At 44.5% G+C, this 144,179-nt stretch overlaps 2 protein-coding genes across 4 annotated transcripts; one reads left to right on the plus strand and one right to left on the minus strand.

Annotated features, from left to right (window-relative positions):
• Positions 1–20,995: 20,995 nt before the first annotated feature.
• Positions 20,996–83,214, plus strand: RELL1 (RELT like 1). Of its 2 annotated transcripts, XM_034671970.1 has the most exons (8): positions 21,078–21,214; positions 30,245–30,404; positions 50,786–51,010; positions 53,119–53,190; positions 60,643–60,700; positions 63,051–63,287; positions 66,071–66,209; positions 81,135–83,214. In XM_034671970.1, exons 2-7 carry the CDS (start codon positions 30,389–30,391, stop codon positions 66,204–66,206), a joined length of 744 nt encoding a protein of 247 aa, XP_034527861.1. In that variant the 5' UTR covers positions 21,078–21,214; positions 30,245–30,388; the 3' UTR covers positions 66,207–66,209; positions 81,135–83,214. The 2 variants fall into 2 exon arrangements, with proteins under 2 accessions (XP_002925817.1, XP_034527861.1); XM_002925771.4 differs by lacking the exon at positions 30,245–30,404 and having other exon boundaries at positions 20,996–21,214.
• A 12,309-nt stretch (positions 83,215–95,523) lies between these two features.
• Positions 95,524–132,824, minus strand: C11H4orf19 (chromosome 11 C4orf19 homolog). Of its 2 annotated transcripts, XM_019806472.2 has the most exons (4): positions 132,712–132,824; positions 112,802–112,851; positions 98,929–98,982; positions 95,525–97,904 (listed from the first exon to the last, which is right to left on the minus strand). In XM_019806472.2, the coding sequence occupies exons 3-4, from the start codon at positions 98,958–98,960 to the stop codon at positions 96,977–96,979; spliced, it is 960 nt and encodes a 319-aa protein (XP_019662031.2). In that variant the 5' UTR covers positions 98,961–98,982; positions 112,802–112,851; positions 132,712–132,824; the 3' UTR covers positions 95,525–96,976. The 2 variants fall into 2 exon arrangements, with proteins under 2 accessions (XP_019662032.2, XP_019662031.2); XM_019806473.2 differs by lacking the exons at positions 112,802–112,851; positions 132,712–132,824 and adding an exon at positions 111,259–111,278 and having other exon boundaries at positions 95,524–97,904.
• Positions 132,825–144,179: the final 11,355 nt, after the last annotated feature.

The raw sequence follows: 144,179 nt of genomic DNA on the forward strand, positions 1-144,179 counted from the left end.
CAGACATGGAAAGATACAATGTTGCTGGCTTTAAAGATAGAGGAAGGAACGAAAGAATGTGGGAGGTCTCTACAAGCTAGAAAGGGCAAGGAATCGGATCCTCTCCTATGGCCTCCAAAAAGAAACAGAGCCCTGTTCACGCTTTGATTCTATCACAGTGAGACTCATTTCTGACTTCTATCCTACAAAAACTGTAAGATGATACATTTGTGGTGACTTGTTACAGCAGCATCAAGAAACTAATACAATGAGGTCACTCAGCCCCCATACCACAGCTCTTGCAGGGTTCTTGGAGAGAGGCAAGACTACAAGCCTATTGAATCCAGCCGCATGGATCCTCCTTTGGAAATGTGGTTTGGGTGTGTAAGCATGAATTAAGAGCTATAACCTTTGAGCAACACCAGTGTGGTGCTGAGGCTCTAGACCAGTAAGGGGTCACAGAATCCAGGAAATGCATCTACAACTTTCAGAAAGTCCCGTCATTATCAATACTGGCATAGCAACAGAAATGAAAGTGCAGATGCATTGACCAGATTCCCCCTCCCCCATTCTCTCTTCCTCAGGGCATTAGAAGTAGAATGGTTCCCCCAGTATCCCCCTAATCACCCAATTTATTAGAAAAACAAGAGAAAATGCTGAAGCTGGTTATATCCATCATTATGGTCCTGATATTGAACACAGGGCCATGCCCTCATTATGCACTCGGTAAATGTGTTGAGTACCATATCCAACTTCCTTTGTGGTTGAATCAACTCAGCAGTTCTGCGATAAGACACGTGAATTTAAATGACAGTCTAAGCCAAGATCATTATGCCAAGGTCCAGGGAAATGAAGAGCAGATGAACGATGCTTTTTCTCTAAGGAAGCTTCTCAGAATTTCTGACTTGGAAGCATCATGAAAAGATTGGTTCCAATATTTCTAACACCTGCATTTTGCTGATTAAAGCTTAATATTAAAAACTGATTTGTAAGCTTAGTGCAATTTTCATTTTGTTTTGTTTTTTTTAGTCTGGTTTTTTTTCAGTTTTTTTTTTTTTTTTTTAAATTCCCTCTCTTGGAGTTGGGGAGTGTCAGAAGTGATAAGCATTCTGGTCATGGGCGTGAAGAAGCAAACAGTATATTGAAACGTCACTTAGAGAAATCAATTCCTCAACCTTTCTGAAGCACTTAGCAGCTGAATTAGGGCAGAAATACTGAAATGTTTTAGATGCAAAAATACTGTGAAATGCAACAAACATTTCCTTGGGGGGATTAAAATAAAAACTTGAAGTTATTTGATTATCACATGAACCAGTGTGACTTGGCGAGCTCTCAACTGATAGCAAGGCTCTTTGGTTTGCAGCCGCTCCAGCCAGCTGTTTGGCTGATGACCATAGGACTAGGGTAGAGGATTGCATCCATCATGATTTGGGGCAACATTGCAAAGTGTTGGATGGGATTTGATTTTAGTATCTCTGCGCATTGTTTAATTCACTCTCTTCTCATCTTTCCCCTGGTTACCCCCAAGAAGTGCCCCCAGACTAAGCTATGCCTTTTCCCATTCCCCAGCTCAAAAGCCAGTGCTTCTGGTCTCAGCCAGATGAAACGTGATTCACTGATTCATGCTCAGTCCTGTCAACGAGTATTCTTATTTTCAGTAGGAATTCTACTTTTAAACCATTCCCTTAATAATGTTCTCAGTTGACTACTTTTTCACATTCACTAGAGAGCTACAAAATGTCCATGTATGCGATAGTCATTGAAAAGGAAAGTTGGGCAAAATTGGTTTATTATAACAGCTTCCATTAAAATGCTTATACATGTACATATTTCATTTGTCTTCATGTAAATCATTATATATGTGTATGTATTTTACAAATATACCTCAATGTAAAGTACGTGAGATTAGGGTTCGTTTATGAAGTTGCTAAAATTTTACCAGGCTGATTCCCTCTGTAAAATGATAGGTAAAGATCTGCCTGAGTATTGAGCAGGGCTTAAAAAAGCTGATTATATCAAAATTACTTGTGAAAAGTTAAGATAGTCAATTTTAAAATCATCATAATTAAGTGAAGAAAATGGTTTTCTAAGAGACTTGATTATTTTTACCTGAAGAAAGGTAAAATTTTACATTAACTTGTTTTTTGTGCTATGGCCTTTCGATGGCTCTGTGTTTGAACGGGTTTCCTTACTGCACCTGCAGATGGACTGGTGCACTGTTCTCTGTTTCAGCATCACCTCCCTCGACGCTGCCAGCCCCCAACCTTGGCTTCTAAGTTACACTTATTAGGTCTCTGATGCATAACAAGAATGAAGGCAGACTGAAGACAGTTTCTAGACCTGAAGATTGCTATCAAAATGCTTTTAACACCACCAAACTTTCAATTACCTGTTAAAACAGAAAAGGAATCCAACAGTGATTTGCTCTGTGCCTTGGATTTTATTCATCTATTTGTGCAAACTTCAAATATTTGTCCTTTTTCAAAAATAACTTTTTCTCTAGTAATGAAATAGTTTATGCTTACTGAAAAAAATATGGAAAAATGAAAGTTATCATAAGCTAATCACTGAGAAATTACCATGTTAAGTACCTTTTGGTATCGTATTGTATCATTGGGTTTTTTTTTTTTTCAACTAATATCATTAGCATTTTCTCATGTCATTTTATGGTCTCCAAAAACATGATTTTAACGACTGTAAACCATTAACTATTCTCTTAATATGGACATCTACATTAATTTCTGCAACAGTGTGATGAGAAACAGTCTTGTTCATTAACCATTAGCTACATATCTACATTTTAAAGGATGCATTTCTAGAAGTAACTTAGTGAATAAAGGAAAACCATTTTATTCAGGCTTGAGCTATGATCTTACCTAATTCACACTTGACTCCACTCCTTCACTGTTGATCGAGCTAGCATAGGCGATCAGAATCATCTTACTTACTCCCATTTTAAATACTCTTTTTGCCTCCTACCACTTTTTTCATCATCAAGATGATTTCTCCTCATCTTCCAAATCCCTATAGACTTGGAAGTTAGTATCATTCATTGAATTCACTGCATTCCTTACTTGTTAATCAACACCTGTCTTCTCCTCTATGCTAGAAACTTCTTGAAGTTGGGTACCATGGATTGTGTTGTCTTCTTCATTGTTACATCTACAGTGTCTGATGTACAGCTATACCTGTGTCTAATATCTACTCATACCTCTGTAGCTGTATGTAGTAGGTCCTTCCTAAGTATCTGATGAGTGCATAAGTGAATTAAATCTCCATAGCCACCATGGGACTTTTGGGTGTTCATCCCCATTGTGGATGAGGGAAGTAAGGATCAGAGATAATAGAATGCGATTACTCCAGGTTGCACAGCAAAGAGCTGGGGGAAGAAGGATTTGAACCCGGATCTCTGACTTTGAGTCCGGCGTTCTTTTCATTACAGAAGAGCTGCCCTCTCATTTCCTACTCTAGACTGGCATTGACGTCCATCTCTATCTCCCCAGCCTGAGATACACGAGCAGTGCAAGCAGTTCCAGGAAGAGCAGGGCTGTGATGGAGACAGCTGCCGCCACAGAGGACGTAAATGCCAGCACGGAGCTGCCTCCTCAGAGCCAAATGCTCTCCTCATTCACAGTGAATGATGGCGCTCTCTCCAATATGAGAAAGCCACACCACCGGCCACAGCTCCCTTTCTTTGTAATAGACACCACAGCTCCATTGAACTGCCTTCGGAAAAAACTGCGTGGACTGCTGTGAAGCTTTAGCAATTCTCCCCGTCCTGCTCCTGTCCCAGGGATGCTGCTTTAGTTCACCAAATCGTGCAGCTGTTTGTGTAACAAATATTTCACCAAATTAGAATGAGAGTGGATTTTAGATAGATCCTTTCCTGCCATTTCCTTTTTCACATGTGGGAAGTGAGGTTCAGAAAAGTGAAGCACCTTGCCCAAGCCACACAGCACCAGCAGGGTGAGAGCAGGGCGATCCTGCTTCCCTGTCTGCTGCTGTCCACTTTACCAGTGAGCTCCAGATGCCGGGCTGCAGAGGAGCCACCGAGGACACAGCTTCTAGAAGTCCAGCTCGTGAGAAGGTTGTCAGTGACCACAATGTATCATCGTTATTTGTTCATTGCTTTGTTTTGCATCTGTCTGACCTCATTATTATATTAATAATCTTATAATATTATACTATCTTAGCTCCACAGGTGAGGGAGCACGGCGGTCTGGTGACGTTCTTCCTTTCACACCTGGCAGACCCTTACCAATCCTTCAAAATTTGGCTCAACCATCTCCCCGTCAGGGAAGCCTGCACTGATCTCACCAGCCAGAGCAAGGACTGCCTCTTTGCTCCTTTTGTAGTAAATTCTATTTAATGAATGAATGAGCCTTACCTGATTTTTTTTAATTCTAAAGACTTTATTCATAATACATATTTTCTCTAGCTAAGGCTGCTGTAGCAAGTACCACAGACTTGGTGGTTTAAAACAACAGAAATGCATTCTCTCATTGTTCTGGAAGTGAGAAGTCTGAAATCAAGGTACCTGCAGGGCCATGCTCTTCTCTGAAGGCTCAGGGGAGGAGCCTTTCTTGCCTCTTCCAGCGTCTGGTGATCCCAGACTTGCCTTGGGATTATTCTGCTCTCTGCCCCTATCTTCACATGGCTGTGCTTCCTGTGTGTCTGTCTCTCTTCTCACTCTTTTTTTTTTTTTTAAGGATTTTATTTATTTGACAGAGAGAGACACAGCGAGAGAGGGAACGCAAGCAGGGGGAGCGGGGGAGGGAGAAGCCGGCTTTCCACTGAGCAGGGAGCGGATGCAGGGCTCGATCCCAGGACCCTGGGATCATGACCTGAGCTGAAGGCAGATGCTTAACGACTGAGCCACCCAGGCACCCCTGTCTCTCTTCTCTTCTTCTACCAGGATGCCAGTCATAGGCATGAAGGTCTCGCTCTGCTCTGGTGTGACGTCATCTTCACGAATTACAGCTGCTACAACTCGAATTCCAAATAAGGTCACATTCTGAGGTAGCAGGAGGTGAACGTACCTTTTTGAGGAGCACAGTTCAACCATTAACAATATGTACCCCAAATGTACAGTTAGGTGCACAATTCTACCTCAAAGGGGACTGAGCCGTGTAACCAATACTCAGACGGAGAAACGGAGCATGATCAGCACCCCGAAGTCTTCTCCTGCTTGCTGCCAGGCAGTTGCCCCCTGCATCACCAGGAGCCACTACCCTGCCTAACAGAACGGATTCGAGTTTTCTTTTAGTCGTGTGTCATATACCAGAAAATGTATCTTTTAAAGTGAAAATCTCAGTAGTTTTTAGGATGCCCACAAAGCCGTGCAACCATCACCATTATCTAATTCTAGAATATAGTCATCACCTATGAAAGAAACCCCATGCCCATTAGCCGTCATTCCCATCACCCCTCTGGTTACCCCGGCCCCTGAGGAACCACTAACCTACTTTCTGTCCCTACTGACTTGCCTCTTTGGACATTAATTTCCTATGCATGGAATCATACAATATGTCTGGCTGCTTTCATCCCTGTCATAGCATGTAGCAGTACTTCATTTCTTTTTATGATTGAAAAAGATTCTATTGTATGCAGACACCACATTTTGTTTATCTGTTCCTCAGATGATGGGATCTGGGTCATTTCCATTTTTTCTCTATTAGAGAAATGGTTCTATGAACATGCTTGTAAATGTTTTTGTGTGGATATATGTTTTCAATTCTCTTGGGTATGTACTTCTATATTTTTGTACCCTCATCGTCCAGCACAGTTCAAGGCATAGGGTGGATATCAGTTGATTGATTGCAGGTGAAAAGCAACCCTAGCCTCTGAAATGGCTAACCTCTCCTATATTAGGGAGCAACTTGGACACTTGAGAGAATTGTAGCTCTCCTATGTTTGATGCATATTGTCTCCTTATATTCATTTTTCCAGATAGTTAATAATCATCTGCTTTTCCATATCATTGTTAGTGCAGGAAGCAGCACACTGCTCACGTGCTCAGAAAATGTCATCTGAAGTCAACATGAAAGGGCATGTGTTTAAAATAACAAAATGAAATATTTTGGAAACTGTTAATTTGGGGGGGGCGGGAAACTCAGCAGGAAACAAAGCATATACCTATCATCTTTCCCTGATGAGGACATCAAGGAAGTTCAGTGTTAGTGAAATCCCCTGGGCTCTGCTTTGTACCTCTGACAACAGCGATGTAGACATGCTTCCAATTCCCTCTACCTCTTTATTTTTTACACTGTTTCAAAAGAGTGGATCGCTGGATAGATAGATAGATAGATAGATAGATAGATAGATAGATAATGATAGATTCTTTTTTTTTAAGATTTTATTTATTTATTTGACAGAGAGAGAGACACATAGCCAGGGAGAGAGGGAACACAAGCAGGGGGAGTGGGAGAGGAAGAAGCAGGCCCCCAGAGGAGCAGGGAGTCTGATGTGGGTCTCGATCCCAGGACGCTGGGACCATGACCTGAGCCGAAGACAGATGCTTAATGACTGAGCCACCCAGGCAACCTAGATATGATAGATTCTTTTGAATGGATGTATAGCAGATAATATATAAAGAATAATAAAACAGGGGCTCCTGGGTGGCTTAGTCGGTTAAGTGTATGACTCTTGATTTCAGCTCAGGTCATGATCTCAGGGTCGTGAGATCAAGTCCTGTATTGGGTTCCATGCTGGGTGTGAAGCCTGCTTGAGATTCTCTCTCCCTCTCCCTCTGCCCTCACCCCACCCCTACTCACTTGTGTGTGCTCTCTCTCTCTCTCTCTAAAAAAAGGATTAAAACAAATACATGTGTATCTATTAAGCCAGCTTAAGAAATGAAGTATTATCAAACTTGATGAAGTCTATCTTCTCCCAAAGAACCCACTTTACTGAATTTTGTGATAATAATTTGTGTTATAATTTTACTACATTTGTATGTGCCTCTAAACAATATATTTAGTTTTATATCTATTTGAATTTTATATAAATAGTATTCTATTGCTTGCATTCTTCTGTCATGTGTTTTTTTCACTCACTATTATGTCTGTAAGATTAATCCATATTGATACATTTTGTTTTCTTCCCCTTCACTGCTCCATTTTATCTAAATACTACAAATTATTTTTCCTTTATGATGTCAGATACTTGGATTGTTTGTATTTTTTGCTATACAAACAATATTACTGTGAACATTCTTACACAAATCTCAGGAATATGCATTTTTATAAGGTGCCCATACCTACACTGAAGAGTGGAACTGCTGGACCATGAGGTATTGTCATATTTATAAGATAATGGGTCCATTATTTTCCAAAGGGGTTTTATCAGTTTGTACCACTAGTGTGTTAGGAGTTCCCATTGCTTTATATTCTCACTAACTCCTGGCATTGTCAGACTTCTGAATTTTGCCAGTATCATGGGTGTAAAATAGTAACAGTAACAGCTAGTTATTGGTGCATACTGACCACCACCAAACTTAGTGTCATAGAACAACACCCATTTACTATTTCTCATAAGTCAAGGGTAGGCAGGCTGGTTCTGCTGACCTGGGCTAGGCTCTGCTGATCTCACCTGGGCTTGTTCACGGCCTGCAGACAGCTGGCAGGTGACCAGTGGGTTGGCTGCTCTAGGATGGCCTCGTGATTTAGCTCTGCTCCATGGGTCTCTCTTGTCACTGGGTAGGACAGTCCAGGCTGGTTTTCATAACTCAGAGGAGTAAGAAAAAGAGCAGAAATACACAAGTGCTTGTCCAAGCTCTGCTTGCAGTAAGTTTGCCATTGTCAGATTGGACACAGTCAAGCCCAGAAGCAGTGAGGGAACACTACCAAAGAGTGTGGATACAGGGAGGCATGCAAACTGGGGGCAGTGGGCACACTCAATTTTCTTCAATGATTTGAATTTGTATTTCCTTGATTAGTAGTGAGGTTAAATATCTTTCAAAAATTTGTTGGTCACTTGTGTTTCCTCTTCTGGAATGCTTCTCCATGTCTTTTGTCCATTTTTATACCAAGATTTTATCTTTTTTTATTCATTCAAAAGAGATTATTATTATGATGATGATTAACCTAAATGTTAATCCTTTGTCAGGTATATGTGTGTTTCAAATATCTCCTTCTAGAAAGAGAAATTAAGGAATCGATCCCATTTACAATTGCACCAAAAACTGTAAGATAACTAAGAATAGATCTAACCAAAAACATGAAAGACCCGTACTCTGAAAACTATAAAACACTGATGAAGGAAATTGAAGAGGATACGAAGAAATGGAAAGACAGTCCATGCTCATGGATTGGAAGAATAAGTATTGTGAAAATGTCTTGAAAGTGGGTCTTTTTCCAGTCAAGCCTTACAAGATGTGTCCCCATCCTTGGCCAACACTTCGATTGGCCCCTTGAGAGATCCTGAAACAAGATCCAGTTAAACCATGCCTGGATTGCAAACCCACAGAAACCACGAGACAATGTATGTGTGTTGTTCAAAGGCACTAGGTTTGTGACGCTTTTGTTATAGAGCAATCAGTATCTAATACACTTGCCAGAGAACCTCAGTGGGGACTATCTTAATCCATAAAATAGTTTCTCACAATGTTGAACCTCAAAAGTGTAGCTTGAAGTGTAGATAACGTTACTCAAAATGTTGCTTATGGCCACATTGTCAATCTCTGAGATTTTTAGAAATGCAAAAGCCCAGGAACCATCCCAGAGCTGCTAAATCAGAATCTGCATTTCAACAAGGTCCCTGGGTGTTTTATATATTCATATTAAAGTTTGAGAAATGTGGGGATCCCTTTCTCCCAAAGAGGCTCCCCTCTGTAATTTTCTACCACCTTTGTAATTACGAGTCCTGCATACCATAGGGGTTAGAGGGCACCTTTGTTCAGGACACGAAAGTCCAGTCACACCCTTATCCTGGGTCAATGGAGCATACTCATTACCCTTTCCATGCCCCATAATAAGGAATACGTATTTCAAAGAACTTATTCCCTTAACATCCAGGTAAAGAATGTGCTGGTATCATTTTAAAAATTCTACTTTTCTACTCACATAAAACATTGTTTATATCCTCAATGTTTGCAATCTGTTGGAAGGAGGGGGCATCCCATAGATCAGAAAGTAGCAGAGTACAATAAGTTGTTCAATCTGGGAACAGAATGGCAACCAATGACGGACATGGTTAAGAGTACCATGTCCAGAGGAATCAGGACATGAATTGATACCTAAATGTGGAGAACATGTAGGACATTGGAGGGTGACAGACATTGAAGAAAGAGCAGGTAGGAATATTTGTGGGGCCCTCGGTGAATTTGAAAGTAGATCCATTTTGCTGCAGCATGGACTTTAGGTAAAGCAATAATGAGAGATTAAGGCAATAGAGGTCAACATTGTGGAGAGAGATAAAGAAGGAAAAAGAGACAGAGGGTAAAATGAAGCTCAATTGTAACAGGTACAGGTTGCTGTTTCAAAGCAGGCATCAAGATGTAATAGATACTATGTTCCAAAGTAAGCTGTGGGTTGCTGATTTACCAATGAGGTGGTCGAAGACCAGTGACATGACTGAGTTCCTCACCTGTGTGGGAGGTGTAAAAGGCTGGGAATAACTGAAGACGAGAAGAGAAGAGTTTCAGAAAGAGTGGCTGGTGTGCTGGGACATTAAGCTCTCACCACCATCACGTAGGAGAGGGAAGGCGTTCTTCTTTCTTTACTTCAAGGCAAGGGGGAGTCTTGGGCAACGCCACTCAGCCTAATGTGTGCCCTCTTTCTGGTGTGTGTCTTCTACCTGGAAAGTCTAAATGGTGAGGGATGACTCGGTCAGCTACTGTGACAATGGAGCAAAGAAATGGCTTCACTTGGGGAAGGAGGGGCTGTGACTCCCATAGTTTTTTGAAGCAAAGAATGTGTTCCCGTGGGACAGGCTGGGAAGGGGGCTTAGGTCCTGTCTACAAGGATGGTCTGGAGGGGCGAGCAGCCCTCAGGGAAAAGAAGCCTCAAGCCTGAGGAATAAGTGAAGAGATAGCAAAGTAGATGTTCTCCCTCTTTGATGAGAATTGAGGAAGATAGATTCCCAGGGCCGGGAGGCAGTACGGGAGGGGATGTCTCCGAAGAACCAATGAAAACTCACACAAGAAAAAAGTCTGCTTTAAACACCTTCCATTACTATTTAGCTCTGATAAGGATACGCGAAGGGAACTCCCTTGCCCTTTCTCCTCTCCCTCATAGCCCACATCTGTGAAGATAAAAAAGTGGTCAGCAGGAGGGGGAATGACTAACAGAAGGACCTGGCAGGGAAGGAGGGGCGAAGATTGGGTCCCCAGCATGCAGGCTTAGATGGGGATTTGCCCGTAAGGGGCGCATTAGGGAGTGCCCCCACACTGACACATTGTGGGGTGTGTGTGGGGTGTGTGTGTGTGTGTGTGGTCAGGATTGGGCAGAGGAAGGCACTGAACTGGGAAGAAGTTGCTACAGAGGCTCCAGCCTTTCCCATAGCAGACGGAGTTCTAGAGTGGGGGCTGGTCTGAAGTTGTCCCCATTGGGAAGACGGTGCTCCCCCAGCCCCATTAACCAGCCCCTGGATAAGGCATGTCCCTGGGAAGGAGCTAGTTCTCTTTTGCTGAGGCCAACTTCCAGGTATCCTCTCAGCTGAGAACCTTTGGGACCCATCCTCCAGCAGCCGAGGGACAATTAAGTCATGCCCGTGGATGGCACATCGCTGCTTCGGTAAACGGACAACACAACCTTGCGGGGAAGACATCCTGTCTAAAGATACATGAGCATTGGAGAGAGAAGAGTTTTTAATCATTACAGAGTACTAGACTTCTAATTAGTGTCCAGAGTAGCTTTTATTACCTTGAAGGTACCAGGAAGATCGTGGGGCTTGCTCTAAATGTCATCCGTGGGTGAAGACAGAAATATCCCCACAAAATAAGTTTATAGAAATGTGTATTTAGCTAACCAGCTAAATAAACTTACACCCCCCTCCAAACCTTGGTTATAACCACAGCTGTTTCTAGAGAAGCAGCAGCATAAGAATTTTTTTCTTTGACCTTATGTAAAAATTCTTTTACATAAGAAAATTCCACCGTGGGGGGGGGATTATGCAAAGGCAGCCCCTAGAGCAAGGGTTCCATACTTTTTTGGTGTGTGCTTTTGTGTATGATACCTTTGGCAGTGTGGTGTGGCCTGTGTAATCTCTTTTCCATATCGTATTTTCAAATACATGAAATAAAATATGTACTACTACGAAGAAACCAGTTACAGTGAAATATTATTATTGAGAAAATTTTTTAAAAATTGTGGTAGAGTGATATGTGCCACTTCACATTTTATTTTTATTTAAAGGTTTTTTTAAAAAAAATTTTATTTATTTATTTAACACAGAGAGAGAGAGAGCACAAGCAGGGAGAGCAGCAGGGAGAGGGAAAAGCAGGCTCCCCGCTGAGCAGGGAGCCCTGCATGGGGCTCGATCCCAGGGCCCTGGGATCATGACCTGAGCCAAAGGCCGACGCTTAACTGACTGAGCCACCCAGGCGCCCCAACCACTTCACAGTTTAAATAATAAGATCTTATTTTAAGTCTTTGAAATTTTAAACCTCAAAGTGATTTCAAAATAATAATGGGTATAAGCAACATTTTGAGATATCTGCACAACCATAATAAGTATGAAAATATCTGTGATTTCCCTTTATGCCAGTGTTGCAAGCACTGTGGGTGTTATCGAAGGCAATACTAAATTTCACTTAAAGATTATTGAAAATAATGAATACTTATTGGATGAATAATTTAAGATTAATTGAATGAATAATTGCAAAATTAATAAGGATGTAATATTTTCCCCACCTAAATCCACAAACCCCCTTATTTCTATTGATAGACCCTTTGGGGGCCCATGGAGTCCATGTTAGAACCCTTGCAATCTGGAATAAGATCAGCTAACCCTCTACATCATAAAGTAACGAGCATTTTTAGGATCTTGTGGAGGGGAAGCAAGCCGGCACTGGAGTGGGTGGAAGACTTTGGAATTCTAGAAGAGGAGAGGTAAGGGCTCTTTGCTCTAATCTGAAAAGCAAAGAGGTGAGTGGAGACGCAAGGAGTGTAGTGTACTCCCAAGAGAGAATTACGAGAACTGCCTCCTTTCCTGTTCTGTCTGTGCTGGATGCACAGATGATACCGGCCAAAGTTTCCGGAGAAGTCTGTTATACACAGCAGCTTTGTACTAATATGTCCCCGGTGGAGGGGGGGTAGTAGGCAGCAGACATGTCTGGGGAGAGGGCAGCGGAGAGGACTGCAGCCATTCCTAGGGGTCAGAGTGGCCATCCTAGTGTTGTACCTAGAGAACAGTTAGGAGCCAGCTGACCATGAACAAGCAGCTGGCAGTGGGACCGAGTCAGAGAGACCAAAGACCAACCTTCTTCAACCAAATACGTGAGAAGTGAGTGAGCCTGTACGGAGAGGGGGAGCTGCATTGTGCCTGCATGGAATGGAACTACCCAGAGGTAGACAGTTAGGTTACATAAGGCTAAAGGTTTTAATGTGACCCCATAGGCAGCAAAGCACTGGCTCCTGGAAGGGTGTCGAGCAGAGGAGTCTCTGCTATCATCAGGGTTTGGAAAGAGCACTCTGGCAGTGGACGGTGGGGGGCGGGGGGCCCAGGCTGGGCACAGACTGTTTCAGAGGGATGGCATGACTTAGAACTACCAGCAGCACAACAGGAATACGAGCACCCTTAGAATTATGCCTTTTAGAGAGAAGCGATTGTTGACATAGTTTGCCTTTCCTAAGTCAAACACAAAGTTCTTCCAGCAAGAAAAAACTCGTGTGATTGCTTTGAAGGAGATGAAACTGGCCTACCCAGTTCCTCCATCTTGGTGTGTGGTTACAGAAAGAAAGGTGGATTAGAACGTCAGCATTCAAAGTTCTTCATTAAGTCTCACGGTGGGGGTGGGGTGGGTGGGTGGCTGGACAGGGGAGGGATGTTTATTGCACTCAGCTCCCTTTTGGCCAAGCGTGTCTCTGGAGAGAGTTATGCACGAATGCTGAGACCTGGCAGAATCCTAAAGCTTTATTTCGTCCCTCCCACATGTCAGCTAGTTTGTACTGTTGCTTCTTGACGGCACCTGCAGACAGAGTGGGCACAGGAACACTCTAGGAGGCAAGGGTCCCCAGGGCCTCCTGTGGCTCAAAAGGGTGGAGAATCTTGATAAACATGGCCCTTGGGAGTAAAAGCAGAGAGTAGGAGTCTAAGAGGCTTTTCAGTCACTTAGGGACTCAAGCGCGGGTCTATATGGTACAACAGTCTCATGTGGTTATGGAACACTTGAAATGTGGTTAGTCCAAACTGAGATGTGCTATAAATGGAAAATATACACCAAATTTTGGAGATATAGCACAATAGAAATAACATTAAACATCTCGTTAGTAATTTCAAAATTTTTATTACATGTTGAAATGATAATATTTTGGATACATTAGGTTAAGTGAAATACACTACTAGAATTAATTTCACCTGTTCTTATTCTTTTTTTTAAAGATGTATTTATTTCAGAGAGAGAGAGCGTGCACACGTGGATATGTGAGCGGGGGAGGGGCAGAAGGAGAGAGAGAATCCCCACGCAGGCTCCCCACTGAGCACGGAGTCTGACTCAGAGCTTGATTCCAGGACCTGGAGGACATGACCTAAGCAGAAATGAAAAGTCGGCCTCCCAACTGACTGAGCCACCCACATTCTTACTCTTTTTTTTTAATATGGCTACTAGAAAATTTAAAAATACATGTGTGACTTGGACTATATTTCTACTAGGAGAAATAACTTGTAGTTATTTCACATGGTCAGAAATAATCACAGAGTTAACTCATATAACCTATATAACCATAGTCTGGCTTAAGTTATGCAACCACTATGCAACGTTCTGTAATCTTTGTACTGTCCTCCTGTTCCCCTTTTTCCTATTTTCTTTCGGATTCTCTGTAGCCATTTCAGAAAACCCTTCACATCAAAGTGCACATGCTAATTTCCTGGGCATGATGGAGGTGGGGGGGGCTGTATGGGGCCTGGTGTTCGGTCCACATAGAGCCCAGGATGGACTGAGAAGACCATCCACCACAGAGGGACAGAGTCCTAGCCTCCTAGCCAGCAGATCGACTTTTTGGCTGTGCCGGAAGGAAGAAAAAAGGAGCGTTGGTGTTACTGACCTGGGTCTTGGCAACAGAATGGCCCATATGGGATTCTCAGACTTCCAAAGACATTGACAGCATCTCCGTGTCACGAAAGGGCCCTCCTATCCTGTGGTTCTCCCGTTCCCTCCATCCCAGCACCCTGATTCCTGCACCTCATGTTTCACCAGACCCCTCCAGTTCTCCCTGTACCCCAGCCCTTCATGCCTAACCAGCCTACCCTGAAGCCTGTTGCCTGAGCCCATTATCCTTCAAAGCTGCCAAATGACTTGAAAAACCTCTCAGATGTCAGGATCTTTCCTGGAAAAACCCTAAACCTGGATCCATCTCCTGAGCTGCTTTCTTTATTCCTACCCTTGGAGAATCAATCAATGGAGCAGATTGGCCCATGAAAAATTCATGGGCTCCCGCTCCGGCTGTATTCTCAGCAATATGCAGCATTGCACACACCGGGCCACTGTCCTGTTCCTCCAGTGACCATGCACACCCTCATCCCTCTCAGGATCTCCAAGAATTAGCAAAAAGTGCCCCTCCCTCCAGTTTGTTTGTTTTGATATTGTACCATCTAGAGAGCTCTGTCCTCAGGATAGGAAGAAGTGGCATTTCCAGGGTCCCAGGGGGCAGCGTTCCTGGACCCAAGTACTTCAAACCTGCCCACATCCCCTGCCCCAGCCCACCTGCCCCTGACTTTGGGTCCTTGCAGTGGCAGCAGCTACCCCTCATCCCCAGGGAGAGAAAAGCAGGCTTGGTTCCTGGTGCGTATGAGTCAGGCTTCTGTGGGCGAGAGGAAAAAACCTCAAGGAATGCTCAGAGCATGACTGACATAGGATCCAGTCATGCATGCGTATGTAAGTGTGCGTGAGTGCTGGGGAGAGCGTACATGCCTACTCTTCCGTGTGTGTGCAGAGCCTTGTGGGCAGTGGGAGTTTACAGGAAGAAGTCCTCCTCTGCTTTTCCAAGACTTGACCAGGAAGCCAGAATCTCTTGCCTTCATATTCTGGGATAAGTTAATAAATGGTGCCCTTGTGCAGTACACAACCCAGACGCCTGTACTGATAGCTCTGATCATGGTCTCCTCAAAACTCTTACATCATGCCTTCCCTTCCATTGTCAGAGCATGGCTTTGCCTCCATTCATGTGAACCTCCTCAATTTTCGATTTTCCACCTGCAAGTTTATGCAGATCTGTACCTTTTTGCTTTTTTGCCATTTCCCTTCAATTTCAGAGCATAAGGTGTCTGCCTTTTTATCTCCTCTGCTATTGATCCCATCAGGGGTATTCTGTAGACCTTGTTGCATTAGCTATCCCCCTCTTCATATCTTCCTTTCTGTGTTTTTTCCAGTTGTCCCATAAAATCAACTCCATTTCATAAAAGCCTTCTCCTGACTTCCAAGGCCCTACTCCCCCTCCTTTTGTTTATTCTCCCAGCCAAGCTTCTGGGAAGAAAACTCTCTAGGACTATTTTTACTTCTTCACCCAGTGCACTTTGGCCTCCCCTCTACCATGCCTCTTTGTGTCCTTTCACGGGGCCCTCAGCAACCTCCATGGTGCCTGATTATCTGGAAAACTTTGCAGACCTTACTTTACCAGCCTACTCTGTACATTTGACACGGATGATCACTTCTATCTTCAGGAAAATCTTGCCTCTGTTTGCTTCTGCACAGAACCTATCAGCTAGTGGGAGGACCGCGCCCAACGTCCCTATCTGGGAGGAACAGCTGCTCTCAGCTGGGTGGCCCCGTGCTCTCCTGAGACATGGGAAATGGGTCCGCAGCCAAGCTGTGGAGGTCGTGCTAAGCGGGGCCTGAGGGTGAGGCAGCCGTGGGAGGTCCTGGCCAAGATACTTGAGTAATAAGCAGCAGATGGCAGAGAGAGTCCGAGAAAGACAGGCAGAGACAGAGATAAAAACCAGAGAGAGATAGCAGAGAGACAGAGAGGAAGAAGCGAGGAGAATGCGGCAGCGCAGGGAGCTGGAGAAGGGGCCTCACCTCGTACATGTACTACTTACTGTCCCGGTTCTGATGTGCTGGAGGACTTGGGGCCTGACTCCTCTCATATCCACGAAAGAGTTTACCCGTATAATACATTTACTATTTATGCAGCTAGTGTTCAACTTTCTGTTGATTGCAATCAAAAGGAAGCTGGCCTAAGTACCTTGTACCCTGAAGAATGTGTCCTCTGCAATGTGCATTGTGGGTTTTGCGGGGCCCAAACCATACAATTCCTCACTATAATTCTCTCTTGCTATTTATGGAGAAGAACCGTGTCAATGTCTATCCACCTGGTGTTGAGGCTCTACCAGCAAAGGGCCCGAGTCACTGACACACAAAAGAATGTGTGCCCATGAAAACAAAACACAACGTGGTGGTCCAGAAAGGAAGCAGAGATTATGGACATCCTTGCTCCCCTAGCAATCAGATTCTTCCGACATCTACCAGGCACATGGGCAAAATTAGGACTTCTGTATTTGCAGCTCCTAATTTAGGATGAAAATGATCTCATTGAACAATGGAAATGCTTCTCACCGTCCCTAAAAAAAAAATTATTTTGGTGGTAGAATAATTTGTTATAATTTATGACAATTCGTGGGCATTTGAAGTTCTCGGTTCTCCTTTTCCTGACTATTAGGCTCAGCTATGACCCGCAGTTATTGCCAACCCATTCTCTGCTTCTTTCCCTCACGTGTGCTCATCACTGTGCAGCCGACACCCTGCAAATTCTCTCACTGTCCGTTTGCTCATACACTCCCTCGGGTCTCCATGAATCCTCAGACACAGTCCAAATTGTACCTTCTCCATGAAGTCTTGCTCAGAGCCTCCATTTGCAATCCTTTGGTCTTCTTGAAATTCCTCCAGCCCAGTGGTTCTCCATGGGGGGAGATTTTGTCCCCTGGGAACATTTGCTACTATCTGGAGGTATTTTTGGTTGTCACACCTGGGGGGGGAGGGGAAGAGCGGTGGTGGAAAGAGTGCTGGCAATTAGTTTGTAAAGGCAGAGAATGCCGCTAAACATCTGAAGTGCACAGAACAGCCGCCCAACACAGAACTATCTGGTCCATAATGTTTTGATAATTTTGAGAAACCCTTCATTCGAGCCTGACTCTGGCACCCTTCACCCTCTCAACTGATTTCTGATTTCTTATTACAGTGTAGAATCTTAAGGCTGGATGGCAACCTTCAGAGATTATTCTGTCACTTGCCTGAATTTTATGGGTAAGAAGACTTACCAAAGAGAAGCTGCTGAAAGTCACAGAGTGAGTCACTGGCAGGACGCCCCCTCCACCCACCCCACCCCTGGGCCTTTGACCATTTCCATTCCACCAACTGTTGTTTTCTTTTTTCCGGGTAAGCTGAAGAATTTCTTGAAGCAAGGTTAGCATGTTTTACTAAATGTTCAGTGACTCTCCCTTCTGGCCTCCTACCCTCAGGCCACGGTAGGAACATGGTACATACTTGCTGTCAGATCAAAATAACCCTAGGTTTTATAAAATAACATTTTGTCCCCCTGCAAACACACACACACACACACACACACATATATATATATATATAAAATTATCAGCTTTTTTCCTAGATAAAACCTCTCAAAAGGAAACATGACTACAGCTAAATCACAGAAAGAAGAAATTCTACAGAGACTTTCTGCGGAAGTTTTTTCAACATTAATTGAAGTAAATACCAGCCAACGGAGTCTTACGCATTTAAATGATGGTGATGAAAATCACCACCTTAGCGGGCCCGGAGGAAAACAGGAAAGGTTTCTACTAAGGGGAATGATTAACTGAATTCTTACAGAGGCACTGGAAACAAAACAAAACAAAACAAAATCAACAACAACAAAAAAACCCAGAAAGGACAGCATATTGTATAAGTTTGTAAATTTGATTCCTCCAAAATGTTATTTATAACCTAGCCCCATAAACATGCTCCTTGAAGAAAAAAAAAAACATGTAATTGCTGACACAGAGTTCAAAAAGGCTAGGTTAAGCACGCAAAGACAGAATAAGACTGTATTGGAAAAGGAGCTGATTGGCTAGTATTTTGCCTTTCGGAGGCAGAGCAGCAGCAGCAGAAGTTCAAGTGCAGGCCTGCAGTGAGCTCATCTTGGATTTGAATCCCGGCAACACCATGGAGCAGCTGTGCGACCTGGGTGAATGCCTCAATTCCTCACATCTGGGTCTTCTCAGCTTTGAAGTGAAGGGCCGTAACAACAGCTCTCACAATAACAGGTTGTGAGGATTTGATGAAGGAACACAAGAAAAGTGCTCACCATGGGATGAGGCTGAATCTAAGGGATGAATCAAGGAGAGCTATTGTTAACAGCTATTTCTACCTTTTAATCTGTTAATTTTATTTCTGAAAAAAAAAATGGGAAGATCACTTAGTGTCATGGTGTCAAGATTTTTATTTCCTCAGAAGAAATGTGACATCCCCGTCCTCATGTGAAAGAGAACTTCCATCACGTTGAAGCCTTCGCATTTAAAATCAAATAAACAACGGCTTTTTAAATTGTGCAAGCAAATCTGTAGTGGTAAGTACCTGTAGAATAATTTGAGCTCGATTTTCTTTCCTTCCTTCCTCTCTCCCCTCCTCCCATTCTCCCTCCCGCCTTCCCTCCCTGTAATGGAATGTGCAAATGTGCATATATGGGGTCATGTGACAGGAAGGTGTCTGTAGAGAAGGTGTGAAGCAGCTAAGTGTTACAAAAAAGTCTGAGAAGGGAAATTTCAGAGCCTTGGGTTCCAACCCTGGTTCATACTAGGAGGTACCTGGCAAGTCACTGAACTATCTTTCATCTCTAAAGTAGGGGGCTTGATAGATGGTTACTCAGGTTTCATCCAGCTTTAATTACAGGGTTGTATTTTTGTTTCTGGAGAGCCATGAGCAGACATCCAATTCAAATACATTGTTTAAAATGACCCTGTCTTGGGGTGCCAGTGGAGTGTGTGTCTCTTGATCTTGGGATTGTGGGTTTGTGTGTCTCTCGATCTTGGGATTGTGGGTTTGAACCTTACATTGAGTGTAGAGATTACTTAAAAAAAAAAAAAGTCCTGTCTTTTTACTAGTAAATTCAATCTGTGAAAAAAAAGAGTGGAACATTATTCATTTTTCAAATGATATTTTATATTTTGCATAGATATCTTGGTTCAAGCATTTTGCTGCATTCTAAGGGCCAAAACCTGAACTGACTTTATGGGTGGCTTACAGGGCTGGCTTTACGGGTGGCTTACAGGACTGGCTTACAGGGCTCCATGCTTAGAAGGGCTCCACAACTGCTTTAAGGCCCTGCTATTGCCATCTTGAAATTCTTAACAGTTTTTGAACAAAGGGCCCTGCATTTTCATTTGACACTAGGCTCTGCAAATTATATAGCTGGTTCTGGCTACAACTTATAGTTTACAGTTTAATTTCTAGGCCCAGGACTCTCTCCTTTTTTAAGTTAGAAACCAACACGGCCCTTTTCCCTCTGCAGCCATTCTCAGTTTTTAGGGTGGTATAAAACCGCTTCCCCCTCCAGACTGCAGGATGTGCCCACAACTGTGCACAGGACACACAAGGGCCGGGGCTCGCACCCCTCAGCCCCAGCTATCTGTAGTGGCCGAAGCTTCTGTCCTGGGGATTCCCACATCAATGCCTGTGTTTAAGAGTCTCCATTGGGAGGACTCAACAAGAAGATAAATAGTCTTCTTTTGAAAATTGGAAGGTGACAGTCAAGCCAAGGAAGAGCCAGCCCCATTGTGAGAAAACCCCCAGACCTCACCTGCCTTGCCATGCTTGTGACCTTGAGCGTCACTGAAGGACTGACCAGCTGGCTTCAGGGGTCTCTCAAGTGCAGTAAAGAGGGAACTACTCAGAAAGGCTCTTGTCTAATCAATGCACGTGATGATTCAACTTCAAAGCCACTTCTGACTCTTCGTGTGTGTGTGGTCATTTAGCATGGCGCTGAGGGCACAGCAGTGAGCATGTTAGACCAGTTAATTCCAGTTTATCACAGTCCCGTGGGTTTACTCAACTGCTGGTGGAATGGGGGTACTACTCAGCTCACAGAGCTGACGTGAGGATGTAAGGAGTTTGTAAGTGACGAGGCACTTAAGAGCTATTCCGTGAAAGTATTTGCAAAGTGCAATATGCGCATACGATTTCAAAAAGAAAAGCAACTTGTTTCTGCAGGTATGTGTAGGTTTATTCCCCAAAGGAGCAGCTTAAAGGAAAGCGGAGATCGGAAGAAATTTAAACGATTTGCCTTTTCTCCTCAATTTTCAAACAGTGAAACTTCCCGTACAGCGCAGCGCCCCTCTCTGGAAGAGTCACGGAGGGGAATGCCAGCTGTATAGAAATGCCAACGAAGAATTAAGATCGCGCCCACTCCGATGATGGTCAAGTCAGGCCATCTAGAGCTTCCTGTCCCGTTCTCCCTCTTCCTCTTCCTACGCCCGCCTGCTCTCCGCGAAGGGCAGGGTGAGCCGCGAAGACCCTGCCCCCTCGCCTCGCTCCCGCGCAATCCCCGCGTCTGCGCTGAAGCCAGACTCGGAAACGAAGCCGGAGCGGCGAGAAAAGGCGGGGCCAGGCAGAAGGGGGAGTGACCGGAGGGAGGCGGGTCGGACATCGGTGGGCGGGACAGGAGGGGCGGGGTCACGGCCTAATCCGGGCGGCCGAAGCTGAGGTCGACTTTAGAAAGGAGGCGGGTGTCGCGGGGTGAGGCGGGGCCAGGCTGGGATGGGCGGGGACGAGGGCGGGGCCACAGGTGGGGCTCGCTCCCGGGCAGGCGGAGCCCAGGGTTTGGCGGGGAGAGGCCGGGCCGAGCCGGGTGGGTGGGGCCGGAGAGGAGGGTCCTTTACGGGGCGGGGTTCACAGCGCGCGGGGGCCGAACCCTGCTACTCTGTCCGCCGCAGGCTCCAGAGCTGCACTGCCTGCTGGATCCCGGGACGCGGCGCCCCGGGGGTGGAGGGCGAAGGAACGCGGCGATGGCCCCAGGGGAACTCTCGGGGTCCGCGGTCCTGGCCGCCGCTGTCTTCGTGGGAGGCACCGTGAGTTCGCCGCTAGTGGCCCCGGGTGAGTGTCCCATCAGGGCCTGGGCGCTCGGGGGGAGGCAAGGGGTCCGGACGGCAGCCCCGCTGCACCCTGAGCTGCCTTGCCCTGGCACAGCCGCGGGATCTCAACGCTGAACATCTGGCTGTTGGAGGGTGGCCCGGGCCGGGTGCGGCGCGAGGCGACGGCTCCCGTCCCTCCCTTCCCGCTTGCCCGGGACCCGCCTTCCCTCCTCATTCCCGCTCCTCTGACGACCTGTTACCCCTAGCCCGCCCTTCTGAGCTATCCGGGGTGTAGGGACCGGGCCTGGTCTTGGCTTCCTCCCGAGCGCTTCCCGCCGGGCTGCGCACCTTGAAGCCCCGCGGACCCCTTGCAGCGCTTGTCCTCAAAGGCCCCACGAGCGGAAGATCGACACAAGCAACCCGGTGCGTTGTCGTAGCTCCCCCCCCACCTTTGTTTTATATTTTAAGGCCTTGGGGAGTTCCATTTCTTTCCTTTCCAAGTTTTCATTAATTTTAGTGGTTGATGGATTCTTGTAACAGGTTGGGGCTTTCAGATGTCTTCCCACATTTCCTGGATAAATCAGGCTTGGAAAAAGGGAAGGCGCGTTTGTAAACTTACATTTTTTTCTGCTTTGAGTCAATTCCTGTCACCACAAAGGAACCTTCTGTGGTCAGAGCAGGAAGCCACCAGCAGAGACCATAAAGTGTTGTCTTCAATGACGAATTTGGAGCAGGAGTTTTTAATTGAAATCTAGGAGGAGGTGTAACTTTTACGGAAGTCCAGTCTCACATTCTTGTTTTTATGGCTGTAGACCCCAGGGACTCCTTGCCACCGGTTTCCTTCTTAATTGCCACTTTACAGCACTAGTTAAAAAATAATAATAAACGCATACCTTCTTGGCCAATTGGGGTTACCACAGCCTGGAATCTTACGTCAGCAAGCTCTTCCAAGCTTGAGCGGCTCCTCTTCGCGTCCAAATAATAAGCATCTGGAAGCCTTCCAACAGTGACTATCTCCTCCATAAAAACACATACACTGCTCTTTACTCCTGAGAAGATTCCAATCGCTTACAGTTTTTAAACTGGCTTATCATTTTGGCCTTCACTTTTTCATAGAACACAGAACACCTTAAGAAGGGAACAGGATGGAGAATATGTCTTCTGAGCCTGTATTAGCAGACCCGTATTTCCTTCAGTTATGCCTCCTGGGGAAATGGAAGCTAGTGACAGGTATTACTGGATGGGAGATTTTGGTTTTCACTCTGTGTTTCATTGCTGAGACAAGCAGGTGCCTCATCGGGTTCAAATTGGACTTGGGGTTGTAGACAGTACTTAGAGAGCAAGTCACTTGCGCCAGATTTTGAATAGCTTAACCTGGGAGTACAATTGTTAAGGAATCAACATTGGATGCATGTAATAGCCATCAGTCAGGGATGTCCATTCCTGGGGTAAGCTTGTGTTTCGATGGCTCTCTGAGCTACACTCAGCTCTCAGGTCTGGCATGTGATGAAAACAGTTCTTATCAAGTTGCAGAGTGACGTTTTTTGCTGAAAGTTTACCATTGAAGAAGAACAAAGTATCTAAAAAGGAAAGAGTACTGAGTATAAAGCTGCCAGTGTGACTTGAGGCCTGTATGAAGAAAAGATGTCCTGACCAGCTAACATCGGGTCCTCTTGAAATCTATGATGGTATTAATATTTGTAGGGATTGTTTTAGGAAAGGAGGGAGAAGGAGCTAGGCAGCAGTGTTGAGTGCTTGCTGTATGCCAAGCTTTCAGCTGGGCGCTTCATATGCTTTCTGTACACTTACTTCGCAGAGCCTTGTGACGTTCTTATTTACGGTGAGGCACTGAGGCCCAGAGCAGTTAAATAATTGGCCCAGTCACATAGCTGATGTATCAGTCAGCATTCAGTCAGAAGCAGAACCAGTAGGAGGTGTGTGTGTGTATCTTTATATCTGTCTTTGATAACCTAGCCTGCTTGATTCCAAAGTTCTTTCTCTCTACCGTACCCCACTTCTCCCCAGAGAGAAAATAGAACAGAAATCAACCTCAACAGTCTTGTTGAGATTCTAAGATAGGGAGTGTAGGACATCCTAAAATTGTAAGCATGTGGTTAGTGGAAGTTGGGAAGCAGAGAAAAGGACAGATAACTTCATAGTGGGTAGTGACAATGTCTCTTTCTCTTCCTGCCTACTAGAAGAATCTCATTAAACTTCTGTCTCTTAGAAGCAGCATTTGAAACTGTATACCACAGGCACCAGAAGGGATGATTTTCCACATCTTGGCTTATTTATGCCCTTAAGGTCTCTGGTCACTCAACCTTTGGGCTTATTAGTTTCTCCACCAGACAGTGGGCACGGCCTTCAAGAAAGGAGTGGGTGGAAAAGGTTCGGGGGCTGGTGAAGAGAGAATGGCACTCTCCTAGAGCTTTGTGGGCTTCCATCCAGCCTCCTGACTCCTCATCTGATGCTAAAGATAAGCTTTATTAAATTCTGGGTTCTCCTTCGGCCAGGTAGCGACCGAGCTGTGCGGCCACTTAATAGCATAGTCAGTGGGCAGAATGTTTTGAGCAAGCATCCTGAGAGCTTAGGTTTCCATGCCCAAATCTAATTTAAAGAGGAAATGAAAAATTTGAGACGTGCCTGTCTTTCTCTTCTCCCCCTTTTGCCTCCCTAAAAGAAATTAATCAGACAGATGATTTGGGAGTTTCAGTAGTTGAATTCAAATGAGACAGGCCAAAGCCCCAGGCAATAGAAACAAAAATTTCATTGTTACTTTTTAAAGAATTTGGCTCTGATGTTGAAGTTTACTTACATGTTAAGACAAAAGAGAAATTATTTAAAACCGACAAAAAATGATTTAAATTGTCATGGGTTAAAACTATTCTGTTGAGTGGTTTCTAATTATTTTAGGGCACTTCAGTAATTGGTAAAGATGTGGTGGGCTCCTGATAGGTAGAATAAGGAGTCTGGTGTGCCAACAAGGAGTAAAATTGGAATTTAGAGTTGGTTCATTGTAGACACTTCACTCTTTTTGGAGGAAGAAATGCAGCATTCGTTATACCTGTTTTGTGGCAGGCTCTGGTCTAAGTACTCAGATCATTTAATTTTTCAACACCCTGTCAGCTGTGTGGTTTTATTCTTGTATTTATAGATGAGGAAATCGAGTATCTGAGAAGTTAACTTGAAAAAGTCATTCAAATGTTTAAGTTGGATTTTGACCTTGAGTCAGATCTGTTCACTTCTGAAGCCTGTTCTTATTAGTAAGTCATTTTGGTTTTCTTGCTAGTGAGAAATTTCTTTTTATTTGAAGATTTTTATAAAGAATCACCGAGTAATAGGCTAACGGCAAGATAGAGTGGAAAGAGCACCAAGCTCTAAGACAGCCCTGGACTGGAAGTCAGGGAGAGCCCCTGCCACTTCGGGGAGTGTGGCTGTCTATGACTCCATTTTCTTACCTGTAAAATGTTTATGTGCCAGCTCCTATCGTTATCTGCCTTACAGACTGCCAGCGAGCATGAAATGGGCTGCTGTCTCTGGAAGGTTTTTGCAAATGGCCAAGTGGCATATCTCTTATCCTTTATACTGTTTCTTTCTGGATTTCTTCCCCCTGGTGTCCATTAGGCTGGACTTAAAATGTCAGCCAAATTGTCTAATAAATGTAGACCACACATCCTAGAAGGTTGTCATTCTGCAGGTGGCGGTGGTTTTGCAAAGATAGGTTCATTGTATGTTTGTAAAAGCCCAGAGTGACACCTCAGATTCATGAATTTGCTGCCATTGACGGGGAGTTAGGTAGACAGGCCTTCTTTTTCCATTTCCCTTCAGCTAAAATACAGTGCTCTTGGTCCTTTTGGAAAATTCTCCCAAAGATCTAAAGATTTAAAGGGAAGACAATCACCCTTTGATCTTGTTACTCCAAGGCACTCGCCACTGTTAGTGCATTTCCTTCTAGTTTTCTATTTTTTTGCTTGGATAGGATCATAATACAAATATAATTTTGTAGCCTGTGTCTGTCTTTCTTTCTCTCTCTCTTTCTTTCTTTCTTTCTTTCTTTCTTTCTTTCTTTCTTTCTTTCTTTCAATATTTTATTTATTTATTTGAGAGAGAGAGAGCACAAGCAGAGAGAGCGGCAGAGGGAGAGGGAGAAGCAGACTCCCTGCTGAGCAAGGACCCTCCCCCCAACACGGGACTCGATCCCAGGATTCTGGAATCATGACCTGAGCCAAAGCAGCCTTTTAACTGACTCAGCCACCCAGGCGCCCCTCAAATGAATTGTTTCAATGAATATATATGTGTAAGGCTTTGTCTAGATATTGATGATGTCCATTGAAAATGAGTTCTTGGGAAGGCAATGTTGGGGCAAAGGTATTCATGGTTTTGAAGCCCTTGATGACACCAGTTTCGGTGGTCTGAAGGTTGTCCCAGTTTACTTCTCACAGCAGTGGTTGAAGGACTCACTTTTCACACTGTTGACATTTTCTCAGAAAAACACATTTAATAATTTGTAAGGCAGATAGTGGTACCTTGACTGTTTTAATTTGTATGTCTTTGATTACTGGTAGGTTGACTATGTTTTCTACTATTCGAGCCATTTGCACATGCCTGTAATCCTTTTTGGACAATTCTGAAGTCTGAAAAGCTCTGAACACCAAAAGTTTTTTGAAGTTTTTTTGCATACCCCATGGGTGGTAAAACCTGACCAGAACCAATATGAGATTCTATCGTATATTCATTTCACTTAGTTTGAATATTGCTGAATTTTACTTCAGTAATCTCAATAAATTTGATTTGAGTGTTACATAATGTGTGCTAAATGCATTGCATTACCTCTCCAGAATCACAAAAGTCTGAATTCCGAGGCCCATCTGACCTCCAGGGTTTCAGGTAGAGGATTTTGGTCCTGCATTTCCTCTTCTATGACTCATTTGTTCTGGTCTGTGGGCAGCCGGATGTACAACTGCTTAAACTAGTAAAATAGTCTACGGAGAAAAGGAACTCCTCAAATGAGTGGCACCTCGCGAAGAGAAGCCCTATTTTGGTATCCTAGTGTGGGATCTGCTAAAATCAAGATATCTGGGCAAAGCTGAGGTTTTGTTTCTTCTCGGTGGCTTTGGGGATGGATGCCGGCTCTAACGGCAACTTCGTGGAGAAGCCCCGCTCCGTTTCTGCTCTGCTTTCCTCTGCCAGGTACTGACATGGCTCTCTTTGTAAGGGAGAAAAAAGCCAGGTTCTGCCCAGGGCTTTTTGGGGAGGGAGGGACGGATAGAAGGTGGCAGATACCCCAGGCAGACCGAGTTTCTGTGCCAGTCATCTCACCTTGATAATACTTTTACCAAACTCTGTGGAACTCAGGGCACCTGGTTTTCTGTTGCTCCTTCACCATCCCTCGAGGCCCCCACCTTCTTGTCTTTGTTCATCCCAGGATTCTTTTTTTTTTTTTTAAGATTTTATTTATTTATTAGAGAGAGACAGAGATAGGGAGAGAAAGCACAAGCTGGGAGGAGAGGGAGAAGCAGGCTCCCTGCTGAGCTGGGAGCCCAACCTGGGGCTTGATCCCACAAGACCTGAGCCGAAGGCAGACGCCTGACTGACTGAGCCACCCAGGCGCCCCGCACATCCCAGGATTCTCAACAGCTGCAGCTCTACCAACTCTCCCCTCTAGTCACTCCGTTTGCACGCTCCTGTGTATATGCATTCCGACCACTAAATAAAATGCCATTGTACGGAGGGAAAAAAAAAATCTTTGAACCACTTTCCTCACCTGTATTAGGGAGAAAATATGGCGGAGTTGCCTCATGGGGTTGTTGTGACAATTACAGGAGCTAAAATGTGAGATTTCGTGGCACAGCATTTGGCACATAGTAAGTGCCAAAAAAGTATATTATTATTATTTTGTCCTGAACCAAATACTCACCAACCACCACTATCCAGCAGACAAAGTTCCTCACTGTCCAGCATTTTCCTTTCAGGGCCTCTGCTATTGCCTGAGGCATCCCCATCTCATCTAGCTGAATGAGGCTGGTTGTGTAATGGCAGGGGTGGGGATTGAGGAAGCAATGTTGGGCAGCACCTGAGGCTGCAAGCGGGGAGGAATTAGGGATCAGTGGGCTTGGCTGGGAGTCCTCTTGGGATGCAGGGGATATGTGGGGCTGAGCCGTCAGCTACCAAAAATTAGGCAAGGAAGGAGAGAAAGACAAATGGAGAGAAACCATTGCCTTTATAAGGGTAGAATGTGACACTTTGTTTTGGAAGAGTGCTGGAGGATTCATGAGTTACCCGGTTATCTCTAGGCAGTTGATCCAAAAGTACAGTCATAAAATCTTGACAGTGTTCTCCTAGGATTTGATGTAATTATTCTCCAGACATACTTTGTGATTATTCAGGGTTGGACTGAACATTGTTCCTCTTCTCATCGCTAACTAGTGAATGTTGTGTTGAAGTAGAATCTTACGATGAACGTGGTTTCATAAGAAATAGGTTTAGTCTTTGCCCGCAGCTCCTGACACAAAGCTCCTCAAACCCTTAGAAGTTCCCAAGTGGTAGGAATGTCTTTCGTCATTCATGAGGGGCCCCCTTGGAGCCAATGCTCTGGACTCAGGGTGGTACCCTAGGTAGCCTCAGGGTGGGGCTGGTCCTCTGAAAGGCCATGTGATTAAAGGACTGGAACTTCCAGTCTCTCCCACCAACCTCTGGGAAGGGGAAGAGATAGCCGGGAGAGCTTCTGATCAAGTACTCTTTGGAACAACAAGACTTGATGAGCGCCTGGGTTGGTGAACGCCTGAAGGTATGTGGAGAGTAGCGCATGTAGAAAGCATGGACGTTCCACATCCTTTCCACACACCTTACCATACGCGTCTCTCCTCTCTGGTTGTTCCAGAGCTGTATCTTTTCTAATAAACCGGTGACCCAGTAAGTCAAATATTTCTCTCAGCGTTGTGAACTGCTTTAGCAAATTGATTGTCCCCAAGGAGGGGGTTGTGGGAACCTTTGATTTATAACCTGTGGGTCAGAAGCACAAGGTGACAACCTGGACTTGGAATTGGCATCCAAGGTGGGGGGAGGGGCAGTCTTGTAGGACTGAGCCCTTAACTTGTGGGATCTGATGCTCTATCCAGGTAGATAGCCTCAGGATGAAATTATTGCTTGGTGGGTCTGGGAAAAACACATATTGGAATGAGGAAGTAGAATTCTGTAGCATTAGGGCTGGAAGGGACAGTGACCATCTCCTCAAAGCTTATTTAGCAACTGAGGACACTAAGTTGGCCCAGCCAGGATGTAAGTGGGTTCCTTTACTCAGTCTAGCACTCTTCCCATTGCGTTAAAGCTGGCTCTCCACTGAAGTGGCCCTCATTTTGCTGACAAGGCTCCTTGGTCCACATTTGCCCTCGGTGCTCATGGTGGTTTCCCAGCTCTCTGGATCTGGGTGAGCAGGACTTGAGATGCGTGACTTTGGCTAACTGACTTATGGAATGACTGTGGTGTTTTTAGCCATAAAACCTTAGTTAGAGTCAGAGGGGATTTTGGTGGTCATCTTGTAATTAACCCCCTTTCTTTGCAGATGGGGAAACCGAGCCCTGAGGAGTTCAGTGGCCCGTGGGAGTCAGGAACAGCATTAGCCTGGCTAGAGCAGTCCATTGGGTTTGGTGAGGGAGGGCCTGTGTATGTGTCTTGGGCACTGTCCACGGCTAAGATCCAAGCACAGGACCTAGAACAGAGCAGACACTTAAATACTGGAAGGAAGGAAGCCAGAGTTGGAATCCAGGTGTCTGACTCGGCTTTTTGTTTACAATAAAGTGAAGGGCTAGGCTTTCCAATATTCACCCACAAATATTAGCTATAGTGTCCTCTCTCCATCCCTGCTTGAATTAATAAGAGGCTGTTTTGTCTGCCAGCTTCTACGGGCCATTTTGTTCTCAAAGCCTAAGGTAGAAACATCTGGTCATTGAGGAAAAATAAGAATGACGATAAAGTAAGCAAGTGCTGCGTCATCAGGTGAGTATGGTAGGACATTGCTGCGTTTGGAAGTGGTGGTGAAAATTTTCAAAGCAAAAGTTTTCAAAACCCAAATCCATTCATGAAACTGTTTTCAGAGGTGAACAAAATCCAGTTGTGTTTCTAGAATCAGTATACCAAAGGCATCTACTAATGTGTGTCTATTATGTTCCATAATACTTTATATTTTTCCTTTATACCTTTGTTTCACAGGTTAATTCTTGGATATATTTATTAATTCAGCAAATGTTAGTCAAGTGCCTTACTATGCGCAAGGCGCTGGGGATGAAGTGATGCGAACAAAACAGATTGAGTCTCTGCCTTTCGGGAGCTAGCAGCTTCTCTGGGAAGATGGTAAAACCAGCAATAATGGTCAAGTGTCTTTAGTATGTGTGGCATGTGGCCCAAGTACCTAACCTGGGGCTGTGGGTGGGATGAGAGGCCAGTAAAGGTTGAGCAAGACTTTCGGGAGGAAAGGAAGTTTTAGCTGATACTGGTGAAAATGTTGGCATTAGCGAGGTAAAGAGAACGAGTGGTCAGTGGAAGAGAGGAGGTGAGAGGTCTGGTTAAAACACAGATGGACCACTGGGCACCACCCCAGAGTGCGTGAGTCAGTAGAGGTGGGAAGGGAATGGAGGTTTTGCTCCCTTCCTACATGTCCCAGGTGATGCTGCCGGAGTATCATACCTGAGTGGTGGAAGAAATAGGGGGCTGTGTTTCTCTTAACCAGGAAATCCCTCCCCTCTTCACTCGCTGTCCACATCCTATTTTCACGCTATCCTTCAAGCTGAGATCAAGGGTAGCACTCCTAAGAAAACTTCCCTGGGTTTTGCCTCTGATTCTAACTACTGGGAGTGTACGTGTGGAGTCCATGAAGTCCTGTAGCATCGTTCTGTGTGATTAAACATGAAATTCTATGCAGTTGTTCTCACTGTGTGTGTCTGACCAGTGCTCCTTGGGGCAGCAGAGCAGAGAAGACATGCTCCTCTGTTTCCCTACTTGATCAGATTCTCGCATGCTCTCTGAGGAGCAGGCTGCTGTCTTCTCTGTCTTGCAGAGATGAGGAAACAGATTTACTGAGGCCTCACCAGGGTGAAGAGAAGTGAAATGTCTCACGTCACAGAGGAGGGGAAACCGCAGCTAGACGGATGTTCCTTCTTCAATGTTCTCTAACAGTATTATGTGAAATTGTAGGCACTGTATGCTCAGCACCACAGGTAAAAGAAAGGTTGTATATTTAATCTTTTTTTTCCTTTTTTTCTCTTTTTCATCGTAGGTCTGTCTACTTACAGAGGAAACAAAGGCATCAGAAAGTGAATGTAGATTTTGCTTTTTAGTGGAAAATAGGCTGTTTTTTTAGGAATCGTCCTTTTGTTTTTGGAGTAGATCTTTGAATGGAGTAATTCAATTTACATATCATTAGGTTTATAAATGAATTTTTAAAAGTTTTGGCATGGGGGGATATTAAGGAAAAATGGACTTCAGTTTCCTAAAAAGACACAAATTAGACAATTATGCCATTACCTTCGTAACATGCCAGATAAGTTTAGCTGGGTGGTTGAAGATTTATAAAGAACCTGTACATAAAATGTCATGTGATAGGTAGAGTTAAAAAAACAAACAAAAAAACCTTTTCACTATCGGTAACATGCCTTCCTCCCCCGTGCAAATATAAAGACATAACGTGGTTCTGTGAGATTCCTGTAAGAGGCGGCAGCTTGAAGAATTCACTGGGCTTTCTGTCTCACAATATAACTCGGGAACGCTAATTTTCAAGCATTCTAACAGCTCTTCATAGCTGGAAGTCTCCAACACAATCGTGTGAATTATCTACATTATAAAAACAGCAGCCCGGAATTTCCTGGCATTGGTGAACTGGCAGATGGCTTAATGAACAGGCATTCCTTCATTTTTCTTCGCATGTTTGTGCTATATGCGTGTAGAGCCTTAATTCCTTTGCGGCTTCCTCAATTCTTTCCAACGTCCTCCTCCGCTATTAAAGGCAAAACACAAAACAAGCATGGCTAGAAGCGAGAGGCATTGAAGATTGCTGGAAGCTAGGTGATACAGAGCCAGGAAGCGGGGTTCTGAGGGTAAAGTCTGTTTCCTACACAGGATTGCCAAGTTAGTGTCTTAATAGTCTTTGCAGGTGAACCAGGTAGATACTCCCTACAAGCAGTGTGTGATTCATTAAAAAACAAAGGGCCTTATTTGAGATACTATCAGGTGTTGTGTAGGTATGTAAATTTAAAAAAAAAAAAAAAGCTCGGTTTCTGTCCTCCACAAACTTGTGATTCAGAAGGGAAAGATAAGCTCTGAGTACAAATCATTGTAGAATAATGGAGAACGAGTTTGGTACAATCCAAGAACTGCAAAGTTTTTCGTGGGATCCCAGGAGAGGGACTTGCCTTCTGATAAGAGAGGTGGAAAGGACTTCAACATGCCGGAAGCCTGGCATTGTAAGTGGACCCTAAAGGGGGTAGAGGGTTGCCCGGCCAGCACAAGGAACAGCCTATGCGAAGGTGTAGAGGCAGGACAGGAGAAGTCAGTGTAGACCCGGTATAAACAGAGGGTTCCTCAAAGAAAATTGCAGAGGGGAGGCTGAGGCGAGGCTGTGGAGCTCCAGAAACTATACACTTTATTGTGTAGGCAGTGGGGGAACTAAGATGGGGTGGAGTGGAGCATGGGGGACTGGAAGAGGTCCACCAGCAGTGGGATGTGATGGCAGAGGCTGAGCTCAGTAAGTCCCGAGTTTGAGACATGGCCCCGGTACCTCAGCAAGGCAGCTGATACTGCTGAGGCTCCTTGTTGTGTCTAAGTTGCTGCTTTGGAGAGACAGACAGAGACAGAGATGGGGGGAGGGGAGGACCAAGGGTTGGGGGCCGGGGGTGAGGAGAATATCTGTTCTTTATGCATCTCAGAATTGTTTGGCATAGAAGATGATAACATAGTTCTTTGGAAGTGATAGAAATATGACACATAGTGTATAGGTTTAATAAAATACCTCTGGCATACAGAGAAAAACAATTTTTCAAAGTTGAGGAGTGCTGGGAAACTGAAATCATGAAGTAAGGGCCGCGTACAGTCTTGATGGTGTGAGGGCCAGGAAGTGTTCATTAATGGTGAAAGCTAGCTAATTATGTATTTGTTTTATGTTACAGTAAATCCTCTGAAATCGTACAAATCAGCTTGACTCATACAAATCAGCTTGACTCGTGAATTCTTCATCGTTAAGCATTTGTTTTCAGAAGACTGTTGTGCATTTCTGTTTCTTTCTCCCCATTGTTGGTCAGGTTCTCATTGTTTTCTCTTCCCTTCAGGTCAGGAGGGCAGTGTTGGCCATCGATGTATAGAGCAGTGCCTTTAAATAAAACATGCAGATCAGCACTGGGGTGAATTTGAAAACCCTGCTTGGCTAAGGGCTTCATCTCCTTGTCATTTCTGGCAAGTCTGTTTTCTTCTGTCCCTTGGTTTTGTTACAATAATGTGACCAAGTTGATTTTGGGAGAGGAAAGTAATCTGCTTGAAAGTACTAGTATACATTAGGCGCCTATGTATTATGGAAATGGTAATTTCATAGACAGTGGAGGTGGTGTGACTTAGTTCCTGGGTGGGAGTGGGAAGGGAGAAGACAAAGGGAAAGAGAATTCTTTCACTTCAACCATATGATAAAATAGTTGATCTTTTCCATGCTGTTCAGTGCTGTATCTTGATATATAAATGAGCAAAGACTCTAGACTTCGCTAATAATAAATAGTGTATTTGTCCCTGGTTCCTGGCACAGAACTCCTAAAACCCTTGGGATTTTTTGTGAGATATTCATAAGGAGCACTTTATTATACCTGAGTTTATGCTAATGGATGACTCGGGGGCCCTAGATAGTTTAGGGATGGGGGCTGTCTGCCGGAGGAACCAACAACAGGATTAGAGGGTTGGAACTTACAGTCCCATCCTCTGATCTCAGGGAAGGAGGAGGGACTGGTGATTGAATTAATCCATGCCAGTGACTTAATCAATCATGCCTGTATGGGAAACTTCCATAAAAACTCTGAACTTAGAGATGTGCTGGGGGGGTGGTATGTCTGGGGAAAGCGTGGAATCACCTGGAAGCACCGCGCACAATCCCCTTCCCCAACCCCCATACTTTGCCCTGTGCATCTCTTTTATATCCTTTATAATAAAACTATAATCCTAAGTGTTAGAGTAAGTTATTCCAGAAAATTGTCAAACCTGAGGAAGATCAAGGAAATCCCTGAATTTGTCGTTGGTTAGCGTGGGGACGCCATTTGCAGCCGGTGGCTGAAGTGGGGCAGTCTTGTGGGACTGAGCCCTTAAACCCGTGGGCTTGGCTCTAGCTCCAGTGGTTGGAGTCAGAATTGAATTGCGCTGTAGGACACCCAGGTGGTGATGGAGAATTGGTTGTTGGAAAATGAAACAGTCAAGTCTTTCCTGTTTGGAAAAACCAACTCATGATATGAAAGCATCATGCCTGGAGGAACCTCTTTGAAATTATGGTGGTTTACTATTTACATAAGGACTCAAAAGACATTTAAAGAAATACAGGGAGAAAGAAAATAAATTATCAGGCCAGTGCCTTATTGTTTATGTACTTACGTTGTGTTTTATAGTGTAATAAAGTAGAACTTATACCACTGCGTGGTTTTCTTTGACCCTTCTGTCCTTGGTGTAACCCAGAGATTTCATAGCATTGTCTCTGCCTCCAGTCAGTGGAAATATCTAGTATGTGAATATTAGGGATTGCACTTACAAGTCATTTCCTAAGGGATTTCCAGAATTATGGTTTACCTCTGCAGCATTAATGTTACTACTAGGTTGAACCATATGATATCACTAATATTTGACTATTTTTGACCTATAGTGACAATAGTTTGATATGGTTCAACCTAATAGTAATGAAGGTTTCTTATTGACTTATCTGCAGTTTAAAAAAAAAAAAAACTGTGGTGATTACCATCAAGACATTTTAGAAAATGCAAGAAGTAGAAAAAGAAAAAGGTACTTCCCATGTTCCACCAACAAAAGATACAAAACACTAAAAAGAAAACTGAAATAACTTACAGTCTTACCACACAGAGAGAATTAGTTTATGGGATCATGTTAGCTCAAAATCCTGCTTTGTATTTATTTTTTTCACTTAACGTTTTTCAGTTACAATTGATATAATTTTAGACAAAGAGATATGGCAGAGCTGATCCCTTCACACGGATTGTTTCTATTGTTTTGAAAGTCAAAGGGAGGTTTAGGATTTCCGAGTAATCAACAATTATAACAGTGTTAAATGTAGATCAGAATGGCTTTTTGATTTTGCTTTTTATAAATGGTAGCAGGAATTTTTTTTTGAATTTAGTACTGAATACCAAAAAAATAGGTAGATCGACTTAGAGAATATAACTTAAATGCATTTTCCTCCCAAATGATTGGCTCACTAGGAAAAACCATTCTGTCATTCTAGATTTATTATTGAATTAGATGAGGTAATGATTCCCTGTAGATTGTCTACTTAAGACTCGAACTCAACTAGAGATGAGCTATGGATAATCCCATTTTGTGGAACTTTCCTGCACATCGGAGCTGTTACCTCACGCTTCAGAGGCAGTAGAGCACAGAGTATCGTGTCCTAGAGCTCGGCTGCCTCGATGAGAATCTTACCTCAGCTACTTACCAGCTGTGTGACCTAATGCAAGTTACCTGACCTCTCTGTGCTCTAGTTTTCATATCTGCAAAATGGAGTGGAAACAATAGTTCCTGCTTCATAGGGTGATTGTAAGGGTTAAATGAGTTCATCCCTGTCACTACTCCCAATGGTATTTATAAAAAGTATGCATCAATACTTGAGTATTAGTAGTAGTATTTTTCTCTGGGTTGAACCCTTGGGGCTGGTTTTCAGAGTTCTTGTTTGAGTTGTGTGCGAGTGACCTTCACATTGTGTCTTCCCCTTAAACTCAGCTTCTCTATGTCTAGGGTTTAACTAATTACTTCTGTTGACTCTTTCCCTCCTTTGCCTTTTTGCAAAGTGATCTTATTTTGTCTTTGATCTTATTTTGTCGTGCCCCCCCCCCAGCTTTGCTTTGCTCTTTCTCTCGCCGCCCTTGGGGAGGCTTCACATCGGAGGACTTCAACCGGGCCGCGACCTCGGTGCTCCACATTGACTCGTCTGGGCTTCCCGCTTCCTGTGTTCCCGGGAGGCCGGCCACGTGCCTGTCTTGCAGGAACCCTGCCTGCCTGAGTGTGACTAATGGGAAAATCCTGTGCGGAGGACTTTTGTAGCTTTCCGTTTAATCCCGCTCCTGTTCCTGTTCCTGGAAGGAAGGGAAGTGCGGGGCCGGCGTCCCCCGGTGCTGCTGCGTCGGGAGCCCCGTGGTGGCAGGTGCTCCTCACCTGCGGGGCTTGTGCAGTGATGCAGTCCCGTACATTTAACACGGCCTCCTCCAGTGTGGCTCCTGGGGTTCGTGCCTTTTCCTACGTGTTGGTTTCGTTTCCCCAGGTAAGCTGTAAGCTTTGTGAGGCTAGCAGCCTTTACACTTGCTACCCCTGAAAACAATCGCGGCAGCGATAAAAACTAGCATCTATTGGGCGCTTACTCTGTGCTAGGCAGGTGGGTAAACCCGAGTTCATCTCATTTAATGCTCAGAAACGATTCTCTTATTATCTACATTTTAGGGATGAGGAAACTGAGGCACGGGGACGCGAATTGACTTATTTGGGGTCAAAGAGCTAAGAAGCAAGTCGAATGAACACAGTGCAGCTGAGAACGAGCTGGTTCCTGCTTTTGCTTGCTTGCTCTTTCCTTTCCCTTCCTTTCTCTTCCTTTCCCTTCCTTTCCCTCCCTTCCCTTCCCTTCCCTTCCCTTCCCTCTTTTCTCTTCTCCCTTCCCCTCCCCTCCCCTCCCCTCCTCTCCCCTCTCCTCTCCTCTTTTCGCGTTGCCACAGACCTCCGTCCAGATCCTGGCCATTTCCCAGATGACTGACCTTGACATCAATATTTCGTTCTTTCACGTCCCCATTTCTAAGATGGGTTTGGTAATAACACCTATCTCAGAATCATGACAATAAAAAAAAAGATAATGGGAGTAAAGATGCCTAGCACATAATAAGCACTCAGTAAATGTCCTCTGCTGTCAGCAGTTGGGGATAGAGTGGCTGACCCTCCCTGGTGAGCCCTAGAACTCCACAGGAGATAAGATCTACCTGTCCCAGCCTCTGCCAGTCTTCCTCCTTGAAGCCGTTGCTTCGCTCCAGCCTGCCCAGCAGCACCCCGTTGTTTTCCCACGTGGTTAGTTTGTGTTGTCTTCTGCACGGTGGTAACTGCTTGGCTGAACTCCGACCCTGGCAGGGGCGGTTGTACCAGAAACCAGGGACCTAAATCCTGGAGGCCTGGTCCTCTGTGCCAGCTCCTTCTCTGTGAAGCTCTGGAGGAGACACTGGTTCCTAAGGGACCCCCTTTCCTCACCCTCGCTCTTGCTGTTTCTGCTGGAAACAGGCCAGCTGGGCTTGTCCTCTTCTTCCTAGTTGGTGGTTTCATCCTGACACTTGCTGTTAGCTTTCTCCCGTAGTTTAAATAATTTCTAACCTCGTCCCTGCTTGGCCTCTTGTGAGGAATGTACACGAACAGATCTGTTAGGAATTGCAACCCTGTGAAAAGTGGGCAGTGGCTTTGGTAAGGGTATGTAAACACCTTTCCTAATTTATCGTCCCTTCACTAATCTAGCAATTTGGAATGTAATGGAGCCCCATGAAAATCTAGTCGAGGGCCAATTCCCCAAGCTGGGCTTAGGAATGTGCTATTTGCAGCCTTCTTTGAATCTTTGCTAACGGCAGCCTTCTTTTGATTTCGATGAGCACAGGGGCTGCTGGTGTATTAAAATCTTTCAGAAAGGCTTTCCCCCACAAGTGTGTAAAGCTACAGGCTATATCAGTTGTCCAGCTCTGAAAATAATCCATTTCTGTTTTTAAAAAACTGTCAGTATTTGGCAAATGAGTGTTTAAGTACACTGGACACTCTGTCCTACAAATAGCATCTTGACCAAACTGCTGATCAAGTTACAGGGAAAGTGGACACTCAGTTACCCAGGAGCCCTTCTGGAAGGGGATAGAGTCTGCTTTCCCAGTTTCACAGGTTCCATGTAGCAAATGGTTAAGGTGCTCGGCACCATGTTCCAGAACTTTTTTTTTTTTCAATTAAAAAAAATTTTTTCAAATGATTTTTTTAATTGTGGAAAAAGTAATTAGTGTGGTGTTTTTGCCTAGTGGCTCAGCCCCACCCTACAGCTACTGCCCCCCCCCCCCCGTGTTGTGAAAGGAACTCTGGTTTGTGCTGCCACCAAAGCAAGTGACCAACCCCCCCCCCCAATGTGTGTGCACAGGGGTGAAGATCAGACCATGGACTCCGTCTCCACCAGCCCCTGCAGGCCCTCCTTCCGGGACAGCGTCAGGACGGTGGGCTTCTGGCTGCCGTCCCCACCGTCACCTGACAGCTGGGAAGACAGGCCTTTCTGCTCCTCCTTGGCCTCTTCCGACACCTCTGGGTAGATTACCAGGAATGTTCCAGAACTGTGAGAGGGATGAAGGGGTGCAGAAACAGGACACCCTCTTTCCACTTGGGGAGACAAGTGTGTTTGACTTAAACTGGGGTTTTTCTGTGAATTCTTTTTTTTTTTAAGGTTATATTTATTTATTTGAGAGAGAGAGAGAGAGAAAGAGCACGAGTAGGGGGAGGGGCAGAGGGAGAGGGAGAAGCAGACTCCTCACTGAGCAGGGAGCCCAACATGGGGCTCTATCCCAGGACGCTGGGATCATGACCTGGGCCAAAGGCAGAAGCTTAACCGACTGAGCCACCCAGGCGCCCTTTCCTGTGAGTTCTGTATCACATTTGGGTTTCCTAACTTTGACCACAGTTGTATGCCCTGGTGATGTGTGTCGTAATGAAGGGGGTGGGGAAGGTGTCAGCGGGTGTGAGTCGTGGTTCTTCTGTCTGGCTCATTTCTCTTCCTCATCCAGTGATGTCATGTTAGGCCACTGATTTACTTGCAAAACGAGGATCTCATCCATCCTCTTGGCTACCCCCTTGGGATTAGAGGTTTCCATAAAATAATGAATGTAAAAGCCTCAAGTGTCATTTGGGTAGGAACCTGTATGGTGTTTCAAGCTAATGTATATGATTGAAGATTTTCCTCCTCCTGTCCCTTGCTTTCTTTGCCTTCCTCCCTTCCTTCTATTTCTGAAAGACTTGCAGATGCCATGTAACTAACACGGTTAGTACATATTATGTTTGTGTCGAACTATAGAATTGCTTCTAAGTACAATACTTACTAATAATGTGAAAACATACCTTTGTGAACAAGATGCTTTTCAACAGATAGGAAAAGGTTTTCCTTTCACCTTCATAGTTATAGAGGGTAAAGCAATATCATACTTTAAAGTGATCTTTTGTTTTTGCAGTGAAAAATTAATATTGGGTAATTTTATGCTGCTATCTTTTTTAAAAAATGAATTTATTACAAATTTCATCTTGCTCTAGCTGGTTTTAATCATTTTTCATGAAGATGATTTTTACATTAAAAAAAGTTGCATGCAGATTTCAGTATTGATTGTACATACTAGGGTCATTTGGAGAAAAGCAGCCTTTTTTAGGGTTTAAGGGCATTACAGTGGGTGGATGTGGCCCTGGGCTCCAGCCCAGCTCTGTGATCAGCTGCCGATGGTTGGAGCTACCTGTTTACTGTGAGGTGTGTGTCACTAGATAAAACTGAAGGCTGCCTCCACTCTTCCAGGTCCTTTGAGACGGCAGCTAAGAGTGCGGGGCCCAGGGGGTAATGAGAGGACCTACCCTACAGATGTTGTGGAGATGAAATGGCATTGTCCCTGAAGCATCCAGAACAAACACTCAGTAAATGCTGCTGTTACAATTATTTTAATGTAGCAACTCATTCCTCAAAATATACCACCTGTCACAAAGAATCTAAAGTGAAGATTAAATTTCTGAAGTTTCGTTGCTTTAAGGTCACTTCAAACAAATGACTTTTAAAAAATTCCATTACTTTCTTGTTTGGATATAATTTACAATTTGAAAGGTGCAGAAGGGGAAAGCAAGTGTCTCTCACTCCTCTTCTCCAGCCATCCAGCCCCTCCACGGAAGACAGACAGTGCTGTCAGTAGCCAAAGACTTAAAAATTTTAAAAATCCCCACACTGGTGACACTGAAAATAGTGAAAGATGGAGGAGAGGCAGGGGAATGAGGAGAGAGCAAAATGAGGAGGAGGGGGATTCAGCTGGGGTGTGAACTGCAGAGCCCTGGACCATGAGCATTGCCCTTTCTCATACCCCTCTCTGCAGACCCCAAGAGGTACCCTGAAGCTCGGGGTCTGCTGAGGGCTCTTCAGCCTTCCCTGCCTTGGAGCTGTGGTTGGTGGCCTCCTGGCCTGTGTCCCAAGGCAGATATTGGCAAGTTGACCTTCCAGTCTGGGGTGGGGCTGGGTCAGATGAACTTTCTGTTGTCTTCTGAATGCAGACCATTGTTTGAAGGACGCTGGAAGCTTCAGGAATCATCCAGAAGTTGAGGTCCTTGGCTTATTTTAAACAGTGGGATCCTAAAGTTAATACTCTCTCAAGGAGCAGCTGTGGGGTTGTGGCTGTTGTCTGTGTTCAATCTTTTGACGCCCTTGGGGAATTGTGTTTGGTCAGGGAATTCTGTGGCCTTTAAAAATAACTTTCAAATGGTGAATCTAACACAGTTGTGGAGAATGCTAGGGACTTTCTCTGACTCTGCAAAGTTAGTTTGCCCCTTCTAGTTTCACTTGAAACCTATGATGATAAATATTTACAGTATCTGTCATTATTTTTAAGTATCTTTGTTTCTTTATATTGACCTTCCCCTCGCTTCAGTCCTTTGTTCTGGCAGCTATCTGGGGTTCGGGAGTGATTCCCTTTTGCCCCAGTCAGGAATATTTGTTCCCTTTTTATCCAGCCAAATTCAGGTTTTCTTTTGAAACCTAACGTAAAGTCCCTTTTCTTCCTGAATCACACTAATTACTTCCCTTCCCACACCTATGATACATACACAAAGTACCCGAAGCTGAAGGACAGGTTGAGCTCTAAACATTGCTTCTTGAGTGACTGGGTTGGAAATTCAAATGCACTTTCCCATTAAAAATAGTAATTAGACTCCCACAAAGGCTATTTAAAAAATGATAAAATGGGACTTGGTGAACTTTTAATAGAAAAGGTGAAAGAATCATAAAGTGGGTCCCTGTATCCTGACCACTTAGAGTCAACATTTTGCCATATCCGCTTGCTCACCCTATCTGCTTGGCTATCGGTCTACGTACTTCCTTGCTGGACTATTTGAAATCAAGTTGCAGACATTGTTACATTTTCTCCTTAAATACCTCTATGGTGCCTCTTGTGGGATTAAGGACTTCCTTCTACATAACCACAATACCATCGTTATACCTAAGAAAGTAAACAGTAACGTCTCGGATACTGCCTTAACCCAGTTTCCTCAGTTGTCCTCAAAATATACTTTACGGCCGCTTTGCAAATTTTATTATTGATTAAAATCTTGAGCTAGGCTCCAGTCAAGGTTTACATATTGTATTTGGTTATTTTAGTTTCTAACAAAAGCTAACAGTTAGCCAAGTACTGGGGAAGGGAAGAAACTTTCTTGCCCCCAGGAGTATTTTGAAATCTTCGGCTACGGGTCCCTCCCTGTCTCCCTCTCCCACTCTTTGCGCCGGTCTCCATATCCTGGGGTGCCCCCGCTGCCCTGAGCCCTCCATTTTTGGCATCTCCAGGGTGCAGCTGATCTCACACAGGTATTAGCAGAAACCTCAGGGACAGCTGCATTTTTCAGGGAACTTCTTAGCTGAAGGCTTCTGTAAATCAGGGATTCCTAGCTGGGCATTGCTGATGTATGCACGTTTTGCTGGGGGAGGCTGTCTAGGCCTCTGTCTGTTCCCAAAGTGGTCTTTGCTGTCCAGAATGATTTCTGGGCTCCAAGATCATGGGGGCACTTGACAAAATAATGGTAACTGAGTGACTGTATGCCCTGGGAGGGATTTTGTGTCGCGGGTGGGTAGACTGGGCAGCTGGATCCTATCTGGATGTCCCCTCCCTGCCTGGTCACAATTTCAGGGGTTGGGGGGTGGCTGTAGCAGCTGTTTATCTGGGAGTTGTTTAGAAGTTGGCAGCTCCCTGAAGTTTCACGACAAAGTGTAACACTTCTTTATGTACTGACTTCATTGTCTTCCCGGATCCCTATAAACTCATTTGTACTCCCCTTACGTTTTAAGTTTTTGGAATTTGTCTGCACGAATGCCGTGTCTCGATAACTGGCATTGTTGGGGATGGTCTTAAAAGAGAAACTTGGGTTCTCTCTGTAGCCAAAAATAGAAGTCATTTGGGGATGATTGAGTTTGGTAGAATTGGTTTTGCATTTGCCCCTTATATGCGTGTATGTAATTGATTTAAACTGCGCTTAAACCATTCACGTCATAAAGGAGGTGGTTTTGCAGACTCTGGTAGGTCTGTCCTGCTCATGGTATGGAGGGGCCGCGTGTGGGCTGCTCGTGAGCACCGTCCTGGAGCAGCACCTGCCTGGTTTTTGGCTGTGTGCCTTCGGGCAAATGACATACCCTCTCTGAACCTGCAATTCCCCTTCTCTGAAAGGCTAGTACCCACCTCCTAGTGTCATGACCATCTGACACCCTTGGGGCCCAGGGCTGAAACTCGACCTATGTAATTCCGCCCTTCAGAGGTCTAATGCAATATGTTAATGTTTCTGCAGCCAACTCACCGAAATAGAAGTAAATAGCCTCATGTCAGATCAGAACAGGTTTTGCTACTGATGGGTTTGTCAGATTTGGTTTTGCTATGAAATGAATTATAAAAGCTTTTGGGATTTTGCCTTATGGACCCAAGAGGGTGGGTGGGCTTGTGTTCTATCACGAGTCACACTTTGTGGATGGGGCTGGAGAAGGCTGGGAATGTGGAGAACCATGGAGAACCACTGGCTTTGGCTCATCATTTTTCAGCTGAGCAAACTGAGATCCATAGAGGTACAGTGACTTGTTCAAGTCGCAGAGGTGGCCAGTAGCAAAGCTGAATGAAGAAAAACCCTTTTAGGGAAATGTCTGTCTATTGATCTTAGTAATCCAGACCAAAAATAGATTGCTCTTGGGCACTGCGATTTGAATCTTCGCTAAAAACAAAATAGGGTGTGTGTGTGTGTGTGTGTGTGTGTGTGTGTGTGCCTGTTCGTGTGTTTGAAAGCCATTTTCCAACCAAGCTTGGTGTGGGTTATCTACATACTAGCCAAGGGCCTTTTCCATCACAGAATTGTTGGGTCATTCTGCTGAGAAACCCTAGATTCTGAGAATGCATACCCTTTCCTGATAAAAGGGGAAGGATAGCTATCAGAACCATCAAAATGTTCCTTGGTTGGAACAAAGCTGCTTGGGAGAGGTCACAAGGACCTTCTTATCTGTAGTCTCTAGTTATTAGCTCTGTCTTCCCCATTGTCTTGCAACCTCGAGCTATGCCCACTGGGTTTGAGGAATGCCATTTCCAAGCTATTCCTTCTCAGCTCCTGTGACCACTGAGGTCAGTTGGAAATATAAGTATTATTTGGAAACAAGCTTAAAAAACTGCTTTTGATTTTGGGGGTTGACCTGCAGCCATTCCTCAGCCCTCTTCCTCAGTTCCTTGGCGTCTACAAGCTTTTTTATACCACGTCTTCTTTTTTTTTTTTTTTAAAGATTTTATTTATTTATGTGACAGAGAGACAGCCAGTGAGAGAGGGAACACAGCAGGGGAGTGGGAGAGAAAGAAGCAGGCTTCCCAGCGGAGGAGTCCGACATGGGACTCGATCCCGGAACGCCGGGATCACGCCCTGAGCCGAAGGCAGACGCTTAATGACTGCATTACCCAGGCGCCCCACCACGTCTTCTTTTGTGACCTTCTTAATGGGATCTGGGCAGAACACAATACAGTTGAGTGGGTCCTCAAAATGTAGTGAATTAACCAAACCTGACCAGGTCTGGGAAAAACCCAAGGGAGTTTGATAAACGCTGGCTTGGGTTGAACATTTTTTACTTGTAATGTTGTGGAAGGGAATCACATTTATCAGTGAGAGCCAAGAGCTTCCTGCTTCACTGGCTCTTGCTGTGGCCAGGGCACACTCGAGATGAGGCCACGGGCTTGTGTTTGAATAGGCTGAGTGGACCTGGGATTATGGACTCTGTCGGGTGAGCTGTGATGTTGGAGTGGGGAGGGGGGTCAGCGATGGGGGCCAAAAAGCAATTTTGTAGTTGTTCATCCCGTAAACTGCTTTGGAGTCTGGTGTTGGACATTTTTGAGACCTATCCTACTTCCTGCTGGGCTCATTGGAACCCATAGTTTTGAAGTTTGGGGAGCCTCGAATCTAAGTTGTGAAATAGGAGAGCAAACCAGCATTTCACATTTTAACAGAAAAGTCGCTAAGTGATGAAATATTGTCGAAAGAAAATGAATTAAAGTAGACCTTATGCAGGCGTTTGTAGTTGCATGGTGCCCAGTCAGAGGCCCAGTTCTACGTGTGCAGAGACCAAGGCTTCCAGAAGGTAAGAGGAAACAATATAAATGCAGGCAGGAGACAGGCTGTCTGGTTTGAATCCAGGCCCTGGCACGGAGTAGCAGTGTGACCTTGGGAAGGCTGCTCTGCCTTCCTGTGCCTCCTTTTCCCATCTGTAATGTGAGGACAGAGCTCTAACCATGTCCTGGGGTTATTGTGAAGACTCGGTGCTTAGCTCAGTGCTGGCTCGTAAATGCTCCATAAATGTGGTGGTTATTGTTGTTAGTGGTAATAGGGACACGAACTTCTCTGAGCCATACTTCCATCTCTTCTGGAACATCATCTCACCCCAAACCATTCCTTTCTTTACCACGGCTCTGTCTGCTTTCTGTTCTGACTCTGATTGCTGGTCCCCTGACTGTGCTGGGCTTGACAGCTTGTCTGGACTTCTCCGCACGGGTTACCCAGGCCGGAGGATTGGGGTGCGCCTCTGGGCTGTGCCCTGAATGCCTGCCCTCTCCCGTCCCCTCAGTCTCTCCGCCAGGCCTCCCTGCCTCCACGGGCTGCTCTTCTGCCCTGTGTCCCCCAGTCCCAACAGACGTCATCTCTTCTCGTTTATTGTGAGAGAAAATGGAGGACACCCTGCCCCCTGCCCCCTCAGCGTCCTTCAGTCTGCCAGTGAGGGCTCTAACTCACAGACCCGCGGCTTCACGAAGAAGTGGGTTCTTTTTTTTTTTTTCTGTTCCAGTGTTTTGTCTTTTTTTTTTTTGCATGGAAATCTTCTCAAGACCATCACTCCTTATTCTCTCTCAGGCTCTCCCTCTTGCTCCTTCTGTCTATACATACATTGGTTTCAGCCATTTAAGAGCAAAACAAAACTCCAAACAGAAATTTCTTCCTCTCATCTTTTTTTTTTTTTTTTTTTGCTCCTTTTGGGCTTCCAGAAAGAGTAAACAGCCCAGTCTCTATTCTTCAACTCAGGGAATCTAGTCTTACCTTCCAGGCTAACTGAAAAACTGTGCTCTCTGAGACCACGAAGATCTCCTGTGGATCGTTTTTCCTTTCTACTTAATTTATTTTTTCATTGTATGTATGTATTTATTTGTTTTGGGATTTTTAAGTTTACCTCAAGATAGTACAGAAAAACAGAGAGTAAAGTACAACAAGGAGAAAGTTAAAAAAATTCCAGTGGCTTCCTAAATTAGAAGCTAATGGTTTCCCGTGAGTTCTTCGTTGCCTGATTTGTCTGAGGACTTCTCGATTTTTTTCCTAAAGAGTCTTCTTCTTAGCTTGTTTCTTGTTTCTTTTTTTAAATTGTGTTAAGAACATTTAACATGAGATCAACCCTCTAAACAAAATTTTAAGTGCAGGATACAGTATTGTTAAGAGTTAGGTACCATGTCATAAAGCAGGACGGAAACGTCACACCCATTGAATGGCAGCTACCCATTTTCCCCTCCCCTTACTCCTGGCAACCACCGTTTGACTCTCTGCTTCTATATATTTGATTATTTTAGATGGCTCGTAAAGTGGAATCATGCAGTATTTGTCCTTCTGTGATTGGCTTTTTTCATGTAGTGTAATGTCCTCCGGGTTCATCTATATTGTTGCCTATGGCCGTATTTCCTTTTTTAAAGGTCGAACGGGATTCGATTGTATGTATACACCATGTTTTCTTTATCTGTTCAGCCATCAGTGAACATTTAGGTTGTTTCCATATCTTGGCTATTGTAAAAAATACTGCAGTGAGCATGGGAGGCAGATATCTCTTTAAGATCCTGATTTCAGTCCTTTTGGATAAATAGGCTAAGTGGGACTGCTGGGTCATAGGGTAGTTCTATTTTTAACTTTTTGAGGAACCGCCATATTGTTTTACACAGTGGCTGCACCATTTTCCATTTCCTTCCTATTTTAATTGCTCTGTTACAGCATCTGACCTAGCTGACTGCTCATTCCTTCTGGAAACTATCTTCTGTGTTCTAGAGAAGAGCCTGGCTTCTCTTCCTCAGCTTCCTCATGGACTAGATCCGGTTGCTCAGTGGATATTTCCATCTGGTTGTCCCCATGCTTACCTCTGTCTCCACATGTTCAAAATCGAACTCGTGATATTGTCCTTTCCATGCCAAGTATATTAGTTTGCCAGGGCTGCTGTAACATAGTACCGTAAACTGGGTGGCTTAAACAAGAGAAGTTTATTATCTCACAGTCTGGAGGATAGGATTCCAAGATCAAGATTGGCAGGGTTGCTTTCTTCTGAGGGCTGTGAAGAATCTATTTCATGCCTCTCTCCTAGTTGCTGGTGGCTTGCTGGCAATCTTTGGCATTCTTTGGCTTTTAGAAGCATCGTCCCATCTCTGCCTTTATCGTCACATGGTGTTTTCCCTTTGTGCCTGTCAACATATGAATTGCAAGGGAGGTAAAATTCAACACCAAGCAAACTTCCTTTTTTTTAAAGTTATTTCCTATCTCGATGAATGGCATCCATGTCCACCATGTTACTCAAGCAGAAACTGGAGCATTGTCCTTATCAAGTCGCTTGCCCTTATATGAACTTGGGGTTCAGAGCTCATAGAACTTGGAGGCATAATTTTGGAATGGGAACCTTCATAGGAAGATAGGTTTTCAAAAGGGTCTGTGATTCCCAAATGGCTGACATTCTCTGCTTTATATCTTTCCACCACCTTGGTACAAAAGTAATACATATGAATTTTGGAAAATTACAGATAAGTATAAAAATAAAATTTAAAATTATCCTCTTATTCAGTTACCTGGAATCACTTAATATTTTGGTCATTGCTTTGTACATTTTATGCCTTCATGGGTTTTTTAAAAAACTAGTTGGACGTTACTGTATGTAAAATGTTGAATCAAGCTTTTCTCTCTTTTTTTAAAGATTTATTTTATTTTTTAAATTTTATTTTAAAGACTCTATTTATTTGAGAGAGAGGGAGAGCACAAGCATACAATGGCGGGGGGAGAAGCAGGCTCCCTGCTGAGCTGGGAGCCCAAGGCAGGGCTCAATCCCAGGACCCTGGGATCATGACCTGAGCTGATGGCAATGTGCCATCCAGGTGCCCCTATTTATTTATTTTAGAGAGAGAGAGTGGGGAGAGGGGCAGAGGAAGAGGGAAAGACTCCCAAGCAGACTCTACTGAGCTCAGAGCCCAATGTGGGACTCGATTTCAGGACCCTGAGATCATGACCCGAGCTGAAATCAAGAGCCAGACGCTTAACTGATTGAGCCACCTGGGCACCCCTGAATTAAGCTTTCTAAATTCAACATTGTATCTTAAGTGTTTTCTCATATCTTCAGAAAATCTTTATAAATAATTTTAAATGATGTATATTATTCCATCAAATGGGTAGACAGTGATTGACTTAGATATTTTCTTATTATTCCACTGTCAGATATTCAGGTTTTTGTCATTTTCTTTTGACTTATAAATAATGCAGCAACAACCTTTGCTATGACTTTGGACTCAAATAATTTTTTGTAATTCAGATATGATTCAGCTGGAGGTGAACGAGAAAGATGGCCAGTGTTTCTAAACAAGTTATTAGCGTAAATTGAAGGAAAGCTGAATTTACCTAAGTTGACAAGTGTTATAAGGCATTATTTGTGAGTAGTTCCTTTGTGCTTTTAAAGTTATTTTTATTGACTTGCTACGGTGGATCACATTAGATTGTCCAGTCAACGGCCTTATAGCGGTTCTTTGTAGTCTATGACAGGGCTGTCCATTAGAACTTCTGGGATTGATGAAAATGTTCTTTTTCTGACTTGTCCAGTATGGTAGCAGTTAGCCACATGTGACTACTGAATGCTTAAAATGTGATTAATGTGACCGAGACACTGAATTCTTAATTTTATCTCATTTTAGTTGACTTAAATTTGAATAGCTACTTGTGGCTAGTGGCTACCATACTGGATAGTACAGTTCTATCAAGATGGTGACTAAATACTTTTACATTGCTTATCTCTTCCTAAACATTCTTCTAAGTGCTTTATATATCAGTATATTTAAATCCTCACAATTTCTCCATAAGGTAGTCTTCTAGTTACTATTGGTGTGTAATAAATCATCTCAAAGCTTAGTGTCTTAAAACAGCAGCAGTCACTCACTTTGCTTAGGAGTCTCCAAGTTGGGCAGGGTTCATCAGAAACAGCTCATGTTTGCTCCACATGTTTGCTCCATGCGGCATTGGCTGGGACCATAGAGTCTACTTCTAGGATGGCTCATTTACATAGTTGGCAAGCTGACGACTGTCAATGGTTTCTTTCCTTGGGGAAGCTTGGGTTTCCTTACAGCATGGTGACTGTGTTCCAAAACCAAGTGCCCCAAGAGGCAGGAAGTGGAAGCTGTCAGTTTCTTAAGGTCTGGGGCTTGGAAACTGACAAAGCATCACTCCAACCTATTCTATTGGTCAGGCAGAGCTCAGAGGATATAGTCAAGGGGAGGAGATACAGACTTTTCCATGGGAGCAAGATCAGAGAATTTGGGGCCATGTTTTAAAATCATCATAGAAAGGTACAGTCATTCTGATTTTATTTCATCATGAGGAAACTGAGGACTGAACAGTTAAATAACTTGCCCAAGGTGACGTCCCTTTGAGGTGGCCAAGCTGTTATTTATGCCGAGCAGTCTGACCTTGTAACCTCAGTGCTATATGGCATCTCTCTGTAATTCATGTTTCCCTAATTTAGATTCATATCTTCTTCAGCTTTTCCATGGTACAATAATTACGAGATTAGGTGACTGATACCTGTTTGTAATTCACAAACTCTAAATATGTAGTATTTGCAAGGGTTTGCTACATGTCAAATTAATGAAGACACATTCTCAACCACCTGATTCAGGAGGACCTGTTAGCTCCAATTCCGAGCCTTTCTGCTTTCCTCCCTGTTCCTAGTGCCCCCCAAAGAGCATTGGTTATCACCTCCAGATTGAAACAGACTGACTCTGAGTAAAACTCTCTCAGTCTTAGAGGTTGTCTGCTTCACCTGTTCCTGTTGCGTAGAATATGTGGTATTAAAAAGAAATTAATAAATAAGACTTACTTAGAATTGTAAAAGGAATTAAAGAAATGTTTCTGGTTTTTACTAAAAGACTGGTAGTAAATCCTAAGTTAGATGATATATTTGCATATACTTAGGGAAGTGTGTGTGTGTGTGTGTGTGTGTGTGTGTGTGTGTACTTCCATTTATTTGTTCACTCATTTAATATATTGATTCCTGGAAGATAAATCAGAAAAAGATATAGGTTATCTCCAATTCTAGAGGTTGCCTGATAAAATAATGAATGGAACCTTGTACAAACCTAAGAAACCAGCAGTTTCCTTTCCTGTTCAAAGGTAATGTGTATTTCCATTTGAAAGATTGATAGCCCTTCCTTGTTTGGCCTCTGGTTTGCAAATTGGGCTTCTGTTTGATACCGTTTGTGGTGATGAAATGTGGTTATTTCACACCTGACATTTGTCCCATACAATATTGCTACACAGAACCTTTTTTTTTAACCAAAACACTCTGAGAGAGCTTATAATTAAACGTATCTAGTTTTCCAGTTTCTGGGTTTCTTAAGCAACATTATGAATCTCCCTGATGTAGAGAAAGAACTTTATTTCATCACTTTAGAATCTGAGTATTCCAAATAAGGACACTTCATTTCAATCAAATCTCACATTTTTCTTTACTCCTCATCCTACCTGACCCTCTCCTTCATTTCATAATTCTCTTCTCATTTTGTGTCTGTGAGCTGGTACTTTGCTGCTTTTCTACGTAGTCAGCTCTTTCTCTATTACTTTTGTTGACCACGCTGCGCCTGGCTCTCCGCTGCTCACTGTCCTCCCTAGAGGGGATGTGGGTCCCCATGTGCAGGGACCTCTGGGGAGCCGATGCGTGGCACCCCCGCCGGCCTGAATCTGGTAATAAGTCCACGGGACACTTTGACATGTCCACAAGCAAATTTCTCCTTTCCTTCAAAAGATGCCCCCTTCCTAGCTGCCCTATTTTTGAGGTCATAAAATAGGTCCTCACTGTTCTTTTTTTCTCCTGTTGCCGCATGTATACCTTCGACAGCATCTCTCTCAGTGTGTGACGACCTGCCCACGCGTTTCATTTGGGACAGTTTCTGACGCTCCTCTACACGTTCTAAGATGTTCTTGGCCGAGTCATGTTGTCTCTCACTATATCCAGTTCCCAGCCTTGTGCCTTTCACATGATGGGCAGATGATGAATTTTAATTTGGATAAGTGCACGAACAAAAATGCACAGCCTTCCATTTTTGTGTTTGTCCCCCTGGGCCAGAATCTTGATGCCGTCCTGGATTTTTCTCTCTTTTCCATATTCTAGATCTGTCAGCTCATTCATTAAGTCCTTCTAAAACATAAGCTCCATGAGGGCAAGCATCTTTGTCTGTCTCAGTGACATCTCACAAGTGCCTAGAATGGTACCTGCCGCGTAGTTGAGCATTTATTATGTTGTAGAAATGGTTGTCAGTGTTTTCCACGTGTTTATTTCATCTTCATGACACCCTGGAAGGGTGGGTAGGTTCTAATGAGTATGCCCATTTCACAAGAAACCGAGTCACATAGGTGCTAAGTTATTGCACGGCTGCTAGGTGGCAATCAGGACTTCAACCCAAGGCTCCTGGGTCCATGCTCTTAACTACTTAGCACTCTGCTATAATGCCACCAAATGCTTCTGTGTTTCCTTTGTGCTTGACACTGCGCTTAAACATGCTTTCTGAGATGGGTAGGTCCTGCTGCAGGCGAAGAAGCAGAGGCTGGCTTGTGAGGTTTTAAAAGAAATGACACTGGGTGGGACGTAGTTCGTGAGTAGCAGGGACAGGATGGGAACTCGGACTTTCAGCCAAGCCTGGCCCTCAGCCTGCATTCTGTGCTGCCAGCCCCGCCAGTGTCTGCGTGGCCCGTGGTTTTGGGAGCCGACTTAGATTCAGTGTGAACGTTGCCCGGGGTCGTCAGGTTTTTCTTGCCCCCGACAGACGTCTGACGCAACCGCGTGTGTTTCTTTGTGTAGACAATGGTGGCAGCCGCACGCTGCACTCCAGAACAGAGACCACCCCGGCACCCACCAACAATACTGGGAACGGACACCCAGAGTATATCGCGTATGCGCTGGTCCCTGTGTTCTTCATCATGGGTCTGTTTGGTGTCCTCATCTGCCACCTGCTTAAGAAGAAGGGCTATCGTTGTACAACAGAAGCCGAGCAAGAGGTGGAAGAGGAAAAGGTTGAAAAGATAGGTAAATACCTGCATCCTTTTTATGGAGATGGGAGGGAGGTGATTTTCGGTGTTTGGGTTTTTTTTTTGAAAGATTTTATTTCTAAGTATTTGGAACACCCAACGTGGGTCTCAAACTCACAACCCGGAGATCAAGAGTCACATGCTGTATTGACAGAGCCAACCAGGTGCCCCAAGTGAGGGTGATTTTTAAATGAGGAATCAGTCATAGATACTTTCATCTCTAGGAAGCAAACTGACCCATCTTTTTTTTCTTTTCTTTTCTTTTTTTTTAGAGAGAGAGATAGTGGGAATAAAGGGGCAGAGGGAGAGTGAGAATCTTAAGCAGGCTCCACACCTAGCATGGAGGCTTTCGAGGGCCTCGATCTCATGACTTGTGCCGAAATCAGACACTTAATCAACTGAGCCACCCAGGTGCCCCCAAAATGGTCTATCTTAATAGTAGGTGGTACGGTGGCATGTCACTATAGATTTTGTAGTAACCACACCTGGAGCTTGAAACCTGGCTTTCACTTATTAAACACCTACCAGCTCATTCCTTGTGGCTTTGGGCAAGTTACATACGCTCCGAACTTCTGCTATGTGTAGTTTAACTGGAATTTGATATTAGTTAATTTAATGCCAATTTAATTAAAATTTTAATTTAATTTAAATGAGGGCAGTAATCTCCATCTTGTAGGATTATTGTGGAATTTAGAGAGAAGATGCATTTGGTGTTTGGCACATATTGCCACTCAGTAAATATTAATCCTTACTATTATTATTGAGAGAGATTCTAATGAGAATAATGGGGAATTTAAATAGCTCTCACCACTTTTGTGGTATTACTTTTGCTGGGAGAGTTCTATCTTAAATCTATGGGATTGGAATTTATATTTATTAAGTAAATAATTGTGTCAACAGTGCTGTAAACGTATGGTAAGAAATGGTGCCTTAGTATTAATTTGAGGGTGTCTTCCCTTTTCCTCTTTACATGGAGTTGGTAGGTAGTGTTTGGGAAAAACCCAAGAAATAAAATCCTGTTTTCTCCATAGATGTTCTTTTCAACCATCCTTTAGGGACGTTTTCTGACTTGGATTTTGGGGAGTAGCTAACCTTCCATATCCCTTTCAGCTCTTCAAAGGGCTGTTTTTGCAGAAGGGGGCATTTGGAGTGGGTCACCTTTCAAGAGAGCCAACGGGTGGAGTGGGGGGAGATTTTTCCTTCCTTGCCAGCCTGCTGGCCTGTTGGTTTTTCCCACCCCCACTGACCTTTGAGGCAGAGAAAGCACCCAGTTGCAGGATGAGTCATGGGTAGCTTATGAGCAAACCAGAGCTGAGTGTTTGTCAACAGAAAAGGAGCCCCCCCCCTTCACAGACGCTCTGTAGGCTGGCTTAGCCGGCAGCATTTGCACTGTCCGACCAAATGCGCATTTTCATGGAGGAGGAAGCCGACTATGAATGGGGAAGACACTTTTCCAGGGATTCAAGTAGGACACTGCACACCTTGATTCGTTCTCTGAGAACTAGGATCCCTCCCTTTTCCTTCCTCCCTGAAATTATTTCAGGGTGGAGGTTTGATTTTTCTTCAGAGACTGTCACATATACAGAGTCTCCTAAGGTAAACGGAGTTTGTGGGCAAATAACCACAGCCAAAATTTAGGTCATTTGGAAGTGTATGTAAATGAAAGGAGAGTCTCCTAAACATGGGTGAATAATGACCGAATTTAAAAAAGAAATTCGTACTCTAAATTTATATAGTATGTCTGCAATTAAAATAAAATCCAAGGAGAATTTCATCTTTTGATTAACAGTTTTCACCCCATTTCCTCTCAGGATTTAAGGAAGTGGTGAGAGAGAACTATAGTAGTAAGGACTGATACACATGCATGAAAGGGAGTGGGTGCTTGGACTTGAGAAGAGGTTGATGGATAATTCAGGACTTGTTACTCCTGTCATGCCAGGGAAGTCACTCTGGGCTGTGTGTCTGGCAGTTTGGGGCTGGCAGAAGAAAGCCTCATCACTTAGCGCCTTGGCGGGCCTTTCTGGAGACTGCTGAGTGAGTGAGGTCTCAGTGCCTCGACAGAGGGGACCGATTGTAACCCATTCTCCCCTCCCCCTTCTCTTTCAGAGTTGAATGACAGTGTAAATGAAAACAGTGACACCGTTGGGCAGATTGTCCACTACATCATGAAAAACGAAGGTATGGATGTTCTGGTGTTCCAGAACAATTCAGTATTCATGTTTTATTAAAAACCTGCCTCAAAAAGTCAGAATTTGCATGAACTGTCCTGTCAATCTTTCTGGACATTGGCAGCACCTTTTACCTAAGCTCACGAATACGTCAGCTTCCTGATTATCCCACCAAGAGAATTTCACCTAGGTGTGTTTTTGAAGAGTCAGTGCGTGTGAGTGTTTGCAGAAAGCCAGCCCTGGAGGCTCACCTTCAAATCCTGGCCTCACCTTGATTTGGGGAAAGTCACTTTACCTCATGGAGTCTCCATTTCCTCCTCTGTAAAAGGAGGGTAATAAATAATGTTTACCTCATTGAAGAGTTGTGACATCCTGCACGTAAAATACTTAGGATGGTAGGCGCTCAAATGTTGTGTATTCCTTTTTTTGTACTTTTAAAAAAATTATGATAAAATACACAAAACCTAAAAAAGTTCAGCGGCATTAAGTACGTTCGCAATGATGTACAGCTGTCAGCACGGCCCAGCTCCAGAATGTTTTCATCGTGCCAAACTGGAACTTCATACCTGTGACGCAGTCACCCGCCCCACCGCCCGCCCCCAGCCGTCGTCTCGCACCCTGCTCTGCTTCTGTCTCTAGGATTTGCCTGTTCTGTCATCTATTCTTAAGTGTTCAAACTTTTAAAAAGTTTAACCTTTGTGGATGGAAGCATTTTTTCCCTCCGAAATGTACTGTAAACTCCTGTCTTGTGAAATGGAGGATGAATAGAATCTTGATTAGATAAATGAGGGTCCTTGTTCTGAACACTGGCTGTTAGCTCTGTAGGATGCCATTGCAGAGTGCCCAGGGTGAGGCCCTCAGGAACTTTTGGAGTGTGCGGAACTCCTTGCCCACATCCCCAGTAGCTGCAGATTGCCATACTTCGAGTTCTCCTGAGAATCGAAAAGAACACATTTTCCTTGGGCTCTGGCTTGGCTCTCGTCAGAGCTGACGGCTGCCATGTGTGCTGAGGCAGCCACACCATTTGTCCAAAAGGTAATACACCTCTGTCCTGCTCGGTAAATACCTGTCCCGCCCGCAGCCCTTCCCTGGGGGTGCCCACCCTGATAACCCTTGCTGTCAGTGAGAGCACCTGCCCGGCCCAGGCTGTGGGTCAGTGTTTTTGATTTAGAGAAACAGCAATTTCAAATGGTTCTGCAGAATCTTCCTTGTTCTTTACAGGGCGCTTTATGGGTGTCATCTCATTTAATCCTCAAAATAGCCCTCTCACGTTAGTACTGTTACACCCATTTTCCAGGTGCAGAAATGAAGGCTCCAAGTAGCTGAGTTCACATGGTTAGTGAACAGCCTGGCCCTCGCTGGGTCTCTTTCAACTACACAACATGACCTCTCCTCTCTCGTAATCGCTGGCTTTCCGTTTCTGCGGGATGTGAAACCAGATCATAGAAGGGTGTTTAAAGTAAGAAAAATGACCAGAACACCTGGATTTGGATCTCTGTCTTCCAGGGACAGTATTTGGGGATGCTCTTCTTTACTACTCAATGGTGTGCATTTCTTTTGCATAAAAAATGGTTTTTAATTTGCACAAGCAGTGCACAAATACGTTCTCGGTGTAGAAATGCCAGCCGTTACAGCAGTACACGAGTGAGGCACGGAGTGCCTTGTGCATTGGACACTGCCTCACACGGCTTTGGGGATCTTGGGCCTTTGGGACCAGAGCGTCTAAGAGGGACCAGCCGCTAGATTAGGGAGTGTGGGGCGAGGTGGGTTATGACTGTTGAATCAGAAATAAGTAAACCGTGAAAACTTTGCAGGGGTTGAAGTTCTTTTTTTTTTTCNGCTGGACCAGCCGCTAGATTAGGGAGTGTGGGGCGAGGTGGGTTATGACTGTTGAATCAGAAATAAGTAAACTGTGAAAACTTTGCAGGGGTTGAAGTTTTTTTTTNTTTTTTTTTTCCTTTCTTTTTTTATTCAAGGGTTTTATTTATTTGAGAGGGTGAGAAAGAGAGAGAGAGAGAGAGAGCACGAGCAGGGGGAGGGGCAGAGGGAGATGAGCAAGGAGCCTAACAGGAGATTCCATCCCAGCACCCCAGGATCATGACCTGAGCCGAAGGCAGACGCCCAACTGACTGAGCCCCCCAGGCGCCCCAGGGTTGATGTTCTTATGTACAGCTTCCTACTATGCACTCTCTGCTGTGTGCCAGGCCTGTTCTCAGGGCTTTCTAGGCACTAACAACCTTACGATTCAGATACTTCATTCCCATTTTACAGTTGAGAACTGCGAGGCCCACAGTGCGTCACTAACTTGCCAATGTCATATGCTGGCAGGTGGCAGAGCTGAGATTTGACTCCAGAGTTTGTACTGAACCACTTGCTGTTACCGTCTCTTTCCTGGTATGAGGAAGGAGGGATGGGCAGCATCTTCCCGTCAAAGAGATAAAGTGTATAGCTGGGATAGTTGATAAAACTCCTTAAGCATTAACTCACTAAATTCTGAGAACTACCTTATGGAGGTAGGTAGGCTCTTTTGCCATCCCATTTTGCAGATAAGGAAACAGGCCCAGAGCTCACACGGCCGGCGTGTGGCAGGGTGGCGCCAACAGTGGGCCCCCTCTCTTCACTGAGCCAGAGGAGAAGCGTTTGACTCTCTGGAACAAGTATGCTGTGTAATTTCCTCACCTCCCACACTCATGGGCAAATAGGTCTGTCCTTTTCTATTTTATTTTATTTTAATTTTATTTTATTTTATTTTATTTTATTTTATTTTATTTATTATTATTATTTTTAAAAGTAGGCTCCTTGCCCATTGTGGAGCCCCATGTGGGGCTTGAACTCCTGACCCTTGAGATCAAGACCTGAGCTGAGATCAAATGAGGACACTTAACCAACGGCACCACCCAGGCACCCCTGTCCTTTTCTATTTTAATACTGTCCTTTTCCCTTTGGGAAGTAGCCTCTTTGTTTCCTCTGTGTCGATGACTGCTAGGCCCATTGGATAACACCTAAGGCAATGTTTTCCTTCATCCTCCTCTGGTCCCCAGTTTTTTCTCCCCTCTTCCCCTGTCCATGCTTTCACTTGTCTACCTGTGATTTGTCCAGTGACCTGTGAAGATGGGGGGCAGCTCTGATCCTTTGTGTGGCCCTTGGTTCTCCTTGGCCTCCAGGAGATATCTGACCTCACCGGAACCTTTTTCCAGACATGGCCACCTCTAGCTTCCAGCCCGTGCCCAAACCACAGCTGGGGAATTAGATCCATACTTGGGTCTCTTCCCAGTTTATAACCTAGCTTTTTAGTTTGCTTTGAGGCCTGAATCCTCTATATAACAAATGCATTTTTAATCTTTTTGTCTTTGTCATTAACAGTCTCTGAACTTAGTATCAATTTAGACTTCCCTGCTGATGTTAATTTAATTTTCCATTTTTTTAAATTGTAAGCACACCCTACCATAACTTTTCTTTTAAAATTGGAAAAAAAAAAAAGGAATAGAATGAAGTACAACCCATCCATTACCATTTGCCATGTTTATTTAGGTTTTCTTTGCCTATATTTTCATATTTAAAAACATTTGCAATCATGATTTATGAATCATCTTCTGCTTTGCATTTTTAATTTGGCTAATGGGGTAATATTTCACCTGTACTCATGGTGACATTGTTTATGGCTTAAATATATCATGTCTCAAATGTTGCAAATCAGGTTGGTTTATATAAATCTCTTGAGTGATAAATTTATCAGCTGACCTGCATACTGATTACTTTCTTGCTAATCTCAAGGCTTGGATTAACCACAGTGCTACCCTTAATTTATCTTTCTAAATAGATTGAATTGAAAAGTGTGTGGGTGGTCATTGGGGTTTTCTTGAGTTCTGTGGGCATTTGGAAAGTACCTAAAACTCCGTGGCTCAGCCTCTCGGCCAGGCCCTTAAACTGTCTCATCTGGTAACAATGAAGAGTACTGTGATTATTCTCCAAGTGCCCCCGGTTATTCACACCAGGCGGAGGGATCCTTTTGTGAAATTCTTACCTTGGGCCTCAGTTTATATTATGGCAAGGATTCCGTTACAAATTATCAGTACTGAGTAGGTCTCCAAAACTTGCTATAACGATTATGCAAACGTCCTTGAAGCATTAAACTATTAACCGTTTGGGTAGAGGCTTGGACATTGAAGGAGTAAAAAGGAGAACATCAGGGTCAAAAGCATGCACCCTAGAGTCAGATGGACCAGGGTTTGTGTCCAGGTCTCTCACACTGGTGTGTGAGTCTGGCCAGTCAGTTATGATCTTTAGGGCCTCAGTCTCTGAATCTGTAAAATGGGCATGATGACTCTGTCTTCTCTTGGAGTTGTCAGGAGAGTCAAACACGATAAGGTCTGTAAAGCTTTCGGCCAGTAACTGGCACACGGCAGCACTCTAATTTTGGTGGTGGCCATAGTTCTTGCCTGGGAGATTTGCCTTGATTGCAAGGGAATCTTTTTTTTTTTTAATTTTATTTTTTAAATTTATTTGAGAGAGATAATGAAAGCACGCATGAGTGTGGGGAGGGGCAGAGAGTGAGGGAGACAAGCAGAGTCCCTGCTGAGCAGAAAGCCTGACACAGGGCTCAATCCCAGGACCCTGAGATCATGACCAGAGCCAAAATCAAAAGTCAGACACTTAACCGACTGAGCCACTTGGGGTGCCCCATGAGGGAATCTTTGAAGAGAAGAGTGGTAGGAGAGAAAACATGGCATTCTTCTTGCCTGATTTTGACTGCTTTATGCCTAGGATGAGGCAGAAATTCAGGACAGAAGAGAGGAAGCATTTTATGAAATTATTACCCTCTAGAAAATTTCTCCTGTTCTTGACAGGTTTGCCCTGTAACTAACTCCTCCCATTCTCTGGAAACCCAGGACGGGAAGTCTAGTTGACAGGATGTTGACAAGTGCAGGGGAACATGATCTGTTATTGCTTATTGTAATAATGAGTAATAAGGAGATACGTATTCAATAGAACTTAATCAGATGACTGCTCTTTCATAGTAAAGTTACAGCCAAATTAAGCATGTGTTTCAGTCCAAATGGTAAGGTTGCTTTAGAAAGTTTTCTCAACCCAGGAAACCACATGACTCCACATACCGAACCTCCTGAGACAGGGAGGGTGTAAATGGTGTTTACATAGAAACTTGAGCCTACTCGTATAAAGAATTCGCTCATCGCAAACAAGGGGCCATTTTGAAATTTTTCTAAGAGATAGGGCGAGGACCAGGAATACATGAATATAGAAGAAACAACACAAGTCTATTAAAAAACAGTTTTAGGAGTGATTTTAATATATTTTAATAATCTTCCTTGATCGTTTTCTGATCCCATGTTTCTAAGGGAGGTCATCATTTTATAGGTGATTAATTTTCTCTGGCAACTATTTAAGCTTTCGTTTTTAAAAAGCTCATTCTTATAAGTGAGTGCTATTGGTTCTGTCTTTATTTTCATACCTTTTGTTGTTGTTTTCCCTTTTTAATGTCTTGAAGTTTAGTAAATGATGGCAGAGAATAAGTGTCAACTGGCAAATTATTGTGCGTCTTCCCTAAACCTTTTGTCTAAACAAAAATTAATTTTTTGAATCCTTATTATTAATTAAAAGGGAAAATGACTGACATCACTAGATTACATTTAAGTTTGTCTAATAGAGGGTAGTGTGTCTTTGTTGTATGGGAGAAGATACTGCCAATCCATTTCAGTACTTTTTCGGTGATCTAAATAAGACAGGAGTCTTATTTAGGCCAAAACTTGTGTTAGGGAATGTATTTGGACATCATCACAGGTAGTTATGAAGGGCAAAGAGTATTTCTTTCAGAAAAGATGGCATGCTATTTCTTTTTAAAGAACCAATGCATTTGCAAGGTTTATGAAGGGGGAAAATGGATCATGGGGGCAAAAAAAACCCTTATTTTGTATATAAAACACAGATATACGTATAGTACAGAAACAGATATATATCTGCAGTATTATAATTTTGCAAGAAGGTGATTAGGAAAAAGATGTTGCAAAAGGCTCCTGGGTGGGGAAATAGTTATTTAAATTAAAAAACTTAAATTTTGGGGTGCCTGGGTGGCTCAGTCAGATAAGCGTCTGCCCTCGGCTCAGGTCATGATTCCAGGGTCCTGGGATCGAGTCCCACATCGGGCTCCCTGCTGAGCTGGGAGTCTGCGTCTCCCTCTCCCTCTGCCCCTCCCCCTCCCTCTTGTACTCTTTCCCTCTCTCAAATAAATAAATAAATAAATAAATAAATAAATAAATAAATAAATAAGATATTAGGGGAAAAAACCCTTAAATTTAATTTTTAAAAGGTTGAGAAGTGCCATATAAACCTGTAACTGTTAATACCTGAAAGCAGAAGCATTGGAACTGGAGTTAATTTTCCTCCTCCAGGGATGTCATTTGAGCTGTGAAATGTGAAATGTTGCTGTTGGCTCACATGGCAAATAGTGAGTTTTTATTCTTCCATCTCTGGAGAATTTGTGGTTCCTCATGAGAACAGCACTTAAAAAAATCAGTGAAAAGGTTAGGAGTCAGTAATAACATTTGGCCTCGCCAATTAACTATCCAAGAGACACTTGAACATTCACTTAGTCTTTCATCCTTGAGGCTTTGACCAACTCTCTTTCTGTAAGAGGCAGAAGGAACATGTGTGTCTGGGGGGATCGGAGCGTGGAGTGAGGACCCAAGAAGCTTAGATTCAATTTGCTTCCGTGGACAGCCTACCCCCAACCTAAAAATTCGGATTTTTTTTAATTAACATTATTAGAAGTCTAATTTAATCCAGTCCATATTAGGTAACCTCTACGTGTGACCAACTCTTGGAAATTTAAGGTAACTGGCCAGAGTTAAGGTCTTGTATGGTCCCGAAGCTGAGCTAAGCCAAATGGCCCACCTGGAAAATTAACCCTCTCCCATCCCTGATTATATGTGGGATAGATTTGACAAATACATGGGTATCCAGAGGTTATGGCTAATCATTTGGGCACATGCAAGTTATTAGAACATAGGTCTCTTAAGACATACATCTCCCTATTTATTTAGCCAAGTGAGTTGAATCAGGGGAATAGCAGCGTGTAAATTTCCCTTTTGTTTGGGAGGGAGAAGAAAAGTCATTTTCTATGTTCTATCGGAATGATGTGTGGGAAGCTCAGCTCGATGGTAGATCCGTTTTCCTTTGTGTAGGTTCTCTGTCACTCATACTGAATGCCTGCGTGGCAAAAGTTATCTGCAGATGGTGCCGTTTTCAGGGGTTACCCTTGGGAAACCCCCCCCCTTCTCTGGGACCCCTGGGCCCTGTGAACTGAAGGAACTCAGATCTTTTCCCAACAGCTTTTCTTCTCTTTATTTTTCTTCCAGCAGCTTTTCTGATGTGATAATTCTGTGATTGCTCATGTGATTCATTCCATTTTAATTCTTTACTTTCTTTTTTTTTTTTTTCCCCTTAGCAAACGTTGATATTTTAAAGGCAATGGTAGCAGATAACAGCCTGGGTGACCCTGAAAGGTGAGCGCATCTCCCCCAATTTAGTGGCACTTTTTTTTTTTTTCTTGCAGTTATCTGCTGGAGCAGGTTTTCCAGCTTTGGCATGGTTGACATTTGGGCCAGATTATTCTTTGCCGTGGGCAACTGTCCTGTACATTGTGGGAGGTTTATCAGCGTACCTGGGCTTTGCTCCCTAGATGTTGGTGTCCTCTTCCCTCACTCTGTGTGACAACCCAGAATGTCCCCACGGATCGTCAGTATCCCCTGGGGCAAATTCAGCCCTGGCTGAGGATTGCAGTGTTGGAGATATGATAACTAAGTAACAGCTTTGGAGTTGGGCACGTCGGTGGAGTCTCACCTCCACCATGTATTGACCATCTCTTTGTGGGCAACTTAACTCACCACTCTGAGCTCAAGTTCCATCATTTATAAATGGAGATAACCATTGTACCCACTTCCTTGGGTTATTATAAGGAAGACACGGGGCCTGGGGCATTGAAAGACCTCCATGAATAATGACGATGAAGCGAAAATCAGGCTGGTTGAGTTGATGACATATAGTCCCTCCTAATTAATTACAGAGAACTGTATTTCTATATACTTTTTTTATTTCTTCAGCAAGGAGCATTTATTGAATGCCTGCTCCGTGCTGGGCACAGTGCTGGTGGTGGGCTTTCACAGATCCTTGGCCCGGGGTGGGGGCTCAGGCTAATGGGGAATGGAGCCTTGGGCGTGAGGCCTTACGATGGGGAGCACGGCCATGCTGTGGGAGCAGCAAACACTGATGCTCTTGGGGCTCCATGGGGCCAGAGGGCGGTCAGGGAAGGTTCACAGAAGCGCTGTGTGAGCCGGGCATGTGACAAGCAGAGCCTGCTTGTGGGTGGAGAAAGCCCAGGGCACAAACACTGGAGCGTAAAAGTGTGGGCCACACCCGAGGGAGTTCAGTCTGGGCAGCCAGAGAATGCTCTGTGGACAGTAGCAAGAAGGGCCAGGAAGGCAAGTTATTCCAAGGGACAGAGCAAAGAGTTTGGACCTTTTCCTGTTTACTCTGCGGTTGCTACACCCGGCACATCTTAGATAATCTATAGTGTGTTTGTCAAACTGGCATGTTAGATTTGCCCTTTGTCAAGGTCACTCAGGGTGCAGGAAGGTCAGTCTAGGAAGCTCTGGCAGTGTATTTCAGAGAGACACACTAGCTGGGATTCCAGCCCTGACCACAGACACTTCCCTGGTGTTTGGACCATGTTGTCTCCTGGCTTGTTGGCCTCAGTTATTTTGGGGCAATGGACAGTGCCCATCATTGGGTTTTATGGACTTGAGAAACGTTTGTCGAGTGAATGTTGTTAAACTTGTGAATTCAACTTTCTACTATGTGGTGTCAATTTCACATTTTTTGGTCTCAGAAAGCTGCTGCTGTGTGTTTTTATTTTAGCAATCTAAGGGGCATTCCTAAAGAACACTGGAAAACTTCTGGCTATGATGTTTGAGACTGTCTCCTCACCATGCACACTTCTTTTTAAAAGTGCAAGTGGGTCGGTTTCCGGGAGCAGAAAGGCTGGTTGATGCTGTCATAAGACTTCCATGTGCCTCTGGGGCTGTTGGCTCAGGCTCAGGGCGCAGGCTCCGCAGTGACATGCCCCATCTCCACCCACCACATCAGAGGGCTGATTCCTGGTCAGGCCGGCCCTGTCCTGTTTTAAGGCCTCCTTTTCTAGTGGACCGGAGTCTTGGTGTGCCTTTTGAAGGTGGCCAACATCTGACCTACATACATCTGCTTTTTATATTTTAGATAGTTTGGCTGGATTTTTTTCCAGGCTATCAAAGAATGCAGTCTCTCTTGTTTTCTGAGGCACGATAGCATAGTGGTTAAGATCATGGTTTCTAGAATTAGGCTTTCCAGATTTGGATCTCAGATCCATCAATTATTAGCTGTGTGACCTTGGACAAGTTACTTAACTTCTCATTTTTAAAATGAGGAAATTCATAATACCAACCTCGTAGGGTTTTGAAAAGATTAATGGAATTAACATATAACGAATGCTTAGAATACTAAGCGTTAGCTATTTCTGTTACTGTTCTCAACACCATCAGCATCTTCTGAGCTTGGCTTTTGATATCTTGCCCTAAAAGCTTTCTTCCTTTGATGCAATAGTCAGTCTGGATCAAATCTTCTATTTAAAGTCATTTGATCATTTGAGTGGAATTTACATGTTTCTCTTCTTCGAGGCACATATGTTCAGGGGATCTCTTTGTTCAGAGACCTAGGCAGACACTGGCAGATAACCGCTCCTTGCCTTGCAGGGAGGAGAGTGCCTCAGCTGGTACTTTCTTTAAGTCACTAGTTCTACCTTTTCCTTTTTCCCCACCTTAGCCCAGTGACTCCCAGCACTCCTGGGAGCCCACCTGTGAGCCCTGGGCCCTTGTCACCAGGAGGCACCCCGGGGAAGCATATCTGCGGCCACCATCTGCACACAGTGGGCGGTGCTGTCGAGAGGGACGTGTGTCATCGGTGTCGGCACAAACGGTGGCACTTCATAAGACCCACCAACAAGTCCAAACAGGGCCATGCAAGGCGTCAGGGAGAGGTCACTGTCCTCTCTGTTGGCAGGTAAGATCCCCGCGGATGCTTTGGGTTTGTCAGACATGCTTGCTGTGGTGTGTGGATTTGTACATCCCTGTTAAATATAGAGTATGATGTCCTAAGCCTGGCTTGGGTTCTAGCTCTGGGCTTTTTAGATGTCTTCTGCTCTGAGTTCTACATTTTTCCAGCAGCAGAAGAATCCTGTGAGGTGGCTATGCTAGATCAGATGTCAGGTGTGTTTATTAAGGTAAAAAAATTAATCACTTGCTGTATTAGGGTTCCCCAGAGAAACAGAGCTGATAGGATATGTGTGTGTATATATATATATATGAGGAGATTTATCACAGGAATTGACTTACACAATTATGGAGGCCAAGAGGTCCCATAAACTGCCATGTGGAAGCCAGAGAACCCGGAATGCTGATGGTGTGATTCAGCTCCATTCTGAAGGCCCAAGAACCAGGAGGCTGATGTTCGAGAGCAGGTAAAGGAAAAACCAAATTCTTCTGTCCTGGGCTTTGTTGTCTATTCAGTCTCTTAAGGGATTTGAGGACACCCACCCTCCTTGGTGAGGGCCATCTTCTTTACTCAGCCTACGGACTCAAGAGCTCATGAATCTCTCCTGGAAACACTCTCACAGATGCACCCAGAAGTAATGTGGTCCCCATTCTCCAGACATCTATTCGTCCAGTCAGGTTGACACGCGACATTCACCAGCACGCTTGTTCTAATAGATGAAGCCCAAATCTCAGCTCTACACAGAACCGAAGTTTATCTTCCGCTTGTGCAGACTGCAGGATCAGTGCACGGCTCTTCAAGCAGCCGTCCAGAGGCCCAGGTGCTCTGCATCTTGTGGCTCTGCCACGTTGGCCAGTAGAGGGAGAAAGGACGAGGAGGACTGTTCATAAGAGGTTTGATGAGGGAGGCCTGGAAGGGGCACATTTCATCTTGGCTCCCAGGCTGCTGTCTAGATTGTCTAGACCTCAATTCCCCAGCTGTCCCTCACTGCCGGCTCGCAGGGAGAAGAGACAAGGTGGAGCTGGTCCACCGCCCAGCAGTGTGTGCCGCAGACTGCCACGTGCATTCCTGCGACTGTGTTCTTTTTGGTCCCCTCCCTGGTGTCCTGGCTTTCCCAATCCTCCGGTACCATTTCCTTGGGGCACCTCTGCGATGTGGAGCGCTCCCAGTTCCAGCGATGAATGTGTTTGACTGCGTGGGGAGTATTCGTGCAGGGGATGCTTCTGTGGTGTCCCCTGCGTCCCAGGCAGGAACCGCCTGGCGAAGGCTGCGTTGGGAAAGGCAGCAGGAAGTAATGGTGATGAGCGCGTGTGCTGGAGCCGGGCAGGGGGAAGCAGGAGCTGACAGTGCTGCATACGCGGTCCTGAGTTCTCTACGGACACCCTCTGGGGACAGCGGCCTGAACTCACAGCATGTCCCGCGTTCGTGTGCTGGCACGACCACTTCCAAACTCACTCACGTCTCTCTGTGCCTCGGTTTCCCCCTCTGTAACACGAGGAGGACTGTAACACTCACCTCCCTGGGTTGCTCGGAAGATAAATCAGTTGACTCACGGAAAGGTCTTAGGCCAGTTTTTGGTACTTACTGTGCACTCAGCTGTTGGCTACTCTCCTTATTGTTATTTTGATTTGGTTGAGTTTTATCCTGTGTTGTACAAGCAACGAGGAGACTGCAGGGCTGTTTCCCACTTACAGCAAAAGACTACAACTCATGACCACACTGTTTTATTAAGAAGCAGAGTCATGGGAATTTGTGAATGTGGAATGTAATGAGAACCTGGGGCTTGTTTAGACAAAGCATATTTTGTTTGCTTTAAAAAAAAATCTGCTGAAATTTTCAACTGAGATTCAGCATGGCTCTTGTAAATGCCCCAAATGCAACTCTGTTTCTTGGACGTAGAATACCATGAGTGTTTAATTATGACAGGCTTCTCGTGTTGCTTAAAGGGAGACCTCCATTTCGACTGAGTGGATCTGGGGTTACAACTTTTCCCTGATCTTTCTGTTACTTCCTCAGAGGCTCCCTCCTCCTTGTGGTTGGTGAGCTCATTTGGGCGAAGAAGGAGAATGTATTTTCTTTAGATAGTTTTAAGGGACTTTTAGACCAGAACTAGAGAGAAGCTATTATGAAAGACTTCGGTCCAACTGAGTAAGTTTCCTTAATTTCTCTTTGAATTCTTAATGAAAATCTCTTCCTTAATCCCTTAACTTTTCCCCTAATCCTTACTGAAAATTAACCCACATTTGCTTAAAAAAATAGTCAAAAACTGAACACACACAGAAAGCCTCCCGCCAACTGATGCTGATAAAAGCCATGGTTGGGGCTGTTCTGGCTGTGTGTGTGCAGAGATAAGATGGTCTGAGGGGTGCACTTGAATAAGGCAGCTCTTGAGTGAACCTTCTGCTTGCATCAGTCTAACTGCACAGTAGCTGTGCCTTTAGCCCGCCTTCTTTGGTTAAAACAAGCAATCGTCAACCCATGTCCTTGTGGGAAACCACAATCCTGAGGCTGTTTAAAATTTGAGTCCCCGGGCTTTCTAATGCATTTTTCATGCTCTATAAAGTATCCAGCATAGTGTGTGATGTGTGGAGGGAAAGTCAGCTGGAAAGTTTGGTAGAGGACAGGGGCATTTGCTGGGTAGGAATGCCCCCTCCCTTATTGAATAGGGCATTTTTCATTGGTGTCCCAACATTTGGCCAAGTTCATTTGGAATCCTCTAGACTTTTAACTCACTCTTGATTCTTGTTTCCTGGAAAAGCAAAACCTGTCACATCTGCTCTTTACCCCCTCAGGTTCAGAGTGACGAAAGTGGAACCCAAGTCAAATCAGAAGGAGCGGAGAAGTTTGATGTCAGTCAGTGGGACCGACAGCGTCAATGGAGAGGTGCCTGTGACACCTGTGAAGAGAGACCTAAGTGACACAGAGTAGCAGGTGAGTCGTAGTTTGGGTGACATGGGGGGGGCACAGTGGGGAGAAGGTGCTGAGAGCCTCCTTGGGTGGGCGGGCAGATAGGAATGACTGGGTGGGGAAGCGAGAACTGGTAGGGCCATAGGGGACTGAATGTGATCACTCGTCTGTCTAGAGCTTCTGGTAAAGAGGCCACAAACTTGGGTGCCTCCAGGGGCCTGGCCTGCGTGAAGATGAGAGAGGGTTACTTACGACCAATGTGGAACGGTGGGGATTGTGGCAAACTAGAAATCCCAGCCCATCCATCGGGCTTACGTTACCACAAGGCAGAAGGCTCTTAAGCGTTGCTCGATCTTACGCAAAAAAAAAAAGGTGGAAATCTAGACTTTTGAAATGTGAAATCACCACCAGTTTTTTAAATGTTGGCAGCTTAATGAAATGTGCTTTACAAAACCATGCAGGCCAAATGAAATATAATCTTGTCATCATTTCTAGGAAAACTATGATTCGAAAAAGGCTGCAATCTAATGCTTTTTCCTTTAATTGAGTTGGAAACCAGTTTTCTTTGATGTGCCACAGTTCTAAAATAGCCCCACTAGGAGTATTACTCTTCCAACCAAATATTTTGAAGTGATTTAAAAAGCAAAAGCGAATGCTTCTTGGTTGGGCAGTTTTCATTTCGGAAGATGGTGCTTGCAAAAGAAAAAAGGCTTGATAATTTGATATTGGCTTCACTTTCATCTTACTCTTTTCTTTCTGTTCTGGCTTGAGGAGCATTCACCCCTTTCATGTTTCTTATTATGTATAAGAGGGCGAGGGTGAGGACTCTGGAGTGATTATGCTCTGAAAACACCGCTGGAACTGTCAGAGCCTGAACAGGAAGGCAGAGGAGGTGACACTTGAGAAAGGGGGGGGGCTGGGAAGGGACCGGCTGGGTCCTCGAAGGTACGGGAAAGAGGCAAGGTTGAAGCTGAGCCCGGGAGTCAAGTGCGGTGTGGCTGGTGCGGCGGAGTCCGAGAGGAATGGCTTTCAAAGCAGCATCTCTGATGATCTGCCCAGGCCCAGAGGGGCTGAGGATGATCTGGAAGAGTTGCGCTCCTGAATTCTGTAGGACAAAGGGGTTCTGAGAGCTCTCAGTGTTTGTTCTTGCAGTCTTGCATCTGGGAAGATCTGGCTCCTTCCCCTGAGTTGAGGAGCCAACTAGGGGCTTTCTTTGAGGAAGAGAAACAGAGCAGAAAAGTCTATCTTCGACTTCTTAGCCAGTTACTGCCCAGGGAAGGGGACCAAGAGAGATTTAGGAGAAGGAAGAGGAGGGTGAAGGTAATAATAAAAGCAACTGATGTCAATTCAGTATTCTGGTCTTCTGGGCATTGCACTGATATAAATCTCGCATGTCGCTGTTATCAACATCTCTTAATGGGATGGATACTATAATCCCAGTTTTACAGATGAGAGAACTAATGAACAGAAAGGGTAAGTTACATGTTAAGGGTCACTGAGCTAGAAAGAGGAGTTGATTTGAACCTAGGTCTCTGACTTCAAGGCCAGCGTACTCTTCTGCCATCCTAGGTTGCTCATGACAAGGCAGCCCTAGACCTGTGAATGGAGGGCATTTCCACCAAGTGATCTGGAACCTTGTGGTCTGATATGGTAACCACTAGTCACCTGTGGCTCCTTAAATCTAAATTAATTAACATTAAAAGTTTAGTTCTGCAGTTGCACTGGTCCCATTTCACGTGTTCAGTAGCCGGAGTTGGCTAGGGTCTGCCTTACGGGACAGCACTGATCCAGAACATTTCCTTCATCTCAGAAAGCTTTATTGAACAGAGTAGATGTTACGTTAGGGATTCCAATTCCAATCCTGAGTGACTGTGGTAAGTAAGAGGAGCAATCTGATTAAAGTCATGAGGCCTTTAATCCTGAGAAGAGAAGCATCTGGCTGCCCAAGTGTGAGGTGAAGGAGGCCCAGCCCGCTGAGCTGCAGGGGACAGTCTGCCTCTGAGTCATGGGCCCGGCCGTGTGTCAGAGTTGGAGCAGACCACGTGTAAGAAGACACTGCTGTGCCTCAGGCCTGCCAGGTTCTGGCCTCTACTGCCCAGAGAGAGAAGTACTTGAGATCTGAGAAGGTTAAAAGAAGTAGGATTGCTCAGCTGCTTTTCTCGGTCCAAATTCTTCTGTATCTGACTCTAAGAATTTGATTCAATCATCTGAAGTCCTGACCACGTCTGATNCTACTGCCCAGAGAGAGAAGTACTTGAGATCTGAGAAGGTTAAAAGAAGTAGGATTGCTCAGCTGCTTTTCTTGGTCCAAATTCTTCTGTATCTGACTCTTAAGAATTTGATTCAATCATCTGAAGTCCTGACCACGTCTGATTTACAATTTGATATTCTCCGGATTTTGCATTGCATTTGATCAGAAGATGTGGTCTCACATGCTAGCTTTACCACTTGGAAATTGTACTTTACTCAGTTAAGCCCACTTCCACCCGGTTTCCTTGAATATGACATAAGGATATTAAATTCACTGATTTAAGGCAAGTGCCAACAGAATGTGTGGTGTGTAGTTGGCTCTTGGTCAAGGGTAACTGTATTGTGTTGTACCCTCCAAAATCAACAATGAGCTCCTGAATGACCTTAGAAAGGGGGGGTGGATATTCTGAGCCTTCGATTATAATTAATTTTGAAATTAAAAATAAAAAATTTTTAATGGAAATTTTCCAACAAACTCAAAGGTGGAGAGAATTATATTGTGGATGTTCATAGGCCATAGAATAATTTCATTATAATACCTGCTGTGTATTGAGTGTTTCCTATGTACTCAGCAGTCTTTGAAAGGCACTTTCCATGTATTGATTTAATCCTCACAACAGCAATAGGAAGGGACTAGTTCGTACCCTGTTTTGCAAATGGAGGTGTTAAGCATAGAGAGTTGAAGCAACGTGGGTGTTCAGAGTGGCAAGAGGCAAGAGGAAGGATAGAGTTGAGAGCCCACCCTGGGCAGCCTGGCTTCGGGAGTCACAGGCTTGACCCCTCATCTGGGTCTGGGGAAAGCAGATCCCGCCGTCAGAGCCTGCTGGGGTTGAGATCTGCTGAGTGGCCAAGTCAGATGACCCCAACAGAGAATAGACTCTGAAAAAGAAAGGAAAGGAATATTCATGGGCATTTAAAAAACTTACTCATTAAAATTTGTCTTGCTAGGTGTCTTTACATTTCTCATCCCCCTGCAAAAGAGTATGTCTTGGGTATTTAACATGACTTGATTTTCCAGGAAGACAAATCCTGACATTTTTCTCTCTGGGCCCCAAATCTCTGGTTCTGGGCTGAATCGGAAGATTTACCCTAGACTATAGCTAATAAAGTAAGACAGGAGTGTTACGCATCTTTCATACAGTCTTAAGATAGTTCTTAGAGTTATATTTTTTCCTGAAAAATGCTTTTAAATTTGGATTTTTAGTGTAGAATTGATCTAAATAGTCACATGCAAAATCATATCTACTCATTGGCTTGGCCTCTTTCTTTTTTTTAAATTAGAGATTNTTTTTTTTTAATTAGAGATCGATAGTGGAAACTAGTCTTAGGATTTCTCTTCCTCTCTCTTTCCTTCTCTTTTTTAAAAAACAAAATCTGTTGTTTGGCATCCTTCTTTCCCTTATTCTTTTCCCCCTGTTTCGTTGGCCTGTGTTTTTTTGTAGTTAGATCTAACTTGCTCTCTGCCTGATTTATTTTGGCTATGCAGTTAAAATGGTCTCTTTTTTTTTTCTCACAGAAAATGTGTTTTGATTTCTTCTCAGAAGAATAAGCTTTTGTTCTTTGAAGTTAAATAAATCAAATTGCTTTCAGCCTCCAAATGCCACTGCCTTGTCTTCATGATCACTGGTCTTTCACTTTTTAAAAACGAAGCTGTGGTAAGCCTTTGGTGTCACACGTTTCCGCAGTCTGCGCGTCTTTTTGCATCTTCTGGTAGGATCTCATTGAGGCAGTGATTTGGGAAGTGTATGTTAACAATATTTTTTATATCAAAATAAAAATGTATAATATTAGACATGGCTTTTTATTTTATACTGTTTTATTACTGAAGTGATTCTGTTCATTCTTATCTTAGTAATTTATTATAGGGATTAAAAGCTGGGTTTTAAACTGTGTAGGTTTCATTATGACTGCGTCACTTACATCCAGGGGTTTTAGGAAAATCGCCTCGCCCCTCCACGCCTGAGGGTCTTCATCTTTACCAGGGGGTTGTTGGATTTCAGGGATGTAACATAGACATGTTGTTTTTAAATCTGTCCTTGGTACAGAGTTAGTATTTACTAAACAGGCTCTATTAGCGATAATTTTCGTCCCATTCTTGGTGGTCTTAGTTATGTGTTAGCCCATTCCTCAAACATCGACTTGAGGTTCTATGAGTCCCTTTTTATTTCTTAAGACTATTAGAGCTTTGGATTCTCGTGACATTTTAACAACTGACATTGGGCAGGTCCCCTAGGAATCTGGACCATTCTTTTGCCTGTGCCAAGAGGCCCTCGCCATCCATACCCACTCCCCTCCTAACGGAGGTGGAATCAGAATTCGTAACAAGGCCTTTGGAAAGTTTGCCGGCTCAAGTTCTTTGTGCTGTACAGATCAGAGGGCTGGTTAAATTAAGAGATAGTGTGGACTGAGTTTTCTGAGCGAAACTGCTGTGCTGGACCTCTGTCCTGGGATCAGAATCTTCTTTTTGCCAAGACTCGCTCATGGATCATGCTCCCTCCCTCCTGAGCGTCATGGCCGGTCACAGGGTNAAACAGGCTCTATTAGCGATAATTTTCATCCCTTTCTTGGTGGTCTTAGTTATGTGTTAGCCCATTCCTCAAACATCAACTTGAGGTTCTATGAGTCCCTTTTTATTTCTTAAGACTATTAGAGCTTTGGATTCTCATGACATTTTAACAACTGACATTGGGCAGGTCCCCTAGGAATCTGGACCATTCTCTTGCCTGTGCCAAGAGGCCCTCGCCATCCATACCCACTCCCCTCCTAACGGAGGTGGAATCAGAATTCGTAACAAGGCCTTTGGAAAGTTTGCCGGCTCAAGTTCTTTGTGCTGTACAGATCAGAGGGCTGGTTAAATTAAGAGATAGTGTGGACTGAGTTTTCTGAGCGAAACTGCTGTGCTGGACCTCTGTCCTGGGATCAGAATCTTCTTTTTGCCAAGACTCGCTCATGGATCATGCTCCCTCCCTCCTGAGCGTCATGGCTGGTCACAGGGTCCGCTTCCCTGACCTTTGGCGCCTTCCTTTTGAACTCCACGATGGGGGTGTAGTGGAGGGTCCCTGTGGGGTCCCTGTGGGGTCCCTGTGGGGCCTCCCCTGAGGTTGGGCTGCATTATTTGCATGACTTTGCATCATGGTTCTTTTGTTAACTCTCCAAGGAAGGAGAGGATGGTGAGAAGCTTACGGCACTGCCCACTAGCTAATATTTTTCTCCATAGCGTGTATTTTTTTCGGGGCAAAATGTACATTTTTTAAAAAGCAAGTTATCTCAGGTTGATGGAAGCCCCTTAATTTGATTCACTGGTCTTCAAGAGCAATGGCAGAGAAATTGATAAGAAGAAAGTGTGCTTTGAATAGGCAAGAGGTAGGAACACCTGCCTTAATTTGCAGTTGCTGAGCACATTTCTATAGGGGAAAAGCAGTACATGGGTTGATGCCTGTGTTCTTATGTGGGAGATCACTCCTGCTGAGCCCACCTTCAGTGTGGAAGTGGAGGGGAGCCAACACCCGCCCAGGACCTGAGTGAGGGGCCGACATGTCAGTGCAACCTTATGGGTAACAATCTCTCCACTCCCCCCATGACAAATGAAGAACGAGGCTCAGGGGGATAACTTTTTTCCAGCTCTGGGGGCCGGGCAGTGACAGGGCTTGGATGGACAGAAATCCACATTGGGAGCTAACATGCTCAGTGGCTTTGGAGTTTGAGGGAGCTTTGCTTTCTCCGAGTGACAAAAGTCCTCATTCGATTTCTTAGCCCAGGGACTCAAAGTAGCTATCATGACAGCGTGATTGGCCTTCACCAGGTGTGGCCTCCTTTGGTCTCCTGTGGGGACCGTCTGATGTCATTGTGCTATTAGTGTTGTGCCTGTGTCAGTTCAGTTCTGTGAGCAATTCTGTTTTCTTACAGGTAGATTAAGATCGTAGACTTTGAGTTCTCAGAAGAGCTGTGATTGCTAATTCAGATCAATTCAGATACAGTTACAGCTTCTAAAAGTATTTATGGAACCCCTACGATGTGCCAGGTGCAGTGCCAGGCCTGAGGGACGCGGAAGTAGACGTACAGGGCTGTGCTTTCTTGGAGCTTTGGTTGTAGTTTTTACGTAGACTTTGCTCACTGTGCCTCCTCACCCCGTCTGAGGCATCCCCTCCTTTCGGAGTAAGGAGGCCCTTGGAGGTTATGTACGTTGTTCAAGGTCATGCTGCTGGTGGACTCCAGAACTTGGACTTCCTGACGGTTCATTCCCCTCACTGTTTGTGGTGAATTGGTTATTACAAGTGTTTGAACTTGAATTACTNGAGGCCCTTGGAGGTTATGTACGTTGTTCAAGGTCATGCTGCTGGTGGACTCCAGAACTTGGACTTCCTGACTGTTCATTCCCCTCACTGTCTGTGGTGAATTGGTTATTACAAGTGTTTGAACTTGAATTACTTTTTTTTTTAAGATTTGAAAAATAAGACATGCACACACTAAAGTACTCAAGTAGCATAAAAGCCCTGCAGGGTGAAAAATAAGCCTTAAGAAAAAAGCAAGTCCTTACCCTAACTACACCCCTTTTCCCTCACCGCAATCTCGAAATCTCCTTCCCAGGAGGGAGCCATGGTTACTGGCGTCCTCTGTATCCTTTCCGGATTATTCTATGTGTATACATGCTTACGCAACACACGTATGTACGTCCAGCCCCCTCCTGTGCCCTTCCTCCAACGCAAGCATGGATGCTTTTTTGAAGTTGATGACTAAAAGCTCCCGTGGGCTCTCCAGTTTTTACCACCCCCCGCCGATTGAGCCGTGAGGGGTGAAAATGCTGGACATGTTTTTAAAAAGCTATGTGCCCTGTTTGTCTTCGGGACTAGCTCCCAAACGTGGAAGGAGATCGTCTGAGCGGTTTCGGTGGGCCCAAGAACCTATTCGCTGTCAGCAGCTGTGCTGTTCTTTCAGCGTTCTTCGTCCACAGCCCTGCTGTGACACACATACTTGTCAGTCCTCTCAGGATTCGGACAGCGGGGGATCCGGGGGATTCGCGTTGGTTTGGCTTCGGTTGCCCCCGAAGCCAGCCATCTTTCCCCGCGCACATCTCCCTGGGCAGCACCTGTTCCAGGGCCCTTCCTGCTTCCTCCTATTTTAGACCGGAAGTTGACCCACTGACACCCCCGTTAACTCAGCTCCTCTCCCTCGGGAGCCTGGCAGCCCTTTGACAGGACTCAAGAAACAGGGGCTGTGAGCTCTGTCCTTTTCAGCAGAGACACTGCAGCATGGGAGGCTCCTGGAGGCCCTCGGCAGGGGCAGGCAATGAAAGGCTTTCAGGGACATGTTTGCCTAGAACTAGAAAGCAAAGGGAATCAATAGTTATAACCAGGACTTTTATTTTTCTGAATTTAGAACTCGAGGCTTTGAAGCTGCAAACCTTAAACCCCTGGTAAGTCACAGTGCCTGTGTTCTGGAAGTACAGGACACAGGATGCTGAGGTAACTCCACAGAGTAGGTTCCAGAATCAGACTCCTTGTGCTCCAGTCCTGGTCTGTCCCTTGTTAGCTGTGTCACCTTGGACATCGAAGCCTCTGATGCCCCAGCTTCTCCATCTGTAAAGTGGGGATAACGGTAATAATATCACCTACCTCATAGGGATGTTGTTCCTCGGCACTTAGTAGGTGCTAACTAGGCAAATGCTGGATATTAGCAATCTATCAGGCAAGTCCTATTTAGCAAATAAAAGTGTGAGAAGGTCATGTTTTTGAGATTCTTAATTTTCCGGCAGCGCAGAGAGCCTGGGTGAGACATGGGTGTTGTGGTGGTGTTCATCTGATTCTCACGGGGAGGCTTACTGACAGCCAGCGAGCTGAGTCTCTAGCTCACAAGCCGGTAAACGCAATGTCTGATTGATCTGGATTCCTTATTAGAAAGAGGTGGGACTATTCAGAGTCCTAAGGTCTTCTACCTGTAGCTTAGTGTGGACGTGGAATCATAGATGTATCGAGACTAATAAGGAACTGCCGAATTGCATTTAAGTCGTTCGCAGGGGAGCCCTGGTTTTTCCAGATACAGAGTAACTTTTGATGTCAAGTACATTTCACTTGGAATAAAGTGCTCTGAATCTCCCCATCCCAAGGGCTGGTAAATCACAAGCATTCAGGTATTGTCACTTGGCAAACGGCACTGTTGCTAAATATACGAACATGTTTAAGTTGCGAGGAGTGTAATAACTTAGTAAAGAGCAACCTCGAGATTTTTGGTAAGATCCAGATCTAATGTCAGAAGTTTCAAAGCTAGAAGGTGTGCAGAATTTCTTATTGGCTTTATTCAATAAAGAAGATAATATAACTTGTAGGAATATATATTTTCTCTCTATGCTACTTAAAAAAGCTATTTCCATTTTGAATGGAAAATACCTACAAGCATTTTTATTTTTCCTGCATTGACCTACGTACGTTAAAAAGTTGCTCACTATTGATAACAAAAAACTGAAATTTTGATTATTAAACCCCTTCCCAAATTAGGGGTTATAATATGGTAATGTGATACTATGATTTATAAGAAGAAATATACAGCTGGTCCCCATTTCTTGTACAGAGCTAATAAAACTATTGGGATTTCTTAAGGGATGAAAACATAAAGGTCTTTTGTTTTCTGTTAATGAAATGACCTTGGGAAAGCCCCTAGATAACTGAAGGATGGGGTGGTTTGCCAGGGAGCCAACCATATGTGTAGAGGGCTGGAACTCTTCCCCCACCTCCAGAAAGGGAAAAGGGGTTGGAGATTGAGTTCAACCACCAGTGAGTGGCCAGTGACTTAATGCCTCGTGCTTACGTAATGAAATTTCCATAAAAACTCAAAACGAGAGGACTTCCAGGTTTGTGAACCAGAACGCTTCCCCATGCCATCCTGCTGGGCCCCGTGCGTGTCCAGGACCCAAACTCCACAGAAGCTCCTTTGTTCGGGACCTTGCCCTGTGTATCTCTTCATCTGGTTGTTGACTTATGTCCTTTAATATCCTTTACGATAAACTGGTAATCTAGTGAATAAACTGGCTATCTGGACCCCATGAGCCAGTCTTGAGGGGGGAACCTCTGACTTATAGCCAGTTGGTCAGAAATACAGGTAACAGTCTGGGCTTGTGACCAGCATCTGTAGAGGAAGGCTGTCCACTTGTGGGGTCGGATGCTATCATTAGGTGGACAGAATTAAAGTTGAGTTGAATTGTAGGACACCCATCAGTTGTCTGAGCATTACTTGGTGGTGTCTGAGAAACCCTGCCTACACACACACACACACACACACACACACACACACACACACTGGAATCAGGTGCAGAACCCTTACAACGCATGAAAGACACAGTGGTCAAGAAACGTGGAAAATGCCAAACTTACTAATAATCACATGAATATAAATTAAATATTGAGATCATTCTTTGCTTTTCTGTCGGCAGAGGTGAATGCTAACAAGGTGATATAGCTTACATTCAGAATGAAAGGGACATGGTAAATAATTATTCATATTTATTCATAGAATAAACATCTATAAGCCGAGACCTCCCAGGCCAGCTGGTTCGCACGGTCTCCAGGGGTAGTACTCGGTGTCCAAGAGGGTGGAGGGGGATGGACGTTGTCACACACCTGAGTAGGGACACTACTTTGGCACCCGCAGGCAGAGCGTCTACTCTGTATCATTAGACGGGAAAGCAAGTTGTAAAATACCCCAGTTTTGTTGAAGAAATGATACGCGGCTCATCTCATTTTGTTTTAGATGGAAGTCGATCACTTAAACTTGCCTCTGTAAGCTCCAAGTGCTTTGTGATTTTAGACCATGTCTTCCCACCTTCTGTCATGCCTTCAGGTGACCCTTTGAACATAGTTGGCCCTCAGCGAGTCTGTGACACGTGTGATGCTAGCTTACTCATCTGGTCCTTAAGATAGACCTCTGCAGAGGAGCTGAACACTAGTTCCAAATGATTAGGAAGGAGGTTAGGAAAGGATTCTGTAATCCGGAAATTTGGTAGTTCAGGCTACATTACGATTTTTAAAATTAATATTTCGGTCTCATATTGCTAAACTACAAAATTTTGCAGTTCTGATTGAGTTGCCGAAATTTTTATTAATATTTGAGTCTTTAAATGTTTCTGTTATGTCTCTTTCCTCCTCCGTTTCTTTCATAGTTTTTGACCTCAGCTGACTTTGTAGTGTTGTGTTTTGCCCTTTGGAGGTGAATTTAATTCTTGCGGTTATTATCAGTTGACAAACAGTAGTGAGTTTTATCTCGTGCCTTAAACCCTTATATATGCATAAAGACATCCTAAGAAGGCAGCATCCTGCGCTTCGATCCCATCAGTTCTGATTTAGTAGGTTATGGGTGCAGGCCGGAGAATTGGCAGTTTTTAATAACGTTTGAGTTGCTTCTCAGCTAGATTAGCATGAGTCTATCAATTAGCCTAGATTATCTTTCTAATAAACATGGAGTCGTTATTAAAATAGGAAGGCATTAATATTAATTCATAAAATTTAATGCACGATTTAGACCAGAGCAAGATTTAAAGGACTACAAAACACCAAGTACCTTCTGGTATCTTTCCATTAATCTACACCTGCCAAGATGCCACCCTATGAGACAGCACCGTCTGCACATTTTCAGCAGCTGGAACCTGCAAGCCCATGACCACAGAACGTTCAGTTAGAGCCTGGCAGAAGATAATCCTTTAGCTAAGAAGTTCGAGTCTTGGAGGATCACAGATAACTGGTGAAAGATCACATACATGGTGCTCTAGGCCTTTGAGTAGGAATATTACTGTCCTACTCTTCACTCTTGTTTCTGTGAACAAATTTCCCCATCTATTTCCTTTAAATGTGTTCTAGCAAATTCTTAATCCAGCTATGTGACACTGTAGCCTTGTATCTATCCAGTGTCGTGCCATGTCACTCAAGGTGCACTTTGGATCTTCTCATGGCCCGATCCCTTTGTAGGATATAGGTTTTCAACATCATTGCTCTGTTCCTTTGTAGCCCAAAAATGACTTCCGTAGGGAGTGGCCTTGCCAGGGTTTCTGTTTCTGCATTTGTCTTCTGTTGCCCCCACACAGGTGGGGGACAGGGATGCGAAGAAACCAAAAGATTTCAGTGATGCTGTGGACCTCTCCGTGGTGACCGGTGTGCTGGTGCGGTTTGGGGATGAGTGGGTGGGTTTCCAGGTCCGACTGCGGGCTGCGGACTTGCTGCTTCACCGTTACTAAGTGTGTGGCCTCGGCCAAGTGATTGAGGCTGGAAGCCTCAGTTTCTTCCTATGAAAATGGGAATCGTCCTTGACTCACGGAGTCATTGGAAAGATTGAGTTCACAAATCTGGTGTGCTAAGCGTGGCAGCGCCTGGCACATAGAAACACTCTGTAAATGTCAGCTACTGTTATTGTTAATCAGAGGGTGTTTTCCTTCCTTGACACCTTGTCCTTGGAGGTCTTAGTGTTCAATGTCTATTAATCTGCTCAGGACTCTAGCTTTTTAATACATGTTTCAGTTTTTTAAAGGGACCAGATGGTTTTTTCTGGAGAATTCTTTTTAACAAGGCACATATGTGTCCTCATCAAAGATACATTGTATTGTGGCTTCTGTGGAACCATAATCTAATCATGGCATTATGGCTTTATCTGTATAATTAGAATGACCTCTTCCTTCTTTCCAGATAAACCTTTTCTGAGGTTCTTAATTTCTCTGCATCAGTCTCATTTTATGAGGGAAATAGTCACACTGGGAATTTCTGAATCATCTTTTAAATGTAAGGAAGTTTTGTTTAATTTCTTCCAGCTTGAGCACTCACGGGTAAGACCGTAATCACCAAATTTCCCCAGAGAGAGGGAAGGGTCTGACTTGTTCAATATGGTGGCTCCCTTGGTGATGGGAACTGAGAATGATGGGTGGGTGGAGAATGTTCTCCCAGTCCACCCACTGCTGCTGCCCTCCCCCTTGGCTTTTAGGCCAGCCCACACATGGTTTCTGATTGCTGTAAGACCTTAAGGAAGGCACCTGTTAATATTAATGTGCTGTGTTAAAGAAATACCATTTAAAAGTATGTGTTTGTTTATCAATATGGATATATTCACAACTGTCGGATGCAATGAGGAAAAATTTAACAATGTGGAAGTGCACCTGTGAACCCCGCTCCGGCTCTAAGGTCACAGCTGGAAGTTCGTGAGCCACAGAGGATGTGGTGTCTTCTTTCCCCTAGATTGTCATTCTGATAAAAGAGGTGTTTCCCTGGAAATGGAGAGCAGCTAAGCTGGTAAAGTGCTGCCTTTTGATAAGCACGTGTTTTTGAAGAGGGAGAGCTCAGAGCTGCACCTTGATGCTGGGGTTTTAGAAAGGTTAACTTTCTGTTTTCTGTTTAGTGTCTAGTGTTAAGGGTGAGGACATGAAGCAGCAATTTGTATTTTTCACTTCCTCTCGCAAACTGCGCCCAGTGCAGTTTTACTCAGCCACGGAAGACAGCTGTTGAAGCCAGCATGAGCAGGAGGGTGGTAACGATCACATGACTCGGCTTTGGGAGCGCACTGACTGCTGGCCCTGTGTTAAACGTTGTCCGTAGATCATCTTTTGTAAAACCAACACCCCTTTGAGGAAACGCTCCAGAGTGCGCCAAAGTTCTTCAGCTAGTCATGGGGGTCCGGATTAGAATCCAGGAGTCCGGCTCCAGATCCTTCCTTAGCCCAGCCCTCTGTCTTGCCTGCTCTTTAAAGCCCGTTAAATCTGTACAACGAACTCTAAATGGGAAGTTCTCCTCCATTGGATCAAAAACTCTGACTGCGATGGAACATGACATTCTAGGCCTGACATTCCTTGACCTTGACCTTCCTGTTTTCCTTGATGCAAAAAAGTCTATGTCTAAGGGAGCAGATGATAAAAGGAGGAGATATAAAAATAGTTGAACACCTATTTTGTAGATAATGGCCTAGTTTGAAGTTTGGCTTTGAAAATTCACTCTTCTTCTTTTTTTTTTTTTTTTTTTTTTTTTTTACTATTTTGTCTTTCAGGACTGTTTTTCTATTTCTCCACCTCTGGCTTTTCTCCCTTTTCCCCCTGGTGGCATCTTTCATCCTCATCCACTCTCAAATGAAAGTATTCCCAGACTTGCTTGTGTTCAGCTTTGCAGTACAAATCTGAGCTTCGGCCACGCTGGGCAGTAGCAAGGCAGGGCAGAGAATTATTGTCTCCATTCATAATTAAAAACTCCATGCCTGCTGTTTTAGGGGACAGTGTTTTTTTTTTTTTAATTTTATTATATTATGTTAATCACCATACAGTACATCCCCAGATTCCGATGTAAAGCTTGATGCTTCATTAGTTGCGTATAACACCCAGTGCACCATGCAATACGTGCCCTCCTTACTACCCATCACCAGTCTATCCCATTCCCCCACCCCCTCCCCTCTGAAGTCTTCAGTTTGTTTCTCATAGTCCATAGTCTCTCATGTTTCATTCCTCCTTCTGATTACCCCCCCTTTCTTTATCCCTTTCTTCTAGGGGACAGTGTTTTATTTCCTTTTTAGCGAAGGGGATAAGGATCCTTTACCCAAACCTTTTAGTTTGGGCAATCTCTCTCTCTTTCTCTCTCTTCCCTCTCTGTCTCTGTCTCATAACTATGATGAATATTCCGAATGATGGAATGACAGAAAAGGATATATGAATACTGTTACACTCTAGATCTTGAAGAAGGAGCTGTAAAATAAATACAAAGTAACATGTAAATCAAGATATCTCTATTGACTTTTTCTCTTCTATTCCTGCAAGTTGGCTTCATGCGGTTTTGTTTAGCGTTTGTCGGCAGACGGGAAAATGCTTCGTTCCTTAACCTGGTGCAGGGCGGCCTGCGTGGTGTGTATGCTTCCACACACACAGGCAGTGCTAGAATCTCAGTCCTGTCTTGAGTTATCCCCATCTTCAAAATAGGACCGCACACGGGGACACAGCTGTCTGTCCCTTAGATGAGACATTTGTAAAAACAACAACAATCGAAAACAGCTTTGGAAAATAAAAAAACTGTTTTCAGAGTATACCAGGGGGCTTCCTTTGTGATGAGAATGTAGGCAATGAAGGCGGCCACTGGCTGCTAGAACTGAAAAACACAACCCACCCTCAAGTTACACCGAACACCACCGGAGATCGGAGATCGGCCATCTGGTCACCGCGCTCCTGTTCACCCCTGAGATCCCAGCCGAGATGCCTTGTGTGCACCGTAGAGACCGGCGTTAACTCTGTCTGGTGTGGCTTGGGAAAGACACCTTATCTGACGCATAGAACTTCCACTGTGCCTGAGCACGTTTTCCCTACTGCTCCTTCCTTGGCAGAATGTGGCCGAGGAGTTAAAGAACATGTTCCCGGGAAGAAGGGTTACGTGACTCAGGGGAGAATGCTCAACTAGTACGTCACTTTAGAAACTCCTGTTGAATTGGACAGATACCCTTAGTCCACTGTGGCTCTCAAATTTTCTTCTTTCTCGGTTTATAAAACCTTGGTAATGAGGTCCTTTTGAAATTGTGGTACTTAACATTTCTTTAGACTAAATTCTAGAAGAGATGTGTGCTTGGGATGGAACACAGTGGGGTGGGGTGAGATGGGGTGAGGATGGATGGTAATTCCTCTGTGTTTTTAACTATCCATGCAGGTTAATATGTGATACGATGTTTACCTTCTGGAAAGCTTTACCTTTGTGTTTTCTCTTGCAGGGGTGACTTGATTTGAAGAGTTCTAAGACATTGAAGACTTACAAGATAAGATGTTGCCTGAGGAGTTTTTTAAAATTTTTATACAGTTTCTATTGAGGGGCCCGCAGACATGGGGATAAAAGCTAAAAGGGAATATTTGTGCTATGCTGGATACAGAATTCAGTTTGCTTGGAAACAAGTTTTGGGTTAAAAAGTCTAATGGAAAATTTATTACATTTCCAGTGAAGAAAAGAGCTCATTTTTTTCAATTTTTCCCAACCACCATACCTCCCAATGCCCCATCCCTGGCCTTGGTACACCTTGCAATTTTTCCAGCATGATCACTCTGTGCAGGGGAACTATTCATGTGCGGTCCAAGCTGATGCGAGGGGGTGTTGATGTGTGAGTGTGTGGGAGTGCGCACACATACGCACACGCACACACATCTGGGTGCACGTGCCTCTGTTCTCCCAACCTGTAGGTCTCATTTTGCAGCTCATTGCAAGAAGACCCTCTTGCACTTTAACTGTGACAGAAGATAAAGATGAAGCTTCTGTGGTGAACGGTGACTGCAGGTAGTCTGGTCTAGCCCTGAGAGATCAGCCCCCCAGGAGGTCATGGAGTCAGAGGGAACCGGATGCCAGACTTTGCATCTTGGACCCAGAAGTCAACATTAACTCACCACCACTGTGCCACTCCTAGGTCGCTGATAAAATATTGAGAATATATTTTTTTTAAACTTGCACTAAGCAATTCTTACTTAGTCCATTGAATAAAGGGGGACAATAGTTTCAAGTGACTAAAAACAAAACAACAAAATGCCTGTTTTGACGACCCAAGGCCAAAAGAAAACAAACACACCCAACTTTCCCTGTAAACTGGGCCCGCACCGTCCTCTGGCCTGTTTTCCTTCGGCACTTCCTATTTCACATCTTGCAACCGAGGCTTGTAATTGAAATGATTCTTGAGGGTTACATTTCCCTCGGAGCCTGGAAAACCCCACTTTTATGTATTTATATGTTTAGCTATGCAGTGTACGAACCCCCGTGAGAACCAGAGAACCTCTCTGACCGTTGTGGGCGGGGGGCTGGGAGCCCCCACTTACAGGTGGGTTTCCAACCCCTGCCCCCGAGTCAGTGTTGGTGTGGTTGGTATGGTGCCCGGGGCACTTTTGTTCTGTCAGAGAGAAAGAGCATCTTTCTCATTTCACCCCCCACCGAGGATTTCCATAAAAATGTCATTTAAGATATTTACTGTAAATTTACTCATTCCATTCTGTTTCTGGCATCAAACTACAAATTTCCAACCTTTGAAAATGAATGGTAGGTCCAATTTCATGTGAATTTTTTCTGATAACTGATAAGAGCTGTGTATGTGTCCATGTATCTACACAGCGGACTGGGGGCCGACGGTATGGAGAGAAATTCCACTGACATCCGGAAAGGAGCAGAAGACTTTTGGGGTGTGTATTAGTGTAAATACAATATGTGCAGTCTAGACCAATAGGTTTAGCTTAAAAAAAAAACAAACAAACATCATTTTTGGCTTGAAAAATACAATGCCCTCAAGTGGTGAGGGACAAATGTAAGATATTCTTCAGCTTTAATTATTTTTTAATTTTATTCAGGTCAGAGCACTTTTTTTATAGCAATACAACAGGCAAGAGAATACTCAAAAATATTTAAAATTGTGTTTATACCAAGAGTACGTTTTAAATATTTTCTAATACTTGAGCAATTTTTGTCTGGCTGGCTTCCAAACATGCCAAAAGTTAAGCATTCAATATTTTAACACATAAGCTTTTTACTAATAAGAGTTCTTAAGTGTTCCCAAAGCAACTGATGTTTACAGGGCTTGTGTTCTTCTTCCTTCTGTGGAAGGACGGGGGGTCCACATCAAACTACTATACAAAACACTAACGATGGGCTGACTTCTGGTATACTGAGTGGGTTGGCTACCACCTTGATGTAAAAATTTGTAAAGGAAATTTTTCACCATTTTGAGTGTCAAATGTATTTTTAACTGTCTGGTTTGTACTTTTACGACTTTTGTACTTCCAAAGCAGAGTTAAAAATAAAAATGTTAAACACGTTGTGCTGTTTTTTGAACGGTTCACCTTGTCAGTGCCTGGTCGACTGAAAATGCGATTGCGGTGGTACGATCATATTGAGACTTAGGTTACCGTTGCCTCATTTCTGAGGTCTGAATCGACCAGTGAGGATTTGGTGGACTCCCCCATGGGATGTCAGTCCCCACTTCCCCTCCCCAGTAACCCCACTCCCTACCACCTGATAATTATTTTTAAAATTCGGAGCTCACTTTGTGCAGAAGATTGCAGAATCGGTACAAAGGGTTTTTGTGTGCTCTACACCCCCGTTCCCTTCGCATTAACATCTCGCATCACCGCAGACCAATGAGCAAAACGAAGACATGAACCGCCGGTACGATACTACTAATTAAGCCGCCTCTTTGTTCGGATCCCACTAGGTGCTCTGATCATGTCCTAGGATCACCCCTTGCAGTTAGCTGTGATGATCCCTCCTCTTTTTCTCGGGGTTCATGATGCCATGATTTACAGTGTACCCTGCTGTAACTTTGTAGAATGCCCTTCAACTTCAGTCTGCCAGCTATTTCCCCCGATTTGATGGGGGATTTGTTATGGAAAGCATCTGCCGAGGTGACGTGCCCTTCCCACTGCATCACAGCAGGGAAACGTGATGTCCATACCTGCCACCAGTGACGTTAGCCTTGATCGTTTGGTCAAGGCCGTGGCCACCAGCTTTCACTTGGGTCTTTCCTTTTGCAGTTAACCAACGTTAACTGGGATCTCCCAGAGGAGATCCTCTGAGATTAGGCAAGTATCCTGTTTCCACTTAAGCTTTCACCTATTAATTTTACCATCTGTATTCGTTTCTTAGGCCTTGTGTAACAAATGACCAGCAACCACAGAAATGTCTTCTTTCACAGTTTAGGAGGCCGGGAGGCTGCATCCGAGGTGTCTGCAAGCTTGATTCCAACTGAAGTCTCTGAGGGCGAATGTGTTCATGCCTCTCTCCGAGCTGCTGGCGGCTGCTGGCCAGCCTTGTGTCCCTTGCCTTGTGGCCACTCCACTCCCAAGTCTGCCTCTGTCTTTCCACATGTGTGTGCCTTTGTCTGCTGTTCCCCTGAGGACGCCAGTCGCTGGATTTAGGGCCCGTCGCATCCAGTATGCTCCATTTTAACTTCATTACATTTGCCCAGACCCTAATTTCAAATAAGATCCCATTCCCAGGAACCGGGAGTCAGGACTTCAATACCTCTTTCTAGGGAACACAACTGAACCCACACCACCATCCACTGGTGGATCTTCCCTGCAACAGCTATGACTGTGGTAGGGGCTCCTTCTGTGGCCTTTGGATAGAGCTCCATGCTCTTTATTCTCCTTCCGTCCCTCCCCTCTCCCCTCCTTCTCTTTCCATCCCTTCCTTTTTCTTTTACCCTTCAGCTCATTCTCACTTCATGGAACTCGAGATGCTCCAGGCTCATCTTGTCATCTTGTATTTTCCTCGCCTCAGCCCTAGGACTGACCACGAACCAAGGAGCCCTGGTTCCTTTTTACTGGAGAATTGGGTTTAGAAGTAAAGTTCAGGGGGCACCTGAGTGGCTCAGTGGTTAAGCGTCTGCCTTCAGCCCAAGGTGTGGTCCCACGGTCCTGGGATCGAGCCCCGCATTGGGCTCCTCCGCTGGGAGCCTGCTTCTTCCTCTCCCACTCCCCCTGCTTGTGTTCCCTTTCTCGCTGCCTCTCTCTCTGTCATTAAATAAAATAAAATCTTAAAAAAAAAAAAAGTTCAGGACTGCTCATGGAAGCAGGGGCATCACTGCTTCTAGGCTTCTATGTGTATATACACATACACACACATACACACCCACCCACTACTGGCCCGTGTGTGCACACACACTTCGGTTTCATTCTCTGTCTTTAGAACAAGTGCGAGCTGGGACTGGTACTCTGACAGGAGTCTAGCTCATTCCAAACTTCCTGCTTTCCTCGTTTATAATTTTTCTCCTACAGGGAGAAAACCTGGTTCTTACCGTCTAAAATCTTTTTACGTAGTTCCGTCCTAGCACACGTATGAAGTCGTTTGAATACAGAGCCCTGGGAGAAACACATGTACCAGCTAGAGCGTAGTGTCTGCGTACAGTTCATCAGTTTCCTCGCCTTGTGGTAGCAGCGAAACCCTGTGTGCCCGGGACGTAGGCCAGCTCCCTGGCTCCCCACCCCTCAGCGTGGTGATGGGATTTGGTTTGAACACAGAGTCATTTGTCATCGTCTGCATGCCATCTTTCCCTATGTCCTGGTTAGAATTTCTAAAATTTATACACAGCCAAGTTCACTCTGGTGCCTCCTTGGGTTTGGCTTTTGGATTTTCATGGGATTCTGTTGTTGTGGCCTTGAAAACAAGATGATCAATGACGGCTTATGTTAAGGAAGTGGAAAAGCTGACTTTATAATTTCAGTTCGTGAAAACTGAGAAATTCAGAATGTATGCACTAGGGAGAATGTTAGAAATTCCCTCCAAATTCCTCATTTTATAGTCAGAAGGGGTCACTTGGGGTGATGGGGTTTGTTCTTAACTCGTCAGCCTTTGTTTTATTAAATTTGACAGAAAGAGAGAGAGAGCACATGGTGGGGAGAGGGGCAGAATGAAAGAGAGAATCCGAAGCAGACTCTGTGCTGAGCGGGGAGCCTGGCGGGGGACTCGGATCCACACGCCTGAGACCATGACCCAAGCCGAAACGGGAGTCACAGGCTTAACTGACTGTGGTGCCTGCGGCCATTTGGTTCCACGTGAAGGCAGAGCCCCAACCTTGCAATGTCAGCTTGAGCAATTAGTTCAGCTCTCTCCCGGCACCCACAGGTCCCGAGTGAATTTGCCGACCGGCCGCGGCCTCGTGCGCTCCTGCGCTTCCTTCTCACAGCGTCCTTGATATCTCCGGCATCTTCCACCCTAACCTGGTTTAACAAAAAGGCGAGGAACCTTCCTTCTCCCCCATTGAGGACAGCAGAACATTAGAGGCTAGGAAGCAGGGTCCCATGATTCAGTCCTGGCCACGGAGGGCTTGGCTGTGATCAAAGGGGACTGTTTTGCCCCCGAGGTCCTTGCCCGTTTCTGGATCCTCTGACCTTTTCCTCCGTGGAATGGGTTGTTCTGCCCAGGGCTTCCTTTGCACATTCCTCATCTTCCCAGACCCGTTCTTCAGGACTGGTCTTAGATCTTCCTGGGGGCCCCTAATCGTCACTCCAAAGGCCTGTAAGGACACCTGGGACTTTGTCTCTGGCATTCAGGGGCAGCCCGGGCCAGGCCACCGGATCAGCGGGCGTCCGGGCCTGCTATTTTTCTGCCTTGCACAGAGCCGGCACTCGCCCCCTCTGCTGGCCAACTGGGAGAACTGCAGGGAGCAGGGCTTCTAAGGTCCCCTGTTGGTCTTTTTCTCAGGGCCTGGCGCGCAGAAGGCATTCATGATTATTTGCTGAATGAATAAATAACAAAAGTCAACCTTTAAAAACGAAAGACTGTCATTAGCTATTTTATGGGAATAAAAATTCAAGTTTGGGTTTTTCCTCACCCATTTCCTGACTCTGCCAATTTGTCTTTATTTTCTTTCTCATCAGAAACCAGTTTTGTACCCGGGAGTTCAGGTCCCTGCAAGTGTTCGCTTGTGTGTTGGTGGGAGCGACCGAGTTCCAGTCTGGAGGAAACCCCGTGCCCCACACCATGGAAGTGGTGTGACTTGAAGCAGTGTGGTCATGGAGAAGTAGCCCAGGCTTTCCTCTTGAGTTTGAATCCCGGCTCCGCCACTCAGTGCTGTGCGATATTGGGAAAATTACCTAACCTTTCTGAGCTGCAATGTCCTCATCTATAAAATGACCCCTCACAGGGCAATGAAAGGGGTAGAGAAAGCACACAAGTCATGGTGCCTGCTGTGGTCCGCGTGTCCGCCCGGACCGAGGGCGCTGCCACTGTAAGCGGCCACACAGGGTGACTTGGCAAAGGGTCTGTCTGCACCCATCGCCCCACAGCTGACCAACGTGGCCTGTGAAGTGGCCCGACCCACAGCTTGGTCCAAGAGTGGAGCTGAGCCAGTAAGTGTGTTGCTCTGCTGGTGAACCACAGTTAGAGTTCAACGCCTCCCAGAAGAGCCACAGGATGGGGAAGGGTCCAGGGTTTTCTGGGGCGGGGGTGGGGGGAATCTGAGGATGAAGAGGCAGCGTGTGCAGAGGCAGCTGGGGCTCGGTCGGCCCAGCACCTCTCCCTTCTGCGAATGATGTCTCCTCCTTTGGAGAATTCTTTGCCTCCCTCTTAGACCCCAGTCGTGTGCCCGGCTCCCCTGACGGCAGCCAGGCTGGCCCGAAGTAGGCACGGGACACCCTCGGTGACTCGGCCAAATGCAGCCCTCTGGGGATGTGTGCCAGCTGCCACTGGAGGAAGTGGCTGAGGCTGGAGGCCAGTGGAGGCCACATTCCCTGCTGTGTGGAAATGCGTGAGGAAAGGAAGAGACTTCCCAGCGGTTGCCACGTTCACACATGCGGGAGGAAGAGAGGCAGTCGTGGTCGCTTTCAAGCCCCAGACTCCGTGGTCCCTGAGCACTGGCTGCCCTTCTGAGTTTTATGAACATTCCAAGGACATTCTTCCTTTGTCTTACCTCGTGTGGGTTGAGTTCCTAGCGCAGCACCAGTGACAACAAAACCCCATGACTAATGCACGTATTCACAGAAAAATAGACACAAGACGAGCTGCAGAGCCACGTGGATAGGGAGGCCCTGGCATTCGGCCCCCCGCTGGGATTTCCCAGAGCTGCTTGCATCCGAGGCCAGTGGTGGTGGCGTCTGTTCGGAAATGCCCTTGCCACCCTCTCCCCTTTATTGCTTTAGGATAACTTCCCAGAAGAGTACAGATTTGGCCTTTGGGTGCCTCTGGCCATCTGTGACCTTACATTCCTGGGACCTCAATCTTCTCCCTCTAGAGGGAAGAGAGTGAGCCTTTTAGGGTGGTTGTGAGGATTATATGAGCGTGCGGGTGTCACACACTTAGCCCAGGGCCAGGCATGGCCAGCGTGGACTCAGTGAGCTGCCTCAGACGTGCCAAGTTCAGATCCTTTTCCATGAAATAGCTCATAGAATGAGGCACGAGGCCATTTGAGAGTCAGTTCTTGATGTTTCTGCCATATTCACTTTACTTAACACTTGGAGATGAACTCGGGGAGGGGAGGGGGTTTTGGGGGGTAGGAGGACCTGGGTAGAAGTATCTACTAGTCCCAACATCCTCTCGGCCCCAGGTTAGATACCTTAAGTTAAATACTCTTTGCCTTGATACTGAAAGGCCACAGATGTACAAGATAAGGACAAGAACAAGATAATTGTTCTCTCTGTGTTTATTCAGGCTGTCATTTAATCTTATCGCTCTCTTGATAAGACATGAACCTAGTAATCTCGGTGAGTTTGAAAAAACTTGATTTCGGGGTGCCTGGGTGGCTCAGTTGGTCAAGCATCCAGCTCTTGGTTTGGGCTCAGGTCTTGACCTTGGGGTGGTGGGATCTGCCCTACATTGGGCTCCACGCTCAAGCGGGAGTCCGCTGCTCTCCTTCCCCCTCCTGCCTCTGCCCGCCTCCTGCTTGCATGTGTGCGTGTGCTTGCTCTCTCAAAAAAAAAAAACAACTAAAAAAAAAGAACTTGATTTCTTCTTCTTTACAACTGAATCTAGCTGAGAAATTATAGGTTAAAATGTTTTTAGAATTGGGGCGCCTGGGTGGTGCCGTTGGTTAAGGGTCTGGCTCTTGATTTTGGCTCAGTTCACCATTTCGCATGGGTTATGGGATCGATCCCCAGCGGGGCTCCGTGCTCAGTGTGGAGTCGCCTTGAGTTTCTTTCTCTCACCTTCCCTCGGCTCCTCGCCCCTGTGCTCTCGCGCTTTCTCTCAAATAAATAAATAAATAAATAAATCTTTTGAAAAATGTTCTTGGAATCATAACACTATACCCAAATCATTAAATTTATGGGTTTGCTTATCACAAATGAATATCTTAATGTTGACCAAATCAAACAAAAACCAAACCAAACAAATCCTCAAATAACAAACCTGCCCTATCAAACTCCCAAGAGGTCTGTCTTAGCTTCAATGCATTTTATTTTATAAAAACTTACTTGGGGCAATGAAAGATAAAAGAAATAGGTCAGTTTTAATGCCATGATGATTTGCCTCAAACACAGTATGACTTACATTTGTAATGAAGCATAAATTACTGTGTCCTAACAATGAGGAAAATAATGAAAATAAAGAATACTTGTAAGAGTAAAAAATATACTAAATTTGAAGTGCCCCCAAGATGCATTTTTGAGACGATCGTTGATGATGTAGGCAGAAAAAGATTTACTCAGTTTGGAAATTATTTAAAATTATCAGAAGGGGTGGGGCAGCTTCCGGGCTGAGGCGGTAGAGCACACAACTCTTGATGTTGGGGCTGTAAGTTCAAGCTCCACGTTGGGTATAAAGATCACTTAAAAAAATAATAAAATCTTAAAAAAAAAAGTGGTTCAGGAGTTTCAGTGTTGAGTGTTACTCATAGAGAAAAGGTGGTCCGGTGGGAGATGACATTCACTGGGTAGTAAAATCGCATTTAACTTTTAGTATGTATCTGGTGCTGGGTAGGCATGAAACACTTTTTCTCACGTAGGTCTCATGATAGCCCAGAGCGAGGCAGAGCCGTCACTTCCACTGTCCCGAAGCCAAACTGAGGAAAGACATACATCATACTGGCTGTTCCTGTGACAAACATCAGGTATGGCCATGGGTCCACCTCAGACTTTGTAGGGTAAGAAATTTATGGTCTTGTGATCGTTTAAAAACATAAGTATCATTGATAAGAGACAGTCTTAGAGACTTAGAGGGCTTGACTAATTTTTCGATGCTTTGTTAAAATCTTCTTCAGAACAGGACTGGAGGAGATTATGCTAAGTGAAATAAGTCAAGCAGAGAAAGACAATTATCATATGGTTTCACTCATTTATGGAACATAAGAAATAGCAGGGAGATTGGTAGGAGAAGGAAGGGAAGAATGAATGGGGGGGTAAACAGAAGGGGGAATGAACCATGAGAGATTATGGACTCTGGGAAACAAACTGAGGGCTTCAGAGGGGAGGGGGGTGGGGGATTGGGACAGGCCGGTGATGGGTATTAAGGAGGGCACGTATTGCATGGAGCACTGGGTGTCATATGCAAACAATGAATCATGGAACAATACATCAAAACTAAGGATATACTGTATGGTGACTAACATAATATAATAAAAAAAAAAATCTTCCTCAGAACCAGAAAATAAACTTTCTTTCGCAATTGACAATACACATAATTTTAGTTTTCCGAAATTGTCTTTCACTCCACCATTTTGTTTTAAATTTCCCTCAGGGGCACATGGGTGGCTCAGTTGTTAAGCATCTGCCTTCGGCTCAGGGCATGATCCCAGAGTCCTGGGATGGAGCCCCACATCGGGCTCCCTGCTCTGCTGGAGCCTGCTTCTTCCTCTCCTACTCCCCCTCCTTGTGTTCCCTCTCTCTCTGGCTGTCTCTCTCTCTCTGTCAAATGAATAAATAAAATCTTTTTAAAAAAAATAAAGTTCCCTCACCTTTCAGATCTCAGATTCACTTTATTGCTGTGATTGATGTGCTCCTTGAAATAATGGAGACTAAAGGCTTTCTTTTCTTAGAAATTTCACATTTTGATTCAGCCATTTTTTTGTTTGATGGCAATATGCCTGTCTTCACGAGGAGGCTGTGTTGTGTAGTCTGTACTAGGACCAGTTGGTTATTCAATCTGTGTGACCATGGATGAATTATATAGCTTTTTGAGCCTCCATTTCCTCATCTGTGAAATGGGGATAATCATACCTCCAACTCATGGGGACATGGTAGGACTTAGATGATACATGCACAACTTAGACTGTATGAAATGCGTAACAAATGGTCGTTTTAAAAAAAGTTAAGTTTTATTTGCACCTATAGGAAACCCTAACCCATAACTTGATGGCTCCCATAAATTATAGTGAATAAGATTTCTGTATCAATAATTGTATTATTTGGCAAATTATTTTGAAATGGTGTCTTTGCTGATAAATTTTTCTGGTTAAATTTATTCTCTAGAAAAATTTAAATACCGTAACAGTCCTTGGCTTGTGTCCTGGCTAATGGCTGATGTCATGAAAATCGGAGAGCCTATGATCTTACGGCTTTATAAATGGGTAATTTAAAACGTTTGATTCCTTTCTAAGCGTCAATACTTAAGACCGGGAAAGTATGTTCGTTAATGGGAAGAGACTATTAACCCTTTTTGACCTGTGAAACTGTCTTTTTTTATATGAGTACCAACATTTACACACACCATTCTCCATAGCTTTATGACTATTCTGGAGAATGGAAAAGGAGGAGTAAGATCTGGAAATGAAATTATTTTTGTGATTTTTTTTAAAAGTTGGTGACTGATAGTAAGAGAAAGTGTTCTGGTTTTGCTTTCAAAATAGTGAGATCCCAACTAAACAAACATTCTGATTGGCCTGTCCCCCATCTGTCTTGCTCAGATTGGTTGGGAACGTGTAGCTTTGTTAAGGGAGGTGGGTAAAATTCTTTACCTTTTAGCCTCTAGGTCCTATTTTAGTTCAGTTTTATATTAACTACTCCAAAATGCCTAAAAGCAGAAAATACAGAAGTTTCCTAAAAGTCAGGCTCAAAGGATGAGGATGAATGGTACTGGGGTGTACGTTTTCACATTTGCTTGTGTACTGCTAAGTGTGGATTCTGAGTGTGTAAGGCTCACATATATGTTGTCAAAGATATCACTTCAGCTTTGTCTGTTTACAGAGTGCTTTTATAGATCGTTCATCTGAGCTTCTAAATCAGTGGTTTTCAACCTAGGTTTCACAGAACAAAGTGGTATGGGAAGAAAATATTAAAACTTTGATATTTAATTGTTAACCCGTCTTAATATTGCTTTGTTGGGTATACGACAGTAGTTCAAGAGGCCTAGTACGTGTAATTGGAAGTGTGCTTCTATTAGGGGTACGGGCGCACACTTCTTTTATTGGTAACCGCTGCAAGATGGGGAAGATGTGGCAATTCCTTGTCTATAGTCTTAGTGTTTCTCCATGTGGCTAGGAGAATTATCCACATCAACCACGCAGATGCCAGGTTCCCCCCAAGACCGTTGCAATCCAAATCTCTGGGAGGTGAGGCCCAGAAATCTGCTGTTTGGAAACAAGCACCCTGAAATTCGAGAATGTCTGTTTTCAACTTGGGAGGTAGGCAGGATCCCCATTTTACAGGTGGGGAAAGTGAGGGTCAGGAAAGATAAGAAATGTAAACTCCAGGTCGCACCGTGAGCAAGAGGCAGACTGGTTCCACCCCCATTTCTTCGGATTACGGGGTGTGTGTGTAGTGAGTGCTTGGTCCATGCCACGTGCTCATGACCTCTGAGACCCAGAGGTCAGAATGCACAGCTAGAGCCAAGCCCCGAGGGACATCTGAGTCTCGTTACGCAAACACACATCCTTCCTTTCTTTCTCCCTCAGGATTTTAAAGATTGAGTTCAAAATGAGTGAAAAATGTGGTCAGCCAAGTTTCCCATTGCTTGGTTCCAAACACTGCTTTTTCTTGAGCGTTTTGTCTCAATTGGGGATTAAGCTCCTCAGAGTCCCATGGCCTCAGTCTAGAGACCAAACCTTCACCAACTCCTGGAATTCCACTCTCTGACCATCTTTCCACGGAAAACTATAAATCGCCATTATTCCAACAGAGCAGGGCAGTGGGAGACTGAAAAGCATGAATAATAAACGCAATTTCTTTTCTCTTGGATTCACAGACACTTGTGCTTCCATGGCCCTGCATTTATACCTTGATGACCACATACGACAATCTCCCAATCAGCATTCAGAATCTCAGCGGCAGGACGTGTCCTAACTATCCCGTGGGGAGTGTTCCTCATCCCCTCAACAGATCACGTACTGAGTTCCTGCCTTGGGCCCTACGCTATCCTAGATCGAGGCAAGCGGCACTGGTTTGTTACGGCTGCTTTAGCTGAAAACCATTGCTAGTAGTCTACCGCAGCTGACGGATTTAACGTGGCAGGTGAGAACCATCCGTAATCAGCATGTTTACCAGGGGTGTCTAAGTGTTGGTCTTCAGGCGGCCGAGGGTGCTTTGAAGGCCCAACAGCTTATAACCGTCTACTATAAGCTCCTGCCGTGGAGGCACGGACCAATTTAGTGAGATCAACGTGCGACTTACTTTTCCCAGATGTTAACAGGGAAAGCGTTTACCACGAGAAACAAATGTCAGCTTGTCTCCGTTTAATTATCACCAGTTCCAAAAGAGACAGCTTCAAAATAGCTGAGGTTTACTCTGGAGTTTAAAAACAAACAAACAAACAAAAACCCAGAAAGCAAGGATTCCCACATTTTCATCATAAAGCTCATGTCCAAGACCGGAGGCCTCATTCCTGTGACTTCACAGAGACAAAACGAAGGAAGCTCACACGCTTGGATTCCGTGCCTCCTTCATTCCTCTGAGGGCCTTCCACCTGGAGACACTGATGGAAGACGTAGGAAGAGCGAGTCTGATCCTTTGGGTCAGACGCAGAGTGAGGCAGGAAGGAAGAGACAACGGCCGGCCAGCAGTCACTACGCACGGACAAGATGGGCGTGTGCGCAGCAGCCACAAATTCTCTTCGTGCCTTTAAAGATCTGATTTGACGGTTATAACAGTTTGCTACTGTCTGCCTTGGAAACCAGAGAAAAACATTTACTTGCCTATTTACATGATAGGTCGACGTCCCCCAGTAAAAAACGTAGACACACACACGTGCACACACGCACACAATATAGAAATAATCTTATATCGAAATCAAGATTTAATGTGGTAAATAGCCACATGATGCAATTTGCTCAGATCACGAAAGAAAGAGCAGGATGTCCCCTCCTCATCAGAGCCAGGGCCTTCCATTCAGAGTGCATTTGTGCTTTCAAGTTGTCCAGAATATTTGGAAAGTTCACTATTGCCAATCATCACTCTTCTGCTATGGGGTGGCACCAGGCTATAAAGACCCCACACAGAGTAGGATACTTAGTTAGTAGCTAGACAACCTGGCGGATTAAGCTAAATTCTGGAGTTTCTTTTCAACCTGAAGATTCTATCCTCTGACATCCTTGGGTAGAGCCTGGATATGGGGGTAGACAAAAGGCACCACGATAGCTTTAAGAAAAAAAAACAACAGAACACTTGAAAAATCTTGGTCATCTGCTAACTTTTCGGAAGCAGTTATTTGCACAAAAAGAATATTTAAAACTTAGGAGAGGGGCGCCTGGGTGGCACAGCGGTTAAGCGTCTGCCTTCGGCTCAGGGCATGATCCTGGCGTTATGGGATCGAGCCCCACATCAGGCTCCTCTGCTATGAGCCTGCTTCTTCCTCTCCCACTCCCCCTGCTTGTGTTCCCTCTCTCGCTGGCTGTCTCTATCTCTGTCGAATAAATAAATAAAATCTTTTAAAAAAATAAATAAATAAAACTTAGGAGAACTGTTAATATTGGTGAAGCATCCACAGGGGTCTCAAAATGGGAAATTATGTACATGTGCCAAGTGCAGAAAGGTGTTTCTGTGCAAGACAAACAGACCTGTCTGCATGAATTCCTCACCTTACCCCTTTTCTGTCTGAATTTTCTTCTTTCATCCTCTGTTGTAGAGACAGCAGCGGGAAGTCAGGAAGCCTGACCCAATGTCTATTCTCCCTTTTCTCAGTAAGCGAGTACTGAACTTATTTGGAAAATCCAGACCGACAGAAATAGATAAGTTTTCTTAGCCTTTCTTGCATCTAAATGTGACCACATGACTAGATGTTGACCAAGGAGGTAAAAATGGAAGGGGTGAATTTTACTTTCAGGAGGTCCTTAATAGGGAGGGAGGGAGATCCCTTCCTTCTTTTTCATGCATGGAAAGCAAACGTAGTGACTGGAATACACAGTAATCTTGAGAAGGAAGCCAAGATGATAGGAGCACAGGTGGCTGATAGGATGGAACTCTATCACCCTGGATGGCTAACTCCAGACTTATTACATAAGAGGTAAATAAATACATATCTATTTTTATATAAGCCATTTATCACATGCAGCTGAACCTAATCCCAACAGATACGCTTTGGGAAATTGTTGAAGGGATCGCTCTCAAATAGGAAGCATCCGGTGTATTAAGTACAATAGCAAATCTACCTACAATACAATTAATGAGGACAACAGTTTGTATTTTAAGCGCTTGGTGTGACCTTGTATGTAGAGATGGCATGTCACCAAACCCAGGTAAAGTATGTCTGTTAAACATTTGTAAGGGTGCCCTCCTTAAAGATGCTGGGAATCTCAGAAACCATGTTTTTATTTAAATGATTACCAAAGTGCAGCAATGACATTATAGATACTTGAGAGTATTAGAGTTTTCAGTTGTGAGGACATAAAACCATTTTTCACGGATTTAACAGATAAGATTTAGCATTTTATTGGGTGCCTGCTGTGTGCCAGACACTGTGATAAACACTTGCATAATCTCATTTAATCTTTACAAATACATACCATCATTCTCACTTAACGGATGGGATAAATTACCCAAGGTCGTGTGGCAAAGCTGGAAACCAAACCAAGGTCAGTCAGATTTCAGAGCCTGTGTTATGAAATGCCATACGAGAGCATCTTCCATGTTCGTATTTTTCTAGAGAGATTGGACCATCCTCTAACTTCTCCACTGAGTCATGTCAGAATGGCAGTTCTTGTTTTTATAAATTAGAAGGCTGACATCCAGAGAGGGCCATGGCTCATCCTTAAGTGAGATCGGAGCACGTGGCGTCCTGAGTTTGAATGGCAGGGACAGACAGCCAAAGCCGTTCTCAGCAAACGGACTGGGTTCTCCTCACCTGTAACTCCGTAGTGCAGCTCTCGAAATGGAAAGAAATATCAAGGCTTACTGACACTCAGCCTGGGAAATTAGAACCACCTTTGAGTTATGACAGACAGACATATATATTGTTATATTTTAATCAGAATCAGACATTAAGTGGCATGAAACATCCATCTCTTTGCTCTTCCCAATCTCACAAACTTAAAACTCAAATACAACACAAGCAGTTTTCAGAATTCTTTTGGCCGGCCTCCCCAATCCCAAAGGAGATTAGAAAGTAATAATGTAAAAAAGTTAAGGTCAAGGTGTCTTAGTATCACAGCTAATGACTAGCCATTTGCTTACTGGTGGCTTCTGCTCCGTCCTGAAAGCTGCTGAGCTTCACTCGATGTCAAACAAGTGGTTAGTTATTAGTTCCCTGGGTGACTGTCCCTGAAGGCAAGCCGTACTCTGGGGACACACTAGGCACTTTTCAGTGAGGGTAGTTACCTTTTCCAGGTTGGGTACAATGTCTGCCTCTCAAAAGCAAGACAAAGAATTTACAAACAGAATGTTCTGCGCCCTTGGGGAGAGGGGGGATTCAGCGCTGGGATTTCCGAACATTCTCAAGAACATCTGTCCCAGATGTTCTGGAGGGAGATCTGAGGGTCGACGAGCAGGCGGTTTAATTCCTGCATGTGCTGCGGGCACGCTCACGTTGCCACTCGGATTTATTCCGGCGTCCTGAGTGCCAGCCCGTCGACACAGTAGTGCTGCCCACACTTAACAACAAGCGGCCTGGCGCGGGCCCCGCGGTCACCAGAACAGACGCCGCCGTAAAGCACCTGCAAGGCTGCCCGGGACGCCAGCTCTGTCCACGGAGCACGCGCAGCCTACGCGCGCGCCGCGACACCTGCTCAGGGCCCTACTCTGCCTCATCCACGTCTTCTCCAGCGGTAGCTGCTTCTAAGGCCGCAAGGGCTTCGGCCACGGCCGCATCCTCGTCCTCCGCGTCCCCACCTGGCTCTCCCGCAGAGCCAGGTGCCTCCTCCCACCCGGTTCTCGAATCGACCACGGGCGCGGCCTGGGCAGCACCCTCTTCTTTAAAGTGGTGACTTACGCCCTCTGTGGCCACAGCCTCATTTAACGAATCCCAGCTTCTCTTCAAGGGGAAGGGCACATTCAAACCATGCTCCGCCACCCTGCGGGCAATTCCCGCCAGGAGCTCCTCCTCAGTCTGGCTCTGGGAAAGACAGTCCTTTTCTTCCCGATCAGCTCTGTCTACAGCTGAGCTCCGAAAGGGAGGGTAATCTGGGGCCGGTATCTGGAGGCAGGCGCCTTGTACTTGCAAGGCAGGACCTTCTGCCCTGGAAGTAGCTCTGGAGTCCCCATTTCGGACGACCTGGGTCTCTTGCGAGGCCGGCAGCACACCGTCCTGTTGTCTGGGGCCCCCTCCTTCCGGGAAGGGTTGAGTTGGGGAGACGCTGTTCGCGGTAGTGATGCAGGAGCCCCTGTCACCCTGGTGGGGCCCATGCTCCCCAGTGGGCTGCAGGGGGGCGGGGGCGGGGCCAATGCCGTTGATGGCACTGCCAGCCTTGCCTGCACAGTGTCCCCCCACGGTGTCCCCCTGAGGAGGCGGTCCTGGAGGAGGCCGGTGGGGCTCCTGCCCCTCGCAGCCTCCGCCTCTACTGGCCGTCCTCTTCAGGCCCTCGCTCTGCAGCTCGTTTCTGTGCACGAGGACCTGGCCGCTCTGTTTGCCTTTCAGTTTACCCGCGTCACCTTCATCCACCTTGCAGCTGTTCACCTCGTTGACATAGCCAGGGGAGGCCACCTGAACTGGATCAAAGAGATAGCTGGGGGTGACAAGAATGAAGGTCAGGCTGAGCATTCATTCACTTTATTCATTTCTACCTTTATGAATCACTAACTTCCATCATTAACACTTTCTACTACAGGCTTTGCTTCCTTCTATTCCTGTTAATTTCTGTGATTAGTCCGTTAAGCCTATATGTGTGTCTAAACCAATTAGATAGAGTTGGTGTAAACGTGTTTTCCCCCCGGGGAACAGATCCTAAGAAGAGATCCAAGAGAGCACGGAACAAAGTAAAGTACAAAGTGATTCATGGAGTTTAAAAACAACCCAACAGGGGAATAAAACAAATGTCCAATAACAGGGGACTCAGTGGTTAAGCACATCCCCTTAATGGAATATTGTGCAGTTGTTAAAACAATAAATACGAAGTCTGGACTAACATGAATGATACTTCTAATAAATATTTATCATAATAAATGTTTTTGAATAAAGCCTACCATCACATTGTGATTACACTGGAATGGAACTTAAACACACACATACATATGAACAAACGGATATAGCCATTAGCTACAGACGGAGAACTAGAATAAAAAGTGTTATTTGTGAAGGAAGCAAATCAGTTAAGTTTTCCCCTTTATTTTGTGTAGAATTCTATTCATGTGATCCAAACTATTCTGAAATAGAATTTGAACAAAATTAAAGACACGTACGTGACGGGCGTGATTAATCTTCAGCGATGCCATGTCAGGCACCATCTCTGAAATCCAAGCTTTTCTTTGCACTGAAGCTCTCTGGGGAATTGGAAATTCAACCTAAACCAAATTCGCTCGCAGAGCATGATGTCGTTCCCAACGTGCTCTGAGCGGTGAGCAAAACAAATTTAAAAATCTAGGCCACATGTCCTCTTAAATGGTATCAAAGCAGTTCCAAACTCGTAATTTCTTGGCAACACTGGCCATGCCCCAAGCTGGATAAATGCACTAAATCCACGCATGGTCTCTGGAAGGGCCCCCACGGTCATCCCACATTCCTCCACTCAGAGGTCATTTTTTCAAAGTTACCTTTGTATCATTTTACAGCACCTGCACCCCATCTGGATTATTTTTTGTTACCATCTGGAAAAGAAAGTTAAAAAAGGAGAGAACACAGTGAATGACATGTGAATAGGAATTACGTTTGCTTTCTCTTCCCTAGATACTCCCAAGTTCGTCAAGTCACAATTTTTGGCAAAAGGATAACAAGCGCGTCGGGGAGGCCATGGTTCCTGGAACCCCATCATTTATCCCAAATTGTGGATTCAGAGTTCTCAAACATCTCCTGACTCCGGTCTCTGTGCCAAGCCCTTTTGCCAACCTGGGAGTTACCTGCGTCGTCTCCATTTGACAAAGGAGGCAACACAGGCTGAAGAATGCTAGGGGGAGAAAAGCGGGATTGAAAAGGATCCGTGCCATTTCCTTTTTTTTTTTTTTTAAGATTTTGTTTATTTATTTGACAGAGAGACAGCCAGGGAGAGAGGAAACACAGCATGGGGAGTGGGAGAGGAAGAAGCAGGCTCCCAGCGGAGGAGCCTGATGTACGGCTCCATCCCAGAACGCCGGGATCACGCCCTGAGCCAAAGGCAGACGCTTAACCGCTGTGCCACCCAGGCGCCCCAAAAAAAGGATCCGTGCCATTTCCTATCTCATTGCCTTGGACGTGGGAACCCAACCAGGGTGTAGCCACCGTGCCCCAGCGGGAGGTATAAGAGAGCGGAGAGGATTCCTCACCAGGGGATTAGCTACTTAAGTATTTAAGGACATCTGGGTAGGGTGGCTGACCTGCGTGTTCCGTGGTAGACACTCAAGGAGGTTACAGCTGCAGTCATCCTTCCAAGCTTTACCCAGGACTAAACTGCGCCTGGGCTGCCTTTCCCATGATGGAGCCACACCTGGCTAAGGTCCTAAGCTCTTACAGGTCAAGGATATGCCCCTGGGGCCCTCTTGGCGGCAGGTGGGCTCAGCTCTGTGCCACTTTTATCTTCCACCTGCCCCTTTCCAAGTTTCGTGTTTCCTGACGCTTGCCCTCTGCCTCAAATCTTCCCTCCATGTAGAACTGATCATGTTCTGATCTTTCCTCTGAAGAGCCTAAACGCTGGTGTGGAGGAACCTCTCAATCATTTCCCATTTCTAAAACCTACAACCTTTAGAAAGACAAGCCAATAACAGAAGCTACAGCTCCGGTCCCTCCGTCTCTGTAAGATGTGCACACTGGGAACAGGGAGAGATCATTCACTGTGGGCTGTGTCGCTGCCTCCCCAGCCCCTCTTCTGTCTTCCTTCAGCCATGGCTGAATTCCCAGGATGCCCTTCACAACTGCTTCACAAGCCTTTACCCACACAGAAAATGACCAGGGCTCTTTTTTTGTTTTTTAAAGTTTATTTTTTTAGTAATCTCTACACCCAATGTGGGGCTCGAACTCACGACCCCGAGATCAAGAGTTGCATGCTCTTCAACTGCGCCAGCCAGGCGCCCCATGACTGGTGTTCTTTAAGAGGTTATAGACAGGTAATCTTACCAGCCCTACACAATCCACAAATAACCTCCCACGGAGGGCTGAAAAATGGCCCCCCAAAGGTACCCTCATCCTAATCTCTGAACTTGTGAATGTTAGTGCTTATGACCAAAAAAAAAAAAAAAAAAAAAAAAAAAAAAAAAAAAGAAAGAAAGAAAGAAAGTCTTTGCACATGTGAACACAGATTGGAGACGGGGAGATTTACGTGGACTATATGGTTCAGAGCCCAGCTCTGCTTCTGACTGGCTGTATGACTTTGGGCCTCAGCTATTCCATCTGTAAATGGGGATAATGTCTACCCGATGGCATCGCTGGAGATTATATGAGTTAGTATTCACAAGAAGCACCTACTTCTTACTCAGACTTGTTTGGACGCAGCATGTTAAAAAAAAAAAGGCCTTGCACTGAAAGATAAAATCTAGTTGCCACAACACACACACATGAACAAATGTACTCACAACACCAAGTAATACTTGTTTTCGGGAATAGGGGCCAAATGGTATACTTCTGTCAACTGCGGAACCAGCTGACAGATACAAGCCACAGAAGCTCCTCAGGGGAGGGATCACTGGGACCTTGGCCAGTAGTTTGTGTGTACAAGCATTTCCTTCTTCAAAGCACTCTCAATTAAATGACCCCATTTCCAGGGCCCGGAATTTTGTCCCCAGTCTCTGCTCCCACTTATGCCTATTTTCTGCTAATAATTCACAAATCAGCTGGACAAACAGGAGAGATAACAAATACCACGTGCATCTCCTCCCCTCCATCAGCCCCACTCCCCCCTTTTCCCCCCCTCCCCCATCTTGTTCAAAAACACTGCCTTTCTGCCTACTTGCAGTATTTTTATTTATCTTGGACTCTGTTTAAAAACACCATCAGTCAGGAGGATAGGTGGCAAAAAAAAAAAAAAAAAGGAAAAACGAGGCTTTGAAGCTTTTGAGAGAGGGCAGACTGTGGGTCATCATAATGTCATCGAAGCCACGTGAAATATTAATCATCATAAAAATATCAAGGAAGTCAATTTTCGGATGGGGAGTTCAAGAAGTGTAGGAGGGGAAGGTTTTCAGGAAAGAAGGAGGGAAGGGAGAGAGAGGAGAGAAGGGAGGAGGTGAGGAAGGGTCAGGCCTTGAGCCACACCTTGTGTTCTCAGGTCTCAGGGGCTGACCCAGGCCGACCATGGGGACGCCTGGCCAGGCCGCAGCCCCCAGCCCCCAGCGTCTGTGGCCCCGGCCTGGGCCTGTGAGCCGCTGACACCGAAATGCAGTGGCTGCTGAGATTTAAGGGGCCAGCTGGAGAGCCACTCTAGAATTTACAAGTCACCTGCGGCTTCAGGTGTCCCTCCTCCCCCAGGAAAACCACAGAATCTCTATTTTTCTTCAAAGTCATGGAACGTGAAGGATGTTTTGATGGTTTTCCCCTTTCAAGAGCAAGTTTCTAGCTTGGCTGCTCCCCCCACCACGGGCCTTCGGGGCACACCGTATGGGTTTCCTCCGGCCCTGGTCTCCTACCTGAGGGCCATGCTCCGAGCCTCTCCGGCCAGTGGACACAGCCTCTTCCTGGTCAGGGCTCGGCCTTCCCTCACCTGCCCGGGGGTTTCCCTGCCCAGCGGCATTCCTTCCCTCACTGAGGCAACTCCTGTGTCCAAGGCTGTGTGACCGCGGAAGGAAAGGGTGGGGACTAATGTATTTACACCAAACCCCTGCCTGCCCTTACCTACAATTTCCTTCCTTATGTGAAGATTCCTAATGACAAATCTGATTTCTTTCTCTTTTCCTATGTCCCTTCCACATCCACATCTGCCTTTGAGCGAGGAGCTCTCCCATTTCCAGGACAGAAAAGGCAATATTCCTTGCCCGGAGTGACGCATGGAAATGGGGGGCAGGGGGCGGGGCTGGGGCAGAATACGTGCTCTTTTGAAATGAGACTGAGTTCCAAATGGGCAGTCTACCTGCTTTCTGTTCCCCCCCCCTTGACAAGAGCTAGCTGGAAGGCGAGAACTCCGTTGTCAGGTACCTTTTATTACTTAGTAGAATCGAAATTTGCTTTCTCTTTGGAGTATAAAAAAGCAACAGAGAAGCAAAGGGCAAATCCTTTGCAACCATCAGCTGGTTTACACAGGGGAAAAGCAAATACCATTAGGATGGTATGTCCACCCACCGCAGGCGCCCGCCTGCTCCCGGAGTCCTGTGTTGGGGGTTGACTCTGCCCTGTGTTCTGTGTTGAAATTAAACAGTCCTGTGTTTGAGGATGGACACGCTAACGCTCTGTCAGTTACTAGTCAAGTCTTCTGGCTGGAAAATCCTGTTCCACGAGTGGGGGCGTGGTGGGGGGAGATGGCAAGACCATGGAAGAGTCCGTTTTCTAACCAGCAGACACAATGAGTATTCATCTGGAAGTCGAGATACAGAAAAAGGCTCCACCCGGCTGCCAAGGGCTGCCTTGGAATAGTGACGGTCCTTAAGAGTGACAGAGGCAGGTCAAAGGACAGAGAAACCAGCTTGTAAGGTTCTACTGGCCAAATCTGGAACAACTGGAGTATCAAAATAAATACTACCGATATAAAGGATTATAACCCACTGCATAAAACGAGGACCTATGAAAACACACTGATGGAAACTTAAAAAGGGAAAGTTCTGCCTTACAAGTAGACGGCCAGCTAACACACACACACACACACACACACACACACACACACGAGGAATAATGGGACCACAACAGTATATCGTAACAGTAACTGATTCAAGCAAGAATCATCAATGGGTGCTGAGACTAGTGGGCAAGAGTTTGAGGAGAACAGAATGGTTAGTCTCTAAGCATCTTCCCGCCACATGCTGAAGGCTAAAACAGTATCTGGGCAGTGGAGAAACCGGGCATGCTGCACCTGCCTCTGATAACCAAAGGGAACACTGCCTGCAATCAACGAGACTAACCAGCCCCAGGTGCCCCCGATGGGACGCACTGAGACCGCGGCATCACTTCTGGTTTTCCTGCCAACAGAATGTAACCTGGCTGGAAGAGTGAAGCAACATCTCTCAAACCCAAATGGAGGGATATTCTGCAAAACAGCCGGTCTGTACTCTTGAAAAAACATGCTAGTGCGAAAAACACAGACAGACTGAGGAGCCATTCTGGTTTAAATAAGACTAAGGAGATATGATGGCCAAATGAAATGCATATGCTTTTTGCTAAAAGGTCATGATTGACCCAATTGTTGAAATCTGAATAAGGCCTACAGATTAGGTAACAGTATTAAGTCAATGTTAATTTCCTGACTTTGATCAGTGCACTGGGGTATATAAGAGAACGTCCTTGTTCTTAGGAAACACACAGGGAAGTATTAAGGAGGAAGGGGCATGGTATCTGTAATTTATTAAAATGATTCAGAATAAAATTGGTGTGTGTGTGTGTGTGCATGCGTAGAGAAAGAGAGAGGATAAAGCGAATGTGGTAAATATTAACTTTTGGGGACTGTGAGTGGAAGGGTATATGAAGGTTCTTTGTACTTTTCTGACAGCTTTTCAGTAAACCTGATGTAATGTCAAAATGAAAAGTTAAAAGAAAAAAAGTGGGAAATTAAAAAAAAAGCACCAATCTAATGTCAGCTCTTGTTCTCCGTATCCCTGGACTAGGACCAAACACCGACGGGAAATCACTGATATTAAGATATTCCCTATAAGGAAGCACAGGGGAAAAGGTTTTGGAAAGGAGCTCCCCAAAAGTCCACCGATATTTTCTGGATTTAGTTATTCCGAGTATGTCCTGAAGACCTTTCCTGAATAGCCCGTCCCAGGCACCGGAACGCCGAAGGCCACGAAAGGATGGTTCCGGTCCTCCGCTGCCCTGTCTTCGAGGGGACTAATGCTTTGGTGTCCTCAGCTGTCTGCCTCCTCTTCCCATCCCAAGCTCCTGGCAGGCAACCCCTAACTCACGGCAGCGCCCAGTGCACAGGGGGCTCTTCGTACTTGCTATTCAAATGAAGGAATGACTGGTGCGGGATCGCTGTGAGTGAATAAAGGATGAGTAGATTTTCTAAGTTATTCCAGCATGGGCCGGCTTCTTTCCAAGACCATACTACCCACTGGTCCAAAACAAAGAGCCAGGCGCAGGAGCTGAGAGATGGGTGGGACTCAGTTCCTCCCTCACGGCTTGGCAAGCAGCAAAGCCTCCCTTGGGCCATTCCCAGGGTCAAGGGTGTTCTACTGCAAGGGTTCTAGTCCACAGGTGGGAGCGGCAGCTGCGGGGACGTGGTCTGAGTTGATCGAAGTTGGGATGCTTGGGAGGGAGACACAAAATTAAACGCTTCAATTTCCAGCTCCGTTTTTGAAACACCAACTTGCCAGTGTCTACGACACTGTCGGGATTTCATGCAGCCCAGGCAGCAGGTGAAGTTGACAAATATTTAGTGAGTCTTTTCTGGGTACTGAGTTCCTGGGCTCAAGAGGAATGAAGGAAAATAACTGCCAGGTGCTGAAGAAACTGCTAGGTGCTTTACAGGATAAATAAGAGACGGCCTGCCCAACTTCACCGACTGCTGAATTCACCACAGAAAAGGGACAAGAAGCTAAATTCTAAGACAACGCAATCCATTTCCTCCTTTCTGGACAGCCTTTGAAAACTCTTGGTGTGCTTCCTTTTCTCCTGAAGACGTTGAGCTTGGCTGATTTTGGAGAACCTGAAAGACTATATGAGGACCTTTCTTATCAGCACCATCAAACAGCCTATTTTATACATTCTCAGTTGATGTGCGGGGCGCCTGGGCGGCTCGGTCCCTTAAGCGTCTGCCTCTTGGTTTCGGCTCAGGTCGTGATCTCGGGGTCATGAGATCAAACCTTGAGTTGGGCTCTGCCTTCAGTGTGGAGTCCGCTAGAGATTCTCTCTTCCCCTTCCTCCCCCTCCTTCTCTCTCTCTCAAATAAATAAATAAAATCTTCAATAGTTGACGTGCTATGACCTATGTCAGCATCACCCAGAGCTGGGTTTGATGGGGTATTTATGTGCAGAGATGTGTTGGTAGGTTTTTCTCCTCAGAAAGGGGTCCCTGGTCAGATAGGTTTAGGAACAGTAGAGATTAAAGATTAAAGATGAAGGGCACCTGGGTGGCCCAGTTGGTTAAGCGTCTGCCTTCAGCTCAGGTCATGATCCCAGGGTCCTGGGATCGAGTTCTGCCTAGGGCTCCCTGCTCAGTGGGGAGACTTCTCCCTCTCCCTCTTTCCCTCTCCCCACTCGTTTCCCCCTCAAATAAATGAAATCTTTAAAAAAAATTAAAGATGAACACATTCGTGGTTATGAAAAAGAACTATTTCGCCTTGTTGACTTCAGTATTTCCCAAAATTACTTGACGACAGAATTTTCCCCCCATAAAAGACTTACTAACAACCAACAAAACTTGTGTTTTGTGACATATTTTGGGAAGAACAATGGTTGGAATGACAGTCCTAGTTCAGGGGGAGTTCTGCGCCTCAAACTGGAAGTGTCGTCTGGTGTCTGGGGGGAATCAGCCAGGCCAAGTGACATGTGAGCAACAGCTCCATCACCAATTGCACAGACATGGGAAACTTTGTGGTCTCCCAATTCCCTCAGTTTCTTTATCTGCAAAAGGAGCCCACGACCTCAAAGCTCTCCTCCAAATCTGATACCCTAAAAGGTGACTCAGGGAAGAAAGGGGACTTCCCTCATGACCCCCTCCTCAACTCGGTGTACACACAGTTGTCCCCTTTGAATACTGAGGCAAGGCAGGCACCAGAAGGACGCTGGTGCAGGCGAGGTTTCTCTCAATGGCTTGTAAACTACACCAGGGCCATACTGCTGAGGTGTGTTTGGGTCCCAGGTCTACACTCGCCCCAGCCCATGATCCTGACTGAATACAATAAGCTTCCCCTCCTGTTCCTCCCTCAGGCCCCAAGTTCTTTGGCTCATTCCCTCATGCATGGGCTCTCTGGCAGAGGTCTCCTCAGCCTCTTTCCAGGGAGTCCCAGGGGAGAGAGGCCATGTAACAGTAAAGCCTCCTGGGAGGGCTGAGGACTCAGATCTCGGGGAGCACCCTGTGAGGCTGGAGGAGGTGTGTGGCTGGACCCCCTTCCCCCCTGGAATGGGGGAGGGGGACGTGCGGGCTACGGGGCTGGAGGTTAAGTTCTCAGGAGCCAAGGAATCAGTCAGTCTCTGAGGACGAACTATCAGGGTTGAAACGGGTATTTCTTGATGGAAGGCTGTTCTGGGCCCACTCCAATCTTATTATTGAGAGGGCTGCCTCCTTGGCCTTTCCCAAGGCTGTCTTTGCCGGTACGTTCACCCTTGGAGGGTGTCTACACTGCTGTGGTTTGTCCACTGCGTGAACTCTGAGGAACAAGCCACGTCCTGGTCCCGTAGCTTTACTGCTGCTGGGACCACAGGATCCTTGGTGTCCGTGTGAAATGTGGAAGAACAAGCCTTGTCCAACAGCGAGAACATCACTCTGTTCTTCTCTCCTTGTAGTCCATAGACTGGCAAATCGCAATCTCTCTGATAGATCTTAAAAACATTTCTAAGGGGGCACCTGGCTGGCGTAGTCGTTAAGCATCTGCCTCCGGCTCAGGGCGTGATCCTGGCATTCTAGGGTCGAGCCCCACGTCAGGCTCCTCCGCTGGGAGCCTGCTTCTTCCTCTCCCACTCCCCTGTTCCCTCACTGGCTGTCTCTCTCTCTGTAAAAAAATCTAAAAAAAAAAAAAAAAAGAACTTTGAAAAAAAAACCATTTCTATGGCCCCTCCTTCTATTCAAAATCTGGTACCATTTCTTCTTTCCTGATGTGGCCATTAGTCTGCTGTCCTTAAGACAGGTGTTTCATGAATGGTCACAGTCATCACACGGTGTCTCCACTGATTCCACGCTCTCCAACGAACCCCTAGCGCGTACCAGATACTGGACCAGGTTCTGGGGAAGCAATGGCACCCGGGCGCTCCCTGAGAGAACTTCTAGTCTTGAATGTGTGTGTGGTGGTGGTGGTGGTAGGGTCTATGTGTGGGGCGGGATGGGATTTAGGTAAGCATTTGGGACGATTCATCACACCACACTGGCATTTCAGCCTAGTGGTTAAAGGAACAATCTAGGCTCCGAGTGGCGGGTTTCAATTCTCCCTCCGCCGCTTATTAGCTTTGTGAACTCGAGGCAAATTTTTTTAGCTTTTTCAACCTTCAGCTGATGAATGTGCAACATGGGACGGATAACTGTTCCCCTCACCAGGATTGTGTTGAACATGAAATGAGCTAGAAGTTCGTAAGGCATTTACTACAGTGTGCGGCATACTGCCAATACTTATTAATACTTATAATAGGTAGTAACATTTCGTGTTTACTATGCATCAAGAACTGTTTTAAGAAATTTAATGTACTCATGAATTTCAACTTTGCAACAATCCTTTAAGGCGCAAACCACTGTTTAATAGATAAGTAAATGGATATAAGTTAGACAGTGGTACAGTGTAGCTATTATTAATGCTGTTGTTCTAATTTTCATTATTATTAACATTTCCTGGCGTCTCTCTGGGTAGGTTCTGGGTTACACAACAAGCAGCAGCTGGGGGATGCAGTAGCTTTTGCAAAAGGGAACTCTGGATCCTCTTAATTTGGGCTGGAACAGAATTTTATTGGTGTGCTTGCTTCTGTGACCACCAGATGGCAGTACATAGCGGTTGTTTAATCTACATTCGAGGGAGGGACGGTATGGGAAAGGACCCTGAGACAAGGTTTAGGGCATAAATACTGCAGGTGCTTTGCCGCGTGGCAAAGTTAGGGAGCAGGTGATGTGGTAAATATTTCAGATCGTGGACTGTCACTTTTAAGTCTTGGTGACTGTGGCACCACCATATGGCAGGGCCTCCTCCAACCCTGGCCCTGCACGAGCTTTATTCTGGCCATATCATGGCGGGGTCAAAAGGCTCCCACAATCCTACAGAGACCACTGTTGACAGAGTGACTGCTCATCAGACGCCCAGATCGGAAAGTCTGGGTTGTTCCCTCCCAGTTGTACGTCTGCACGATAATTCTGTGGAAGAGGCCGGGAAGGAAGGAGCCTGTGGAGTGGAGAGTTGCTTCAAACACCCCCAGGTTAGATATGATGCTGCTGGGCTGTCCACGTGGCCACCTCTCCCCCGTGGCCATCCCCGTGCTCCCCCCAGATCCTGCGGGCTAGCCCATGTGTGAGCTGGTCTTGGGAATCCATCTTTCAGATGAGGGTACGTGGCCATGAACTAGGAAGCGAAGATAAGCCACAAAGTAACACATGGATCAATTTGAACATTTAGGGGGAAGAAGCTCATTATTTTTATTTAAAAATAAATTGAGGGGCACCTGGGTGGCTCAGTCAGTGAAGCGTCTGCCTTTGGCCCCGGGTCATGATCCCAGGGTCCTGGGATCGAGTCCCGAGTCGGGCTCCCTGAGTCTGCTTCTCCCTCTACTTGTTCTCAATCTCTCTCTCAAATAAATAAATAAAAATCTTAAAAAAAAATAAATTCAGAATATTGTGTGTTTGAAAAGGCAAAAACTGCATGAATTATTGGAATTAAACAGAAGGCATACAGAAGTTTCAAGTCTGTTAGCCTGGGTCACCCCTCTAGATCCCTCACCAGTCCCCCATCCCCTCCTGTACCCTTGGTGGGAACTGCTGTAGGGGAAAAGTTTGAGTAGCTCTGCCTTTATCCTCTGGGGTACAAATTCCTAAGAGCAGGCTTCTGTTTGGAACAGATGCGATGTTATTCATTACTGAATCAAGGCCAGGGTGTGCGTGGGGATCCCGGTGGACACTGGGCAGCAGAGGGCTCCTGGGCCTGGGTAGGGCCCGATACCTTGCATTTCTAACAATCACCCAGGTGATGTTGATGTTCCTTTCTGGGGACCGCACTTTGAGAACGGCTGCTTTACTGCTGTAAGGATACCGAGGCAGTCCAGGCCTCTTAATTTTGGCCAAAACTCATACCTGTCGTCACTGTTCCTAATCCCATCCCCAACTGGGGCAGTTTTCCAATCTTCTTAAGTTTCTAAAAATCTTGTTTTCCAGGATTTTCTTTTAAACACTTTCTAAAATTATATTCGGTCTATTATCCTTCTCTATGGGGGTTGTTAACAGGGAAAAGTTAAAATAACCAAGTGTCTAGAAATATGGGATCGATTTGAACCAACTAATGTTCACTAATTGGGAAATAACTGGCACAAATTTACGACAGTGGGCTGGTCCACTGCCTGTCGGCTGTGAGATCCGTGCCTGCCGACTGCTGCTGGCTCCGGGTCCCAGGGCACTGCCATGCTAAGGAGTCCCTGCCCTCTGGATCTGGGTGGATCCCACCCATGGAAGGTGCTGGTGGAAGAGCAGAGGGGGAAGATGGGAGAAGCCAGGCTATTTCTCCCTTTCTCTCTCTCTCTGCTTGGACAGTATCCTGTCCATCCGGGCACTGGCTGTATCTCCTTCACAGTCCTTGATGCAAACAGCTCAGCCCTCCATGGTTCAGCTACTGCCCCAGCATCCGGTTCTGCCCCTCCCCCTGTGGTGCTCCTGTCTTCCTGCCTTGACCATCGCTGTGTGGCCTCACCAGTTGGTTTCCCAGCACTGACTCTAACTTCCCTCTGTCTTAAAGGAGAGGTTCCTGGTTGTGACTGGACCTAGCCTAACACAAACAGCATCCTGGTCAAAGGCTTTCTAGCTAAGCTACTGAAGACTACACGGGGACAGGATCAGACTCTGCAAAAACCGGTATTTTCCAAAGCACATGCTGTTGCTTGCTGCACACCTGACACAGGGCCCGTCATGGGGGATGTCAATGGTTGGGGAAGGGACTCCATCATCTCCATCAAGTTCTCTTCCCTTTCTCACCACAAATCAGTCTGTTTCCTGTACAATGTAACTTCCTTACAAGTCTCTATCTTCCCTTCCAAGCTCTTGAGCCCCTCCTGCATCTATACAGGGTGTATTCTAAAACTGCCACTGGACAAGGAAGAGGGGCACAAGGCCCTTCCTGCTATTTTTAGTAATCTCACGGAAAGACTCAACATCATCGATGGGTGTGGGTGATGGTGGTTAGTAAGTACACTTCTAGATGTTCTTTACGGCTGGTAACAAAAGGAAGTTGTTCCCTATTATCAGTATAGGCACCGGGCCATACGGACCCTTCCCCCATCATCAATATAGTGTCAGGAAGCTGATTTGTAATATGCCCCTAAATGCTTCGGTGAGGCTCCAAGTCAACAGCTTAAGACAAACATCTAAAACTCTTAGCGCTGGTAATCCAGATACATCCCCCCACCCCACCCCCCCGTGCTTATCAAAGTGCTTTTGAAGTGTACGTTGAAGAAGTCAATGCAGGTTGTCACAGACAGCTCCGCGGAGAAAGTGACCGAGACCATATACAGATCCCAACTAATATCTACATAATCTCATTTAAAATAACAGAGTTTCATCAGTGATGTGGAATGAAATGTTTCCCCCAAATTCTGCTCCTTGGGTAGAATCTTGCTGGTTGAAGAACCGACAGACCACACCCCTGGAAACCAAAGCAAGAGCGCTGTTCAGGGATAATCACCACGGCACCAAGATTCAGACCCAGCTGAAGATGAGGGGGAGACCGTGACCTTCTGAATGGCTTTTACTTTCCAAGAATCTGAGCAGGTGCATTTTGGAGCACCTTCAAATGATAGAAATAGAGTTTACTCGAGAAGATTTTTAAGATCTGAAATGAAGATGATGTGTTTTTACTTCACGCGTGCGGTTCTCTGTTTTTCTCATGTGCACTCAGGGGACCCCCTTCCGGCACAGTCTTGACCACTACGGTAACAGTATCATTGGACAAAACTCATCTCAACTCAGTTTGCTGGGCTCACCTACTGACTTTGGTTCAAGCTGCATAGGAAGCTCAGCATCGCCCATCTTTAGTAGGGTATCTGCTTAGAAAAATGAGAGATGCCCTTGGCATTAGCACATGATCGCTATGATTTTTCTGGCCACATTACCAGAAGGATCGGCCAAAGAACATGTATAAAATCAATAGGAGGTCTAGGAGAAGAGGAGGAAGACACTTGAAAAACTAGTATGTAGAAGACAGCCTAGTGTCGCAATTATGGGAATGGGCTCTGGAGTCAAAATCTGGATTGGCCTGTTCAAAGCTGGGTGATCTCCAGTGAGCCCGTTAACTTCTCAGTTTGCCAGCCATCAGATGGGGAACACAGTAACATGTAATCTCTCAGGGTTCCTATTAAGACCACGTGATCTAGGGGACGCCTGGGCGGCTCAGTCGGTTAAGCATCTGCCTTTGGCTCAGGTCATGATCCCAGGGTCCTGGAATCGAGCCCCATGTTGGGCTCCCTGCTCCATGGGGAGTCTGCTTCTCCCTATCCCTCTGCCTTTTGTTCCCCCTGCTTATACTCTCTGTCAAATAAATAAATAAAATCTTAAAGAAAAAAAACATACAAGCAGATGACTCGTGTTAACACGATTAAAATGCATCACCCATTGTTAAATAAGGAGCACCTTAGTAATCTTGGGAAGACTAAGAAAGGCTTGTGGGCAAAGGGGAGCAGATAATGGTGCTGGTGGAGTTCTGAACCACATTCCAGGGGGAATGCAACATGAATGCAGGAATGCTGCCTCTTACACTGTCTCTCTTAGACCCACCCTCTTTTCTCCATGTGCACTGCCCTGCCCACAACATTATCCTCCTGTCATCTGCATCCACCCGAGACACTGGGCGTACAGAAGTCACGTGATCTTTTTAGGACACAAATCTGAATCATATCACTCTCCCTGCCTATAAAACTTTTCAAAGGTGCCCAATGTCCTCAGGATATTTAATAACATATAATAATGATGATGATAAAAATATCAAACTTACACAGAGCTTCCCAGGTACCTGGGAATCTACTTGCTTTATGGGTCTAATTGATCTCCGTTATTTGTGGATTTCATATTTGCTTTAACTCATCTAACTTGCTAAAATTCACCTGCAATCCCCAAATGAGTACTCACTGCGCTTTTGTAGCCACTTGTGGACATGGGCTGAGCGGCAATACGTTTGAGTTGTCTGGTGGGCATGTTTCTAGCTAAGCTCAAACAAGGCGATGTTCCGCCACCTTGTTTCAGTTCCTCATATTGTAAATCTTTCAGTGTGAAGACTTAGTTGGGTCATGCTCATTTCACATGCTCTAGAATTGTACACCGAAACAACACAAGTAAAAAGGAAATAACGAAATTCTACTCAAACCTGAATGAAGCCAGAAAGAAACAGAATTTAGGGATTGCTTCATTTACTGGCTTTAATGTTTCTGGTAATAAAAACTTAGTGAAAGACTGAGTAATGGAAAATTTAATGGAAAACGGAAAGAAGAGAACTTTTCCCCAAAGCATGAAGAAGAAAAGAAAATAGCTTACCTGTTGCAGAGATTGTCCATTAGGTTTCTCTCCAAGTTTAACTTCTCTTCCTGCAACAACAAAAAAAGTTGCAAATTGAGTCTGCAAGTTGCCTCCTGTTCCCAGCCAAGTCACACCTTGGAAGTGACAGCAGACAGTGTGTTCCGAGGAGGTGCTAGGCAGTGCTGTGGGGGAATGGAGTTCCTGGCCCAGGAACACAAGAGTCTTGAAACCCACCAGGCCTGGGTCTGCAGCCGAGCTGTTGACTATCAGCAATCAATTAACAATCCAGCCAAATTTCGGTGTTTTCTTCTATAAAATAATGTTGCAGTGGAATTTAAATGGCGCAACACGTAAGCAGTCTATCACATGCTGGGCATGCTGTAATTGTTCAATAACAGAAAACTACAGTTGTTATTTAATAAACATCACATGACCATACACCTCTGATGGGTGAAGTTTCAAGTAAACAGAAAAATAATTCAAGGAATCTGCTTCCAGGAGACATATCAAACAGTCCAAGTTTCAATGAATGCATGTACAATATTTTAATAAAATTCATAATTTAGAAAATAGTTTTTTTAAAAGATTTTATTTATTTATTTGACAGAGATAGAGACAGCCAGCGAGAGAAGGAACACAAGCAGGGGGAGTGGGAGAGGAAGAAGCAGGCTCATAGTGGAGGAGCCTGATGTGGGGCTCGATCCCATAACGCTGGGATCACGCCCTGAGCCGAAGGCAGACGCTCAACCGCTGTGCCACCCAGGTGCCCCTAGAAAATAGTTTTGCCTAGTAAAACTAATGATATGTGAGATTTGAGAAAGTAAAGCTAATGTTCAGATTTTTACCAATTTTTCTGTGATTATTAGAATAATTCACTTATATATGGACACAACTTTTTAAAAGAAATGCTCTTAGCCCATTTCCAAGTAAATCACTACTTGAGATCATGAATACTGCCTCAAATTTGTCATATAATATCAGAATGTTTATATCCTTTTGGCAATTCATTTTCATTTTCTTGTCAACAATGTGTTTTCACTCAGTATTATTTATTGTTTAATAATTTGTTAAAATCGAATACATTGCCCAAATGTCACATGATTCTATTATTATTATTATTTTTCAGATTTTATTTATTTTTTTGAGAGAGGAAGAACACGAGCAGGGGGATGGGCAGAGGAAGAAGCAAACTCCCCACTGAGCAGGGAGCCTCAATGCGGGGCTCAAACCCAGTACCTTGGGATCATGACCTGAGCGGAAGGCAGACACTTAACTGACTGAGCCACCCAGGCACCCCATGCTTCTATTATTCTTAATTTTTACCACGGTGTTCCTAATTCAACTCAAATATTACTTGGTAAGGAAGACATGAGAAAGGCAAGCCCTTGGGGAGCTAGCCATCTGGTTGTGGAGGGCAAGGAGATATCAGGAGTCTACAAATCACTAAATTATTATGCAGGGTACGAATAATGCCATCAGAGGCGCACACACTAAAGGGCTGGGGGGTTGTACAACTGGGGCCAGCAGCACCTGAAGCAGGCATTCACTGGAATTTGAGAGAAACCACGGTAGATGGAAACATAATGATGGTGAGATGTGGTGGGAGGGCCTTGCAGGTAGAGGGAACAGGACAAAGAGGAGACAGGAAACGATGGAGTATTATTTAGTGAACAAATAATTGAATTCCTACTGTGTGCCAGGCACCAGGAAACTGCAGTGAACGAGACACCGTGTTGTGTGCCTTATAAAATCATAGCCCTATATGCAAAACAGGGAATATTCTGGATTGCTTGGTGTTTAAAGAACTTGGAACTTGCCATGTGGTTGGTGGACTTGCCACGTGTCAAGTGCATCATAGGAAACCAGCTGGATGTGGCAGTTTGGAGTTTCAGGTGAGAACCTATGAAGAGTGGGGAATGGACCTTGAAGACGGAGCATTTAGACTGGGATCCACAGAATAAGATGGAGCCAGCCACGCATAACTGCTCTCAACAAGCCATCCTCTCCTTAAGAAGCCTGCAGTGGTTCTGTATTGCCTACCCAGTCTTTAATGACCTCAGCTAGGCACCCAGGGCCTTCCACGATATGGCACCAGTGGCTCTGCTGGATTATCTCTGCAACTTCCCCAGCTACTCCTATTTCCAGACCATCTGGATTTTTTGCTCTTTCTAAACATGCTTATATTTTCCTGTTTCTATGCCTTTGGACATATTATTTCTCCCAGTTGGTATGCCTCTCTGCCCATTAATAATTTGCAAAATTCTGACCCTTCACACCTCATTGCAGGTACCATCTCCTCCATAAAGGTTTTTTTAAAAATCCCCATTAAAGGTAATTACTTCATTCTTTTCATCTCTATAGAATGTTTAACTTCTTGGATGGCTCTGATCACTATTTGCCTTGGATTATAGTGATTCACTTATGCAATGTTCCCTCCATTAGACTGTAAACTTTTAGTAGGGAGGGGTCATGCCTTTGTCATTGTTTAGCCACATGTGGCATCCTCTGACACAGTGACTTGCACATAGATGGTACATGCATATCTTTTAACAGTGTGAGTTATAAGTATCATTGAAAACTTTAAGATGCTTAATGCCAATGTATTATTAAACAGTGTACATATTTAATCAAATCTAAGACGTACATGTATTCACTTGCTTTTTAACACTTTTTTAAAAAAGATTTATTTATTTGAGAGAGTGTGAGAGCAGGGGGAGGGGCAGAGGGTGAGGGAGAAGCAGACTCCCCACTGAGCAGGGAGCCCGACGTGGGGCTCCATCCCAGGACCCTGAGATCATGACCTGAGCTGAAATCAAGAGCTGTCTGTTTGGCCCACTGAGCCCCTGCCTTTTAACACTTCTAAAACTGAAATGCATCTTACAATCACTGGCACATTACGGTTAAATTGGTGGCATTATTTTCTATTTTTGTGTTATATAAAATAATAGTACATATTATAATCTATGACATCTAATATTCAATGAAATATGGTATTTTAATTATTGTTTGTTATCTCGGGAATATAGTACGCATACACTTTACCAATAATATCTTATGTTAAATGAGTGTCAGCCTTAGACTCAATTATATGAATATTTTATGAGTATAAGACATGGTCCATTTACCCAAGAACCTTCTAAGATGAAAACTGAGAATATCCAGAGATGGAGTAAAAATTTTGTCACCTTTAAGCACTTATATAAAGACCATATATCAAAACAAAAACAATAACCATAAATAAGACACTTCAAAGAAATTCTGTTTTTCCCCCAGAATGAGTTTTTGAAATAAATTCTTTCAAAAGAAAATATTTTGGGGGCGCCTGGGTGGCACAGCGGTTAAGCATCTGCCTTCGGCTTAGGGCGTGATCCTGGCGTTATGGGATCGAGCCCCACATCAGGCTCTTCCGCTATGAGCCTGCTTCTTCCTCTCCCACTCCCCCTGCTTGTGTTCCCTCTCTCGCTGGCTGTCTCTGTCGAATAAATAAATAAAATCTTTAAAAAAAAAAAAGAAGAAAATATTTTGGCACACCTGCCTTGCTGGTGCCATAGGTACGTGACTAATTTATTTGCTGGGCAAGATAGCATTGACATTACACTGGGCTGTGCATTGTGAGGACCCAGTGATTGGTAAAGCTACTCAGTTCTACGTATCATGGGAGTTTAGGAGAAGAAGCAATCCCAGTGTAGTTGAGATGCCAGGAAATGCTTTATGGAAAAATAGGGACATGAGAGGTGGTAGAAATTAGAAAGGACAGTTTTAATAAAAACAAAAGGGTAGGAAAGAATATGACTTGTACAAAGACAATGGAAAGGCCCATGCTGTGGGTTTGGGGATGGAAATGGCATATGTGATGAGGTTACTGGTGCCCTTGAAAGTAGGCACAGAAGACCAAATGTGACAAGAATGGTGATGGAAGTAGGTTCTCGAGCAGCAAATGGCAGGATGGTAGCAATATATTAGAAAGCCTCACCAGTTATCAGCAAATGGGGAAAATTACAAGAGTTATGTACGGAGAGTCTTGCTAAGAATTGATCCTTTGAATTAAGTGACGAGAAGAAAAGAGCCTGGTGTGGTGGTATCAAAGAGAAATCCAAAGCAAAAAGCAAATCTGGAAAACTATTTTTTCAAGCTTTCCTTGGTTTTTGAGCTAGGCATTGATTTCTACTGGCCCTGGTTTCTCTTAGCAATTTGGTTTATACACTTACTATATGTAGTGTCTTGGGAAAGTTATGTTGCCTCACTATCCGTTTTGTTATGTGTAAAATAACAATTATGATAGTACCTTTTTCAGAGAGTAGTTAGGGTTAAGTGAAAGAACATGTAGAGTATAGGGGTGCCTGGGTGGCTCAGTCAGTTGAACGTCTGCCTTCCACTCAGGTCATAATCCCAGGGTCCTGGCATGGAGTCCCACATCATGCTCCCTGCTCAGGAGAGCATCAGGCTCTCCTTCTGCCTCTGCCTGCCCCTCCCCCTGCTTGTGCACGCGCATGCTCTTTCTCTCTCTCTCAAATAAATCTTTTTTTTTAAAAAAAGAACATAGTAGAGTATGAAGTACAGTGTTGCACAAACTGTAATCTTAACGTTAGCTATGATTTTTCATTCGTCATTGTCACCATCACCATCATCATATCATCATCACCATTATCATCACCACCATGATCATCACCATCGTCATCATCACCATCATCATCATCACCACCATCATCATCATTGCCACCATCACCACCATGATCATCACCATCATCATCATCCCCACCATCATCATCATTGCCACCATCACCACCATGATCATCACCATCATCATCATCACCACCATCATCACCATCATCATCATTGCCACCATCACCACCATCATCACCATGATCATCACCATCATCATCACCACCATCATCACCATCATCATCACCACCATCATCATCATCACCACCACCATCATCATCGCCACCATCATCACCATCATCATCACCACCATCATCACCATCATCATCACCACCATCATCACCACCATGATCATCACCATCATCATCGCCACCATCATCACCATCATCACCAACACCATCATCACCATCACCATCATCATCATCTACCAGTCAGTTTCTGTTTTTCTCCCTGCCACTCACTGGAAGCTCCTTGAGTCCAATGATCACATTATCTTTGTTTCTTCAAAAAGGAATAAAAGTGGGACTTCCATGGATATGTACTGAGTTTTATGGAAAAAAAAAAAAAGCCAGATCTCCATGATCTGGATTTGTGTGACAAAAGGATTTGTGTAACAAAAGAAGGAATTAGTGAAATTATTCCTATTCTTGGAGGCCGACAAATGGGAGGAATGGTGGTTCCACAAATAGGGCAGGTGGAAAGAGAAGCACTTGCAGTATTTGAGAGAGCCTGAGTTCAGCATTTAGCTGACTGAGTTGAAGTGATGGGTGGGGAGATGGTAAGAGAAAGGTGCAGGCAGGACAAGCACAGCCAGCCACCTCCCGTGACAAAACAAGAAGAGGCTACATATGCTCCCAGAGAGTGCAACGGTCAATAAAAACAGAAAGCCCATAGCTGTGATGTCAGCAGTATGGAAATCAGCAGTGGGGGAAGCCAGGACCCAGCCCAATTTAGCAGAATCCTTAAAGGCTTTAGATAGTAGGGACAAAGAGGGGAGGGCTAGAATCAGGATGATTTGGAAGGTATGTAAGAAGTAGGTAGGTTCCTAAATCTCTTTCTGCCTGCCCAGCTTTTGGGGTGGTTTCCACTCTCTCTCATCCAAAGAATGTAAGTTTAGTGTCTGGAAAGGGTAGAGCAGGGTTTCTGGACTAGGAACATAGTAGAAAACACACAGCAGCAGGCAGGGGTGCTGAACCCAAAACTGGGGCTTAAGTGAACGTGTGCACATGCAGCATGGAGAGCCTCAGCCTGCTACCCTCCTCGGCTCTGGGAATGCTGGCACTCACCCTCTAGCTGTCCTCCAGACACCTGAGGAAAGTCTCTAACAGGAAAGACAGACTGAAAGCACCCAACCTGCCAATGAACCAACAAAAAAGCACTTAAAACTGAAAGTAGGGAGAAGAAAACCAAATTGGAAGTTAAAACAAGACAACAGGGGCACCTGGGTGGTCCAGTTGGTTAAGTGTTTGACTCTCAATTTTGGCTCAGGTCATGATCTCAGGGTGGTGAGATCGAGCCCCTTGACGTTGGGTTCCGCACTCAGCAGGGAGTCTGCTTGAGATTCTCTCTCTCTCCCTCTCTCTCTGTCCCTCCCCCCCACCCCTGGACTCTCTCTTTCTCTCTTTCAAATAAATAAATAAATCTCAAAAAAAAAAAGACAGATGAATATTTCGATAGAGAATCTGGAAGAAAAAGATGAGGAAATCTCATATAAAGTAGCAAAACAGATAAAGTTATAGAAAATCAAATAGAAAAGATGAAAGAAAATTAGAGGACCAGTTCAGGAGGTCCAACATCCAAGTAACAGGAGCTTCAAAAAGAAAGAACAAATAAAAGGAAGAGGGAATTCATCAACAAAGTAATCTGAGAAAACATCACATAACTGAAGGACACGAGTTTCTAGATGACAGCACTCACCAAGTGCCCAACACAGTCAAAACCAGACTCAACATCAAGACACACCATTGTGATATTTCAGAACTGGGATCCTATATAGGCTTCTAGAAAGAGAAAACCAGATCATATCTAAAGAGTTGGGGATCAGAATGGTTTTAGACTCCTTAAACACACACACACACACACACACACACACACACACACACACACACAGAGACCATTCTAAACCAGGCCAAATGGCCAATTAAATGAGAGGGTAGGATAAAGACATTTTCAGATATGAAAGGTCTCAAAAAATTTACCATTCACACTCCTTCCCCTTCTGGGAATGAAGCTATTAGAAAATGTAACAAATGAAGGAGTAAACTAATAGGGGAAGGAAAGGGCTATAGGAAAGAGGACATAAAGCACAGGAGAAGGACAAATGTGTCCCCCAGGACAATGGTGGCCGAGATCCCAGAATGCCAGCAGTGGACACAGACACAAGGACAGCTCGTTCAGACTGGATGAGGCAAGAAGGCTCCAGGCAGTTTTCTTTTAAGAGAGGAAATCGATAGAACCACTTAAGGAGCCCAAGAAGACAGATACATACAATAAGAAAAGAATTTGGGGGTTGAATCAGTGAAGTATGCAAAATACTGAACAAATGAAAAAATGAGCCATTTATGACTCCAGAGAAAAAGCTATGTGGGAAGGGAATGGTAATTCTATACCTGGATTGGCTGTGAACAGCATTTACAGAGTTCTAGTAGATACCAGATATTCACCAAACTAAAACTGGAGAAGGTACACAGTGGGGATTGGGAAGATTTCTAGGTGCCGTGGGGCAGGGGATGGAAGCTAAATCCACGTCCATAATGGAAGATAATGTCTAAAACAGAAAAGAAAACCAAGACATGGTAATAGAAGCATTCATTTAGAGAAACAGAGGCAAATACCCCAAATAATCAGCTAAAAAAGTGATTTTTCCAAAAAAAAAAGAGGGTTTTCCTTGGAGGAAAGAAAAATGTGCTCACAAGTGAGCAGTCTGGGCTTCATTTGAAGATGTGGGAATCAATCTAGTCATAAGAGCAAAATCTCAAGAAAGGGTAAGCTGATAGCAAGAAGTAGCAACGATGCTTTTGAGAAAGTCGAGTCAGATCCATGTACTTAACTTACATTAATTATTCAACATCTAGAACTGTGGGCCAGGCCATGTGCTAGCAGATGATCACAGCAGATGGAATAAGACATAAAGCTTCTAACCTAGTGAGGTGGGCAAAACACTAATAATTATGACCCAGTGGTATGATAGAACTTACAGGCAAAGTATTATGAAAATGTGCAGACCAACCTTTCAGAATATTCTAGAGCTTTGTGTACAATATGGTAACTACTGGCCCCCTGTGGTTAAATTACTTAAAATTAAATACATTAAAAGTTCAACTCCTCGGTTACACCAGCCAGCCGTTTTAAGTGCTCAAAAGCTACCATATTGGGCAATGTAGACATAAAACGTGTTGCTCATGGCAGAAAGTTCTATTGGATGGTGCTGATCCAGAGGTTCTTAAATGGTGATTTTTACAGTGTTTTCAAGTACATGAAACCCCTGAAGGGAATCACATTCCATGGGTCTATTAGTAAATAAAGCTTTGCAGAGCTTGATGTTTAACCAGCTAAGTTACTTGAACAGGGGAAGGAATTTTTACTCTGTTAGAAATTTAGTTTTCAACTGGAGCCACCCAGGGAGCTAGTAAAGGACATTTCTTATGTCCCCTGATCCTATTTGACCACGCACGGATGTTGGGAGCAAATGCTGCTGGTGACCAGACTCTGTGAGTCTTTGGGAAAACACTTCTGCATAGTGGAAGGAGGGAAAAGTTCTGGAGAACACAGAAACTCCCGAGTTTGAATTTTGGCACCACTACTTGTTAGCTCTGTGGCCTCAAGCAAATCTCTCAACCTCTCTGGGCCTTTGTTTTTTTAGATGGGAGGAGTGGGTTTTTTTAGATGGGAGGAGTGGGTTTTTTTAGATGCGAGTGGGTTGTGGATTGGGATACACAGGTGGCAGAAGCACAAAGATGGCGGCCGCCATTCTTCTCATTGTTCTTAATCTCCAAAAGGCGATAAGTAGGCTGCTGAAGAGCACCCCCCGCCCCAGCACTGGAGGAGAGGGCTGGCTCTTTCATCGCATTACTACCCTGTTTTCTGGCTTTTGTTAAAGGATCTATCATTGATCAGGAATGTTAGTACCTATAACAGGAAGGGGAATTTCTGTTCAAAGGGGGTAAAGAGAAGAAGGGGGAAGGGCACTGACACTTACTGAAAGCCCAGGACATGCCAGACCCAGTGGCACCTCCCAAGGTCTAGGAGAAGGGGAAGGATGTAAGGGAGGTAGAGGGGAAGGCTTGTGGGTGCTGGACAGACAGCATGGTGGGACATATGGACGCAGGTCTGTGGGGAGGGACTGAATGCCACGCTAAGGGCCCCCCTTGACGAGACCTGCAGTTCATAGTAACAGGCGGGGGCAGCGTGTTGGGCTCCAGGGTGGACCCAGAGCAGAGGTGGCTGAGGTGAGCTGAGCCAGCCCGTCTCCTAGCCGCAGACGGGTCTTCGCTCAGAGTTTATACTACGTGGTGGACAGTCCATCCCTGCTATCTTCTTTAACTTCCATGAGGAGAAAAACAAAGTTTCTTTCCAAGTGGAGTTAAACTCTACATATGATAAGCCTGAGTTGGCACCAACACCGGTTGCAAGAATTAACTTTTCCTGGTAATTTGTAAGTGCATTCAGGCCTGTTTTTGGGGTTTCTTTTAAGGGTTTTCCCCACCCCCACCCCAGGCAGGGCCAATATCTGAATAGAAAGAAAAGATCTCCAGCTGGGCTCCTTTCTTCGAACAAGCTTTGCAAGCTTTGCAACATCTTCCTTGGATGCAATTCAGCTGGGGGCCTTTCCCTGTGTTCCAGAGGAATTTTCTGCGTCCTCACACAGGGGCCCTTTGTTGTCTGAGGTTATGAGAAGTTAACCAGGACTTCGCACAAGGAAATATCTTTTCCTTGGGCGAAGCACCGATCAAAGAGAAATGCCATTTAAACCAAAAAAAAAAAAAAAAAAAAAAAAAACAAACCAAAATCAAAACCAAAACAAAACAGAAAAACAAAAAGAAAACAGAAACAAATAACCAAAAAAAACCCCTCCCCCCAAAAAAAAACCAAAAAAGAAAAACCACCCCACACCAAAACCATGATTTATATCTAGAATCTCTACAGAAAAAAGAAAGATCCGAGTTATCTCAGTAAAGCGCAATCATCTACAGTATAGGGTGTAAAATTAACTCATCTATTGATGGATTTTAAAGCTTAGTCCTTGGTACAAATTCTAAGTACTATTTTTAAGTATAAAAACTTTTTTTCTTTTGCATCTGTTCTGCTCACAAATATCTCCAATCTTTTCCAAATGCTTAAAGAAGTTTTTCATTAAAAAATGATATGTAGTTCGTATGTATACATATTCATATAATGTATATAAAAATAGATATGATATACAGACATAAAAGCACAAAATTTGGGAAAAAGAGTGCAAAAAATGTCAGGAATTATCATAGCAACCTAACCCTGTGTTATGTGTTCACTTTCTCCCCCAGGATTTTAGTTTATGTCCATCTACATACTGATTTTACACAATATATAAATAACTTCACGCCGTTTTTCACTGAACATTTTGTTTCTAGCCTTTCCCATGACAACACATAAGGTCCATAATGATTGTTTTAAACAGTGCGAATCATTCGGGGAGTGACCCTCAGCCAGTTAATTAACCGTTCTTCTCCAACACTTAACATTTCTGGAACTTCCCATTTTTGGTAAAGTCACCCTCCTTGCAGTTTCCAAGTTTAAAATAAACATGATGTAATTATAATGTGTGAGATGGTTTTGATTTTCTTTGCCTTTCCTTTTAAAAATTTTCTTCTGATATGAAGCAAAGATGACCCCATAGGACCCAGCCATGAGAGGCCAGCCAGGAAACTGTGTCTCCATTTTGAACTGGGAAACACTGGCACCACAAGGCATCACTACTATTCAAACTCACAAGTCCAGGCAAAGAGCAAGAAAAATCAGCCCAGCAAAGACGGGTCCCAGGCAGAAATCCTCCTTCCCCAACAGCACTGCACACAACAGACCCCAGGGAATCAGGTCCGAGAGTCTGACTCCTACTAACTGAATCTCTTCTCTCTTTCTCTGCACACAAGCTCTTCCGGAGGAGGGAGGAAGGTATGGCTCTCTTAGCAGCAGGGGCCCCACAAGGGCTCACAGTCATCCTGTAAATCTGTAGGCAGGCGTTCTGATGCCCTTGGAGATTATGTTTTCTATTTGTAAAGTCCTATTCTGTCTCAATTTTCTCACATTTGTGGCATAAAAAACTTGTCTCAGATGTACAAACTGTCTCACACATGTTCATTTACCAAGGGCAGGTGAGGGGAGCAGGGGAGCAGGGGAGGACGGGAGGGAGGCAGAGCCCCGGGGCAGGTCACCCCAGCCTAGAGCTGTCAGTTCCTGCGTCAATGGGAGCTCAGGGGCAGTGATCGCCACAACACTCTTCCCTGGGCCCTGGCAGGCAGTGTTTGAAATCAGTGGATTTTCAAAACCCAAATTTGGGGCTCTGGATGGATCAGATGCATGAAAGTGCATGTGTGTGCGCACGCATGCAAGGTGACGATGCTACCTGACACTTGAGCATCCATTATGTGTTTGATACGATACACCCACCACCTCATTTTCTTCCAGCAGCTCTGAAACAGGTATTACTAGCTCCATTTTGTGAACAGCAAACTTAACTCACTCACATAAGGTTTCACAACCAGCACATGGTGAGGCAAGGATTCAGAGTTTAAGTTTTATTCATTGACACCATGGAGTCTTTCACATGACGGGATGGATGCAACCAAGCCTCGCATTGTGGGTGCAGGCAGGGAATATGGGATACAGGAGGCCAATTTCCTCGGGCTTCCCATTCATGAAGGGCCTCAGATGCAGACTCTTGACAAGTGTCTAGAAGTACATGCCCAGATCTGTATTGACAGATCAATCTGTATTGAAAGAAGACAATACTCATCACGCAGCTTTGACTTCAGTCACCTTTTTCCATAACAGATCACCTGTAACTCCCCACGAACAAATACTTTATCTTAAGAACAGGAAAATTCTATCACCTTGATGCATGTGTGCAATATCGCACATTAGTACACGCAAGCATTTAAAACATTAATTTTTCTAATCCTGTTTTGTCATTGTTTTACTATTTTAATATATTGAGAGCTTCCAAAAATAACAAAAAAGTAATCCAGGACTCTTTCAATGTCTCAGAGACCTTGATGTGATCCTACGGTTCTACAAAAACCAGGTTGTATGTTCCCCGTTAAGTGTAATGTAAAAGTAAATATTAGGGACAGATTTCTGAGCAATTACTTTAAGGGAAATTCTTGGGGGTGGGGGTCACCTCTCACCTCTTGTAGAGACTCCACTATTTGTGATTCCTTAAGTATCTGTATTTTAAGAACCTTAAGAGCTGGTATCTTACGGATGACACACTTTAAATGGGCACAGATAAGCAATCAATCCCCAGTAGCTATTATTACGATGTTACTGGTCCTCCAGCTTCTGGCCCTCTTCTTTCTCATGTAGGCAGGCAAGAACCCGCTGCCCAGAGTCCATCACCCTCTGCCCCAAAGCTGGCCTGTCGCACCATGAGTCACTGAGAATACAGGCTTTCATAGGAGGAACTTGAACATGTCAGTGAAGTTGTCCCTTAAACTTCTTTCATTCTAAATGGAGATTTGTAAAGGATTTTGACACTCTGGTTAAGCTATTAGTTTTAGCAGAGAGAGAGAGAGGGAACAAACAAATGGCTAGTAAGTGGCTCTGGATAAAGATTAACGTTAAAATCACAGCATTTGTGGGGTGAGAACTCCCCGAGAAAATACTAACCTAACCCACACGTATTACAGATTGGGAACAGAAGCCTGGAGAAGCTAAGTTTTGCTAAACCATGCTGCTGTCCTTGTAGAGATCTGGAGCAGGGATTAGGCCACCTTTTGTTGGTAAATTAAATTTTATTGGAATCCAGATATGCCCATTCACTTACGAGTTGTCTAGGGCTGCCTTGTGCTACACAGCAGAGAGCTGATATTTGCAACAGACGTTGTTTGACCTGCAAAACCCCACATGTTTACTATCTGGCCCTCTCCAGAAAAAGCGCTGACTCCAGCCCCACAGGATAAACAGAGTCCGTGAGGCGGAACCAAAGGATGCCAGCAACCATGTGAGTGAACTTGGAAGTGGATCTTTGGAGGCCTGCCAACAGGCACCTGCGTGAGCCTGGAAGCAGATTCCCCAGCTCCAGTCCGGCCCGGAGATGACCACAGCCCGGACCACAGTCCGGCAGCTTGCTACAACCTCATGACAAACCTTGAGCCAGAGACGCCCCGTTTGGCAGTGACTGGGTTCCCGACCCGCAGAGACTGTAAGATAACAAACGTTTCTTGTTTTTAGGTGCTAATTTTGGGGTGATTTGTTACCTAGCAATAGATAACTAATACATCTTTTTGGTTGGGCTCACCCTTTCAAGGTGAGTGAAATTCTATCTCCAAGGTCATAGTCTCATTGTGATCTGCAGTGTGGGGACTTTTGGACCCTTTGTCCCCAACTCTCAGTGGAAGCACATCAATGCATCATGCCAACTGCTCACTCCAAGTCTATCCCATAACCATGTGGTCAATTATGCCGCTGTCTGTCTGGCTGGTGCTATGTTACTCAGTTTTGTAATCACAGAATCCGATTTAGTGCCCAGTAATTATAATAGAATAATAATATTCATTGAGTGCTTACTATCTGTCAAGCACTTTATGTACCTTATCTCTTTTCACCCTTATAATAATCCTAGGAGGTAATACTATTTTAAAGCCCATTTAATAATAAGGGAAAAGTGGAAGTTAAAGAGGTTAAGGAACTTGCCTTATACTACCTGGCCAGCAAGTGACAGTGCCAGGACTCGAGCTTTGACAGATCCTGAAGCTGCCACATTCTATAGCCTGGGACCCAGAGTTCCAGGATATGTGGCACCGCCATGTTTAACTGTGGACATGGCTAAGTCACTCATGGAGAGGAAACCAATTTCCTCACCCATAAAGGGGTGACGACGATGACGATGATGATACCCCTTTCCTATTTCTCAGGACTGTTGTGAGGAAAAGCACCTGTCCTAAAATAGTGATTTTTAGCTCGCGGTAAATGTGGAATCAAAAACAGTGATTTACTGACCTTTGGACCAAACACCCCTTAACTGTGGCAGACCTGAGAGATTAGGAAAACAAGCAGAGGTGGACAGAAGTGAGAGGGTATTTAAGGGAAGAGCCTGAGGGAAGGGGAAAGGGACACCCAAATTCATTTCCTATCCCTTTCCCACTTCCTGTTCTTGCCTGTTCTGCTCTTGGCGTCTCTGTGGCTCCCCACCCCATGTGCAGAAATCCCCTAAACAACGGTGGCTACCCAGGTCAATGAGAAGAAATCCTCGATTACTTAAAAAACAGCTCAGATTTTTACACTGTGGGAGTTGGGTTTTTTGGTTTTGTTTTTTAAAGATTTTATTTATTTATTTGTCAGAGAGACAAAGGGAGCAAGCACACAAGTAGGGGGAGCGGCAGACTCCTCGCTGAGCGGAGACCACCCCCCATGCAGGACTCGATCCCAGGACCCCTGCACCATGACCTGAGCCAAAGGCAACACCGAACCGAACCATCTGAGCCACCCGACGTCCCGTCCACTGCGGGAGTTTTTACTAAGACTACATATGAGCTCTCTCTTCCCTGCAAAGTCCTCTTTGCATTACCGGACTTTGACTTCTCACTCCAGCTCGGCCTCTTCCAGAAAGGAAAGCATCCTGGATCCCTCCAGGCTGGATTAGAGGCTCTGGTTTTTAACTCTCACTGCAGGCTCTGTACCACTCACACAAGACTGAATTTTTCACAGTTGAATCCTCGGTCTGTGGAAGAGTGCCTGACATACAACAGGCATTCGATTGATTTTAGATGAATAAAGGAATGGGTTTTCACTGGCTTCTCGGCTGTTCTATGCTAGAATGTAAATTCCATAAGGTAGTAGGTACTCAATTTGTTAAATGACTGACCCTAAAAATCTGGCCTCATCCTATTAGATTCAGGACAGTATGGTCAGATAAAAGAAAGCAGAGTTCAGAGAAGGGCTTCAAGGTTAAGAAGAGACACCTGACTGGTCAAGGCCTCAACTGTGGTCACACTACAACAGATGCCCAGAATCTTCCTGGACACGGGCTCTTGTGACTTAAATTCTTCATGATTTCATATCACCAGGGGGGTTCATTCATGCTCTAGGACAAGTATCATCTATCTCTTCTGAACAGACTGCAGCCAATGACCTTGGATTTAAGTTGTATGTTTCTTGCAGCAGTGAGTTTCAAAAGTTAAAAAAAAAAAGATCGTTACTTCCGTATGGACTTCATCTTGCTTCCTTCAATGTCACCAAAACAAACAAACAAACAAACAAACATCCACATTGCTTCAACCAACAAAATCCCAAGAGACAAATACTTTGTCAGGGTTTCTTTTCAGCATCATTTCTGATGAATTAGGTAAAACAGACATCCCAAGAAATAAAGAACCTGATGTATTCTTAATAAAACCAGAAAAAAAATCCTGCCTAATAGTCACCAGGGAAATGTGCACTGTAAGTATTTCCCACCACTACTTGGCAACCCACCTACTTTTCTAAGGGAACCAAGAACTCTGCAGACGGGATCTGTCTCCATTAAGATGACCGTTCAAACCCAAGTCATATCTACATTGCCCAGTTACTTTTATCCCTTCTACTTCAGCATTGCTGATCCTGTACAAGAAATTTTCCACAAAATATTGGAAGGGTCCCTAGTTGTTGTGTTTTATTTTTTCCTTCCTTTCCTCCTTTCTACCTATCTCCCTTCATTTTTTTTCATTAACAAAAATTAGATGTTCATAATAGTAAGGTGAAAAGGATGGTAATTCTCAAAATTTTACATATTACAGTTTGCTCAAAGAAAATATGCTTTGGTCAAAGAAAATTCTCTTATTTATATGCTAAAATAGACAGGACAGTCCCACCTTCTAGACCGTGGGATGTCAGGCAGAAATCCAGTTTGTGGAAATGGTCCAAAACCAATTAAAGTAGATTTAAATAAATGAGAATATAAAAATATGCATGACAATCCACAGATTTCTGGAGTACTTCTAGAAAGTGGTACAGGGTAGAAGTAAAACAAAACCAGAAATTGATAAGCTCTTAACCTACTTTTAATTCACTCAACTATGTCAATGTGAGACCAGTTTCAATTCTCGTTTTTTCCATCCTTAATGTTTCCTTAGTGTGGTACACTAACATGCAATGTCTATTAGCTTATGGTCTTTGGGGGTAAAAATCCTACTGCGTCAGCCAGAGATAGCTGGAAATGGGTCCTATCATCTTCATTAGCAATAAAAGGTACATGTACACTCAGCAACAAAACGCACCCCATTTCAGAAGACACTTATCTGTGACCTGGTTTGCGGTAGTTTAAAGAAATCCTGACAGTCTTCTCTTTTGCGGGTAGACAGATGCAGAAAATTCAATACCAGAAGGAGTCGGTGTGTTTGTTAGCTTCTCTTTTTTAACAGCAGTATAAAAAGCTGTGTAACTATTTCAATCATGTCCAAAAGGGTGTCAGTGCTCCGGGGGGAGGCATGAATTTTGCTCTGCGGTTCTGGGAGGTGTTCTGGCAGGTGCCAAGTGTGCAGACCAGTGATGCCCCACAGGCAGAGGGATGCTTGCAAGTATTCAACAATGGGTTCTATAGTACTTTCTATTATAACTTCTTTGTAGGCAATTGGTTTTCACAGAATGCTTTAGGGGAGTTTTGCCAGACTCTTCTATTAGTAGTTAACCTATGGTTACAACTGACAAGTATAGTTCTCACATGAATGTTAGTGGACAGAATTATTTAAGTTGACCAGTTAGACAAAAGTGAAACATGGAACACATGTGTGGGAATGTCACTTGTTTGTTAATGACACAAGCAAATTCTTTTTCTGAATCAGATAGTTTTTGAATATCGGACGAAAAATGTCTTCAGGATTTTTTGTTATTCCCATGTAACAGCTGCAGACTCAGTGAAGGTCCACACTTCATTTGAGTTAACCTTTTCTTTACCACATTCTTAAGTGTAGTCAAGCAACAAAACACTACGTTGAGCCCTGACTGACAGTATTTGCTAATCTCCGCGTTGGGGATACTCCTGTGGCTGATTTCAAGGCACAATGTGAAGTCAGTGAACACAGAGCTGGAAAGAGGTGTAAGCTGTAGGCCATTTTACAGTATTTCTACCACACAGACCCAAGAGAAGTCCCAATTAGTATCCTCCACAGCACAGAAAACAGTAAAATAATTTGGAAGTGATGAGCTTTGAGTCCTTGTTAATTTTGTCTTCCATGTAAGTTAATTATACTTTAATACACCTTAATATTTCATATCATCTCACAAAATTTCTGAACTTCCCAAATTCGACAGCCAGCCCCGGCAGGCTCCAGCACAAGGTTTCGGGGTTCTGGGCCTGAAGGGCAAATGCATTTCTCAGACAATTTTCCCTCAGCCACACACCACTAACCTCCAATTAACAGTCACCCCAAGACCCAACTTCCCCTGCTGTGAGTTAATCAGTCTCAAGAGGTGGACATCTGCTTAAGTTCCCAGCAGAACATTAGCACTAAGAGAGGAAAGGACTTCAAGAAAGTGATGTGCCTTTGAGACAGTACTCAGTTTCCCCACCTGTGGAATGGGGACAGCACAGTGCCTAGGGCTGCTATCAGGATTAGCGAGAGAACGCACCAAAAGCCCCTGAATAATGCCTCAAGGACAGCAGACGTGGGGTGACTACGCGCTGATCATTAAGACGAGAGCAGAATCACTGTAAAAGATTCCTTTTCTGGACACACCTGGGTCCATGAGGCAAGCTGCTTCCTTGCCAATGGGATTCAGGGAAAAGCGAGTTGGAGAACAAGACCAGTCATGGCCAGATTTCTTGAGTCTGTGGAAGATGGTCACCCAGCTCCCAAGGATCACCACTTCCTCCTCTTCTTTGGAAACACCGAAAAAAGTGAAGGCAAATTTGTCACCAGAGAGTTTCAGCAAGGACCCAAAGAACCCAAAGGGTAACTTCTTTTTTATTTTTTTAAACATTTTATTTATTTATGAGAGCCTCAGCCTGAGCAGGGGGAGGGGCTAGAGGCAGAGGGAGAGGGAGAAGCAGACTCCCCACTGAGCCGGGAGCCCTATGTGGGGCTCCATCCCAGAACCCCCGCAATCATCACCTGAGCCGAAGGCAGACAAGGCAGGCACTTAACCAACTGAGCCACCTAGGCGCCCCCAAAGGGTAACTTCTGACAGTCGATATTTTAGGTCAGAATCATGGGCTAGAAGTTAGGACGACTCACTTGTCTCCTGTGACATCAACAGAGACAGCAGTTCTTGGGGAGCGTCCTGTTTAGATAAAAGATAAAATCTTTTAAGGAGTTTTTGGCACTTTGAAAAATATGGTGCCCTAGAACATTCATCATGACTTTTGAGATTCCAGCCTTTTTAGATCCTTTCTTTACCTCTTTGGGTTTTCCCCCCCTTCACGCAGACATGTAAAAAGCCAAGTGAAACAATACAAATATAAAAAGGCTTACGTTACTTTTTAAATATATGGACTCGGGGTGAGAATACCTATCTTACCGGGTGGTTGTACTCAATGAACTAAAGGATTTAGTGCGTGGAATGGATGTAGCACATTGGGGCGGGGGTGGGATACACCAAAGGGCAACTGTTGGGTGTAGCAGGCTGCACTCTTCCCTCCTTTCAAAATCAACTTAAGGTTAACGGTGAGGGGTGTGGGGGTAGGGTTTGGGGGGCAGGGCACAGACAAAACACCTATGAAGAGGCCAGCTTCCTCCAGTGTTCTACATGGTTGGGTAAGCAGGTTGAATTGGCTCCATTTTTCTTCCCCCCTCTCTAGAAGACGTTATTTTTTTCCAAGAGTAAAAAGAACAGGGGTGCCTGGGTGGTGCTGTCGTTAAGCGTCTGCCTTTGGCCCAGGGCGTGATCCCGGCGTTCTGGGATCGAGCCCCATATCAGGCTCCTCCTCTGGGAGCCTGCTTCTTCCTCTCCCACTCCCCCTGCTTGTGTTCCCTCTCTCACTGGCTGTCTCTCTCTCTCAGATAAATAAATAAAATCTTAAAAAAAAAAAAGAATAAAAAGAACAGGCCCACTTGGGATAGTTTTTAACCAGATCAAATCTCAAGGGAGTCAGAGATTCTAAAATCTCACTCGTCCTGTTATTTATGTACACTTATAAACCCTATTCTTTATTCTGGATTTCAGGGACAGGATTAATTGACAACTCACAGGCAATTTCGGCGAATACTAAGTGTTTCGAGCTCAGAAGGTATAATACAGCGACCAGAGTCAGCATTGCCTTCCGATATAAGATATTTATGGTATCAATAATACATGATCATATGGCTGGGGAGGAAATACATAGGGAGGGTACATATTGAGTCTCAAAGCTAGAAATATTAAAAAAGAATTAAAAAGATGACTCTTTATAATAAATATATTTAGGTGGCACATTACTGAAGGCAGTTTGATAATAGGTTTCTGGGGAAATCAGAGAATGTAGCCTAGAAACATTTTAAGGTATACGGACTTCAGGTAACATACTGAAGTTCAACATTAGTCAAACTCAGAGATTTCCATCTGAAGCTGCTAAATCGTCCCGTTTCATAAAAACTCAAGCTAGGTTCCTGGGTAGAAAACACTCTACGTGGAAAAAAAATTTCAAAATATGATAAACCAAATGTAAACCAAATATGTTAGAATTAAGATCTCAAACCATGAGTACTGAACCAGATTACCTACACTGAATTTTTGAAATTAATAATACTAAAATGAGTGCGTGTACGTGTGTGTGTATTTCTATGTGCAAACTTAAACTGGAGCAAAGTAGGAAGTTCTCTCCTGGTGGAGTTTACATAAGGCACACTAGGGCTAAAACTGTTCATGACAACAGTTCCTTCAACTACAGTATTTTTAAATTTGAATATGTACTGCTGTATGGTTTTATGTGACACTGGAAGGAATGCAAAGTACATTTATGGGATCAGTCTTGCTAATTCAATTTCAAACTCTTCCGTCCCCAAACTAATGGGCAGCTTTCCTGCGTAGGAGAGCGCTTCAGTAATCAATATGGGCTGCTTCCTCTCTCTGAAGCAATTGCAAAAAACTGTGTGTGTGCGTTTTCTGAAGCATTTTCTTACCTTGCCAGTCTTCTGACCTCATCAGACCTAAACTGGGGCTGTTCTGCTGATCCTTTCCTTTCTTTATGCCAGAGGCTCCCCCAAAGCTGACATCCCAAGGCTAAAATCCCGGCTGGGCCCTAGGACTTTACACAGTTGTGCAATGGTTAAAAACCAAACAGCAAATCCAGCCCTGAGCCCCTAGGCTGGGGTGTGGCTTCAGGTTGGCTGTGGGGCTCAAGGCTATTGCTTAACAAAGCCACTCAGCACTAACTGCTCCCAGGTGTGGTGATTACAAATTAAATACAAGGACCTAAGTACCTCCCCTTGCTGCAGACAGGAGTGAAAACAGGAAATCCCTTTAGTCAAAGCTCTCTGGGGTCAACTATTACAGTGCTTTTCAACTATTAGCATTCAAGCAGTACTTGGAATAAAAACAAACCGAGTCCTAACTTCCGTCTCCCTGGCGTTGATAACCGACATGATTAAATTTGGTGGAAAAGGACAAACTGGATTAAAAAAATTCTGAAGCGAAACCAAATATTACCATTCATATGTATAAATTATGATTCATACGTGATGCTTATCGCCTGATGAAGCTTAATAAATCTTGGAACCCGGGCTGCGAACTGACATAAAAAGAAAACCATGCAAAATGTATAGAACATTTCCATTACTCATTGCAAACCTAAATTGCACGGAATGATTTCAAGCGAGCCAGGCGGTGTTTTAAATGTCCTTAGGTTTTTTAGTCCTTTGAGGCACCTTAGAATTTCAAAGCAAATACAGAATCCTCAGGCCCAAATATTTTAAAAGATATTGCCATAGCTTCTAATCATTAAAAGGTATTTATTCTACACCTACACGTACCTATATGTATCTAGCACCGTGGTAGCCATGGTGGAAAAATAAAAATGTGTAAGTACGACCTACGCTTTCCAAGAATTTCATAATGTGATTAAGAAGCCAAATCCAACACATGAATGCAACGTGAAGGTAACTGTACGTCAAATATGGCCCCGGATACCGATGTGATAGTAGGGGTCAGTCCTCAACTCAGCTCTGCCTGCGGCCACTCTCTGGCTAAGAGTTTGCGGGGCTCTTTTGCTTTGATGTCTGTAGTTAACTTCACCGTATGATATAAATGTTTAGCTAATTCAACCCTAGGGGAAGTAAGAATTTTACACTCCAGGGGTGATCAACTGGTATCTAATCAGGTAGACTATACCAAATGATTAAGATACTAATTCGTGAATAGGCATAAGTGGGTTTTCACTGGTGAAATTCATGGCTTACTGATCAGGAAATTCAATGTGAGAAAGAGACGCTACCTGTGGGGTTTGAGGTTTGCAGGTGGTGTTCCCCGGCCCTGTATGAACAGGAGTGTGAGTTTAGCGAAGCTAGCAGTCTACACCCTTGAGTGTGTTGCCTGAAGCCGGATTCCTGGTCCAGTAGCCCGCCATTGGATTACGTGATTTCTGGTGTCTGATGCTGACTCCAAGAGTAACAGAATACTATGTCTGGAATACTGTCAGGTCTGACTCAAGGATTTTTTCTGCAGGTTGGTGGGAGGAGAACCTGAAAAGTTAGAGGACTGGGATTTCAAGTTTACAAAATGGATTGATGTATTGTTCTGTGCTGGCTTGCTAGTAAACGTGGTTTAAAAATACTTTGGGGACTTTGGTCTGAGACTTGCTTTCATTAGATCTTGGCAGGGATGATGTTGGAGAGTGGCTAATTCTCACCCACTTTCAGCTTTCCTGTGGCTGTTATTACCTATATTTGATCTAATTTAGTTTGATTTTTCAATGGTGGGAAGATCTATTTTAAAATGAAGTGCAATTTTGGCCCCTACTAACTGGTTATGTGGCTGACCATAAATCTTCTGGGTTCAATTTTACTCCCATTAAATGAGATTAACAACACTTATCTCCCAGGGATACTATAGAAATTAAAAACAATAGTGTACACACCCCAGTTAGTTACTCATTGTTAGTTTCCCTCCTCTGCGTTACTATCCCATTGCTGTCCCGTTACTGTCGCATTTTCCTGTCCTAAAGGCAATATACAAATGTTTGCAGAGCTGAAATGCATAACCTCTATTTATTGTCCAATTTTAGTGTCTTTGGATTGAACAAATTTTGGAATTGTTAATTTGGCACCTATAATTACTCCATCTTAAATCTGGATGCCTTGAATCATCAGAGAGGCTGGAGTCCTCTGGCCTCTACCTTCTGTTCTCTTTTCTAGTACCCAGCATCCCTATTTACCCTTCTGGAACCAAATTCTGCTCCTTCACACCTCTTGGACTCTCCAAGAGTGACAACTGCTTTGGCCTTGCTCAACATTACTCAGTCACTTCCTTAGATACACTTAACAAGAGGGTACCCAGATACCCTTCATTTCATAAAAAAAGCCCTCTCTTCACTAAGCCATAGAAGGTGAGAAATGACAGCAGGACGGTTCTTAGGTGTGGTAACCAGTCTCCCTGCTGGCCCCCCGTGGTCCTTGCCTCCCGGTTCACACCCCTGCATGGTCCCCTTCCCACACTGAACCAGGGCTGGCCTGTGTGGCCAAAGCAATATGGCAGGAATGGCAGTGGTGGGTAAGTCAAGTCTAGGTTAAGAAGAGCATGACAGTTTCTGGGATGCTCTCTCCTGTTGCTCAGTCTGAGGGAAACCAACTGCTCTGCTCTGAGGACACGAGCAGCGGAGAGGCCCCTTGGGGGAGGAACTGACTTGAGCCCCCTTGGCAATGGGCAGTGTGTGCACCAGTCCCAGTCAAGCCTCAGTGACTGAAGCCACAGCTGACGACCGACTGCAACCTTATGGATATCCTGAGCCAAAAAGGCCACCCGGGACACTCTCCATTCCTCACCCACAGAGACTGTCCGAGATGACGCTGACCGTTGTTTGAAACCACTACTGGGGAGAACTTACACTGTAATTGACAGCCAACACATTAAGAATGCACTTCCTGTTCTCAAATGGCTTCATGCTGTCGATTTTAAACAAGGAACTCACTTGTTACTTGACTGGTTACTCCTTTTGCCATTTTCTCTTTTGGAAATGTAAATGCTAATTTACCTGTGAGGGAAGTGCTACGGGCTAAATATTTGTGTCCCAAGTTCACAGGTTGAAGCCCTAATCCCCACTTCCATGGTATCTGGAGGTGGGGCCTTTGGAGGTGATTAGGTTTAGACAAAGTCCTGAAGAGTGAGGCTGCAGGAAAGGGTTAGTAGTGCCCTCACAAAAGGAAGAGACAAGTTGCGCAGGAAGCAAAGAAACGCCATGTGAGCACAGAACCCACAAGAGGACCCTCCCCAGGAATCTGACCAAGCTGGGATCCTGATCTTGCCCATCCAGCCTCCGGAACAATGAAAAGAAAACTCCTCGTTGTCGAAGCCACCCAGTCTATGGTGATCTGTTGTAGCAGCCCCAACCAAGACACGTGCATGTAACACATGAGTGTGCAATTTCTGTTTACTCGTGGAGGAAAACATAGACAGCATATAACCCTCCTGTTGGTCTTAACTCTACACAGAACGTTTGGAATATTTTTGCCCCCTCCCCTGCCCCTGCAAATTCACATGTGGAAACCTAAACCCCCGATGGTATTTGGAGGTGGAACCTCTGAGAGGTGATGAGGTCATCAAGATAGAGTCTGTATAACATAGGTCCTAGAGGGCTCCCTCCCCACTTCTGCCAGGTGGGGTCACAGGGAAAACATGGCCATCTGTGAACCAGGAAGTAGACCTGCACCAGACCCAAATCTCCTGGTGCCCGGATCTTAGACTTCTCAGCGTCTAGAACTTTGAGAAATACATGTGTGTTCTTTATGGGCTGTTCAGTGTATGGTATCCTCTTCCAGCAGCCCCAAAAGACTAAGACGGTCTTACATGAAGACTGCAAACTCCAATGACAATGCAAAGAATGGACAGTTCTTTGTGCCTGTTGGGCACACAAGGGTAAAGGTGTGCCAGTGAGGTCACTGATAGCGATTGTTGTATTACAAAAATAATACAGTCCTTGCAAAAGAATTAGAAAATCCAGATGAAGCTAAAGTGCCATAAATACCATTCAAAGACGGTCATCGTTAACTGTAGTTACATCTAGGCTTTTTATATAAAGCAAGCACTTTATAATTTTTAATAGCTAGATTATAATTCTTAGAATGGGAAGCTCTGGACAATTTTTTACATTAGCCTATTAAAAGTCATTACCAATTTATCCTCTTGTCGGCAAATAAGTACCCATTTCCCACAAGGAACACTGGCTATCACGGTTCCTTAAAATCTGATATTAATTTCTAGAAAGTCAAAATGTAATGATCTGTTAGATTTGTCAACAAATATTTGCTAAGCATGTGAGGAGAGGATCTTAAATATATGAAACCTTGTGAATTGTTCATTCCACCACAGTGTGTCATGAGAGTATCCACGTGTGTCTGGCCAGTGGGACTGACACAGGACTGAGCCATGTGAGCTGCTGGTATGATTTAGGCCAGTGGGTGTCCAGATGGGGTGCTCGTAGTACTTGTGCAAGTTACTAAGGTAAAACACTGGGGATTGGGAGAAAACATTACAACTCCTACTGATCCTTGTTTATCTCATCTTTTAAAAATGTCTCCTCAGTGTATAGCATTGTTTAAAAAATATCAGTATAGTGTATGTGTATTATACAAACATACACACGTGCCAGACTTTTTACTGATACGTTGCATGGTCCAAACACTGGAAAACACTGATTTAGATCACTGCTTCCCAAACTGGAATGTGTTCAAGAATCTTTCGGGCATCTTGTTAATATGCCAGTTCTGATTCTAAAAGTTTAGGGTTGGGCCCAAATTCTCTTTTCAACAAGCTCTCAAGTGATACCACTGCGACTAGTCCACAGACCCACTCAGAGCAGCGAGGATTTAGATCACTCTTCCTCTGGCTTCCACGGTACCATGTGCTCACTTCATCAGAGATCTTGTCACAAGGACCCAGAGTCCGTACTCAAAAACTTTCTTTGAACAAACAAGTAAACGATGAATACAAATGACAGGACTGGATTCCAGCCAGTCGTTTATGTGTTCTCAGTCCTCAAATTCTGTTATGGACTGAATGTGTGTGTGAGCTCTAAATTCACATGTTGAAGCCCTAAACCCCCCAGTTTGCTCTATTTGGAGAAGGAGCATCTAAGAAAGTAATTATGGTTAAATGAGCTCATAAGGTAAGGGTGCTGGTCTGATAGGATTTGTGCCCTCATAAGAAGAGACACCAGTGAGCTCTTGCTGTCTCACTCTCCATGCACAAAGATTAAGGCCACATGAGGACAGAGCAACACAATGGCCATCTACAAGCCAAGGAATAAGGCTTTTGCCAGAAACTGAACCTCACTGGGATCCATTTCCTTGGACTTTCTAGGCTCTAAAACTTTGAGAACACAAATTTCTTTTTTTTTTTTAAAGATTACATTTACTTATTTGACAGAGAGAGAGAGAGAGCGCGCACAAGCAGGGGGAGCGGCAGGTAGAGGGAGAAGCAGACTCCCTGCTGAGCAGGGAGCCCGACACAGGACTCCATCCCAGGACCTTGAGATCGTGACCCAAGCTGAAGGAAGACATTCAACCGACTGAGCCATCCAGGAGTCCCCAAATTTCTATATTTTAAGCCACCCAGTCTCTGATCTTTTGTTACGGAGGCCAAGCTGACTCGTACAACCAGTGTGCACTCCCTCAGCAACTGGGAGCAGATAGGCAGAGCAAGCTTTGGAATCAGACTTTTCAGATCAGGTGCTGGCTTATGGTGAACATAAGGAACTTACTTAACCTCTCAGAGTTTTTGTGATCTCAGTTGTAAAACATAATGAGATCCATTAAAACATAACGAGAAATCGGTGATTTTCTGGGGAGAGAGGTTACTGCCCCACGGGGGACACTTGGGAATATGGGAAGAACATCTGGAAATGCGTGAGGGGATTCATATCTTAGTATCTCAATGACAGGACACTAATGGCATTCAATGCTTACATGTAACCAAACCGTAATGCTCGGGCTTGTCCAACACAACAGCAAATTCCCTTGTTCAAAATGCCGGCTGCACCCCACTGAGGAAACAGAAAAAATTATAAAGTGACTCTGGCAGGTGACAGATGCCAGTCATCACTTTCTTGACACGATCTGTAGTTAAAGGAATAGTTTCTCTCACCTGTAAAAATTCCCAAGCCATTTTATAAATGAAACACAGTCTCACGCTGTAATCACTCATGTCGTGATAAATCTCTCTCGGTGGAGCGCCAGGGGAAAGACAGAGGGTCAGAACCTGCTCCAGTGCCATGGACCAAACAGATACGCAAGAAAGTGTTTGTTGATGAAGCCTGGAATGATTGTTCAACTCATGTGTTAAGAAGTGAGAGAGGAGAAAAACTTATGGTCACAAGTAAATTAGGTTTTTTTCTGATAAACAATTAAAAAAATTTTTTTAATTTGGAGTCCTGTAATTCATCACTAATGAGAGTGGATAATTACATGTTCTTGGACCTCTGCGTGGTTAATATGTTGGTAAATACTATCTTTATTTATTTATTTTGATGATTTATTTATTTGAGAGAAAGAAAGAGATGGAGAGAGAGAATTCTGAACAGACTCCCTGCTGAGCACAGAGCCAGACTCAGGGCTCGATCTCACCACCCAGAGATCATGACCTGAGCTGAAATCAAGAGTCAGAAGCTCAACTGACTGAGCCACCCAGGTGCCGCTACTATCTTTATTTAAATATGTATTGGTTGAACAACAGGTAAAGACAGTGGATTAAACATACTCATCAGTTTTAGTCTACTCCTGACTCTTATAAAATAAGAGTAAAATAAAAATAAAATAGAGTAAAATAATTTGGGGTGCCTGGGTGGCTCAGTTGGTTAAGCATCTGCCTTCAGCTCAGGTCATGATCCTAGGATCCTAGGATGGAGTCTGGCGTCAGGCTCCCTGCTCAGTGGGGAGCCTGCTTCTCCTTCTCTTCCTGCCCCACCTCTGCTTGTGCTCTCTTGCTTTCTCTCTCTGTCAAATAAATAAATAAAATCTTTAAAAAAACCTAAAATAATTATACATATGTGTGTATATATATATATATATAGATAGATATAGAGATATATCTTTTTAATAATAGAATCAGGAGAGGTGACAATAACAGCATTTTGCAAGCTAGAAAGCAGGTGAATAGTGACCAGTCACTCAGTGGACCTGAGACAGCTGGACCAGAAACTGGAAGTGGGCCAGATGTGCCCCGCCAATTTACACTGCATGGTCCTCAAAAGGCTCAGCGATTGGTGGCGGCAGGTGCCTCAGGCAGACAGGGAGGCTGAAGCCAGAATGGCAGTAGTGGTTGAACTGTGTTTAGGAAGCAGTGACACCCTCTGTCTCCTGGGTGACTACATCTGCTCTGTCAGTAGGAGCCTGGAAGTTTATTCTGCGGTGGGGGCAAAGCCAGAAGGTCTCTGAATTGGGGCATGTGCCAGGCAATGTTCAGGGTGGGATGCTACATTAAAATAAGATTCCTCTGGTCTGCCTCCCGCTCTCATCTCCCAAACACACACTGGCAGACAGGCTCTTACCCTCCAGGCAAGAGCTTGGAGAAGTTTTCTTAGAGGATGTGACTAATCCATGAGGATTAGTCATGAAGATCCTGACACTAGAAGTTTCCCAACAACTGGCCTGGCCAGATTATTACAAGTCACCATCAACGAGCACTCCCTCCCCCACCTCATCCCCTTCATGTTCAAAAGTTCAGTTTTCAGTTTTCTGCTCTTACATATGAGCAGGACACCAATGATTATCAAATAGCTGGGGAAAACCAGAAACAATCAAGAGGGATCAGGAACTATGGAGGAAAAAGAAAATTTCAAAAATTGTTTTTAAAAACCTCATGCAGGTTTCCCCTGGGTGGCTCAGTTGGTTGGGTGTACGACTCCTGATTTCAGCTCAGGCCATAGGATCAAGTCCTGTGTTAGGCTCCGTGCTCAGTGGGGATTCTGCTTGAGGATTCTCTTTCTCCCTGTCTACCCTCCCCCCTCCCCCCGCTCGCACTTCTCTCTAAAATCAATCAATCAATCTTGGGGGGAAAAAAACCCTTACGGACATAAGAGAATACACTGTATCATGAAGCAAGAAAATGATGCTGTAAGAAAAGGGCACTCAGAAAACAAAACCAAAAAACCTCTTAGAAATTAAAAACATAAACATAAAAACCTCAGTTGAAGTGATATAACACCTGATATAAAACTGATAGAATCATGAAACATCCTGAGAGAATATTTAGACAACTAGTAAATATTTTAGTGTTGGATGAATAGTTAAGTATAAAAAACACACACTCAAGAGAAACAAACATACAAAAATAAATAAGTAAAAAGAAAATTATTAACTCTTGGGATAAGTTGTGCAAGAAAAACCATAGTTTAGTATAGGCCCCATTTCTGAAGAGCATAAACAGCCGACCCTTGAACAATACGGTGTTCAGAGGCACTGGCCCCCTGTGCAGTTGAAAATCCATGTATAAGTTTTGACTCCCCCAAAACTTAATTACTAATAGCTTACTGTTGACTTGAAGCCTCACTGATAACTTAAACAATTGATTACCACATGTTACATAGGTTATATGTATTGTATAGTGTATTCTTACAATAAAGTAGGCTAGAGAAAAGAAAATGTTATTAAGAAAATCAATGAGAAGGGAAAATAATTAACAGTAGCGTACTGTGTCAAAAAAACCCTGCATACAAGTAGACATGCATAATTCAAACTCATGTTGTTCAAAGGTCAACCGCATAGACAAAGTAAACCTTGAATGTTTTTCTTTCTTTTTTTTTTTTTTAAAGTAGGCTCCATGCCCAGCATGAAGTCCAATGCACGGCTTGAACTCACGACCCTGAGATCAAGACCTGAGCTGAAATCAAGAGTCAGACACTCAACAGACTGAGCCACCCAGGCAACCCAAAACCTTGACTATTTTTCTAATCAAAACCAATATATAACTATATTGTGAGGATGGAAATGGATTGTGCATGGTGTGGATAAGAAGAATAAAGAGCCAAGACCTCATCTTCCATAGAGGAACGTCAATGTACAATGCCCCAAACTAAAAACATCAGGAGGTGGCAACACTTGGTTGCCATTAAGGTATGTGGACATAATTCCAGGCAAAGAGTTGAAAGTGATTTCTTTGGGGAAGAGGAACTGAGGAACCGGAGAACTGGGACCTGTTCTTTCCCTTGAGAACCCTTGTAGAACTAGCAGCTCCTTTCACTGTACCCTACTATATAGCTTTGACAAAAAATTAAAAAAATAATTTAAAGTATATAGACAGTGAACATGTGAGTGATTTTTCAAAATAGTATCTATGTGATTCTGGTAAGTAATATTTTGGTGTTCATTTTCCTTTTTTATAAATTGAAAGGCTTGCATTACATAATTTCTAAGATCCCTTGACCCCTACGTGTGCACTTTTTCTTTGAACATATTTCTGTACTTGTGAAAACAAACACATAGAGATCTGATGATCAACTGTGGAATTCCTCTGATTATTCTAATCATTAAAAATTAGTATGCATTACCCACATCTCTACAAAAGCATGATCTGATCGTACCAAAAGGGGAATAAAGTGGCACAACCATCTATCCATTTGTAGAGAAACACCCGAGGCTGCATTTCTGTCTTTCTCTGCCCACGTGAGAGCAGACACAGGAAGAGACTAAAGTTCCCTGATACTTAGACTCTGGCCTGTGACGCATGGTGGTGCTGACCTAAAAGTTAATATTTAATCTTAGTGGGTTAAACTCAGCTTGAGAACTTGGTTGGGAAAAAGAAAGGAAAGCCCTACAAATTTGGGTAAAAATTTGTGCTAAAATCAATGTTAATCTTCGTAGCATCGCCAAGTCACTCACATTCTCTCTAGCACATGCCATGGAAGACCATGGCTAGGACTATAAACAAAACCAACATTAATATGGGGAGGGTGGGTAGAGAGCTCTGAATTAAAGAAAAAAACGAAGACTGCCCAGTTCAAACCTTTTCTTACTTCCTAGCTTTGGTAGATTAATCATCTAATCTCTCTATGCCTTGGGTTCTTCATCCATAAATTTCAAATAGTAATACAATTTCATGTGGTGGTTAGGATAATTTTATGTGTTAACACCCGCAGAGCATTTAAAGAGTGCCTCAATGTATCTTCTCTCAAAAGAGATGCAAAGAACAGAACGGATTCACAAGGGCTTTGGATTCATGGCATCCACTCTCTCTTTCCTTTTTTAAGAATTGGAACCTGGTCTTTAGAATAAAAGAAGACCCAAGAGGAGAGAATGTCCCACGACAGATTTGGTTAAGTCAACCTCAGAAAGTCAAGGAACATATTGTTCCTTGACTATAATAATCCTGTTTGGTAAAATCTCAGTTTACTCATTTGCACTAACATTTTGATCGGATAGTAAAGCTTTCCCTTGGTTGCCAGATGTATTTGACACTCTGGATTCATGGACAAACTCATGCTAGTGCCAAGTCAAGGAGTCCAATGATTGCTTTAGGGACACCCTTTCATTTTTTTTTTTTTTTGTTATCCCTGGTCTTCAATAATATTTCACACACAAAGAAGATGCCCAGTAGATCTGATGAATTAAACATGGAAAACCACATTGGTGTGCCTCTCATAGTAAAAAATTACATAACCGTACCTCAGTTACTCACAATTTTTTCATCGAAGAACATATCCTCATTTTTCTCATTTGTTTTGTTTACACTAAAACTTGTATAGGTTAAACCACTATATTAAATGGAACATTACCATATCATAGCATGATGTGTATGATGTACCTTAAGAAAATTAATAAAGAAGACTGTCATCCTAGGGAAGTGGTACTCTTAAATGGTGAGCTATTTTTGCCTACAAACTCCCAAAGAGCTGTAGCAAAAATTAGACATAAAAATAATATGAAACAAATATTTCTCCCCTCTGCCCAAAATGAGATCATAGGATATATATGAATTTAGTATATAAAAAATATAGAATTTTGAATCCATGGATTTTATTTACTTACTATGGTAAGAACACTTAATATGAGATCTACCCTCTTAGCAAATTTTAAGAGAACATAGAATTGTTAACGATGGCAAATCTCTAAAAACTTATTCATCTTGTAAAACTACAAGTTTATACCAACTGAACAACTCTTGAGTTCCCCCTACCCCCAGCCCTTCAGAGCCACCATTCCATTTTGTTTCTATGAATTTGACTATTTTAGATACCTCATATAAGTGCAATCATGCCATATTTGTCCTTCTGTGACTGGCTTATTTCACTTAGCATAATGTTCTCCAGGCTCATTCTTTTTTTTTTTTTTAAAGATTTTATTTATTTATTGGACAGAGATAGAGACAGCCAGCGAGAGAGAGAACACAAGCAGGGGGAGTGGGAGAGGAAGAAGCAGGCTTCCAATGGAGGAGCTCCAGGCTCATT

This window comes from Ailuropoda melanoleuca, chromosome 11 (assembly GCF_002007445.2).
Source record: "Ailuropoda melanoleuca isolate Jingjing chromosome 11, ASM200744v2, whole genome shotgun sequence".
NCBI classification, from domain to species: Eukaryota; Metazoa; Chordata; class Mammalia; order Carnivora; family Ursidae; genus Ailuropoda; species Ailuropoda melanoleuca.

Coding starts and splice junctions, on each gene's coding strand:
- RELL1 (XM_002925771.4), top strand. CDS start 21,127: ATGGCCCCAGGGGAACTCTCGGGGTCCGCGGTCCTGGCCGCCGCTGTC. Junction 21,215..50,785: donor TTCGCCGCTAGTGGCCCCGG/GTGAGTGTCCCA, acceptor TTCTTTGTGTAG/ACAATGGTGGCAGCCGCACG. Junction 63,288..66,070: donor ACTGTCCTCTCTGTTGGCAG/GTAAGATCCCCG, acceptor TTACCCCCTCAG/GTTCAGAGTGACGAAAGTGG.
- C11H4orf19 (XM_019806473.2), bottom strand. CDS start 98,960: ATGGGGTGCAGGTGCTGTAAAATGATACAAAG. Junction 97,905..98,928: donor TGCTGTAAAATGATACAAAG/GTAACTTTGAAA, acceptor TGTCACCCCCAG/CTATCTCTTTGATCCAGTTC.